Source organism: Lemur catta, chromosome 5 (assembly GCF_020740605.2).
Source record: "Lemur catta isolate mLemCat1 chromosome 5, mLemCat1.pri, whole genome shotgun sequence".
Classification (NCBI taxonomy): Eukaryota; Metazoa; Chordata; class Mammalia; order Primates; family Lemuridae; genus Lemur; species Lemur catta.
In genome coordinates this window covers 34486260-34617122 of record NC_059132.1, presented here as the reverse complement: position 1 = coordinate 34617122, position 130863 = coordinate 34486260, and the positions used below count along the sequence as shown (strand labels likewise).

The window sequence follows — 130863 nt, the reverse complement described above, 5'->3', positions numbered from 1 at the left end:
CGTCTTCTCTCTCCCTCGCGGGGCCAGGATGCTGCCTCCGTGCCATGCTCAGCGACTCTCTGGCCATCGCTGGGTATTTGTTACCTCCAGTGATCACAGATCACCCAGTCTCTGGCCAGAAGGCGGGGGTGTCACATACAGGTGATCATTCCTCTGCATGGTCAGTCCTAGTTTACAGCTATCATCCAGGAATAATTACTAGTAGTGTCCCCTTTCACTCTCAGAAACGTCACAGCTTGGTTGATTGAGTACATGGCCACCCTCCCTGTTGAATTTCTTAGGGTGCAGCAGGGCAGATGTCTGAATGCCATCATCTCCCTCCTCTGGGCAAAGCAATTGCCTGGCGCCTCATGGGCCCACACGCCGGGTCATTTCATTTCCCTAGCAGGGAGAGAGAGGGAAGGACTCCAACTCCGGGTTTCCGCCGCCCTCGCACTTCCTTCCAACAGGAACAAAGCCTGCTGCCCCGTGAGGCCTGAGTTCTTCTGCAGAGACTGTGCGGCTCCCGGGGCTGCCGTGACCCCCAATCTGATTCCAGGGTCCCTCACAAACCCAGAGCTCTACACAGACTAACTTCCCCGATTCCTTGGAGTTTCTCTGCTCACTGTCCCGCGGCACGTGGCCCCTGCCCCTTCCCTCCTCCTCTCAACATGCAAGCCCTCTCCGTCCTCAAGGTCCCCTCCTGTCCCTTCCCGGCCGCCTCCTCAGCCACCCTCTCCCCATCCAGGAGGACAGGCGGTGGGGTCCGGGTGGGTGGTGTGTTGACCGACTGCGAGTGCCTTGCAGGTGAAATTGCCCTGTGGTCCCTGGTGGTGCTGGCCATCGAGCGGTACGTGGTGGTGTGTAAGCCCATGAGCAACTTCCGCTTCGGGGAGAACCACGCCATCATGGGCGTCGTCTTCACCTGGATCATGGCGCTGGCCTGTGCCGCGCCCCCTCTGGTCGGCTGGTCCAGGTAACGGCATTGAGCAGAAGACAAGGAGGGTTTCCAGGGACACTTTGTAGGGTCCCCGGTCAGGATTCAAACCCAGGGCTATCTGGTTCTAGATAGCCTCAGATGTCCCTGGCCCCAGTGCCCACCCAGGCAATGTTCCCAGGGTAGGGGTTTAGGACAGAAGGAGAGGGAAACAGGCCCTAATGTTGCTATGGGGCTGGTCCCACCTCCTGGGGCCCCACGTCAAGGAGAACCCAAGATGCCCTGACCCTTCCCCTTGGCCGTGTGCCCCTAATCCCCGACTAAGCCAGGGCCAAATTCCAATCCTCTTTGGTCCAGGGCCTCAGGCAGCTCCCTCCGACCTTGGACCTCAGCACCTGGGGTGCTGGTGGTGCAGGTGGTGACATTGTGGCCCCTGGGAACTAGGTCCTATCCAACCTCCACACCACTGTCTCCCAGTGAGATGAGACAAGGTGGGTACAGTGGTTTGGACAACCAGACTGGTGACTCTGGTTCCCAAGGCCCCATGTTTCTCTGCTTCCGGAAAATCCCCACTGACTCCTCCCTTTCCTCCTCTTTCAGTCTTCCTGGGGTCCCCTTCTCACCCCGTGCTGAATCCAAGCTCTCCCCTCTTTCCCCATCTTCTCCAGCCTGGCCCGGTTCAGTCCTCCGTAGGCACAGCCAGTGGGCACTCTGGGTTTCCTGAGGTCTGTCCCCGTCGCCATTCTCAGAAATCACTGAAACGTCCTAACTGCGTGGCCTGGGCCTCCTACTTCCAGAGCTGCACAGACATCCCGTGTGTCTATCTTTGTCCTAGAAAATTTTCTTACCCCATCCCTGGGAAGACCCGGGTCTGTGCAGGCTGCCTCAAACACAGGGCGTGGGGGCTTTGCCGTCCTGCCCACCAGTCTCTGCCCGAGTGGCCTGAGGCCCACCTGGGGCGCCAGAGGGCAGCAGGTCTGGTGACGAAAAGCTGAGCAGTAGCCGGGTGGTGGCGCATGCCTGTAGTCCCAGCTACTCGGGAGGCTGAGGTGGGAGAATTGCTTGAGCCCAGGAGTTTGAGACCAGCCTGGGCAACATAGTGAGACCCTGTCTGAAAAAAAGAAAGAAAGATGCTGAGCAGGTCAGCAGTGGCAGAAGAAAGGGGTGATGCCGGGGCGGGCACTGCAGGGACAGACTGGGTGCTCTCACCTGGTGACCCAGCCACCAAACAAACAGTAAAACAGCACGGTTTCTGCAACGTGCATGAGGACACATCTCCATCAATGCCCTCCTCAGACACCCAGCCCAGAGGACATTTATCATCCCCGGTTACAGAGGGGGAACGTGAGGCCCAGAGAGGGGCCAACCACACGGCAGGGTGTCCCTTGAAGGTGGGGCCTCCCTCACCCTCCCACGCACCCTCACCCTCAGGTACATCCCCGAGGGCATGCAGTGCTCGTGTGGGATCGACTACTACACGCTCAAGCCCGAGGTCAACAACGAGTCCTTCGTCATCTACATGTTCGTGGTGCACTTCTTCATCCCCATGTTCGTCATCTTCTTCTGCTACGGGCAGCTGGTCTTCACCGTCAAGGAGGTACGGCGGGGGCAGCCGCGTGGCTCTGAGGGCCCCGCCCCAACGCGCGCCCGCAGCTCCCGCGCTGGGCTGAGCCCCAGCCCCTGTCCCTGAGGAGCGGCGGTCCGGACAGCAGTCCTGTGTCCCTGCAGGCAGCCGCCCAGCAGCAGGAATCGGCCACCACCCAGAAGGCGGAGAAGGAGGTCACCCGCATGGTCATCATCATGGTCATCGCCTTCCTGATCTGCTGGGTGCCCTACGCGAGCGTGGCGTTCTACATCTTCACCCACCAGGGCTCCAACTTCGGCCCCATCTTCATGACCCTCCCGGCATTCTTTGCCAAGAGCGCCTCCATCTACAACCCCGTCATCTACATCATGATGAACAAGCAGGTGCCTGCGGGGCGGGAGGGCCCCGTCTCCCGGGCTGCAGGCACTGCCTGCCGAGGACAAGCTAAGCCCAGGACAGGGCAGTGGGGCCCCACCAGGGCTGCAGGTGGCGGGGCTCACGGGTCAGTAGCCTTGGTGGGGAGCTTGTTGAGAAATGCAGATTCCTGGGCCCTGCCTGGACCTGCTGGATCAGAATATCAGGGTGGCCCCGGGAACTGCAGCTCTAACGCCCCCCGGGTGGCTCAGACGCTCGCTCAAGGGTGAGACGCACAGGTCCAGATGGTTCCGGAAGCCCGCTGTAAAAGTCGAACGGCCCCAGCCTGGGAAGGGGTTGGTGCCAGGCTCTGTAAAATTGAGCAAGGAGCTAAAAAGTCTTACCTGCAGGATGAAGGGACAGAGCAGTCCTGTAACAAAGTCTCTCTGCAGACTCGACTCCCTGACTGTGGGGGGACCTGGTGTCTGGGGTGAGCTCTGCCATTTGCTGGCTGGGCGGCCTTGAGCAAGTCAATTCCCCCCTCTGGGCTTCAGTTTACTCACCCACAAAAAGAGGAAGAATCCCACACTCTCAGATTAAATGAGATAATTTACAGTCGCCCTTGGCACACAGACGGCACCATGAAATGTCGTTGGTGACCCAGCTGCATGTGCTCAGTCCCTGGCATCTCTGAGGGCAAGGAAGGCAAGCTTAGCAAGTGCCCCCCAGAGAGCCAGACTGAGAGGGGGTGGAGGCTGTGAGGGGCAGAGCAGAGGAGAAGTCGGAGGTGTCTCTTGCCAGCCATGCCAGTTGGCCACCCCCGTGGGGTCGAGCCTGACCTTGACTCATGCTCCTTGCCTTCCAGTTCCGGACCTGCATGATCACCACGCTCTGCTGCGGCAAGAACCCACTGGGTGACGATGAGGCCTCCACCACCGCCTCCAAGACGGAGACCAGCCAGGTGGCGCCGGCCTAAGCCCTGCCAAGGACTCTGTGGCCGACTGTAGGAGCCTCCCACCCCTCCCCCACCCCCAGCCACTGCCACCCCAGCAGGAGTGGCACCTGGACGGAACGAGGTCACACAGGCTCCCTGGGTTTTTTTGTTTTGTTTTGTTTTAAGAAAGAATCAATGAGAGGAAAATGAGGCTCCCCACTCCACAGGGATGGCCTGAGAAGGGACATCCACCAAGACCCCCAATCTGGAGTCCCAAGTTCCCAGGGGCCGGCGGGATCTGTACCCCTCCTCCCCCCAACTCATCTCTCAGGAACACGAGAACTCTTGCTCTCTGGAAAAGTGTCCCAGCTTAGGGATAAGTGTCTAGCACAGAATGGGGCACACAGTAGGTGCTTAATAAATGCTAGATGGGTGAAGGAAGGAATGGAGGAATGAATGAAGGAACGACTAGACAGGGAGAACGTCTGTCCCCTCAGACCCCCCTTAGCAGCAGCACTCATACTTGGCTGATAACCCCAAACAGTTGTTTTTCCCATCCTGGGCTTTCTTCTCCCGTAAAATGGGAATCCCAAATACCTGGCCCTGCCGACACAGCTGCTGCAAACACCAAATGAGATTGTGCGTGTGTGTATGCATGTGTGTGCATGCGTGTTTAAGCACTTTGTAAATAGTAAGGAGCTGTACAGATTGTAGCTGATGTTATGAACAATATCAATTGATATAATAGTTAATTATTGTGATCATCACCTCTTGATAGTGACCATTTTGAGATTGGGCAAGGCCTCAAGCATTCAGACAATGAGGCTTCACCCAGCCACACGTAGGTTTTTTAAAAATTAGCCAGGCATCAAGGCCAGACCAGGGCTGGAGGTTGGGCTGCAGGGAGGGACAATCACAGGAATTCAGAATACAGTCATCAGACCTGAAAACACATCCGGAATTGGGGGCTGGGACCAAGACCTGGGGTCTCACCTCCAGTGTGGAGCCCCAGGCCCAGTGCCTCCCCTTCCCAATGTGTCCTATCAAGAGACAGGCCTTTCTCTCAGCTTCTAGAAGCCACCTGTTCTTTTGCCCCAGCACCCGGGCCCCAGCATCTTTGGGCCAGTATGGAACTTCTAGAAGCCATGCTCACCTGTCCACATTTAATGAAGAGCTGAGTCCCTGATATCATCTTTGTCTCAGAGCACTTACAAACAAAGAGTGAGAAATTCAGCTGGGCCCACCTTCCCTGGGGATACTCATGGACCCCAGTTTCCAGCTCCCTTGCCAGATGAGCCCATCTTCAACAGCTCTAGTCCATTCTCCATTCTGGAGAGTCTGCTCTGAAAAGCCAGCTGGAATGCTGGTGCATCAGAATTGAGCTGCCTCAGTAACTTCCCCTCCTTCTCCACATAAGCAAAGCTGGAAGCTCTAGCTTTCCCCAGCTCTGCCTGGAGACTAAGGCAAATTGGGGCATTAAAAGCTCAGCTCCTATATTGGCATTAATGGTGGTGGTTTTTGTTGCTCTCAAGCTCTTTATCCATAGGATGGATTTAAACTTGGCAGCTTCCACATGATCCCTGACCCTGAGATGGCTGGACTGGGCAATGGGCAGAGTCAAGGAGCCCAGAGCCCCCTGGGGGTGGGGAGGTGGAGGGAGCAGTCCTGGGACTGGGAAAAGCCCCAACATTGGAGTCATAAAGACACAGGTTACCTGTGAAACTGCAAGCAATTTTTGTCACCTCTCTGATCCTCCTTATCTGAAAAAGGGAATCTTAAAACTGATCTTAAGGTGATTAGATGACATTGTGGACTTTAAGTGGCAGCCTACTTCCTGGTACACAGCAGATGGTGAGAGACTTTGGCATTACCAGGCCTCAGCTTAGAGCTGGCCTTACCAGGGGCCCCATCCCCAAGGGGGACAGGATGGAGACATAGCTTCCAAGAGTTACTCCCAACCTCCAAAGTGGGAAAGGGGGTCGGGAGCCTGAGATGGAATGTCCTCTTGTGCCTTGGTGGGGCTGGGGTGGGTAATAGATGGGACCTCTGTCATTGCCCCTCTTTGCTCTGTCTCCCTAGGTGATGTCAGTCAGGATACTTTGGTTTCAAGTGATAGGAAATCCAACTCAATTGAGCTGAAGGAAAAGGGAGACATTTTTGGCTCATGTAAACAAAAAGCCCAGGGCTTCAGGCACAGCTGGATGCAGGTGCTCAGATGATGTGATCAGCTCTGTTTCTCCCTTGCTGGCCACACTTTCCTCTGTGTTGGCTTCATTCACAGGCTGACTGTTCCCAAGAGGTGGCAGAAATGGTCCCCAGCAGTTCTAGATTCAGCAAGCCCTGTAGAAAGCAGGCTTCCCCTTCCTGTTAGTTCCAGAAAAAGTCCCAGGTATGGCTCTTATTGGCCAGGCCTGGATCACATGATCACCTTTAAGCCTATTGCCAAGCCTGAGATGGGGATTAATTTTCTGATTGGCCATGCCTGAGTCACCTGATCACCCCAGAGCCTATTACCATGGCTGGGATGGGGATTCGTCCTCTGACTGGCTGTGCCTAGGTCACATGCTTACCCCTGCAGCCCAAGATAGAGTCAACCTCACATAAGCTGAGCACCTGAGGGTGGGGAGAGGTAGGTTTCCAGAGGAAACCCTGGGTGCTGTTACCAGAAGGAGGAGGGCAGGAGGCAGAGTGGGCAGAAACAACACTGGCCCAGAGGGGATGGACTCTAAGTTGGTGATGGCCAGGGACATGGCTGGGCCAGGCCTCCCTCCCACACAAGGGGCATGAGGGAGAGGGTTCCTAGTGTGGTCCTAAAGGTCTCACCCTCCATTTAAGCTTCTGTGTTGGTCCAGGGTGGCAGTGGGGGGGGGACAGTGGTCTCTCAGCTGTCCTGCCTTGCAAGTAGCTTGTCCGGGCTCTCCCAGACCCCAGTCTGAGAGATGGTACTCTGAGGGCTGGTACGTTTGCGCCAGCCTCACGTCCGGGGGGAAATTAAAACCCTTCACCTCCTTCATTGACAAATGATTTCACAGCCACTTCTTGGGCACTTGCCATATATAAAGGGAAAGTGCTGTTGACTTACGCTGCAGAAAGCATGTCCCCAGCTCATCTCCAGGCAGCCAACAGATTTACGGAGTGCACGTTGTATACAAATTGTAGCTGCATTCAGCCAAACCTGAGAAAGCCAACCCCAGGACACAAAGCAGAGACTTGGAGATGAATTGGAAGGGTAGGTCTCTGGGCAGTGACCTAGGCTACCTCAGGGCCACAGAGCTCTCTCACCCCAGTGAGAGTCATGCACCCCTGACAGGCAAGGTGCCCCCAAAGAGACAGCAGGTGCCCTTCCTACCTGCGTGGCCTCAGGGCAAATCCTTGAATACAGCCCCTCAGCTATTCAGGCTTCAGGCCCCTGAGTTGTAAAGGGGAGAATCATCCCCCTTAGTAGGCTTGTCTAAAGGGACTAATGAGATGAGTGGTGTAAAGAATGCTGTGCACACTAGGTGTTCAACAAATGTGAGTTCCCTTCCCGGCGGTCTGAGCCAAGGTCAAAGGAGGCAGCCCCTGGTGTGGAGGGAGATGGACATGTAAGGAGGTTGATATAGTGAGGGGGTCTCCGGAAAGGGGGAAGCAAATGCTAACTGTCCCCAGGATTCATTTCCTTTCATTCTATTAGTAATATCACCGTAAGTTCCAGCCGGGCACCTAGCTACTCAGCACAGGACAGCATCTCTTGGCCGGGCACGGTGGCTCACGCCTGTAATCCTAGCACTCTGGGAGGCCGAGGCGGGAGGATAGCTTGATCTCAGGAGTTCAAGACCCGCCTGAGCAAGAGTGAGACCCCGTCTCTACTAAAAATAGAAAAAATAGCTGGGCGTTAAGTTCAAGACCCGCCTGAGCAAGAGTGAGACCCCGTCTCTACTAAAAATAGAAAAAATAGCTGGGCGTTGTGGCACATGCCTGTAGTTCCAGCTACTCTGGAGGCTGAGGCAGGAGGATCGCTGGAGCCCAGGAGTTTGAGGTTGCAGTGAGCTAGGCTGACACCGGGGCACTGTACTCAGGGCAACAGAGTGAGACTCTGTCTCAAAAAAAAAAAAAAAAAAAGGAAAGAAAAGAAAAAGAAAAATAAAAAAACCCACAACATCTCTCAGCTTCCTTTGCACCTGTGGTGGTATGACATTAAAATCTGGCCATTGGAGAGTACTCAGAAGTGATTTGTGCAGTTGCTGGGTGGTGCATTTCAGAGTACGGAAATGCCCTCCACTTCCTCTCTTCTTTTCTTCCTGCCAGCTGGAATGTAGTCATGGTGACCGGAGCTTCGGCAGCCATATTGGATCATGAGGTAGAATCTGAGGACAGAGAGTAGCAAGGCATTAAGAGAAAAGGAGCCTGGTTCTCCCATGCTGCCTCATCACCCTAGATGACTTATACTTGAAGTGTTGTGAGAAAATGGTTTCTAATTTAAGCTGCTTGTTATTTTGGAGTTATAGCTGATTTATTTGCTAAATAGACGGTTTCTAGGTTGTAGCCCAGGGTCTGAACTCAGGAAGATCTAAGTGCAGGTCCTCTCTGAACTTCACCTTCTTCATGTATAAATAAAATAGTGAATATAAAATATTTACATGGACATCGAACGTAGAAGCTGTTACTATTTCTACCCTGCCCTTTATACATTTATTGACCTAAAGTCGGGAAAGAAAAGTCATAAATGCCCTGACGTTACGAGGGCTGGAGTTATACAAGGCAGACAGCGTATAACGGCCTCGAAAGGTTCAGCACGACAATCTTCAGAACTGTAAGAAAGTTCACGTGTAGGAGGACCCTCCATGATAATAAAAAAGTTTTTCAGCAGAAGTTACATTTCATGCAGGCCTCAGTAAAACAGTCACAGAAGTACACGGAGCAGCCCGCCCTCTCTCCGGCAGTCTGACGCTCAGAATTACCATTTCGCTGTGAAAAGGCAAACCTCTAGAGGAATTTTTAGATCACACAGCACATTTTAGAACTTCTCCCCTCTGAATGCAAAATTCTATCCTGGCACAGCGTGAGAGCAGAGCTTCCGATGAAGCTCATGGGAGTGTTTATATCACTGAGTGTTTCTCTATTTCTCAATTCTTGGAAATGCCCCACAAATGTGATCAAAATTGCTGCCCCATTTGCGCCAGCTTCCATTTGCCTGCTTGCCTCATCTCATCCCCTGCGCCATGAGCTTCCAGGAGATGGTTCTCAGGCCTCCCTCTACTCGGCCACGCTGGGCTCTGGCACTGGGATTTCCACAGCATCACAGCAATGGGTATTGAGCACCTACTGTGTGCCAGGCGCTGTGCTGGGCACCCAGGATATACTACCAGGAACGAGACAGACACAGTCCTCCCTGCTCTCCTCCCAGAGCACAAGCAAGGCAGAGGGGCCTTCTGGGCCGAGGGTGTCATTTAGCTTGTACCACGTGACAACCCCAAAACTTCATGGCTTAAAACAACAAACCACCTATTGTTGTTCATGACTCTGGGGCTCAGCCAAGCTGTTCTGCTGTTCTGGACCAAGCGTGGTCAATCTTGGCCGGGCTCATTCAAGCATCTGTGGTCACCTGGAGGGCTGGCTGGGGACTGGCTGGTTGGCCCTCTGTTGGCTGGGTGACAAGGGAGACTGGGCCATGGGCCTCTCAGCATCCAGCAGGGCTAGTAGGGCTTGTTCACACGGCAACGCGAACATCATGCCATAACATCACTCCCACCATATTCCATTAGTCAAAGCAAGTCACAAAGCCAGCTCAGATTTAAGGAATGTGGGAGGAATTACAAAGTTGCATTGCAAATGGGCATGGCTGTGGGCAGGAGTGCAAAACTGGAGCCAGTTGTGCATCAATTTAACACACACAGAAGAAACACAAAGGGAAATGCCCAGATACCAGCATATAGCCCATTCCAAGAGCCATGGTGTGGTTGGATTGTGGGATTCAGGAGGGAAAGAGGCTCCGTAAGTCAGACTGAAGAGCTCAAACTTTCACCCAAGGGCAGTGGGGAGCCACTAAGGGTGCTAGGCAGAGGAGTGAGGTCCAACTTCACTTTAGAACACTTTGACGGCCACAGCCTCCCTCAATCCAGACCTCTAGTGATAGAGAGTGTTCTGGGAGAATCCCAACAGTGAGGAGACTACATAGTGAAAAACACAAGTCTGTTTAAAATGTATCTGCTCTAAATCCTATGCCTTCCTCGGAGGTAGCCATTGCTATTACCCTGGTATGAGTCCTTCCAGACCTCTGTGCCTCCCCCCCAACACGTGCGAGTTTTGTCTTCTCAGAAGTGGGAACATATTCTACAGACACATTCTGGTTTGTTCATTTGCACTGCTATATACTATTCCACTGTGCAAAAGATCACAGTTTACTCCTCTATTCTCCACTTGATGGGCATCTAGGCTGTTTTGAATTTTTGCTGAGATTGCTGTGAACATCCCTGTAAGTCAGTGTAAAAGTTTCCCTCAGATTTATGGAGAGTGAAATGGGTGCTTTGTGGAGTGGGTCCATCCTTAGTTGTATGAGACGTTGCTGAAGTGCTTTCTGCAGCGGCTACCGGTTCAGCCCCAGCAGCCCTGCATCCTTGGCACTCTGCACTGACAGCCAACGAAATCCTTGTCGTTCTGCTGGGTGTCAAATACAACCTCTTCCTTGTTTTAATCCACCTTCCCATTTTAGATGGCTGGAGAGTCTACAGAAAGGGAATAACTTAGTCAGGCCCTGGGGAATTCACTTAGAAGTTAGTTCTAATTTTTTTTCTTTTTTTAAATTTCAGAATATTTTGGGGGTACAAATATTTTGGTTACGTATATTGCCTTTGCACCGCCTAAGCCAGAGCTACAAGGGTGCCCACCCCCAGTGTGCCCCTCACCCATTAGTTGTGAATTTACCCATCCCCTCCTCCCCCTTGCCCCTGCCCAGCACCCGATGAATATTACTTCCATGTGTGCACCTAGGTGTTAATTAGTTAGTACCAATTTGATGGTGAGTACATGTGGTGCTTGTTTTTCCATTCTTGTGATACTTCATGTAGTAGAATGGGCTCCAGCTCTACCCAGGATAATACAAGAGGTGCTAGTTCACCATTGTTTTTTGTGGCTAAGTAGAACTCCATGGTATACATATACCACATTTTATTAATCCACTCATGTATTGATGAGCACTTGGGTTGTTTCCACATCTTTGCAATTGTGAATTTTGCTGCTATAAACATTTGAGTGCAGATGTCTTTATTATAGAATGTCTTTTTACCCTTGGGTAGATGCCTACTAGTAGGATTGCTGGATCAAACCGTAGTTCTATTTTTAGTTCTTTGAGGTATCTCTGTGTTACTTTCCACAGAGGCTGTACACGTTTGCAGTCCCACCAGCAGGGTAAGAGTGTTCCTATCTCTCTGCATCCACACCAGCATTTGTTGTTTTGGGATTTTTTTGATAAAAACCAGTCTCACTGGAGTTAAGTGATATCTCATTGTGGTTTTGATTTGCATTTCCCTACTGACTAGAGATGTTGAGCAATTTTTTATATGTTTGCTGACATAGCTTTTTTCCTTTTCTTTTCCAAATAATGCAGCACTACTTCTAGATGAGAGGTGGAGTCGTTGGGCTCAGGGGACACCATCCCGAAGTGGGCCGTGCCCCAGTTTATACCCGGCAGGGGCAGTGAGGGCCTGGCTCTCTGCATCCTTGCTAATACTTCAAGTTTTGTCAATTTGATGAGGAAAATAGTATTTCATCATGGTTTCTGTTTGAATTTCCCTGATGTCAAGGAGGTTAAGCATATTTTCTCCCATGTTTATGAGCCTTTAGGGGTGATTGCCTATTTACATTCTGTGTTCATTTTCCCAATGGACACTGTCCTTATTTATGAAGACTTCTGCTAAGCAATTTTATTTAAAAGTTGTTCTTTCATCCGTTAATCATTTATTTCTTAAAAAAACAAAACAAAAGGAGAGCATAGGCCCAGAGAGCCAGGCTGACCTCAGGAGAAGCTGCTGCCCAACCTGGGGGTGTCTGATCAGGTCCAACCAAGCTGGGCAGCCTCCAGCTGCTACATTCTGAGAAACTGAGGCCGGCGGTGGCCTGCAAACAGGAGCATACACTGGGGTCGCCTGCTGCCCACCTGGTGGGATTAGAGGGCCTGGGCAGCCCCCCTGACAACACAGGTGCCCCCAATTCCCCATTAGCACCTCCAGCCCCTGGGGGCAGAGGACACAGGAGGGATCTAGCGCCACAGCCCCTATCATTTTGCCGTGGGGGCCAAGACCCAGAGAAGTCAAGTGACCCACCCAAGGTCACACAGGAGTGGGTGGCCGAGCTGGGGCTCCGGTGTAGAAGGCAGGGCTGGCGTGACCCCTCCTAGCCCTCCGGCCCCAGTCCGCGGCTCTAAGGGCTCCCAGCCCAATCAGGGCTAATTGGAGCGGTGTGTGGCCGCTGGTATATAGCGAGCAGGCAGGCCCGGCGGCGTCACGCCCGTGCTAGCCAGCTGCAGCTGCCTGTGTGATCACTTCTGGGGGCATCACCAGCGAAACCTCGACCTCCTCGACTTCCATGGCAGGATCATCCGGATCTCCTGGGTCTGAAAAGCCAGGTGAGCAAGAGGAGGCAGCTCCTCCCTCACCCCTGCAAGCCCATTCCTGGGCTGTGCTGGACCCTGACTCCCAGCCCTCTTTATTCTCTCCCAGCCTGGCCCCAGCACCCGCCCTGGAAGCTGCTGAGTTCAATCGCCCAGCCCATTTGGCAGAAAAGCTGAGGCCACAGGTAGCAGGGGCCAGTGAGGGCCTGGGGGCGGGGGTCTGCCCCACCCCAGGAAAGAGGGTGAGTAGAGCAGGGCCTGGCAGCCAGTGCCTGTTTCCTTCCAGGGCAGGGCTGCAGCTGCAGGGCATTTAGTTGGAGGGGCTGGGGCGAGGGCCACTTGCTACAGGGCTGAGCATCGCAGTCTTCAATCAACAAGCGATTCAGGGTTTCTCTGGATATGAGTGTCCACTGAGGCGAGCCGGACCCAGTTCGTTCCCTTGAAGAGCTCCCAGTCTGACAGGGAAGGCTGCCTCATTAGCAGATGCCATTAAATGTGGCCTGTGCTTTAATGGTGGTAACCAGAGAGCTGTAGGAGCCAAGAGGGGGCCCCTGGCCTACTCTGGGGGGAGGTTGCTTCCCGGTGAAGGTGAGCCCTGAAAGATGGGTAATCCTCACCCAGGGGAAGTGTTCTGAATATTTGCAAAGGCTCCGGGGGTGGGGGAGGAGGGGTCCAGGTGCCAAGGGTACAAGGACAGAGTTGCTCGCTCTTGATTGAGAAGCCAGGGAAGGTGTCCAGATCAAGGTGCTTTTTGAGCCTTGAAGGACAAATGAAAGCAGCCTGGGTGACCAAGAGGGAGAGGGGTGTCCCAGGCAGGGAGCACAGCACGGGCCAGGGCGCAGGGGCGAGCATCCTGGCAGTGCATCTGGGCTCTGTCTAGGAGCGGTGGGAGGGGGCAGGGAGGTCAGATAGGGCCTCCAAGGCCGTCTACAGGTGGGTCGGCTCTTACACCGAAGGCAGTGGGGAGCCACTGAGGGTCTCCAGCAGGGAGGTGGAGGATTGTGTGATGCAGTGAGGAGAATGCATCGGAAGGGGAAAGAGGCAGCAGGAGGACGCTGGGGCTGTGGGGACGGAGAGAGAAGCTTATGGAGAGGTGTAGAGTGGATGTGGGGGGAAGGGGGCCCCAGAATGGCCTCTGGGTTCATGCTTGGATGTCTGGGTAGGTACGGGGCAGTGGTGGGGGGCATTCTGGGACAGAAGATGGAGGGCAAGTTTGGGGGAGGCAGGGGAGGACGTTTACATCCTGGTATACAACAGGCATTGACTAACTGATGAATTGAGGGGCTAGGGAGGGAGGGGACAGGCCTGGGGGCAGACCTTTGGGAGTGGCTCTGGGATGGGCTTAGTTTGGGGGAGGTAGGGGAGGGCTTGCAGCTGCCACCTGAGGTCAGGCCGAGGGCTCTTGGGAAACCCGTAACACTGCAGCTGGGAGGGCTCAGACCTCCTTAGAGGCCCCCGCCCACTGTACAGATGGCAAGACCGGGGCCCAGAGGGGAGAGTGAAACTCCCGAGGTCCTGGGGGTGACCCAGGCCTCTGCCAACTCACAGGCTTTGGCCCCAAAATGTATGTTCCCAGGCACTGGGCTCTTCCTGGCCAGGCGGCAGAAGGTTGGGTTGAATTAGGTCTCTTCATAATTTCACTCTAGATCTAGGGTTTCAGGTGGGTCTTTTTCCGATTTGAAAAAAAAATTTAACATTGCAACCAATTTTTCTTTCTTTTTAAGTCTTTAAATTCTGCAAATTGATCAGAAACCACCATTTCCAATTACCACTTTTACATCCCATTTCATATTTAAATCCCTTTTATGCACCTAGTGGTGACTGACACTTTCTCATGCTTCTGTCCCCAACCTGTTGGTCCTATTCTCCCTTGAAACTTTTTAAAAATAACAGCTCATTGAGAAATAATTCACATACCATACAATTTACCCATTTAAAGTATTTCAGAATTGTGTATTCATCTTCACAATCAACTTCAGAATATTGTCATCACCTTTAAAAACACCTGTGCCCATCAGCAGTCCCTCCACACCCCCACCTGTGGCCCCGGGACACCACCAATCTACTTTCTGCACCTGTGGATTTGCTCAGTCCGGACACTTCACATAAATGGAACTGTACAACACATGGCTTTTGTGACTGGCTCTTTCCACTTTGCCTGTTTTAGGGTTCATCCTGCTGGTAGCATGTGTCAGTGCTTCATTCCTTTTTATGGCTAAATAATCTGTTGAATGGATACATCGCATTTTGTTCATCATTCATCTATCATTCATCATGGACATTTCAGTTGCTCCCACCTTTTGGCTATTACGCTCCTATGAACATTCATGTACAGGTTTTTGTGTGGACATGTTTCTCTTTCAGATATATACCTAGGAGTGAAATTCTTTCATAACTGTTTATTATGAAAACTTTCAAACAGATGCAAAAGAACATTCTGTGACTCCCATCCCCTGCACCCATCACACAACTTCAACAATGTCATCGGCTCCAGGCTACTCTTGTTTCATCAACTGGGTTATTTCAAAGCAAATACTGGACTTATCTTTTCATCTGTAAATAGCCCAGTATTTATCTTTAACAGATAAGAATCTTTTAAAAAGTAGTTGTAATACCATTAGCACACCTGAAACAATTGATATTATCCTTAATACTATCCAATATTTCTTCTCAGTGTTCACATTTATCTGGTTGCTTTCCCCTCACCCCAGTTGGATTGTCCAAATCCTGCTCTGAATCTGAGCAGAGAGCCCCACTGCATTTGGTTGCGAGGTTTCCTAAGTATCTTCCATCCATAGGGTACCCCTCGTACTTTTTCTTTCCCTCCTATTTACTCATAGGAGGAGAAATGAGGTGGTGTGCCCTGGGGAGTCCCTCACAGGCTGGGTTCTGCTGAGCCCGGCTCGCAGAGCTCCTGCAGGTCCTGTAAACTGGTAGTTAGATCTAGAGAAGGGGTGAGGGACTTTTCATGTGGGAAGGCCGCATTCAAGAAACTTCAATTAGATATACTTAAAAATGTACATTATTCTGTAAAAATCTAACTACTATGTACTTAATAATTTCAAAAAGTGAAAGCTATTTGTTAATTTTAAAGTTAACTAATCTTTTAATGACTTTGTTGTGTCTGCTTTTGTTGGAAAGCATTTGAATATTTGGTTGCAGCATGGAGGTCCACAGTTTCAGTTGATCCTCTAGATGGGTGTCAGTCATTTGTGACCTTAAGGACATCTTGATTTGGGTTAGGTAGGAGAGTGTAGATTTGCAGTAATAAGTGGTTGAAAAGCAAGAAAGCATTTTTCAGGCATGTTGCCAAAATCATGGGTATTCTGCATTTTTCTGTATGTCAATGGGATCTTTCTTAGCATCAAACAATGACTTTAAAATGTCATCTACTGAGAGCTCAATCAATTCCATCTGTAGTTCTTTAGGTGCCTTGGTGATAGCAACTAAGTGAGGCTGAATGCTAATTTGAGTGTGATGCCATGGTTTTCAAAGTCAGTGAAACTTTCCTTGTATTCTCCAATTAATAGGTCAATAACAGCTGTGTATTCCTCAAATGACTTGCGTATATCATCCTGCTCATCAATGAGCTTTGCTAACTGGGGAAAACGTTCATCTAAAATTTCCTTTTGAAGTGTTTTGAAAAAAAGCTTTTTTCTGAAATGCTTGGGTTTTTTTTGCCACATATTGTATTTAGACCTAGTTTTACCTTGCAAAGAAATATTCAAGTCATTTTGATTTGACATGGTATCACACAGAAATACTGCATTCCTATAGAAATCTTCTTTCAATAATTCACATTGATGATTCTGTTCTTCATAAAATTTAACTATCTGTTCTCACAGAGAGAAAACTGTGGCTAACACCTGTCCCAGTGATAGCCAATGCATTTTATAATGATATGGCAAATCCACACTGAATACCTCATGGTTCAACTTTAGCTTGTTATAAAACTGACAATGTCTTTTTTGCATTTGCAGGAATATAGTTAATAATACTTATAACTTGTTGCAAAGTGTCTCTTAAAATAGTAGCTTCAGCACAGATTTTGCTGACACAAGATACAATGAAAGGAAACTAAAGCATCTGGATCTGTTAATACATTTTCTTTTTTTTTTTTATCTGTGCAATGCACCCTTCATGTTTTCCTGTCATGGAAGGTGAACTGTCTGTACATACACTCAGGAAATTCAGTTCAACTTCACATTTACCTGGAAGGTTGTTGAAGATACCTGTTCCCTGTGTTCTATTTGCAAGAGTGCCCAAAGCGAGTAACTCTTCATAGCAAAGAAAATCTTCTGTTATGACCAGAATGAAGTATAAAATTTGCACTGAGTCAGTAGTATCAGTTGATTCATCCAAAGTGATTGAATAATATATATTTTCCTTTTGAAGTATTACATGCAGTTCTTCTGTTAAGTTAAAGGCTAATTCATGCTGCTGATCAGTTATGGTTCCCCTTGGAAGAGGCAATTATTTGTACTTTGAAATGTTATCTGGGTCTAATCATCCTACAACTTCAACAATGTACTCTTTCAGAATTTCTATGTCACTGAATGGCTTCATTTTTTCCCCTGTGTATATAAGCCACTTTGTAAGTTGCTTCAGTGGCATTATTTCCAGGTCTTATTGCTGCTTCAAAGAATTGTCTTTACTTTTACTTTTCATTTTTTAATTTCTACAGTATAACCTTTCATGCCTCTCCCTCTGATTTAAAATATTTATGGTCCTTACGAGTATATAAAGCTGATGAGCATTGAATTTCTTTAATGTTGATATTGTAGTATCAAAGCAAGCAAATCATATCTTTAGCAGAAGCAAGATAATATTGCAATTCCCAATCCTCATTTAAAAATGTTTTCTTCAGTGTTCTCTTGGTCTTTGACATGGGCTGTTAAGCAGGCAGAATTAAAAAATACTGTCAAGCTATGCAACTATTCACAAATTTCACTTCAAACAAACACAGTGCACCGTTGTCAAAAGCTGACAACAGACTGGCCTACTCGACCCCATGAACTCTCACCAACCAGCCTCGTGCGGTGGCAGCGCCAGTCGGGCGGGAAGTTAGCACTAAATTGTCAGCATAGCAGCCGTCAGTTTAGCCCTCATGGCTTACTGATGTTCTAATTGTGCCGGTCAATCTGGGTGGATTATTTCATTGAAACTTTTTTTTTCTTTGGTATTTTAAATACCTTTGTTTTAAAAATGAAAATGTAAAAGATAAACAAAAATATATTAATAAAAGTAAAAAGATTTGTTCTGTAAAATTTGGATTCAGTCAAGAGGCTGCATTTAAGGACTTGGAAAGGCCCCATGTTCCCCACCCCTGTTCTAGACAATTGATCTGATTTAGGTTTTGTTTTGTTTTTTAGGAATTTTTTTTTTTTTGATGTGACAGTCTCTGCTCTGTCACCCTGGGCTAGAGTGCAGTGGCATCATCATAGCTCACAGCAACCTCAAACGCCTGGGCTCAAGTGATCCTCCTGCCTCAGCCTCCCGAACAGCTGGGACTACAGGCACACACCGCGGCACCCGGCTAACTTTTCTATTTTTAGTAGAGATGTTAAAGGCTAGTCTTGCTCAGGCTGGTCTCAAACTCCTGAGCTCAAGCAATTCTCCTTCCTTGGCCTCTCGGAGCGCTAGGATTACAAGTGTGAGCTATTGTGCCCAGCCAGGAATATGGAGTTCTTTAAAAAGAGAGACTGGGCTTCATCAGGAGACAGTGGCCGTCCCTTTTGGGGCAGCTGTCAGGATGGGGAGGGGGGCAGGGCGTATCCACCTGGTTTTCAGAGCCCCCCCAACCCCACCTCCCACGGGGCCATGCTGGTGTCTGCTGAAGTGCTGGGCCCACGTTCTCGGTGATTGGGCCTGAGGGTGGTCTGGGCTCTGGTGACACCCTGTTGTCTGTCCGCAGGCCAGAGCACCTTCCAGGTGGCCCGCCGCAACCCCCCAACGCTGCACATGGTGCTGGAGGCCCTGCAGGAGGGGGAGCAGCGCCGGGGCATGTCCGTGGTGGCCATCAAGCGCTACATTCTGCACAAGTACCCGACGGTGGACATCACCCGCTTCAAGTACCTGCTGAAGCAGGCCCTGGCCACGGGCATGCATCGCGGCCTCCTCACCAGGCCGCTCAACTCCAAGGCCAAGGGGGCCACCGGCAGCTTCAGGGTGAGCATGGGGTTTGAACGTCAGTGCCGCTCGTGTTTCCCCGGCCTCTGCCTGGAATGCCTTTCTCCTCCTGTCCCCTCTTGCTCCTCCTGTCCCCTCAGCAGAGACGCCCCTCCTCCGCGAAAGCCGGTGCTCGTTCCCTCAGAGCTCCCACCTGCCTGGTCCCCCGATGGTGTCCATCTTCATGCCTGTCGGGGTGTTGTCAGAGACCAGGGACTGCGTGGCTGTGCTCGCTTCTGGGTCCTGGTGTGCAGCCCTGGAAACTGCACCACAGCCAGGCGTTTGCTCCCAGCTCTCTGGCTCCTAACTCAGGGCGAGGCCCGGCACCTCCCTGAGCTGTCGCATCCTCCCCTTTTAAAGCAGAGGGTCTCATCCTGGCAAGGAGTCTCGGGAGGGGACCTGTCTAGGGTCACCCCCAACTGAGGGGAGGTTTGGGACAAAATCGAACCCCAGCATCACGACGGCCATTGGCCACCAGGAAAACCTCGGGGACCCAGACGTAGGGCCTGTTTTTCATTGCTGTGACCTGGAGTCTTGCTCAACTTCTGGCACATAGCTTCTCTGACAGTTGCTGTGGAACACCGTAGAACATTCTCGGCTTACCATGTGCTGGTCCCTGTGGTTACTGGGTGATGGATCATGGGAAGCCCCACCCCATGGGACTCCTGGGCATGGGTCAGAGCCTGGACTCAGGTCATGGCCAGGCCGGGTGGGGCAGGGTGAAGAAAAGCAAGAGAGGGGCTGAGGGGAGAGGAGGCAGGGAGGGGACTCTGGGGTCCTGGTGTTGGGGGGGTGTGTGCTGGCGGGAGGGGCTGGGAATCGTTTCTGCTCTTGGTGGGTGACGGGGAGCTGCACGGGTCTGGGGACAGGAGAGTAATGGCATTGGAGCTGGGCTCAATGGGCAGGGACCGCCTGTCTGCCAGGAGCCTTCACATACCCGTGACCCTCACACCCTCTGCCCTCGGTGACAGCCCCCACGTATAGATGAGAAGACGTGGCTGGAGGAAGTTGTGAGCTCAGAGCTGCCTTGAAGCCCGTGTTCTGCTGGGCATGGGGTGGGGGAGGCCCAGAGCCACAGTCCACGGGAAAGGCGAGGTACATGGGGGTCGAGAGACCCATAGGCTACGTCTCCGGGGCAGGGTGGAAGAAGGGCCAGGTATCTAGGAGGTGGCCCTGTATCTTCGCCCTGTGCCTCCAACCACCTTCTTAGCTCCGTCATTTGGAACGGGGCCTCCTTGGAGTCTTGCAGAGGGTGCAGGAGTGTGAGACACCCAGAACCACTGCCCTCGAGCCCACCCCCACACTGTCCTCCTCCAGTTAGTTCCTAAGCACAAGAGGAAAATCCGGCCCAGGAGGACGGCTGCCTCGGTGGCCCCCGGGGGAGCTGGGGAGGCCAAGGAGAAGGTCCCCAAGAAACCAAGCACAGCAAAGAAGGGCCCTCCCAGCTTGGGCAAGGTGGAAAGGGCAGCGGAGAAGCCTGGAGAGGTGAGGAAGGTGCCTCCCAAACCATGTGCAGCCAAGCAGAAGGCCCCCAAGAAAGGCAACAAGGCCAAGGACATCAAGGCAAAACCGGTTGAGGCTACAAAGGCCCCCCCAAAGCCAGACAAGACCACAGGGGCCCCTTCCAATGCCAGCGGGCTCAGCAAAAAGTCAAAGGTCAAAGGCAGTAGGAACGGCCAAGGTGGGTGTGTGAGTGGGGGTGGGGCATGCGGGGCTGGTGGTTTGCAGCGGCTGCTGGGGTGGGACGGAGGGTCTGGCTCTGGGGAGAAGGGGGGTATGCTTATCTAGCGAATGTGCCCTGAGCACTTGGCTTGACCTGGAGGGACAGGGGACTCATGGGAGCTGGTCGGGGAAATGAGGCAAACGTTTCAAGGACGATGAAGAGAGGAAATAGAGACCAGGAGCCTGGTTCGTTCCTGAGGCAGCAGGGGTCAGGGAAGGCTTCCTGGAGGAGGTGTCCCAAGTAGAAGAGCCTGTGCAAAGGCCTGGAGCCATAAAGAAGAGAGAATTTTCAAGGAACTGCACATGTTCTGTCTGCGGTGTTGGGAGGGAGAAGCTGTGAGAGGCAGCCGGAGGGCAATGAGGAGACACAGAAGCATTGGGACAGGGAGCAGCTGGGGTCAGAGTTAGTATTTAAAATGTATCCTGGCTGCCGTGTGGAAGACAGACCAGAGGCTGACAGGCCTGTTCAGAGCTGTGGTGTGGGCGGGCGTGGAGCACGGGTCTGCCTGGTGCTTTGCAGGGAGCAGGGGGCCCAGTTCATCACCCAACCCCCTGGGAGGGAGCCACTGTGACCGCCAGCTTGAGCACTAGGGCACCGAGGGCTCAGAGTGGCCAAACAACTTGCCCCATGTCACACAGCCAAGTAAGGACCTGGGACCCAGGCAGGAAGGGGGCTCTGAAGCCCCGGAACCTTCCTGCCCACATGACACTCCACCCCAACTTGCAGGAGATGCCGAGGCCCACAGGAAAATCAAGTCTGAGAGTAAGAGCTCAAGACCCGCAGTCGGCAAGGTAGGTGCCCGTGCGACTCCCTGGTCTGCTGCCTGCCCTGAGCGGGCCAGAGCCTGGGTGGCCCTCAGCCAGCCCTGCAGGGTCAGCCGGGGGGTGGGGGAATGCCTTCTCTCTGGCCCCCCAGCACCCATTTCGCAGATAAGGGACTGAGGCTTAGGGAGGCGAGGCCAGGTGTCCCAAGCCACCCGGGGCTGGGATCTCAAGCCGACCCCTGTGGGTGCTGAGCCCTGCCCAGCTGCGTCTCCTTGCTCCATGTTTGCTTTCTTACAGGGCAAGACTGGGGCTGCTTCCCCAGCCAGGAAGAAGACGTTGGCCAAGGCCCCTCAAGGGGCAGCTGCCCAGGGGTCTAGGGAGGGACCAAACGCCAGGGCAGCTTTTCCTGCTAAGGGCAGTGGGTCCAAGATGGCACCTGCACACCTGGCCACGAAGACGGAGGTCCCCATGGCCCCGAGAAAGCCTGGGCAGCCCGTTAAGGCCGCGGCATCCAAGGTGCTTAGCAAGAGGGCCGAAGCCTAGAGCCAGAGGTGGGGGTGGAGAGACTGAGATTCCGGTCGAGTTTTTATTCCCCAGCAAACCATTGCTGTGTTTATTTAGCTGTAACTTATTTATCAATAAAGACTTTTGTTTTTCCTCACAAATTGGTGTGGGCAGAGCCTGAGGTTCAAGGGTTTGGCCATTTGGTCCCGCATAAACATCCACTGAGCACCTACTGTTTTCCTGGCTGGTGCAGAGGGTCCTGCCCTGGGGGACACAGACTGGGGTGTGAAGGGCTGGGGCACTGATATCGGGGCTCAGGGGCCTGTGGGAGCACAGGAGGGGTGTTAACCCAGCCCGAGAGCTGAGAGCTGGGACTGCTTCCAGGAGGAGGTAGATTTTGACCCTGAAGGATGTGTAGCAGTTGCCAGACAGGAAAGCGCAGGGCGTGAGGGGTGGGTGTGGAAGGTGTGGTTGAAGGACGGGGATTTGAGGCTTTCAGAGGTGTGTTTTGGGGAGGAAGGCCTGAGTCGCTGGGGTGGGGGGATGGGAAGGCCTGCAGGGCAGAAGTGACTTGGGGACAGTGGGGAGCTAGGGAGGGTCATAGGCAGGGGTGACTGATGTATGTGTTTAGAAACAGCGCTCTGGCTGCGGAAAGGAGGGAGGAGAGGTGCTGAGAGGAGCTGGAGACCACTCAGCGACTGGTCACGGGTGCGACGGGTGGCCAGGCACCGCTGTGGTCCACGAGCCCCCGGCCGGAGGAGACACACCTATGTGCCAGCTGGAGCCTGTGCCCTGAGAGGAGGCGGGGGTGGGGCTCCAGAGGGAGACGGGGGGCTGGCTGCTGTTTTAGTCAGGGGGGAGGCCTGTCTGAGGAGGGGCAGGACCCCGCAGCCCGCGGGAAGAGAGGCAGGAGCGGGAGCGGGGGTGTGCTGGCAGGCTCAGGAGCTCAGGATGGCCCGTGTGGCCGGAGCCCGGTGAGGGAGGACGGTAGTGGGAGGTGAGGTCTGTGGGGCTTTCTGAACATCCCTGACACCCCTCCCAGGAAGAGCTGCAGTCTATGTCGCTGCCCCTTGAATCTGGGCTCCACGACTGCTTGGCCAATAGAACCCCGTGGCAGTGACCCTGTGACAATTTCTGCACCCCTACCTTAAGAGACTGGCAGCTTCTACTGTGTTTTGGGGGTTTCTGTTTTTTGATACTCACTCCTCAAACTCGGCCACCATTCTGTGGGGAAGCCCGAGCAGCTCATGGGGAAGAACTAAGGCACCCAATTCTCAGCCCTGGCCGAGCTCTCGGACCAGCCAGCAGCAATGGGCCGCCATGTGAGTATACATCTTGGAATTGGAGCTTTAGTCCAGCCTTCCCTGCCAAGTCCTGCCCCAAATTGTGGGTCCATGAGCAAAATAAGTGATTGCTGCTGTTTGAAGCCATGGGGTGCTGGGGTGGTTTGTCACGCAGCAATAGATAACCAGAACAGGGCCAGGGTAGACAAGGGCCAGGTCGTGAAGGGCCTTGTCTGCCAAGAGGAAGTGCGTTGTTTTACCTCTGCTGTCGTAGGGAGCCATCGGAGGCCAGTGAGCAGTGGTCACTGCAGGGGGACACGGGCTAGGCAGGGAGGCCAGTAAGGAGGCTCCTGCCGCAGTCTGGGGAGGGAGGGTGGTGGCCAGCCAGGAGGATGCTCATGGAGAGAGGGGCTGGCTGGTGGGTCCTGGGTAGAAGCTGAAGGTCGTTTGGGATTAGCTGATGCGTTGGATGTAGAAGGGGTTGAAACTGAGCGCAGAGTTTGTGTCTAGACAACACCATTCATGAGATGAGGACTCAGCCCAAGCTGGGAGGCTGTGAGAGATGGTCCGGCTGGGAGGTGACAGCTGAGCCAGGCAGGGTGGAGAGGGAGAAGGGGTCGGTTAAACGGGAGGCAGAGGTAAGCTAGATGGGACTTGAGAAGGGGGCAGATGGGGTGGGGAGGGAAACTGAGGTTGCCAGCATGGGGTGTCAGACTGCTCCCTTCGTGCCCCTGCTTTGTTCCCTCCACCTTCTCCTCCTGGAGGCCACAGGAGGGTTTGTCTAGCTTTGCTGGCAGCTTCCCTGGAGTATCTGTAATGTGGCTGCCAGCGGGGCCCCGAGGGGAGCAGACGAGTGGGGGCTGGGCTGGTGCTTCCCACCGAGGGGTCTGCTTCTGCCTCGGTTCCTACATGGCTTGGCTGGAGGCTGCAGGAGCCACCTCCAGGTGTCTCGCCTCCATGAGACTGTGGGCAGGGGTGGCGGCAGTGTCTGGCATCCGTGAGATGGTGGGCAAGTCACCTCCCTTATCTGTGATGGTTTCTCCCCTTTTTTGTAAAGGAGTTTAGCTTGAGGATGCTACATCAGGGGTCCCCACCCTCCGGGGACCCTCAGAGTCCTCAGACTGCCCACTGGTCTTCAGGGTCCCAGACCAGGATCGTAGGATAGTTCATGGAAGTTGGCCACCTTCTGTGCTGAGAAGTGACCTGGGAAAGTAGAGATTTCCTTCATTTGCAAATGCATTTCTAGATTTCAAGAATGAATTGCATGTTAATCAGACATTACGACAGCCTGTGGAATATTTAATGACACGGAAAGATGTCACTGACATATTGTTGGGAGGAAAATTCAGGTTGCAAAATCGTGCGTACACCCCGCCCCGAGTTTACTTCTCGCCCCACCCTCGAGATGCTCGGCGTGGGGTGGTGCTGGGGGAACGGCGCGAGTCAGGGCGGCCTTCTTCTTCGTGCTTCTTGTGCTCCTTGCATTTCTCTGGGAAATGTGTATTCATTCCAGAATCACACCCTCCCCCTGCCCCGCTAAACACTATCAAATGTGCCAATAACTTAGAAAATCTGCAGCTTAATAAAAAGGAACTGATGTTCAGAATAGAAAATTTGAAAGATATAAAGATCTCTCCACCCAGAAGCCACTATAGGAAAAAGCTATTTTTAAAGCGAAAGGTTGTTTACTCTTCTCACTGTTCTGTTCTCATTAACTCTAGAACTGGTATTTGTGGGATTTTGTTTAAATTTTGTGAATCTTTTGTTCTAGTTCTTGTTCTCAACCAATATGCGTGTAACCATTTTTCCTTCGCAAAGGCAGACAATGAAGCGGACTGGGGTTCAGCTGGGGCCTGGGGCCCTAGTGATGTGTGCCTGGGGTGGGGGACGGGCTTCACCCCAGCTCAGGCCAGGAGCCGGAGTCAGGTCACCTGCCCGCGGGCTGCGGGGAGGAACGGGCTGCCCTGCTGGGGACAGAGTCCAGGGTGAGCTCCTTGTCTGAAAAATGGGGTTAACACACTTTTCAAGCTCAATGAGAAATTCAGGGCAAGCATGTAAACGTCAGTTCCCTTTCCAGGGTGGTCACCTTTGACCTCTCCACACAACCTGGGGCCACCGTGGAGACTCTGACCCTGGAGGAGGCCTGGGACAGAGGAACGGGGGGCCCCTTCCTGGTTGTGTGGCCTGGGAAAGTCCTCCACCCTGCTGAGACTCAGTGTTGTCCCGGTCACGCAGCTGTAGCAACTGCCCCCCGCGGGCTCGTGCTAGAGGTAAGCGGGGCCCAGCGGGGCGGGGAGCACACAGCAGCCGGGCCACCCTCCCGGGTCCCCTGGGCACCCACGGAGCCCGCGGAACGTCAATGCTGGGCCTGGCCCGCCTTCCCGCCGCTGGCCGCCATCTCGGACACCAGCCAGGTGTCGTAAACCTTGGACCGGCTGCGGCAGGACCGGAAGCCGGGCCCTCCCCTCCTTCCTGTCACAAATGGGTGAAGCAGCTGCCCCATTCCCTGCTTGGCCATCTCAGGACAAAGGCTGGAGCCCACAGTAGGTTTTCCCGTCAGGCTTTTATTATAAAGAAAGTTCCAGAGAGTCCTGGCCACCCTCCCTGCAGCCCCCGCGGGCTCCGAGCCGGCCCGGCCCTGGCCGGGGGGCTGAGCAGCTGGGTTGGCCACAAGGGTCCCCGCCGACAGGACAGAGCAGGCGGTTTTCTCGGGGTGCTGGGGGGGTCCCTGCCAGCTGCGCGTTCTCTGGAACAGTCATTTCCAGTGTTGCGTTGGGAGCCTTTCAGGACCCCTCCCCAGGTCCTCTGCACAAGCGGCAGCTATTCACAGTTGGTGCAGAAGTTTTTTAATATATAAAAGCTTTTTAAAAGAAAACAACAGAAAGTGGTGCTATCTTTAGAAACACTTCCAGCAAGATCGAGTAGCCCAGCTACAGCCTCGGTGCATTGGAACCCCTCCTTCCCCGGGGCCAGGAACTCTGAGCACCTGTCCCCCTCCCTGGCCCCTCCCCCCCACAGAGATGCCCCCAGAGCCCCCACCCTCTGCGGCCAGCAGGCACTGCCCCGTCTACCAACAGCCGCTCCAGCAACAAAAATCAAACACTGCTGGAAACCGTCTGTGGCCAAGGTCCTCTTGGGTGAGGGGAAATAGAACTTTTGCGGTGGTTGAAGCAGAAACCAATTGAGGGCTGGTTCAAGGACCCCCCCTGTGCCAGCTTGGATGAGGTAGTGTTTCTGGGCTGCAGCCTCCGGGGCGGGCGGCCTCCTCTCCCCGTTTGTGCTGGGCCACCTGGACGGGTGGGGCTCTCTCAGCAGGGACTGGCTGCGGCATTCAAGGTCCCCGTCCCTGAGGCAGTCTGGGGGCAGGTGGGAGGGGACAGAGGAGCCCAAGGGACCAGGGCTGGGGCTCCTTCTCTTCCACCTGCCCCAGCCATCTCTGCTCAGTATTTCCCAGCTTGAGGCAGGGACACCAGACATGAGCTTGAGCCCAGGCCTAGCAGGTGACCTGTTTCTCCCGGCAGCTCTGACAGGCTCTTTCCCGTGCGGCTCAGGCCTCGCTGTAGCACTCGTAGATGTTGTCTTCCATCAAAGCCACCACCTGCTCAAACTTGTGCTGCAGCTGTGTCCTCCGGGCTGTGGGGTTGGCCTCCAGGGCGGCCATGATCTGAGGGGAGCCACGGGGTCAGCCAGGCCACAGCTTGGGGGTGAGGGGTCCCACCTTGGCTCTTTTTTTTTTTTTTTTTTTTTTTGAGACAGAGTCTCACTGTGTTGCCTGGGCTAAAGTGAGTGCCGTGGCGTCAGCCTAGCTCACAGCAACCTCAAACTCCTGGGCTCAAGCGATCCTCCTGCTTCAGCCTCCCGAGTAGCTGGGACTACAGGCATGCGCCACCATGCCCGGCTAATTTTTTGTATATATATATATATATATATATATATATATATATTTAGCTGTCCAGCTAATTTCTTTCTATTTTTAGTAGACATGGGGGTCTCACTCTTGCTCAGGCTGGTCTCAAACTCTTGAGCTCAAACAATCCGCCTGCCTTGGCCTCCCAGAGTGCTAGGATTACAGGCGTGAGCCACCGCGCCCGGCCCCACCTTGGCTCTTGAGGGAGGACACATCCCCGAATGTCCACCACTAGTGACCAGCATAAGTGTAAAAGTCCCAGGGTGCCTGTACTTGAGTAGGAAGCCCGCCTGCCTGGGGCAGGTGCCTCACCTGGAGGGTACGTACTCACCTGCGGGCGATACCTCTTGGCATACTTATAAATCTCTGCCATGGCCACACTGGTGTTGAACTCGTTCTGGTATTTCTGTGGGAAACAAGAAGGCAGGACGTTTGGGTGGTTAACCCAGCAGTCAAAGCAGGACCCACCCCCAGCAGGGCTGGCTGCTATATGCCCCCTGCAACTTCCCAGTTAGGTAAACAGGCCCCTCAAATCCTGTGCGTGAAGATGGCTTCCTGGACCCCAAATTCTCCTCTCCTCTCCCCTCTGGGAAGGACCCTCGTGCCCCATGCCCCGAGCTCTGGGAAAAACGAGGCACGGAGTCGCAGATGCACGAGAGGAAGCTGCGGCCACCCCAGAAATGCCATCTGCACCCGCCGCTCTGGTCTGTGGGGGCAGCGAGGCCCAGGCCACCCGACCCCAGCCCGTCAGCCCAGGAGCCGCACCCGCGACTCCTCGGCCAGGTGGGCGTTCATCTCCTGCTCGCTGAGCGGGGCCATGTCCTGGATCTGCTTGTAGTAGCGCTGCACGATTTTCCGGTACTCGGGAATCTCCTTGGCGTAGAGCAGCTTGTTGGTTGGTGAGTCCTGGGCAGGGAGGAGGAAGGGAGTTAGCGGGTGGGGACTGGACAGAGCTGCTCTTTTTCCGGACAAGCCCTCATGCCTCCTGCCATGTAAATGGCCGCACTGGGCCCTGTGTCAACGAATGTCACTCACTCTGCCAGCCTTGGAGTGGGGGCTCTTCACCCCCTCCCTCTGCTGCCCTTTTTCGTGGGCCCCCTGCCCTGCTTTCCCGGGACTGTGGGGCAATGGCCCGGAGTGGGACCTATTGCTTTCAGGGGAGGAGTGCGTGGGCCCCGTGCCAGCTCTCAGCCGCTCGCAGCCAGTTAGGCATGACAAGGATGTGTCCTTGCCAGGGTTGCAGGTCTCAGTGGCTAAGGTCTCTGCGAGCCTGAGCACTGGCTCCGTGGCACATTTCCCACCGCGTGCTTCTAACGCCTGAAGGCAAGAGTGCCAGGAACACTCCCAGTTCTTTGTCAGGGGTGTCCCGCCTTCTGAGATAGAACGTGAGAAGTGATGGCTTTCTCTCTCTCCTGCTGTCTCTGAAATGCACGGGCCAAACGAGGGGCTGTGTCGCCCCCAGTCCTGCGGCGCCAGCTCTGACCGTACAATCCCATCCCTGCCCTCAGCAACCGGGGCTCTCTCTCTGCCGGGGCGGGGGGGGGGAGGCTGTCCTCCCGCATCTCCACCTTCTCCCCTCGGACAGACGCCTGTGTCTCCCTCCTGCATGTCACAGGTCCTGGTCATCTGTCTCCGCCTCTGCCCACCCTTCACAGAATGCCCTGCTCAAATGGCTCCGGACCTTCGGGGGCCGCTGCCTGGAGCCTGGCCTGATTCTCGGCCGCTGTTGTGCCTGACCAAGCAGTTGTCCACCCTCACGGGCTTCCACGCTCACGGGCTTCCCCACACCTGGCTCTCTGGCTTAAATATCAGAGCTGGTGCCAGGCACACTTGAGGCAGGTCTATAGCAACAGTTTCTGATGGCAGGTGCCAGTTTCTAGGTGACTTTCCCTGTCTGAATGACCTGCGTGACCCATTCATGCCACATCCCCAGACCTGAGCTGCTCCGGTTCCCCTCCCAGCAAGACCTCTCTGAGGCCCGGGGCAGCCAACCTTGCCCAGCTGCAGGTCCGAGATGGAGCAGGCGTCGATGAAGGCCTGTGCGATGACCGAGAGGCAGGCGTCGATGTGGTCCGTCTTGTCAATGTCAAAGACAAACTGGGGGTTCTTCAGGATGTTCACCCAGAACCGGAGAGGAAGGCTGTGGGGTGGGGGCGGCAGAGGCAGGGTGAGCCCACCCACCCCAGCGGGGCAGGACGGCAAGTGGCCGAGGGAGGCGGGCCGGGCGGCCCTGGAGGAGGGAGGTGGCTCGGGCCCTCGAGGGCCGGTGGAGCCTGGGCACAAGATGTGCCCTCTGGGAACCTGAGCGTGCTCATCCCTGGCCAGCTGGGTGGCAGCGGCCGAGAGCAAGGTTTCTGCCGGAGCGAAGCAGGCGCTGCAGGGCCCAGCCAGATTGCCCTTGCTGCGCCCCCGCCAGCCTCCTCAGTGCCCACGAGGGGGTCTCAAGCCGGGCCCTGGTTCTTATTAGAAGCCCCCCCACCGCTGCGCTGGGCAGCCCGTGGCTCCTCCCCCCACCCCCCCGGCAGGCAGCAAGAAGTCCAGCATTAGTGTTGGGGCCACTAAGCAGCAGCTGGGGGTGGGGGGAGGGGGAGGCCTGCAGCCTTGTCCTTGTCCTTGGGAGGCCAGAGAGGGTTGGTAACACCCCACCCCCACCCCCGGGCCAGTGACTTGGCGTGCTGGGCATATGGATCCCCAGAGCTTGGAGAAGTTCCTGAAACTGCACAGAAACTTCTGGGCTGCTGGCATTTTTTTTCTGAGGGTCAGACTGAGTTTTCAACAACCTCTTGGTGCAGGTGTGTGACCACGGAAAGCTAAGACGTGCCTCAAAGGAGGGCTGTGAACTGGGTATGGTATTCGGATCACGTGGGGCTGAGGCTGGTTCTGCCATCCCAGGGCTATGGAGCTGGGGCAGGTGCTGCTTCCCTGTGAGCCTCAGTGTTCTCATCTGTACGATGGAGCTGACAGTGCCCACCCAAGAGGGGTGGAGGGAGCGTGACAGTACAGGCAGCACTTCTATAGTACTCACTGGGCGTTCTCGTTAATTCTTACAATTAAAGTGGGTTACTTTGACTGCTCTGGTTTTATAGCTAGGGGAAACTGAGGCACAGAGAGGTTAAGTCACTTGCCCAAGATCACACAGCTGGGAAATGGCAGAGGAGGGACTGACCCTAGCAGGTGGGGCTGGACAGGGGCTGGGCTCTGAAGCCCCAGGCCACAGCCGCCCCAGAAATACAGTGAAGTCTGCACAGCCCTCCCCACCTGGCTGGCTGCCCCCCACCTGTTGGTCTTCCAGATGTGCAGGGTGTCGGGGTCTGAGATTCCCCTCTTCTCAGCCTGCTCCTCCAGGAAGTCGAAGAAGTACTTGACAGCCAGCGGGGGCTTGTCTTCACGGATGCTCAGGATGGCCTTGAACAGGTCATCCAGAAACTTTTGCAGCGTGCCCTGTGGGGGAGTGGGGTGGCCACCGTCAGCCCAGGGCTTTGCGCAGAGGGTGAGTGGGCACCCCGGTGGCTCTGGGGTGCCCCAGTGTTCAGGCTTCCCCATTGGGAAGCCATGTGGCATCAGGCTGGTCACCTAACCTCTCTGGACCTGTTTTCTTGTCTGAGAAATGGGCTAGTGAAACCTGCCTTGGGGGTATTGAAAGGACTAATGAAGACACCGGGGCACAGAGCTGAGAATGTGGGCTGTAGGGTGTTGACTCTGCCACAAAGCCATGTGACCTTGGGGACATCACTGACCCCCTGTGACGTGGCTAATATAGAAGCAGTCAGGCATCTTTCCTGGCCAGGAGCAATGCCTCCTCAGGCGTGGCCCTAAGCCTCAGCCTCTTGCCCTGAGAGCTCACCCGGCCCCACAGAGGGGACTGGAAGAACTCACGCCCCTCCCCCCACCAGGCCTGTGCGCGGCTGACCCGCCAGGGTGCTGCCCTCCCGAGCTGGGGCCGGGCCCTGCACCCGCTGCACGGAGGGGACACTGAAGCTGGGCCCACCTTGGTAGACAGCAGGCGTGTCAGGTAGATTTCTGGTAGCACCTTCTTGCGGTGGCTTTGCCGGTGGGACTTCTTGGGCTCGGCCAGCTCATCCGTGGGCAGCACCTGGAGGCCAGGTGGTGGTCGGCACCTGCCCTAGGCACCACCCTCGGCCGTCTGTGGGAGGCCGTTCTGTGCCCACGGGCACCTGGCTCTGCCGGCTTCTCGGCACACAAGGGCCGTGGCTCCCTCCTGACTCTGGCCCCATCCCCACCCCCAGCCTTTCCCAGGGTCTGGGAGCACTTTTCCCAGAGGCCCAGGGCAGCAGAAAGCCAAGGCCACACCCAGTGAGGGGCTGGATCCCCCAGGGCCCCAGGCCAGGCACTCACCAAATGGAAATACTTCTCTGTGTCCAAGTCCTTCACTGCAAGAGGAAAAACACACATGATAAATAAACAAGGGAGAGGAGAGGGGGGAGAGCAAGATGGCGAGAGAAACAGAGAAAAATGGAGAGATCCAAAGAGACACGTGGAGAGAACGACACAGAGATGCAGAGACATGAAGAGACAGAGGGAAGAGAGAGGTCCAGGGAGGCACGCAGAGAACGGACAGAGCGAGGCAGAGATAGACACACAGGGAGGGAGAGAGACGGGGAGAGAGAGACAGTCACAGAGGGAGAAGGGGGAGGCCCCGAGCGGGCAGGGCTGGCTGCCCTCAGCCCCTGCACAGCCCCCGGGCTGCAGGGGAGACCAAGACTCTGCCCTCAACCTCGGGAGGGGACTGAGCCCAGAGGAGCCCAGGCTCCCGGGCCTGGCAGCGGGCGGCTAGGCCTGGGGCGTCAGATCGTGTGGATGGGGCACTTGAGCCGGGACTGCGGCCCAAAGCCCAGATGGGCACGCCAGCCTCCCCTCTGGCCTGGCGGCTGCCCAGACCTCTGAGAACCACGTCCCGCCCTCCCGGGCCTGTCCCCAGCTGCTGCAGGAAGTCAGCGTGAGGCCCGGCCACAGGCCCTGCCCGGGCAGTACTGGGTCAGAGGAGGCTGGTCCGGCCCCCCCACCCCAGGAGGCCACAACCTGGCCCAGCCCTATCCTCTTGGAGCCTCAGTTTCCCCACTGGGGCATGGGACGGAAGCACCCCCCCTCACGCTCGACCTAGACTCCCCACCGCGTGCGCCCTGCTACCTCTGCTCAGTGTGTTGTCCTTCTTGTCTATGAGGCTCATGGCCAGGGAGGCACCTTCTGGGATCTGACGGGAGGGGAGAGGCAGAGGTCAGGGGTCAGAGGTCAGCGTGGGTGGGGGTAGAGGTTCGGGTGGGGTGGGGCGCACCTTGTAGTGGGCTAGTGTGTTAAGCTTCTTGCGGCCATCCTCTACCACCGAGGTGTCGTCCAGGTCCCGCAGGATGTAGCTCTGCGTGCTCGAGGCGAACCACTCTGCAGGGCGAGGAGCAGGGTGTCAGGGCCAGGGCCGCGCAGGGAGGGGCCTGTTTCCTCCCGTGAGAAAGAGCTGGGGGGAAGGTGTACAAAGTGCCAGGGTGGCCGCACGGAGCAGGTGCTCTAGAAACGACCCCACCCGCAGGGTTGCTAGTGTGAAAAAGGCACCAGGCACGAAAGTAGCCACACGCCTCCCAGGACACAACCCAAGTGCCAGACTCTTCCCTTCTGGGCTCCAGGGGATGCAGCGCCTGCCCCGCCTGCCCCCTGCATGCTGGCCCCAGTGGTCACCCCACCTTCCCTGCTCTACGTGGATAACTGCCACACCTGCCCGTGCACCGCAACAGGCCCGTGCTCAGAACAGGGGAACAGGGCCCGGCACAGAGCGACTGCTCAGCAAAGGCCTGTCAATGGTCTTGGGAATGAAGGGCCTCAGCCTCCTGGCTTAACCAAGACTCCTATGCATCCTTCAAAACCCACTCTGACGTCCCCTCCTCCTGGAAGCCTTTCCCGAATGCTTTTCTGCAGTTGCCTGCAGCTTGCTCACACTGTAGGACCTGTCTCCCATAGAATACCAGCTGCTTGCCGATGGAGACCTGTCTGATCATGTGTCACCAGGGCCACTATTAATGCATACACGCCGAGTGAAAGGGGTGCTCTGGCCAAGGCAGGGCCGTCCTGGGCTGAAGAGGCCCAACACGGAGGCGCCCGCCACCACCCCAACCCACCGACGTCGACGTCCTCCACGCGCGGCCACTGGGAGTAGGGCACGTTCTTGCAGAAGGCTTCCAGGATCTTCTCCTTCACCTGCGTCAGCGTGTCCGTGTCCATGGCCCGCACGCTCAGCGAGTCCATGCCGCAGCCCTGGAAGGACACGTTCAGGTTCTGCGGGAGGGAGGGAGGCATAGAGTCAGCGAGGCGCTGCTGTGGCTATGCGGGAGCCCAGGTGGCAGCGGCCTGCCTGGGGCTGGGTCAAGGTGGAGGCCAGGACTAGCCAGGCCCGAGGGCCCGCCCCGCCCCGCCTGGCTCACCCGGGGCTTGGCCTCGATGTTCTCCCGCAGCAGCCACTCCTCGTTGAGCGTGTAGCGGGCCTTGCCCGTGATGGCGTCGATGGAGCCCTTGTTGATCTGCTGCTTGATGGCGCACAGGAGCAGGAAGAACGGCTCCCCGACCGTCTCCTGGGCGGGCACAGGGCTATCAGGGGCCAAGGCCTAGCCCTCCGGCCTCCCAGCCCACCCTCCACATTCCAGCCCCCACTGCATGGGGCAAACACCTTCACGACCCTGTCTCCCAACACCCACGGCTGCCTGTTTAACATCCTCCTGCTGAGCTGATTCTGGTGCCAGTGCCACCCCTAGGGCGTCCGCCCGGACTCTAGGCTCGTGTTTATCAAACATCACCAGCTGGGACAGGTGTGTTCATTTCATCATCCCGGCAACCCCTCCAGGTACGAGGTGTCTTCCTCACTGTGCAGCCGAAAATGCCAAGGCTTAGAGAGGGCAAGCAAGTTGCCCAGGGTCACCCAGCTGGGTAGTGGTAGAGCTGGACTTGACCCCTGGCCACCTGTCAAGGCTGTGACTCTTTCTACTAAGTGGGAGCCTCCCAGGGTGCGATTAGGTGGAACCAGAACACAGATTTGGCCTTGACCCAGGTGACAGCCTGATGACCGTGGAGCGTCGCAGGCCAAGTCAGGGCTCCACCCCCTGCTCTTGCCCACCTCCGTGTGGCAAAAGCACACCTTGCCACAAAGGGGCTCGTCCACCACCCACCCCGTGAGCTGATTCTCACGGCCCCTGTTTAGTAAGTAACCCAGGTGTTCCGTTTGTGGTGGACATGCAAGTAAAAACAGTGAGTTGGATTTAAAGAAAACATTGAGTACGTAATAGTATTAGGCAGATCTGGCAAAGATTGTGAGGGCAGCGTGCCAGCCTTCTTCCTGAGCCAAGCCTCCAGGTCTGGCGGCCGGGAGCCACCCTGCCCCATTCTCTACAGGAGGAAACAAGCCCAGAGGGGAAGGCCTGGTTGAGTTCACATGAAGAGGCCAGGGGAGCTGGGTTCAGAGCCCACGTGGCCTTTGTGGTCCCTGACACAGCCCTGATGGCCCAAAATGAAGCAGCTGGCAGGATGTTAGGTGCCCCAAAGGGCACTCCCCGGGCCCAGCCTGGTTCCACCCCACTGCCCCCTTCCCCAGGAGGCTCCACGGGATGCCCCCCGGGCTGGCAGAGGCTGCATTTGATGAAGGAAACCAAGGCCCTGAGAGGGCAGTGACTTGCCCAGGGTCGCCCTGCTAGGCTGTGCTGAAGACTGGACTCAAGCCCAGGACATCTGATGCCCTGGTTCTGGGTTCCAGCCGGGCCTTTGCCTTTCCCCCAAGACCCCCAGATGACCCTCCAGTCTCTGGCACTACAGCACAGCTGGACAGCCACATAGGACCAGGGGCTGAGCAACTCCTGTTCCATGAAAAGTGCTTACACGGGTCCTCCTGGCAGAACGGAAGGCCCTGACTTCCTGCCCCACCACCTGCCAGCCTGCTCTGCCATCGGAAGGGTCAGCGGACTCCCTGCATTCCTTTCATGGACACCTCCTCCCAGCCTTTGCCCATGGTGTTCCCAGTGTCCGGAGCTCCCTCCACACTCGGCTCTTCACCGGGCTCGTTCCCACCAAGCCCTCGGGGCTCAGCATGGGCCACCTGCTCTAGGAAGCCACCCTGAGCCCTCCTGCTGGGTCGAGATGTGCTGTGTGGCATTCATCACTCTGTGTTTTCGTTAGTTTCCACATCTCTCCCCGACGGCGGGAGAGAACCTCCAGGTCTGGGCTGGGGCCACACCAGGGAGGGTTAAATGACAAAACGACGTCCAGGCTCGACGCCACCTCTGCTCTGCTCTGAGCACGCTCTGAACCCTTGCAGTGAGCCAGGCAGCATCCTGGGAGCCTCAATCCCCCATCGGCGTAACAGGTCCTATGGGCCTGTCCCTGCCCCTGAGCCCCTCCTTCCGTATCTGCACAGAGGCCGTGATAAGCCCTCCCGGCAGGCGGCCTGAGGATCCCATGATGTCAGATCTACCGAGGGACAGCTGAGGAGGTGGCAGCCACTGCTGTCACGTGGCCCTGTTACTTCCCGCGCCTGGGTTCCCATGTCCCCCGCTGGTCGCCTCACCCGCAGACAGCTGTACATGCAGATGGACATCCAGTTGGTGAGCATCTTCTCCACCACGGACTCAGTGCGCCGCAGCATGAGCTTGGGGTTCTTGGCCGCCGAGGCGTCGATGAGGTCCACCAGCAGCTCCTTCATGATGCTGGTGTAGTACTCCAGCTTGCCGTGCAGCGCGATCGTCAGCAGGGACGCCAGGCTGCACCTGCGGGCGGCACGGCGGGCCTCAGCGCCGTGCGGTCCTGGGATCTCTGGGTCCTGGGGCCTCAGTGCTGCCCTGTCACCGGACCCAGGGGCCCCAGATGTGCCGTGTGGGAGGCTCCTGCAGACGGGGCGAGTGGGGCTGGAGAAGGGGCTGCCTCCACTAACCTCCATGGCAACCACTGTGCCCTGTGACCCCATGTCCTAGGCGTCCAGGCCTAGGAAGGGCAGGGATATGGGGGGCTCAGGAGCCCCAGAGCCCCCGGACCCAGGGCCTGATGCTGTGTGGGGTTGGACAGACCCCTCTCCCCCCCACCCCAGATCTCTTGCAGCCTGACCTGTCGCGCACTGCGAAGTCCTTCTGCTGCTCCAGTGCGTGGACAAAGACGATGAGGAAGTGCTTGTTGCTGAGTAGTGAGGAGAACAGGCTGATCCCTTCTTCCATGTTGGGCCGGCGGCTCTCAGGAATCTGCAGAAGCAACTGGTGACAGGGTGTCTGAAGGGCCCCAGTGCCCCTGCCTGCCCTGGGTCCCAGCAGTACGGTGCCATGAACGGCTGCTTGTATGCCTCCTGGGATGGGGAGCTTACTACCTTCCAACAGTACATGCCTCCTAACTCCCTGTAACTAGGAACAATGGCTCAGTTGAGTTGAAAAGTGGGGCCCAGAGCAGGGTGAGGGTGCCAAGAGGTAACCCAGCAGCCCAGCGTGGGAGATTCTCACCTTCCATTCTCTAAGCAGCAGGCAGAATGGAGTGTACGGGAGGACCCAATCCTCTGTCCTCTCTACCTGGCCTGAGGGGTCAGCACTTACAACACCCCGAATGGCTGCTTGAATACCCTCTGGGATGGAGGGCTCAGTACCTTACAATGGCAGATGACTCCCAGCCCCCCAAGACTGGGATTAATGGATTAGATGAGCTGGAAGGGGGGACTCAGGAAGGGGTAGAGCTGTCGTGAAGCCATCCGCATCGTGTGTGGGGGAGGCACTCACCTTCCACTCTCCCAGTAGTGGGTGGATCTCCTGTACCGGGGAGCTGCCGCGCGAGTTGAGGGTCTGGGAGGGCAGTACGTAGTGCTCTTCATACAGGGAGGAGCACTGTAGGGCGGACACCCCCCGCGTCTCAGCAGGCTGGAGACCCCCTGCCTGGCCTGCAGGGAGTGCTCACAAATGGAGGGAAAGGGGCACTGGCCTGGCTGGCCCAGGGGGCTGCTGCTGGGGGAACTAACATGGAAATAACCCGTATGAAGAGTAAGAGGCAGGGGCCAGGCCCAGGGGGGCTATGGGAACCAGGGGAGGGGGCATCCCACAGGGCTCCCTGGAGGGGTCACAGGCAAAGGAACCAGCATGAGCCAGGCTGTGGCAATGCAAGAGGGCATGAGGCTCAGGGCAAAGTGAAGGCAGCTCAGTGTGCCATGCAGGAAAGCGAGGTAGACAGGCTGGTGACAACCATGTCATGGAAGGGCTGCCGTGGGCGCCTGAGCTTCATCCTGAGGTTGGGAAGAGCCACTGGGGGGTTTCATGAAAAGTGACGTAGTCAGACAAAGGCTCCCTGTGGCTGCTGCAGGGGGAGTGGTGTGGCCAGGGCAAGGGAGGGTGCTGGCCACTGGCACAAATGCCTGGAAAGGCCAGGGGAGTGAGGAGAGGGTGGTGGCCCGTGGACGGGCAAGAAGGAGTATGGGGGGCCTAGAAGGGATGGGGTAGCGCCTAGACAACAGGAGGTGGCGACATGGAGACCAAGAGAAGCCTGGCTGGGAAGGGGCCCAGAGATGAGAGAGGCTGGCGGGGCCATCCTGGCCACCCCTGTGCCCACTTCAGTAGGGAGGAGGCAGACCCAGCACCCCAGGACAGTGGGGGGGGCAGCTGGCTTCACAGGTAAACATCAAGTGAGCAGAGAATGAAAATGGAGGGAGGCGGCCGGCACTGCTGCGGACAGCCGTCTAGGTTGTACACTGCTCAAGGCACCCTCTAGGGGGGCAGGGCCCAGAGAGGTTGAGTGGCCCCTGAGGCGGCCAGCACGGGTTTGGGGGTAGGCTCGGGCTCAGGCTGACCTTGGGGAAAAAGGTGCGGGTCACAAAGTGCTTATACTCCAGGAAGGGGATGCCCTGGCTGCGGTTCAGCTCCTTGGTCAGGTCCGTCATATCCGTCTGCAGCTCAGCGAAGCCTGGCGGACACGTGGGCAGCCGTGAGCGGGCGAGAACCCATCCCTCAGATGGGAAAGCCGAGGCCCCATCCTGCACAGTCCCCACCCGCCACCTTTGCGGATTTCCTCGCGGATCTGAGACTCCATCTCCTCCATCTGCAGCAGCGTCTTCTGCCAGTAGCGCTCGGCGCGGCGGCTCTTGGTGCAGAAGACGAACAGGGCTGCGGGCAATGGAGGGGGGTCAGGCCTCCCAAGCCCTTTGGAAAGCCTTTATTGGCACCTGCTGTATGCAGGGCCCCAGCCTGCAGGGAGAGGCCTTGCCCACTGGCCTGGGCTCCAGCTCGTCTGGGTGGGGTGTGGGGCGGGAAACGGGCACCCTCAGCCCTGCAGTCCCCTCCCGGGGCACCCGGCAACACTTCATGGCCTGTTCTAACGGGTGTGTGTGTGTGTGTGTGTGTGTGTGTGTGTGTGTGTGTGTGTGTGTGTAACAGTGGTTAAGTGAGCGATTTCTGTTTTCTTTCTGCCTTTTAGCATTTTCTATTCCTTCTTCAATGACCAGGTGTTACTTATGAATTAAGAAACTTTCAAAACAAGACTACATAGGAGTATTACATTATAATCCTTTTTGGGGGCAATAGGGTGCATATACATACATATATATATATATAATGTGTAAAATACTTTATATATGTACTATTTTTAGAAGAGACTGAAAGGAAATGTACAAAAATACACAGGGTGTTAATGATGGTATTTTTTTCCCTTTATGCATTCTCTAGAATGTTTTGCATTGAATATACTCATTTTTTAAAAATAGTTGTATTGAGATGTAATGCACACGTCATATAACCTACCCATTTAAAGTGTATAACTCAATGGTTTTTAGTATATGCACAAGGTCGTGCCACCATCACCACTAATTCTGCAGCACTGTTGTAGCCCCAAGAAGACCTGCATCCATTAAGCCGTCACTCCCGTGCCCCTCCCCCAGCCCCTGCAACCACGAACCAGCCTCCGTCTCTGTGGCTTTGTGCATTCTGGACATTTCATGTAGGGGGAGTCACACAGCATGTATTGGCTTCCTTCATTTAGCATCCTGCTCTCAAAGCTCATTCAGGGTGTAGCATGTCGGACCCCACTCCTCTCCGCTGAGTAATATTCTAGCATGTACTTGCATCACATTTTATCCACTTATTAGCTGATGGGCATTCAGGTTGTTTTGACCTCTTGGTTATAAATAACAATGCTATAAACATTTGTGGACACGTTTTTGTGTGGACCTGTCTTCATTTCTCTCTAGCAGATACCTAGGAGGGAAGTTGCTGAGTCACAGCGTAACTCTGTGCTGACATTTCGAGGAACTGCCAAAGTGTTTTCCAACTTGGTTGCACCAGTTTACATTCCCTCCCGCAGTGAATGAGGTTGCAACTTCTCTGCTACACTGAGTATACTGCTTTTGTAACCATCATTTTAACACCGGCATAGCTCACCAGACACTTAGGTTAACCTTCCCTGAACAACCCTCTCTTAAGTACCTTCAGTAGCTCCCTACTGACTGGAGAACCTGGTTCCAAATGCCTCTGCCTGGCATTCGGCACGCCCCCCCCCCCAACATCTACCGTCTGACAGCCATTGGTGCTGTCACCAGGGCACACCTGCCCCTGCCTCTGGGTGCCCTAACCTGTTCCCACCTCCAAGCCTTTGTTCAAGCTGTGCCCCCAGCTCACCCTGCGTCCTCCTATCTGCCAGTCTTCAGAGGGGCCGGGGCAAGGTGGGCAGGCCTGCCCCCCACGGGGCCCGAGGGTGGGGCTCCTTACCCACCACGGAGAGCAGCAGCAGGACGCTGCAGATGACGATGGACACGATGATGGCCGTCTCGCTGCCCCCCAGCTGCAGCGTGGCGATGGTCTGGTTGAAGTTCCCTACCTGGATCTGCACAGAGGTGGGGGAAGGGGGTTGAGGTTTCTTGGACTTACACCTCAGCTCCTCTCCTCACTTGCTGTGTGGCCTTGGGCAAGTCATCTAACCTCTCTGAGCCTCAGATGTTGCATTGATAACACAGAGATAAGCATGTCCACCTCCTGGGGACACTGTGAGGGTAAATGAGGTGATGCTTGTCAGGCTCTTGGTCCTGGGTCTGGCACAGGGGAAAGACTCAACACAGGGGGCTGTGATTATTGCTATAGGCAGGAAGCAGTAGCAAAGGAGCCAGAAGAGGCTGGTTCATGGGGCCTGTATGCAGTCCCCAAGTATCTGTAGGGCTGCCCTGGGACCAGGGGGCAGGACAGGGATGGGACTGAGGTGTGGGTGAAAAGGGAGCTGTCCTGGGGTGGCATGTGTGGCCTGGGAGGGAGTGAGCTCCCCATCCTAGGAGGCATGCAAGTAGATATAATGCAGAAAAGAGCCCACTTTCTGGGCCCTCTCTGTTCCTCCTGCTTCCCTTCTCTCCATGCCTTTGCGTGATGACTGGCAGCCCTGGCTCTAGGTGGGACACCAAGTGGGACGGGGGCAACCTCTGGCTTCTGAACGTCCAGCCCCACTAAGCCCAGATGGGGCCAATCATTGGCCTTGAGCCGGTCACTAAGGTTGTGGGCCTCAGTTTCCTCATCTGTCAAGTGGGGATGAAAAGCTCTGCTTTGCTTTGCTTGCCTAAGCTACTGAGTGTGCAAACGCTCAGTGAGTGCTGGGCTGGGCACACACGCTCAGCAGATGGGGCAGGTCTGGGGCCGGGTCCGCCTCCACCTCCAGTGCCCCGTGCGCTCACCGTGATGGGCAGCTGCCCCTCGGCCGCGCCCAGGGACTCGTTGACTGAGCAGTGGATGACTCTATCCGAGACAATCTGGATGTCGCAGGCCACTTGGCCAATCTTGACGCGGTACTCGTGGGTCTGCAGCCCCAGGCTGTCCTGCTCCTTCTGTGGGTGCAGAGGGGGTGCTCGCGGGGGACGCTGGTCGCGGCCCTCGGCCGAGCCCCGCCACTCACTCCCGCCCACCTGGCACCCGCCACACTCACGTGGATGACTAGGGTGAGAGGCTCCCCGGGGTGGTGCTTGATCCACTTCTCCCTCTTGGCCGTGGAGAACTGTGGGTTGGGGAGGTAGTCCAGGCGGAACCTGCTGCCCCGCTGCGCCTCCTCGGGTTCCAGCAGCTCCTCGGCCACGGCCGCCTCGTCCGCGTAGGCCCGGCCATTGATGAAGAAGTCCACGGGCGCCGACGCATTGCTCAGGGCTCCGGGCGATGGGCAAGTGATGAGGGTGGCGTTGAGAACGTGGCAGAGCTGGTGCGGGAGACCCGGGCCGAGGCCGGGGACGCGGGATGGACAGACAGACACGGAGAGATGGGACACGTGAGGTTTATGGAGACGGAGAGAAAGAGGGGCAGGGAGGGACCCGTGGCGGAGAGACGGAGACCAGGGCAGGCAGAGAGGCGCAGAGGGGGGAGGAGATGCACCCCGAGGCCTGGTCAGCCCGGGCCCCCGGCCCACCTCCCCGCGTCAGGCCCCCGGCCCCTCACCGTGGGCTCCCGGCCGATGTGGTGCACGGCCATGGACACGTTCTGCACCATGTGGAAACGCTCGCCAGCCACCGTGATGGTCCTGCCGCCGCTGTGGGGGGCAGCAAGACCCGTCAGCCCACCTGCTGTCCCAGGGTGAGGCCTGGGACGGGCGGGGTCCTCACCTGACGGGGCTGCGGCGGGGGCTGATGGCCGTGATGACCGGGTTCTGCATGTACCAGAAGGTCAGGTTGCCGTGCACGCAGCCACGGTGCTCGAAGCGCACGCACACGGGCACGGCGGCTGGCAGGGTCCCCCTGGGCATGGTGCAGGTGATGCTGCTGTCGGTGCGCCTGTGGGGACAGCGGGCATTGTCAGCGGGGCCTGCCACCCACTGCCAATGCCCCCACGCCCCGGGGCACAGGCCCGAGTGCTTGGCCCAGGTTCAGGGTGGCCTCGACTTGTCCCAACTTCATCTCTGCCCCGTTTGACAGAGGCCCGCTGACGCCCAGCCGGTTCCTCATTGGCACTGCCACGCCTGTGCTCAGGCTGTCCTCCCCGCGCTCACCTTGCCTCGTCCTCCGGGACCCTGCCCGACTTCCCAATTTCGCCTCATCCCACCTCTTCCAGGAGGCCTCAGATCTCTCCCATCCCTCTGCCCCCGGAGAGGGCTGCCCCCTCAGAGCCCTGGAAGGACTTTTCTCCCAACCCTGGACCCACGGGATGTTCTTATTTCCTGTGGGCGTGTCCACCTTTCCCTCGAGGGCTATTTTGGGCTCATCTTGGTGTCCCCAGGGATGCCCATCAGAGGGCTTGGCACACAGTAAGTGCATAATAAAGACAAAGGTGTTTCACCAAGAGGCTCCAGACGATGGCCCTGCCACTAACCACACCCCTGGGCCAGCCAGGGGATCTCAGAGTGTGTGCAGTCATCACCATTTTCACTGCAGCTGTCACTTACGGAGCACCTACTGCATGCTAGGCACAGGGCACTCTCCACGGCTCACTGGTACGGGCCTTACCAGATGAGGAAACTGAGGCTCAGAGAAGGAAGGGGCTTGCCTAAGGGGACACAGCCAATGAAGACCTGGGTGATACCTGGTGCAAGGATGTCACCTCCAGCCTGCCAGCCCCCAACCCCATGGGTTTCTCTGGGCCGGGCCCGGGGACTTACACGAGCTCCGTGCAGGGCTCTGTGTCGTTCACCAGGACCTGGAGCTCGGAGCCCACATGCAGGTCGCTCCCGAGGATGGTGATCCTGGTGCCGCCTGCCTTGGGGCCCACGGCAGGCTCCAGGGAGTGGACCAGGGGCAGCTGTGGGGAGGAAGGCAGGCGGTCAGGCCTCGGCCAGGCTGCAGGGTCGTGTGTGGAGGTGGGCCAGATGGTGGGCTGCTGCCTCCCTTACCACGTATGAGAAGCGCTCCCGTGACTTGCCCTCCTTGGAGGCGTTCACCGTCACTACGTCTGAGAACGGCCCCGGGGCCGGCCCTGTGGCACACACGATCCTGAGTGGAGGCAGCCGTGGTCAGCGGCAGCAGCTGGCGGGTCCCAGAGTCCCCCAGGGGCCACCCTGGCGCCAGGCTCAGGGTCTTACCCCCCCACCCCACAAGTTTCCTACAGTTGTGCAGTTGCAAGACGAGGAGTGAACGAGATCGTGTCTGAGTGCGAGCTTGTACTGGCTGGTAGACTGAGGGCTTATCTACAAGCCTGACCGTGGAAATCCAGCTCCTTCCTGCTTACAAACATCTCCTGGGGCCCCTCTGGGCCAGGCCTAACATCTGCAGACCCACATCTTCAGCCATGCCGGACGCCCCCAAGCCTTCTTAACTGCACGCTATTGTCATCAGGCTATATGGAAGGCTGTTGGGCCAGGGGCGCACGGGAGGGCTTCCCAGAGGAGTGGGCATCGCAGCCGGGTCTGGAGGGACAAAGAGGACTGTCCCAAGCAGAAATGGGCAGGATGCATGATGGGACCGGCCTGTGCAAAGCCCCGGGGCCCTGATGCCGGAGGTTCTAGAGAGGAGCAGAGTCAGGGGGCCAGGGCACTGCCGGCTACTCACTCCTCTGACACCGTGTATCTGTCGGCCAGCGGCTCACAGGCCACGCTGCCAATCCACACGCCGTGGGCCACGTCGCTGAGCCGCCGGCCCAGGTTCCTGCCGCGGATGGTCAGCAGGGTCCCGCCATCCAGGGGGCCACTCAGGGGCTCAATCTGCCAGGTGACCAGAGAGGGGTGGATGGGGTTCTGAGGCTGGGGCAATGGCAGATTCCCTTCCCACAGCCGCACGCGCCCAGGGAGGTGCGGGGGGGGCTGGGCCTGCCGGGCGCTGGGCCTGCCGGTGAGGATGTGTGTGTGCATTACTGAGCCCACGTGGGTCTGGGGTTGCCACTCAGGGGGTCTCCTGGGGGACACGAGGGCAGCCCCCAGTGGCCGTGTCTAACCGTAGGACCCTGCATCCCACCCACACCTGACCAATCAGAATCCTTCCTGGGTCTTTTTCATAATTAAAACGGAGGCTAGGGAGTCACTGGTGGCCTCAATTATTATCATATGGCCAAGGTTTCCTGGACTTTGCTATAAAACCTAGCGGTGCTCAGCCCCCGGCGTCTCTTCCACCCCACGTTTCCGATCACCGTGCCCTGCAATTTTTCTCCATAGCACTGACTACATCCTAAGTATAATTTACTTATTTCCTTGTTCATTACTGCCCACCTCCCTCGCTAGAGCATCCGCTCCATGGGGTGGGGACTTCATTTGGTTTGCAGGTGACACCACAGGCATTCACCTGGGTGTGTGCCTGCGAGACCTCAAGGATGCGGGACCTGTGCGGGGCACTGCGCATGTGCCCGTGCAGGCGTGGGTGCAGGAGCCCCCACGGGACACGCTTACCGTGCGGATCTCAGGGGCGGGGCAGGTGCCAGGCTGGGGCTGCAGGGGCCCCCGCAGGCGGCAGCCGTCGCTCCACATGCACAGGTGACCCAGGTCCTCACGGCCCAGACACTGGGAACAGTCGGGGCTGCCCATGGCGCAGTTGTAGACCTCGACTGGGGGAGACATGGGGCAGCACGAGTCAGCCCCACTCTGCAGCGCGCCCCCCCCATCTCCACCGTCCCCTCCACCCTCACTGAATGGCCAGAGGGCTGTGCCCTCTCACTGTGGTGCCCCACCCAGAGGCAGGTCCTGGTTCTGAGGGTCAAGACCCCGTGAGGTTCTCAGCACCTTCTCCAACCCCTGGGCCTGTGCCAAGCACAGTGTAGCCACAGCCTCACTGGCCTCCTCCCTCCTCATGGCGATTCGATAGCGTGGGAGCTATTGATTAGCCCCATTTTACAGATTAGAGACTGAGGCTCAGAGAGGAGTGACTTGCCCAAGCTCACACAGCCAGTGAGCGTCGGAGCTGGGATTCACACCCAGGCCTTGGTGGTCGGATTAACCCCATCGGGGCCCCAGGATGCTGGGGAACCCACGAACAATGCCAGCCCTGAGGACACTGGGGCGGCAAACCCTCGAGTGGCCCAAGGACGAGGGCAGGGAGGGTTCTCTAGGGTCTGAGGTGTGCAGGAATGTTCTGGGGCCTTCATGGTGGGAATCAGGAGGGCCCCGGGTCCACCAGGAACGTCTAAGGCTCCCCATGAACAGACAGGCCCCTGGGGCGCTGGCTCAATACGTGTGGTGACAGTAGCGGCACCACCCACCCCCTGGGTGCCCGCCACAGCACAGGCGCCGCTCTCAAGGCTGCTGTGCATCAGCTCAGCAGATCCGCACCGAGCCCTCTGTGAAGTGCCTGTGCCCGTCTCACATGGGGACACAGAAAAGCAAGGGTTACTAAGTCGCAGAAATTGCACAGCCCTCGGTGTGGAGACGCTGAGGGCCTGGGGCCTGGCAGAGTGGCAGGGCTGGGACCCACGTCTGTGTGTGTGCTGGGGAGCCTCAGGGTAGGACCTGGCGCTGTGGCAACCACCAAGATGAGTCCCCCAAGGCACAGCCCCACCCACTGTGCTGAGTCCCCCGCGGCCATGTGGAGTGGGTGGGGGTGCCCACCTGTCATGGGGTCGGGGCTGTCCAGGAATCGGGCCGGCCATCCCTTTAGTTGGAGGCTGAGTGGAAACACCTGGCTCTTCTGGGTCGTGTGCAGCTGCAAAAGCACGAGAAAGAGCATGAGAGGACTGGGTGGTGTCCCGGTTGCTGCTATGGGTGGTCATGGAGACAGATGAGGGCAGGGCTGTTGGGATGGGGGAGCAAAGGGTGGTGGGGTACGGTGGGCAGGAAAGGGTGCAGCATCCAGACTTACACAGGCCACCACCTGCCAGCCCCCTGCTGGAGCCACACCACTCACCACCACTTGGTTGCAGCGTACGACTGATTCATTCACCCACATGGCCTCGAAGATCTCCTCCAGCCCAAAACTACACTCTAGGGCTGCACCCTGTGGGCAACAGGGAGGGGAAAGGGGGTTTGAGGAGAGCCAGGCCTGCACTCACTGCCCTCCAAATCCCATAGGACATAACAGACTGCTGCCCGAAAAGGTGGGCTTGGGTCCTACTGTCAGGCCTTTTCCTGGGCTGCACCGTGCCCCAGAATTCCCTTCCTGGCCATCACATCCAGTGCTTGAGGGAGGCCAGGGGTGCACAAACACTCAGAACTTTGGCCTTGTGCTCTCTGTGCCACTAAAAGCCTCTTGGCTGGTCGAGGTAGCTCATGAATGTAATCCTAGCACTTTGGGAGGCCGAGGTGGGAGGATCATTGAGCCAGGAGTTTGAGACTGCAGTGAGCTTTGATGATGCCGCTGCACTCCAGGCTGGACAACAGAGTGAGACCCTGTTTCAGGGGGGAAAAAAGCCCCTCCAATATCCCCCAGTGGCCTAAAGCAGGGCCTCCCCACCTCTGCCCTACAAGGTCATGCCCTAGACAGGCCAACACACCCTTCCACACGGCACAAACTCTCCTGCCCCGGGCCTTGCCCAACCCCCTCCACCCCAACAGCCCGTCTCCCTTTTCACCACCAGCCAAACTCAACCTTCAAGATCCAGCTCAAATAGGCCATTCTCTGAAGCCTTCCCGGATACTCCCCTCAAATCAGGGCTCCCTCATTTGGTGGTGCATTCACTCACTCAGCAGTGACTGTCTGGGTGTGTGCTGGGGGCTCTATGAAGCTCCTAAAGCCTGCCACCCCCCCATGTCAGGCACCGCCCTTAGCCCCTCGCCCTGGCTCTGTTTACACCTGTCTCCTCAACCGGTGGGGAGGGACCCTCTGACATCCACCACCAGGGGCAGCAGGTAGAAAAGCTCAGGTTCTACCTCATTCAGGCCTGGGTTCAAATCCCACCTCTGCTACTTCCTAGCTGTGTGACCTTATGCAAGTCACTCTACCGCTCTGAGCTTTGGTTTTCTTAAATGTACAACAGGAATAGGCTTCCCTACCTGCAGGGTGGCTGAGGAAACTGGAGATCGTGTATCTTAGTGGGCTGCACACTGTAGGTGCCTAATATGTGCTTGCTATTATTAGTATGCAGGAGGTGTTCAAGGAATATTTGTCTAATGAATGAACAGGGCTCGATTCCCCAGTCTCATCTTGCCCTCTCGGGAGCAGCATCAGTGTTTGCTCAGTGAACCAACTCAGGTTTCAGGGATTAAGCCACGCCCCCAGCCAGCTGCGTGGCAGGGCTCCCTGTTTCTGTGCCTGTTGTTGGGAGATGTGACCCCCTAGGGAGAAAGCAAGTCAACCTTCCCCTTTCTGGGACCCACGCTGGAAGCCAATACAGGCAAGTGGCTGTTGCCAGGACCAAAACCTGTTCATGCCTTGCTGCGCTGAGCTGGAAGTGGGTCTGTCTTCGGGGCCCTTAGATATCTTGGGGCAGCAGATCCAGCCTCTCCTGGGGCTCCCAGGGTGTAGGGTCAGCAAACAGGGCTGCAGCGGAGCCCGGGCCCCACCCCGAGCCTGCCTTCAGTGTCCAGAGCACCCCAGGGGGCAGGAGGGGAGGGATCCCTGCGGCTCAGTGAGAGCAGACTGGCCCATTACACAGCTGGGAAGACTCAGCCAGGACTCAAATCAGGGCTTGGGCCTCCCTGTCGCAGGCTCCTGTAGCCCAGCCCAGGGGGCAGAACTGCCCTTCCCACCCACCCAGGCCCCTTGCTGTGCCTAGAGGCTCTTGCCCCAAGCCTTGCAGGGTGGGGCTTGAGGGCTGAGGGCAGGCTCTTCCCCGGCCCTCCCAGGGCTCCAGCCCCTGCCACAAGGCTCCACGACACTTCCCAGATGCCTGGCACGTGGCCCCCACGTGTGACAGCCCCCCACGGGCCTCAGCGCCTCCGTAGGAGCGACAGATGGCGAGTCCCAGGGAGCTGGGGAGGGGGTGGCTGGCACGCTTCCAGAACTTGTCAACACTTCCTGCCCAGGACGCTCCTCCAGGAGCGGCCCAGAAAGGGGCTGTGTACCCTCCCCCACCAAGACAGGGGTGGGGCTGGTGCAGGGCTGAGCAGAGCACTGGATGGAGAGTCCAGGGTAAGGGCAGTCCAGCCCTACGCCGCGTGACCCGGTGTCATCTACTCCCCATCCTGGGCCTCGCTGGACACCGGGGAATGGTGTGGATAAGGGGCTCTCTGGTCACTCTCCAGCGAAGACACAGAAGCCACCAACTGAGCAGGCAGGCTCAGCCTAGGGGCAGGGCAGGGTGGGGCCCAACGTCCAGGCCTGGGGGCGCTGGCGGAGCAGCAGCGTGGGCGTGGGCCTGGCCCTCGCCACCGCTTCCCTTTCCCCGGCCGTGCATCCGCGCGGGGCTTTCTCCTAGGCAACTCGGGCACTAAGAGGAAGAAAAGCAAAGCCCAGGCAGGCGCCAGAGCGGGTCACCATCCCGGGCACGGGCCAGGCTGGGTGGTCTGTGCGCTCCGGGCCCCTCCCGCCCCCGCCCCTGGCCAGGTCTGGCCCGGCCTCTACTTACTCGGAAATAGGCGGCGTTGGCCAGAGGCACCAGGATGTCCTGGGAGCCGCCGGTGGGCACGGGTGCCAGGGGCGAGGGCAGGGTCCGGGGGCAGTCTTGGGCGCTCTGCAGGGAAACACGAGGAGGGTCACACAGGGGCGAGGATTCACCGGAGGCTGCGAAAGCGCTAGTGATAAAGTCCCCACGCCTGGGGCCTTCCTGAGCTCTTTCCTCTTTATTCCAAAGCAGACAGGGAGCTCCTCGAGGGCAGGACAGGCCCGACTCCCCTCAGGGACCCCAGCACAAAGCCAGACCTGGAGGGGATGCCAGTGCCGGGAACGGTGCGTGGTGACCAAGATGAAACGGCGCCAGCAGCTCACACAGCCTTGCTCTGTGCCGGGGTGGCGCCCGCCCTCCGCACTGTGTCACACACCAAGCCCTCCTCCCAGCACCCCGCGAGGCCTACCCTGTCCCCACACCCACTGCCCAGACGGAGCCACTGAAGCGCAGGGAAGCACAGCGGTTTGCCCGAGGTGGAACGGGCAGCGCGGCAACGCTGTGGTCGTCCGGACAGTTCGCTGACCATGAGGACAGAGCGTGAGTTTCCCTGGGGACGGCACCTGGTGCAGGCCACAGGGGCCTCGGCTGGGCGGGGCCTCCCGAGCCGGCCACGAGGGTTGGCTGGTAGCAGCTGGTGTCCAGCTCCCTGTGTGAACACACCACGCCATCCCTCTCTGGGCCCGTGTGCTCACCTACGTCATGGGGCTTTTCAAGCCACAACCCCTGGACTGAGCCACCCCCAGGCTTCCTGGGGACCCCAGGCTGCCGTCGATGCTGTGTGTAAACCCCGTGGAATCCCCGGGAATGGAACCCACATGTCTCCAATGAGTTTCCCAGACGCTGCCAGGTGTGCTCTGCAGCTGGCTGGGCGCCCAGCGTCTCTGTCCTCCCAGCACCACCCCTGGGGGTAGGTGGCCGACTGGAGGGGCCAGGGCTGAGGGTCGGGGCAGGAGGAGTGAATGATAATGGGACCATCCCTGAGTGCCACCTCACTCCCTGTGACTGTTTGTAACCTGTGGCCACTTGGATGCTTGTGCCCATTCTACAGAGTGGAACCGAGGCTGATAATCCTGACACATCTTTGCCCTCCTATGGCGCCTGCCTCTCGCCTCACCCCCGGGGTCTGCTGTGCCTCCATGGGGCCAGCTGGTGCAGCCTCCAGCCCCCACCGTCTGCCCCCAAGTCTGTCTGCCTTGGACAGACCTCCCGGCCAGGCCTGTGGTTTGGGAATACTGACCTTACTCCCCAGCCCAGGGACAGGCATGTGCTCCTGGCCCACCCTGGCCTCAGCAAATGGCTCAGGAAGTGCATGTGACACGAGTTCAGCCACTGAGCCTCAACTACAGGACTTCTGCAGAACCGGGGAGAGAGAGAAGCTCTTCTGGTTTCCTGGGGCTGCAGGGCTGAGTGGTGTCAGGAGCTGGTCCTGAGCTACTGAGGCCTCCGTGCTGCCGAGAAGGGAGGGCCTGTCTGAGCACGGAGCCCACCCAGAGGGGCGGGAGGCCCTTGTCGGCATTGTTGGAACCCCTGGATCCAGCTGCGCCTGAAGCTGATGCCAACCCCAGACTTTTCACTGGTATAAGCCAATTAATTCTGTGGGACTGAAGCCACCCTGGGCTGGGCTTTTCCTGTTTTCAACCAAAGCATCTGGGCCCCCCTCTTCTACCCCAGCCCCGGCCATCAATGCCCCAGAATGGGACAGTGGCTGCTCCCCTTTGCTGGAGTGTGGGACAAGGCGTGCCTGCAGGCTCAGGAACCTGTGGCTGACGGGCTGTGCTCTGGGCAGGGCTGAGAAGGCAGGACAATGGGAGTGGGGAGGGGCCACGGTGAACCCTGATGTGGGCCAGCATGCATGCTTCACAGAGGACCTCGCCTGCCACTGGCTGGAGCTCACGGAAAGCAGAGTGGGGCGGGCATGGGTCCCTCATGGGCCAGTTGGGAAACCGAGGCTGCAGGAGTCCTCGAGACTCTCGCATGGTCCCTCCCAAGCTTGAGGGGTGAGAGCTGGCGTCCCAATCCCGCGGAGCACTGATTGACACAGGGACCCCGAATCCACCTGACCTGGCCCCTCCCTGCCTTTCTACACCCCACAGGCCCCTCCCGTGTTCCTACCGAGCCGGCCGTTCACCCCATGGTGTGGTCCACACAGGGTCCCCACCAGGGAGCCCATCCCCATCTGTCCAGACCTTCCTTGCTTCCAAGGCCTAATGTCACACCGCCTTGAGAAAGCCACCTCGGGGAGGTGACACCATCCCTCAGGCCCCCCAAAATGGAGCACATGTCCACCCCCTCTTTTGCCCCCCAAAGCCAGAGCCCTCCTCCCAGCTGCATCCCCACTTCCTTTACGTGGGGACCACGAGCGACAGTGGGAAAGTGACAGGAGACTCAGTTCTTAGCATCCCCCTTTGCAGGGACACTTCTGCTCTGAGCTCCCAGGTGGATGTGCAGACCCCACTGCCCGCCGGTCCAGAGGCACGGCGCCTCTGCGGCTAACTGGCACTTCATTAAATGCCAAATTAAGCATCGGTTCAGAGGCTCCTGCAGGCCCAGGCACGGCTGCCTCGTCTCCGGCCAGATTACGGTAATCCTCTAAGACAGGCGCCCGCCACGCCCCCACCCCAGCCCTGGCCTGAAGGACTGCAGGCCTGGGGACAGTGGTCTGATGGGGGCTGCCACGGAAACACCACCCAGCTGGTGCCCTCCTAGGCACCTCTCCAGACCAGACACCGAGGTCCCCTCTCAAGAGAAGTCCTCCCTGGCCCACCCACGCAGGATGGCCATCGGCTCCCAAGGTGCGTGGTGGCCCTTTAGTGAGCACCTACTATGTGCCAAGTACAGAGTTGGTACCTTACAGGTGTCATTCCAGATCCCCACCATAGCCCTTGAGGTAGTCCCCATTTCACAGATGGGGAAACAGAGGCACAGCGAGGTTCAGTGGGTCACCTAGGATGGCACAGCCACAACTCACTCTGCAGGCTCTTGGCTCCTGACGGGGAGGGCAGGGCTACGTCTAACTGGGTTCTTTCCCAGGGGCTAGTACAGGCTCAGGCATACAGAAGGCACTCAATGTATGCTGGATGGATGGTGATGAGGCTGGGTCCTCCTCGCCCTACCACCCCTCTGGGTTAGAGCACAAGGAGGCAGACTGCCAGCACAAATGCTCTGCAGTGACATCCCTGAGTCCCTACTGTGTCCTCAGCCCTGGGCTGGACGGAAGAGATGTGATTGAGACAGGGTTCCCAAGCAAGAGCAGGAGTCCTGGGTGGGCCCTGACTGTGGAATCCTGAGGTCCAGGGCTCACAGCTGCCTTCTGGTTCAGCCACACGCCCACCCGGGGCCGGGGCTCTCCCCCAGTACTGGAAGCCACAGTACTGTGCCCTCTTTTTTTTGACACATAGTTTCACTCTGTCACCCTGCACAGACTGCAGTGGCAATGTCATAGCTCACTGCAGCCTCAAACTCAAACAGGGCTCAAGTGATCCTCCTACCTCAGCCTCCCGGGTAGCTGGGGCTACAGGCGAACACCACAATGCCTGGCTAATTTTTTTCTATTTTTGATAGGGATGGGGTCTTGAACTCATGGCCTCAAGTGATCCTCCCCCCTCAGCCTCCCAGAGTGCTAGGATTACAGGCATGAGCCACTGTGCCCGGCTGTGCACCTCTTTGAGTGAAGCATTGCTCCTCCCAGACCCTCCTTCAAAGCAGTTATGCGGATCAGGCAGGAGGTGCCAGGAGCAGAGTCCTGGCTGAGGCCATGCAAACCCCTCCTTAGCACCCGCTGGGTGTGAATGGGCTTCGAGGATTCCCAATGAGATTCTCTGAGCCTGGGGCCAAGAGGCTGGGGCTTCAGATGCTCTGGGGCTGGGACTGTGGCTGTTTCCCCAGTAACATCTTTGCGGTGAGCCAGGGCCCCAGGCCTCACGTTGGGCACCTGAGTCGTGCCATAGGAAAATGGGTGGGAGCATCCCTTTCCTGGAGACATGAGCTGCAGGCAGGGCCCTGGGGCCTCACCCTAGCCCCTCGCAGCCCTGATAGGGAACGGGGCGGGGGGGCCTCGCAGCCCTGGTAGGGAATGGGGGGGCCCAGCTGACAGCTCTGAGAGGGCTGAGCTGTGATCTCAGGACCCTGGCACACTCCACCTGGCCAAAGTCCCAGGAATCCCGTTTGGTCATCCCTGGCACAGGCTGAAGGGGCCCTAGAGGCTCTTTGGGGAAAGGTGAGAGGCCACCTGGCAAGTGAACACATCCCAGAAACCAACCAGGGGCAGGTGTGTGGCATGTCCATTTGTGTATTTTGTCCTCCCCCACCCTGCTCCTGTTGAACTGATTAAATCCAGCCTTCCCCAGCGCCAGGGCAGGCCTGGCCCCGGCTAGCATGCAGCCAGCCTGCGGAACCCAGGGACTCGCACAGCAAGGGGAGCTGGGAGTGCTGCATCCTGCAGAGCCCGCCTCCCTGCCCAGGACGGCCACAGCGCCACTAACACCCGGGCCTCACCGCCCACGGGGAAGCCAAGGCCAAGGGCCTTGTCACCCAGTTCCTGATTTTCAGAATAGGAGAGAACAGGGGCTCCAGAGCCAAAGGGACTTGAGTTTAAGGCCCAAGTCTGATGCTTCCTGGCTGGTGGCCTTAAGCAAATCACATCCCTAGGCCTCAGGGACAACTGCCTGGGGTTGATGAATATATTGAAGGTAAAATTAAACACTACCCTGTATCGGCACAATGGGTGGCAGCAGGTGCTCGTATGTGGGTGGGAGCATGAATTGCTTAGGCTTTCTGGAGGCCAGTTGAGTTTAAGATGTAAAAATATGGCCACATTCTCACCCCAAAATGTCATTTCTAAGGTTTGGTCTTCAGGGAATAATGACGCATCTGCACAGTGTCCTGTCTGTGTTAAAATGCAAAAAAGAGGCCGAGCTCGGGGGCTCATGCCTAGCAGTTTGGGAGGCTGAGGCAGGAGGATAGCTTGAGCCCAGGAGTTCGAGGCTGCGGTGAGCTATGATCATGCCACTTCCCTCCAGCCTGGGCGACAGGGCAAGACCCTGCCTCCTGAAAGGAAATGTAAACAAGAGACACGAAGTGAGCGGTGTGTCCAGCAACAGGGGATCAGTGAAATGAGCTGTGGTGTGTAATGAGCCCCACAACAGCTGTTAAATCCCAAACCAGGGAGGAATACGCCAAGACGTGGAAATATTCTCAACACAGGAAATATTTTTAAAAAGGCAATCAAACAGTGGAGGTGGAGAGGGTCCCCCGCCTGGCTTACCGTGGGGTTTGGTGAGCCCTCACAGCGAGACCGGTTGGAGACACACGTGTGCTGCTGCGTGCACCAGAAGCAGGGCCACTGTGCGGACAGGCAGCTGGTGCAGCTGGAAGACAAGGGGCCTCTCAGACTCGGCTCCCCACCCTCCCCTTGTCCCTGTCCCCAGGAACTGGGACCCAGAAGGCAGATCCCAGCACAAGGAAAGGTCTTTCTCATCATCAGAGCCGCCTGGGACGGGGTGGGCACCATGTAAGGTCGTGAGCTCCCCGCTGCAAGAGGTATACAAAGAGGAGTTAGATTGGCAGAGCCTTTAGGAGACTCAATTAAGTGTAATTAAAGCACTTCTCTCTGCCCCTACCAGCCTGGGTGTCTGCAGAGGCCAGGCACGGGGCGGTAAGAGTTTGTTGCATGAGTAAATGAGCTGGTGAGTGAATGACCCAGAGTCCCGTCTCCCTGGAAGTCACCACCATCTCTCCTCCCCAGGAGCAAAGACCCTTCCCTGGGGATGCAGCCCTCCCTCCCACCACACGGAGATGAGCCCACACACTCACGCTGTGTGGGGGTACACTTGTCCCATGCGGCTGCAGTCGTAGATGGTGAAATTGGCCCTGACGATGTTCCGCCCGTTGACCCTCACAGACATCTCCACGGTCACGTGGTCTGGAATGGAGGGGGAGCCGGGGAGAGGGCAGGGGGGTGGGTGATCTCCACCAACATCAGAAGCTGTGGTGTCAGGAGCCCCTGCTGTCCCTGTGCCTGAGCTTCTGCCATCATGGCCCTCGGGGACTGTGCCCACAGCTCAAGGGTGCTTACCCTGGTGGGGCGGGAAGGGCGGGAACCGATCCCTGGGCAGGAGGTTGCAGTAGGCAATCTGGTGGCCGAAGGCAGGGCCGGGCACACGGGCCACAGTGCGGATGTTGTTCCCGTAGTCACAGGCCATCTCCATGCCACTGAGGCTGGGCAGGCTGCCCGAGATCTGCAGGATCATGCCCTGGGGGCGACGGGCACTCAGTTCCGGCCATGCACCCCTCACAGCCCTGCCCCTGTCCTAGGTCCGAGCACTGGCCCAGGGTCTGGCCCTGCCTGAGTATGCCCTGGGGGAAGGGGTGGGGATGGCCAGGACCTGAGGCCAGAGGGCTGTACCCCACGTGTGACCCTCTGAGCCCGTCTCCCCATCTGCAAGATGAGACTCGTCATCTTACAGTGGTCAAGAAGGCTCTGCATGATCTGGCCCCTGTGACCTCTCTGTCCCCATCCCCTGATGCTCTCCCAAACCCATGACCTTGTTCCCGCCTCAGGGCTTTGTGCTGGCAGTTCCCTCTGACTGGAACACTGCTCCCCAGACACTCACCTTGACTTGCCTCCGTTGCATCTTACTGCAGTGAGCACCACCCCCAAACTGCTCTAAACAGCACCCCACTCGCCTCCCAGCCCCTCTCTGTGCTGTTTCTCTTTCTGTTTTCTTTGAGATAGGGTCTTGCTCTGTTGCCAAGGCTGGAGTGCAGTGGTGTCATCATTGCTCGCTGCGGCCCCCGACTCCTGGCCTCAAGCCGTCTTCCCGCCTGGGCCCTCGGTGCTGGGACTACAGGCGGAGGCCCCGTGCCGGCCACGTTCTTTCTTTCTTTCTCTGCAGGGCACTTATCAGCACCTCGACACTGTGTCTTGCTATTCTCCCTGCCACACGAGCATGTCAGCTCCTCAAGGGCCAGGGGTTTATTGTGGTCACTGATGTGTCCCAGAATCTAGGACTGAGCCTGGCACACAGGTGTGCAACACTATCTGGCGAAAGGCTGGATGAATGCGCGGACCTGTGCCCAGGCTGCCCGAGGAGGCAGGGAAGGGAGGGCTCTGCGGTACGTGAGGGTGGGGACGGGGCACAGCAGCCCCGGATGTGGAGCAGACCCCGGCCAGCTGGGCCGTCAGAAGCCCCGGGTGACAGGTGAGGACTCCCATCCTCAGAGCAGTCCCCAGAGCAGGCTGGGTGGGGCCCAGGCCTGTCTGACCCTCAGCCCCACCCCCCGCCAGGGCCTGGAGCTCCCGCAGCCCCACTGCCAGGGCTCCCGGCCTCCGCGCTGGAGGTTTATCTGTTTCTGAGAACAACAAGTAGCACCGGGCCCCTCCACCCCTGCCCTGCGCTGGGGCCGGAGAAGGTGGGGGGGCAGGTGATGACTCCCTTTCCTCCCAACCCCAACTTGCCCCTCCCTCCCAGGACTCTGAAACCCACAGGTTTGAGTTCAAATTCCAACTCTGCCCCTCCCTGGCCCTGTGACCTCCAGCAAGTCATTTCACCTCTCTGTGCCTCAGCTTCCTCGTCTGCAAAATGGGGCTATTGAAAGCTTCTACTTCACAGGGCCGTGCGAGCCCTCACAGGTGGACATCACGCATGCAGCATGTGCCTGGCACTTCCTAGGTGCTCGGGGGAGCCCAGTCATCGTCACTGTTCTCACTGTTTGCCCGCAGATTGCTGGGGCACTGTGGGCAGGAGTCTCCATCTCCTGGGGTTTGGGTGCTGGGTGAAGGGAGGCCCCCACCCTGTGTCCCGAGGTGGGTCCTGCCTCCTGCGAGACTCACTGGGTACTCTTGGCGCACGTCGATCTCAGCAGGCAGGACAGTCATGGAGGGACAGTGGGCGGGACCCTCGCTGGCGCTGGTCCAGAAATGCTGCTGGCTGGAGTTGGCGCAGTCCTGCTGCAGGGTGCACCTGGAGCGCCACTGCGGGGTCAGGACCCAGGTCGGCTCCTCCCGCCCGCCGCTGCCCTCCCAGACCAGCCACAGCCGCTGTCCCCTCACCGCGTCTCCAGGGTGCACCAGCCGCAGTAGGCGTCCGCCGCGCCCACGCAGTCCCCGCAGGTGGAGTACACGCTGCAGGCGGCGACCTTCACCCTGGCCATCTGGGGGCAGAGGCGAGGGCGCAGCTCAGTGGGGAGGCAGCGTGGTCGGCACGGCAAGGCCATGAGAGGCTGGGGAAACTGAGGCTCCATGCTATAATGGGGACGCAGGAGACAAGGCTTCCCTGCAGAGGTGAAGTCTGTGCTGGGAGGCGGGGGGCAAGGCGGGCAGCAGCTGTGGGGGCGGGGGATGGGGAAGGAGGGTGCTCCCGGGGAGGAGCACAAAGAACGAGTGCAAGGGCCCGGCAAGCAGGGGGCTCCGCGTGGGAGGGACCTTGCCAGGCCGGGGCTCCGGCCTTACCTGGTGGGACGTCATCAGATAAAGGTAGCCGGGGTCTGCTGGGTCAAACTGCATGACGTGGTGCACAGGCTCGCCGTAGGCCACCGTCACCACCCGCCTGCTCACCACCTGCATGCTCTCGTCCAGGGTGATCTGTGGGGGTGGCAGAAGGCGGGTGATGGTGCCAGGAGGTGCCCAGCGTGGGGGGAGGCTGGACACAGGAGGACCTGGGGCCTCAGCCTCCCCAGCCCATGTGGGGCCTGTCTAGGACTGGCAGGAAATGGCAGGCCCGGAAGGGAGGGCAGCGGGTGCAGCGTCTAGGCTTCTGCCTCTGCTGTACCCCACCAGGAACGACTCCCAGCTCCTCTCCGGAACACCCCACCCTGGGAAAGTGCACAGGCGTCCTCTGGGAGACGTTTGGTGTCACGGCTAAGAGCAGGGACTCGGGTTTGAATTCTGGTTTTGATGTTTACAAGCTGTACAGATGTCCACGTTGTTCATGTCACTTCCCCTCTCTGAGCTTGTTTCCTGAGTCAACGGGGCTAACGAAGGCACCTGCCCTGCAGGACTGTGGGAGTGTGACATGAGAAGCTACAGGCAAAACCTGATGGGGCCAGGCCCAACGGAGCTGCTGGGCCACACTCCTCGTTCCTCTCCTCCCACACCCATTTCACAGATGAGAAAGCCGAGGCCCAGAGAGGCCAAGGGACTTGGCAAAGTCACAAAATGAGGAAGTCTCAGGGTTATGATGCAAACCCAGGCCTGTCGGACCCGAGTCCAAGGCTGAGGCAGAGGGGTGTGGGAGGCCGAGGTCCAAGGAGGAGGAAGACCAGGACTAGCTGGGGCCTGGAAACTTCTCTGGCTCTGAGGCCCCTCTGCATGTCCTCCCAAGGTCTGACAATGCCCACCAAACTCTGCTTCCTCTCACCTGGCCCCACTTGTTCCCAACCTTGTCATCCCCTGGGACCTCGTCCCTACCTCCACACCTGTTCCCGCTGCCTTGTCAAGGCCCTGCCAGGCCCTGAGCTGAGACTCCAAAGTGGGGCCAGTGGTCCCGACACCTCCCCGGGCAGCTCCCGGAGGCCTCCTGCCTCCAGCCTTCCTCTCTGGGCTCCAAAACCCTTCGTGGCTCCCTGTGCTTCTGGAGTAAACTTGTTCTGGCACCTGAGGCCCTGAAGGTCTGAGCCTGACTTACCCCCAGCCCCCCCCCACTCACGCATTCCAGCCTCCAGGCCTCGAGCTGTGCTCCCTTCCGGAACTCTCCTCCCCATGCACCTTCTACTAACGTGCAAATGCGGCCCAGAAGCTCTCTGCACACTGGCCCCAGGCTTTGTCCCAGCCTGAGACCCCTCCTCCCAGGTGGCCTCTTGGCCGGCCTGGCAGGGGTGAGGCCACTGCCCCCACCTCACCTCCCCCTCCAGGCATCCAGCAGACACTCAATTCATTTTCAGTCTTTCAGACATTTCTCAGGCACCCGCTGTGCTCCACGGCCTGGGCTGGGTGTTGCCATTTAGGCGCCAGGCAGGGAAGAGGTGGCGGGACAGACAGCGCGCTGAGCTGGGCAGCGCGCGAAGGGCTTCCAGGCTGAGGTGTAGGGTGGGCTCTGGGCCAGCCGGACCTCAGTTCAGCCCCGCCTCTGGCTGTGTGACTTTGGGGCAGTCATTTCCCCTCTCAGAGCCTCATGTCCCCATCGGTGACCTGGGAATCATGCCCTGCCTCCCTCGAGGGGGTATGAGAATTAAATGAGATGCTGCCTGTGATGTGCCCTTCGAGGCACCGGAGAGACACTGGGTACCTGCAGCTTCGTGGGTGGGGGCGGGGGAGACCCTGAAAAGTCCCAGAAGGCCCAGCTCATCTTCCCCAGGACAGACAGGGCTCAGAGGACAGAAGCAACTGCCGCTGGGTCACATGACTAGAGGCCTATTTAAGTATCTGGTCCCAAAACATGAGCCCCACTGACCACTGCCTCCTCCGTCTGGGGACCGTGAACCCTGAGCCCCACCTCCCTGCTCTGCCCACCGCTGCTGTGGGGTCCCAGGGCCGAGCCGGCCGGGACCCCGATCCCCACCCCTAGCCAGCCCGTGGTGTCTGGCCAGGCAGCCGAGGGGAACTGGATTATCAGACCCGAGTTGATGAGGCTGGCCTGGTGCACACAGCCGCAGCGGACTGCCCCAACAAGGAGGGTGTGAGAGGAGGTGAGGTTGGGGGCAGGTCCAGGGCTTCACTGGGGGCTCAGCCCAGGTCCCACCGTGTCCACCCTGCGCCAGTGTAGGGAACCCGGATTCTGTGCATCCCTTCCCAGCTTCGGGGATCGCAGGCCAACGGCATATTATGAACCCCAGAAACTAGTCACCTGGGGGAGGGGTGGCCGGCAGGGTGGGGAGGAGGTATGAGTGAGAGCCCCTGCTTGCCAGGCGGTGGCCCGTACTCCAACAAGCCGCACAACAGCTCACAGCCCTTAGCAGATGGGGAAACTGAGGCCCAGAGAGAGAATGTGCGTTGTCCAAGGTCAAAAAGCCAGCCAGTGGCAAAGCCCAGACACTCGAACTCAGATCCGTCTGGCTTCAAAGCCCCAGTCCTTGAGACCCTCAAGGAAGGGCCCTCTCTGAGCCCCGGACTCCCCGGTTTCCGCACAATTGGCTGCTCAACGTTATGAGCAGTTGGGGAAAAACAGACTAGAAAATGCTCTGTCAACCGAGGTGCTGGGCGGACAGGAGACAGCAGATCCCACCGGCCCTGCAGAGGCCACGTGTGCAGACTGGCCGGCCGGGGCCCCTCGGCGCCCCCAGCCCACCCTACCTTGAGGAGCCTCCCGTTGACGGTGCCCAGGAAGACCGCCGTGTAGTTGTTGGCCACAGCCACGGCCACGGAGCTGAGGCCTGGGGCGCGGAACACAGGCGTGGCCTTCAGGGGCTGCAGGATGGACAGCGGGTGCTGCAGGTGGGCAGCACCACAGTCCAGCTGCTCCGGCTGCAGCTAGAAGAGGAACAGCACATCAGACCTCGGCTCTGGAACCTTCTTCAGCCCGCCGTCCGCACAGCCGGCTGGTATCTCAGACCTCGGCTCCACGGTGTTCAAAGCTTGTTCCTGTTTTACACCCCCAGCTCTGGCAGAGGCCCAGACACAACTGGGACCCTGTCCCCAACCCCAGGCCTGGCCCTGACCTCGGTGTTAGTCAGAGAACTGTCCAGAAGAGATGACATTTAAGGTACACGGGGAGCAGCAGGAGTTGCGTGAGGGAGGCAAGAACAGCCGGCGAGGGAACAAGGCAAAGCCTGACTTTTAAGAGGCAGGGAGGTCGGAGAGGGTAAGACCTACACCCCACGCCCTTGGAGCTGACCTCCTGGCCGGTCACAGAGGAGTCACACAGATCACTTGAGGCCGTCATCTGCTTCAACTTACCTGCTGACACCCAAGAGGTGTCCCTGCTGCCTTGGCTGTTTTCCTACAGCCCTGGCTGGCTCTGTGTCTCCACGGCAACCACGGGCTCTCCTCCCGCCAGGCGTCCCGCCCTGACCTCAGGACCACCCCCAGCCCCAGCCCCTGAAGCTCCCAAGACTCCAGGATGGGGGACTCCTAAACTGAGGCCCTCCTTCCTTCCCCAAGCACCCATCCCTCATGTGCCCACATTACAGGGGTCAAACTGAGGCTGGGTGTGCCCGAATGCACAGTCCTGTGTCCACGCTGGCCCAGTACACCCAGGCCCCTCCAGCCGGAGCTCACACGAGCTGGACAGCTGTGGGAGGAGACCCCAGGCCCTGGCTATTCCCTGGACTTGCTCTAGCCTTCCCTGCCTTTTCCTGGGTCTTGTTGGTACTTTAAAATTTCCTTATGCAATTTGCACAAAAATATAAAACAGGCCAGGAAGTGCCCCTGAGATGGCATGTGTGCAAATCCACAAAGCGCAGGCACAAGGGTGTGTAGGAGAGTGAGCAGGGGACACAGCACCGTGTCCATGGGCTCGAGCATGTATATTATGGCTCAGAGCCCAGGAGAGCAGCCCCCACTTCTTAGTGACACTGTAAGTCTGTATCGATTACGAGAAAACCAGCAGGATGTCATAAGGCCATTTTGGTAAAACTGGTGCATAAAGTAATTGTCATGACAGTAAACATAGTAACAGGCCACGTTTACTGGGAACTGACACTGTGCCAGGCCCATGCACCCACTCCTGGAATCCTGGCAGCCCTATTAGATCCTATCTCACAGATGGGAAACTGAGGCTCAGAGGGGAAGACTGCTAGCTGTGAGGCCTTGACACCAGCACTGCACCTGGCAGCAGACTTGAGCCCACACCTCAGCTGCACCTGGATGTCAGAGGCTCCGAGCAGAAACTCAGGGAAGTCACCAGAATGTAGTATCAGAACCATCTTTAGGGCGAAGCATCAGAGAGACTTTTCTTTTTAAATTCCTTATCTGTGCCTTTGCAAATCTTTACTACTGCCATGCCCGCCTGGTTTTTGCACACATGCTCAGCTACTTTTCAAAAGAAAACAATAATGGGCCCTTCTGTCCTTGGACAAATAAACACAGTTGAGGCCCAGTGGGCTTCTTGGCTGAGGCTATTTCCCAGCAAGTCCCTGGGGGGCCAAGCCCTGAGCCGGGGTGGGGCTGGGAGCACCCTGGACCAAAACCCACGAGTGAATTATTTTCCCGGGGATGACTGTGGGTGACCTGGGCAAGGCACTTCACTCTTCTGAGCCTCAGCTTACGTAACTCTAAAATGAGTACATCTATAGTACCTACCCTCTTAGGGGCTGGGATGCGATCATTCATTTGTTTTGTTTCGTTTTTTTAGATACGGGGTCTTGCTCTGTTGCCCAGGCTGAAGTGCAGTGGCCCCATCATTGCTCACTGAAGCCTCAAATTCCTGGGCTCAAGAGATCCTCCCATCTCAGCCTCCCAAGTAAGTAGGACTACAGGTGCGTACTCCCACACCCCACTAATATTTTTTTATTTTTTGTAGAGATAGGGTCTCACTATGTTGCCCAGGCTGGTCTCAGACTCTTGGCCTCAAGCAATTCTCCCACCTCGGCCTTCCGAGCCACTGGGATGAGAGAATTTGTGGTAAAGTATTTGCACAGTGCATGGCCCACGGTAAGTGCCGGAAGTGTTAACTGATGCTATTGTATTCCCACATGATTGTTGCTGATATTATTATTACAAAACAAAATGCCTCGAGGCGGCCATCGTCTCACCTGGATGGCTCCCCCAGGCCCCCTTGTGATCTGGGTCCACTCTTGTCCCCAACATTTCCCATCCCCGAACACAGCGCCAAAAGAGCCCTTCAAACACACAAAGCAGGTCTCCCCCGCTTGCAGCCCTCTGAGGGTACTCAGTATAAATTCTGAACCCTAAATCCTCCCATTTGGCCGGGCACAGCCTTCTGCCCCCATCCCACATCCTCCCTCCTCTGCCGCAGCCACATGGGCCTCCCTTCTGGGCTGTGAGCATCACAAGCTGGGCCCTGCCCTCTGCCTGGAGCCCCAGCCCCCAGACTGTCACATAAGTGACCCCTTAATGTCCCTAAGCTTCACCCCTAACCTGCATGATTTCATCCTGTGTCTGAGTTGGGGACAGCCCTGAAAAGTTGGTGCTGACCTCCCCGCTCCAGCTGCTGCTCCCAGGCCGAGCCCGCCCTCAGCAATCCTGCAGCTGCAGGGAGGCGCGGTGGGCTCCTCACAGCTGGGAGGGATTTTTCCCAGGGGTTATATAACTTTCTGTTCACTGAATATGGATAACTCACATCACTAAAAAGTTGTTTTAAAATTAAAATTGTGAACCCTCCCCCAGGGGACGTCAGCCCTGGGAGGGGAGACTGGGAGGCCCTAGATGACAACTTTGGGGTTTTCTGCCCTGGGCCATGTGATGAGGGGCCGCGGCCAGCCAGGGTGGGGGGTCCTGGGAAGAGCCCGAGCAGGCGCCCAACTGGGGTGATCCACAGGCCAGGGCGGCCGGGGGAGGAGGGAGCACGCTGGGAACCGGGCAGCCCCCTCGCCACCCACCCTGATGTCCACAAGCCATTAATTCTGCACCGAAGGAATTTTCTAAAAAGCCTTTCCCCAACTTTTTTTTTCTGATCCTAAAAATAAAATTAAAAAAAAATTTTTAAAGGAGAAGTACGCCGTCAGCTGCTCCAGATGATCTGTACCCTGACGGGGAGGCTGACTCTCCGACGGCCAGGGGAGATCACAAGGCTGCGGAGTGGCTCAGAAGGACGCCTGGCTGGGGAATTGTGCCCCTTTGGGGGAGGAGGACGGGCCTGGATTGGCAGCTGTCCTGAGGGTGGCCTGAGCCGAACTTGGTCTCCAGGGACAGTTAGCTCCAGGGGCCCAAAATACCACCCTGATCTCGTAGCAGTGCCCTCCTCCAAGTCCCACTTAGCCTAGGGCTTTCAAAACTCAAACTCCCCCGAGGGTGGGGAGGGCCAGACGTCCCCAGCAGCCCCCTCCAGGCCACAAGTGCCAGCTAACTCCAGCGCAAAGCTGGGCAGCCCCTCCCGGACAAAAACCCGGCTCCAGCTGCCCCGCCTGGCCTTGGAGCCCTTTGTGCTCCAGCTCCTGCCAGCCCCGCAGGCCTCCAACCTGGGTTCTTCCCTGCACCCTCCCCACCGCTCCTGCCACACCCATCTCTGCAGGTCCTCAAACGTGCCACACCTTCCTGCCAGGGCTCCAGCACCTTTGTAAATGCTGTTCCCTCAGCAGCCAACGACCTTTCCACCCCTCTGAGCCACTGGTACTTCCCTGGGCACTTCAGTCCCACACTGTTCCCTTTCCAGGAGTGCCTAGGCAGCAAGTTTTAGATAGCTTTCAAGATGTGGCTTGAAAAAATCCCCCTCTCCCCTTGACAGTACTGTGCTGGCCCCGCTTCCACATTTATCACGGTAGCATATGCGTGAGCCTCTCCAGGGTGGAGACCGCTGGGAGTGTCGACCTAAACAAAGAGAACTAATTTTCACTAAAGTGTGAGCTTTTTCACTAAAGTATTAAGCTGCTTGCTTTGCAAGCCGAGTAACTGAGAGCAACAGGGCCACACTGGGTGCTGAGAACTGAGAGGAAAACATGGCCATGTGTATGCCTACTGCATGTTTGGCAACACAGGGGAGGGCGGTGTTCAGGCCCAGGAAACATCTGGCTGCTAGTTTTGGTTCCCCTAAGAACATCAGTTTATCCCTCTCTAAAATGGGATGAACATTGGCCGCTGGTTTCAGCTCTTTTCTGAGAGTGGGAGGCCCCCTCCCTCTCCAGCTGACTGCCTCCTGGGGCCAAAGCTAGCTCTGCCCACTCTCCCATTAAAACTCTGACATATTGATTTTACTACCAACTGTAATTGTGTTGATTTTCTCTCCCCAGGAAGCCAGGTGGAGGGAGAGCTTCAAGAGCCCAGAGTCTCGGGCCTCACATCCTGCCCGCAGACCCCACAAAGACTCAGTCCCACCACAGGTGGCACTCTGAACAGGATGCGGCAGTCAGGGTGGGCACTTTGGCAGGTTGCAGAATCCAGTGGTTCCGTCCCAGGTATAGACTACACAACCACCACACCGGCTGCTGGGGCTTTGTGCTCGAGAAGTGAGGGCACCTTTCTGCCTGAAGTGTCTGATTGTTCAGGATCCTGGCAAAGTCAGGCTTCCTTGCCAGGGAGCTGGAAGCACACAATTGCTTTTGGGTATTAAGGCTGCAGGGTGGCCACAGCTCGCCACGCTCTGGCCGGGGCCTGGGCTGCCTGGAGCCCCCAACACCGCCTGAAGATAGGGCCCCTCCCATGGACGCCCCACAGCAGCTGAAGGGAGCTTTGAAAACTGCAACACATACATGCAACACAGCATCCTGCACAAGACAGAGGGCATCTGCCGAGTAAAGAACCAGTGGTGGTTTCTTAGTATTGACAAATGTACCACAGTCACGGTAAGACAGTAACAAAGGAGGAAACCCGGAAAAGGTATACACGAAGCATCTGTGCTACTTTTTATAACTTTTTGTAAATCTACAACAACTATTCCAAAGGTAAAAGTTTATTTTTTATAAAGCCTGTAAAGGCTGGGCACGGGCGCGGTGGCTCACGCCTGTGATCCTAGCACTCTGGGAGGCCGAGGTGGGAGGATCACTTGAGCTCAGGAGTTCGAGATCAGCCTGAGCAAGAGGAGACCCCGGTTTCTACTAAAAATAGAAAAAATTAGCCAGGCATGGTGATGTGTTCCTGTAGTCCCAGCTACTCAGGAGGCTGAAGCAGGAGGATTGCTTGAGTCCTGGAGTTTGAGGTTGCTGTGAGCCTGGCTGACGCCACAGCACTCTAGCCCAGGTGACAGAACAAGGCTGTGTCTCAAAAAAAAAACAAACAAAAAAACAAAAACCAAAAACCAAAAACCAACCCGAAAACAACAAAAACACCCCTGTGAAGCAGGTCATGTCCCCTCTGCAGCTCAACAGTCTTCGATGGTTCCCTAGTGCTCTCACTGTAAACCCAAATTTTGCCTCTGGGCCCTCAAGGCCCTGCTCCAACAGGCCCTGACCTCTGTGGCCTCTCTCAAGCCCCTGTCACAGCCAACTCCTCCTTCAGCTTGGACAGCCCAGGTGGAGCCAGTGTCTCCTGGGCTCCCCTGAGTGGAGTGACTTGGCATTTGCTCAGCAGCTGCCCCTGAAGCCCAGTCCTGTGTCCAGTCTCAGACCAAGACCAGAACGAGTGCAAGCCTTGCCTCCACCAGGCCAGAAGAAGGCCCTACAGACAAGGAGAGGGACAGCAAGGACCGGGCAGGGAACCTAAGGGGGTCTGACAGGCACAGACTGTGGGAGGCCTCGAAGGCCAGGCCTAGAGAAAACGGCCACTAAACCACGCTGGGCTGTCGTTTCCTGCAAAGCCCAGTCACTCCCTCCACCCGTTTACCCTTCAACACTCTCCCCTCCTTCCTCAGCCCCTCTAGGAGTCAAAGGGTAAAGTATTCTCAAGGTCAAAGGGCCAAAGCTGACACATGGCCATGGCCAGGCCCGATGTGCAGCCACACCTGTGGCTCCCAAACCTCAGCTCCTTCCTCGCACTTCAGCACATGCCACGCCTTGGAACACCATGGCTCCACCCAGCTGACGCCTCCACTGAGGGTAAACCGAGGCGTGGAAAGAGCCATGGGCCCACTGTGTGCCAGCCCTGGGAGAGGGCAGCGTGGCCTTGGTTCTGGGTGGCCTCTGGCAACAGCCCCCCATGCCAGGGAGGAAACCGCCTGCCGCTGAGAAAGGAAATACCAGCACCTCCCAGGGGCTGACCAAGACGCTTCCTGGAGGGGTCAGGGTGGGACGGGATGGCCACACAGGCCAAAGAACAGCAGTCAGGAGGCCTGGCCCTGAGCCACAGAGGAAAAGCAGCACGGAGGAGCGCTTCGGGGAAACAAAGGCACGGGAGGGGCAGAGGCTTCCTCAGAACACACAGGGCAGCAATTCCCCGCCTGGCCCCAGGCTGCCTGGACCAGGCAGAAGAACAGAAATGGCAAAGGCCAGCAGCTCTAGCAGACCCTTCCAGAAAGCCAGGAAGGATTGCCTCAGTTTCCCTGACCCCTCCGGAGGAGGTGGGTCACCCAGCCCCAGGGCTTTGAGGTCATCCAGGACAGCTGGGCACCATCGGGAAGGGCTGTGTGCACCAGCCAGCCAGGCTGCCCTGAGGGACGGGCACGAGACACCTGCCCACCTGCAACGGGCACGGCGGGAGGGGCGAGCCCCAGGCTGAGGTCGCAGGCTGGCGGGACGGAGGGCCTGCTGTGCGCCGGCACTGTGCACGCGCTCCTGCAGCGTCTCCACCTCACAGACGGGGAAGCTGAGGCTCCCAACGTGCCGAGTCTCGCGGCTCTTACCCCGCTGTGGGATGTCCCTTCCCCTCTGAACCGTGGCCTGCTGGTCTGTACGACGGGGACAGTAAGGGCACCCCCCCACAGGGCTGCGGGGAAGGGCTTGGCCCACAGCAGCCTTCGGTACTGAGCACTGTAGGTGCGCAACAGATGTTCCCAACTAGCTGCGCAGGCTCCCGAGGACAGGGACAAGCCACTCCGCTGTTTCCCGAAGGCAAGCCTCTGAGGCCCTGACTCACCGCCCTCGCTGGGGACGCAGTGGTGGGAGCTCCGGCCAAGGCCGCTCTGCTCGGGCTGCCTGGGAACCCCCGCCACAGCCGCTGACTCAAGCAGCCATTGTTTTGTTAGCTGGACGGGCCCCCAGACACCCAGCTCCCCCTTCTTGAAGCTGTTTCTCATTCCGGCCCAGCCTGGCCCCATCTCCAGCTCCCCTCCCCCGGGTCCCAGAGGAGCCAGTGTGGGCTGGGCAGCCGGCACTCTTCCCTGCCCTCCCGCCAGCTCCATGGGGGCGGGGCGGCAGAGTGCCCTGACGCCTGTCCCTCCTCACCCTCAGCCGTTTCTGTCCCAGCCTCCTCTTCCGAAGGGATCCGGGCCAGGAGCTGAGGGACAGCTGCCTCTCGTGGAGACCCTGGCTGTCCCCTCCTGGGCATGGAGGGACTAGGAGCGTCCTGCTCACACCCCGTCCCTAGCCCCTGGTCTTCTGGACCTGTGGCCTCGGTCTGGCCCCCATGCCTGGCAACAGGCCACGTCCTCCTCCAGGAACTCCGCTCAGCTGGGCCCAGGGTCATTCCCCAGTCGCTGTGGGCACGGCTAGGACAGGGCAGCTCGGGGCCCTCGGCAAACATCTCTGGGCTGGGTCCCACGTCCTGGGGACATGGAGGTGACACGGGCCCCTCTCTTCGGCTGCCTACATCCCAGCTCAGAGGCCCAGCCCAGATGGGAAGGGGCAGCTTTGTCCTAACAGGACAACAGTATCAACACCAAACAGTGGTAGCTGGCACATACATTCACCCTGCGCCGGGGCCTCCGCCTGTCCTGCCTCGCGTGGCCCCAGCGCACCGATGAGTTGGCGCTACTTTACAGTAGAGGAAACGGAGGCACAGAGACTGAAGCGACTTGCCGGGGGACGCACAGCCAGAATGGCCAGATCCAAGCCTCAAACGCAGGCAGGCTGCTCCAGCATCCTCGCCTCAACCACAGCCTCCCCTCCCGCACCATCGGCAGCCACACACAGCTGCCGGGAACCAGCCTCCTGGAGCCGGAAAGGCTCTGGGTTGCAAGCTGGGGAAACTGAGGCCCATGAAGGCGATGGCCTGTTCTGGAGGGCTCAACCCCCTCCAACACAGTGGCAGAGGCTGGAGAGGGCATGGGGGTGGCCACCCAGCCCTGCCTGGCTCTGCTTCTGGGCCGGCCTCCACGCCAAGGCCTCTGCCCGCTGCCCCCCCATTATTTACCGATCAGAGCACAAAGTGCTACATGATTAACGCCCCGCTGGGGCCTTGCTGGGCCTCGTAATGGAGCCGCGAGCTTCCTCCCTCCTCCAGCACATGATTTATCGAGTTTCAGGGTAAAGGACGGTGGATGATGGGGGGAAGGCCTCGCTGGCCCGGCAGATCTTGGCGGCATCGAGTATCAGCCGAGAGTGGGCGGTGCAGGGGCCCGTCCACCGGACGCCTGTCTGGGCGGCCTGTTGGTTCGGCTCTGGCCCAAACATGGCCTTTGGAAGGAAGAAAACGGCGGCACTCTGGGGGTAGCCAGGATCCAAGTCCACGGGCCTGTCCCTACTTGGGGACCGGCTGGTTTCCATGGCAATCCCTACGCTGTTGTCAGAGCTGGAAAGGCCTTGGGAGTCACCTGGTCTGGCCACCATGGGGGCTCTGGGTGAGAGCCTCTGTCTGTGGGTCCTGCCAGGACCTGGCAGGACTAATTTGGGACCAGCAGCCACGGGGTCCCTTCCGGAACAAGATCAACGATGTCTCCTCCTCCCCAAAAGCCTTGCTGGCTTCTCACAGCTCACAGGACAGTGTCCAAATTCTTGGCCTGCAGAAAGGCCCAGCACACTCTCGGTTTCATCTTTGCCAGCTGCCCAAGCCACGTTCCAGCATCTCCAGGCCTGTGTCCCTGCTGTGTCCTTTGCCTAGAATGCCGTCCCCAGCCCCATCAAAGTTCTGCTCCAACATCCCCTCCTCCAGGAAGCCTTCCTGGACTTCCTCTGATGAGGCTGTCATCGTGCAGCACTAGGTGTAGCACGTCTGCTGCCACGACTTCCTCTCTGACCATTCCGGGGGCTCCTGGAGAGTAGGAGCAGGATCTGACTTGTCCTTATTGGGGCCTGTCATGAACACAGCTGAGTCCTCCACCCGCACAGGCCTACACTCTAGAGAACCCTCCAGCAGGACCCTCTGCCAGAAGCCCAGACAGGCAAGAGATGTTGCCAAGGAGGTGCTGGATTCTGGTGTGCGAGGGTGGAGACAGCTGCAGGCCCAGGGGCAGGTGGTCACACATAGGGGCCCGACTGCAGCCCAGGACCATGCTAAGAAGCTCTCACTGCCCACAGCAGCCCCAGCAGGGGCAGAAATTCCCTGGGTCTCAGTTTACTCCACCTTTAAAATGGGCCCATTCACCCCTTCCCACCCCATTTGGCTCGTACCCCTTCAATCAATGTTTCTGGGGGAAACAGGGAGCAGAGGTGACAAGGAGCCAGATGCCCACTCCAACCCTTACCTGCTGTGTGACTTCAGGCAAGTCATGTCACCTCTTGGGCCTTTGTTTCCTCTTCCGTAGACTAGGAATAACACTCATCTCATTCCCTTTCTGGGCGTATTAAAAGATATACTGTTTGCAAAGTGCCCTTGCAAACGGCTGACACAGAGTAAGTCTCAAGAAGCAACACCAGTAACAATAGTAATGATGCAATTGGGGCAGTTCTGGTGCCAGAGTGGGGGCTTCCTGGCCACCCCACATCCTAACTCAGGTCGGGGGACTGAGGCCCAGAGAGGGGAAGGGAGCATCTGCCCTTTGCCCCTTTCCCGTACACGGCATTCCTGTTCTCACTGCAGCAATCAGGACGTGGAAGCTGGGCCTGTTCCTTAATCTCCACGGAAACAGGACTCCGGGTGTACAAAGCAAACTCTGCAGAGGGTGATCTCGTGGGAGCCGATGCTGCAGACTCACACCCGGCTTGTGCTCACCCACTGTGCAGATGGGGAAATGGAGGCCCAGAGAAGCTAAGAGACTTGCCCAAGGCCACAGCTAGGAAGGTGTGGGGGCAGGATTTGAATCTGGGGAGTTGGCACCAGGGTCCTGCTCTCACCTATCGCTCTGGGCCTGCCTGGGTGTGGAAGGCCTCAAACATCAGCATGTCCTGGGCAGTGACAGATCTTCCATCCACCCTCCTAGGACAGCAGGACAGTGAGGCACTGCCCTGGAGGGGAGGAGGTGGCCTGCTCATCCCCAGTACCCAGCATGGTCCCAGGCTGGGGTCGGCACTCCCACTGTCAATTTTGAAAGGACTTGTCAAGTCATAATTCAAATTGACCATTCAGCCCACATCTCTTGTTTGCACACCCTAATGGCCAGGGGGCTCGCTCCTTCCAGGGGCTGACATCTCAGAGAAGCAGGCAACCAGGTGCTTCCTGCCTCCCCGACCTCCTCAGGAGGCTGTATCAGCCAGTCCCAGACCCCACGTTCCGGCCTGGCCTCTGCAGATGCCCCGCCGGCCTCACCCCATTCCGGGGCTGAGTCACAGCAGCTCCGAGCTGCTATCACGGAAGGGGGTTTTGTACAAAGGGCCCAGCGGAGAGGGAACTGCAGAACTCTCGGCAGAGAGCTCACAGCCAACCAGCCATCACGCGGTGTGTGGACTCTGCGGCCAGACAGCCCGGCTGCGGATCCTGACTCCCACTGGCCAGCTGTGTGACTCAGGGCAAGTAATGTCCACCCCCAGGGCTCAGTTTCCCCATCTGTACACCGGAGACAGTAACACACCTGACCAGGGCGGTCCTCCATGGTCAAAAGAACAGGACTCAGCGTTACCCCTGGGAGACAGTCTCAGGGCTGGGAGGGCTGTGAACTGTCTCCTGGCCCAAGCCCCGTGTGTCTCTTCAGTCTAGAAGGTCATCTTGGCCAACCTTGCTGGAACCACCCCTCCTAAAGCCCACCGAGTGTCTCTGCTGGCACCCTTGGCCATGGGGAGTTCACTCCCAGCCCCCAGCCCCCAGCCCAAACCCAAACGTAAACTCCTTCTTGGAAGCTCTCTCTCCCTCCACCCCCACCTGGCATCTAAGCCCCTAAATTAGTACAAAAAATGCCTTCTTGACGAGGTGCACCCACCCACCGCATGCCAGTTAAAAACTGCTTTTTTTTCTCCACCTTTACTATAAAAAGATACCTTGAAAAAGCAGCATTGACATTTGCCTGTCGCTTTTCCTTTTGTTTTAAAAATATAAATATTGGCCAGGTGGCAGTGGCTCATACGTGTAATCCCGGCACTGTGGAAGGCCGAAAAGGGACGACTGCTTGAGGCCAGGAGCTCAAGACCAGCCTGGGCAACACAGCGAGACCTCGTCTCTAAAAATATGAAAGAACTTAGCTGGGTGTGGTGATGTGCACCTGCAGTTCCAGCTACCTGGGAGGCTGACGCAAGAGGGTCCCTTGAGCCCAGGAGTTGCACGTTACAATGAGCTATGATCGCACCACCACACTCGAGCCTGGGACCTTCTCTCAAAAAAATGTAAAAATGCACATATTATGGTCTTTCAAAGGTTGAGGAGAAAGAGCTGGGGAAGGAAGTTAGACTCAGCCTTCCTGCGCCCTGCTGGGGACCGTGTCCCTCAGTTTCCCTCATCAACAGCATGTGACAGCTTCCCAGTTTGCCTGCACTTCAAATAGGCTGCGAGGCTGTGATCTGAGGGAAGGAAGCCGGGTGACGAGCGATGTGGGCCGGCTCCTTCGCTCAGTTTCTCTCTCATAATTTCCAACAGCCCCAAATACGCTGAACACAATCGGGGGCAAAGCTGGGGCCCTACAGGGTGGGGGGACAGAGGAGCTCTGCCTCTGACCTCACACCTCAGCAGCAGCTCCCCAGCACTCTGGGAGGAAGGTGGCAGGGGGGGTCCTCACTGTCCTAAAGGTGGAGAGCAGAGGGCACATCCTGCCAGGTGTGCAATGGAATGTCAGAGGCCACCCGGGCTGAGCCCTGCAGCCATGGGCGGCTTGAAGGATTCCTGGCTGGGCCCAGGGTCCTCAAAGCAGGAGCAGGAGGCTGGGTTGCCAGAGGCCTGGCTGAGCCTCCTGCTAGCAGGTCAGGCAGCCCTGGGGACCAGAGAGAAAGGCAGGGTCCTGTCCCCATGTGCAGCCCCACTCAGACCACCCAGTGCCAAAGAAGGCAGGCAAGATGGGACTGGGGGAGAAAGGGATTCTAGGCCCCTGGCACCCCCAGACCAAACTCATGCTCTCTCCAGAGGCACCCCCAGCTCATTCCTCACCCCAGGGGCACCAACCTCTATCCTGGTGCTGGGCCGAACTCTGGCAGATTTCTGCCCCTCCATCCTGTCGGTCCCCTACCGCTGGGGCTGTGTCCCAGCCCCTGAATCTGTCCAGAACCCACCTGCCACCCTCTATGCCCTCAGTGCATCCCCAGAGAACAAGGCCAGCCCCATCTTCCAACACAGGAAGTGCTCAAGAAGTACTTGTGACCAAGTGACTGAATCGCTTCCTGGAAGCCTCCCAACCACCCTCCCTGCCTCCATCTCTCCTTCTCGCTAGCTACCTAGCGACTTCCCCAAATCATATTAAAAATAATTGTAGTAATTACAAACACATGTGTGGAGCACTCTACTAAGAGCTTCACATGTATTATCTCATTTAATCCCCACAACACTCTGTGAGATAGAATTTATTAGCATTCCCATTCTGCAGAGGAGGAAACTGAGGTGCTCACTGAGATCGCATCACTCCTCTGCTAAAAGCCTTCATGGCTCCCATGTCCCCAGGATAAAGTCTAGACACCCCAGTACAGCCCACCTGCACCCCCAGCCCTTCCCTCAGGCGTGTCCTACTCTACTCACCCAGCCATGCACACCACCCTTCACTTCCTCTAGCCCACCTCGCTGCATCCGGCATCCAGGCCTCTGCAGGGGCTGTTCCCCTGCCCCCAGCCCTTTCCTCTTCTCCTGCTGGCTTCACCTGGCTACCTTCTGCTCACACACCCACTTCCCTCGGGATGCCCTGAGGTGCCCTCTGGACCCTCTCTGCCCGTGTTCTCCTCTCATGGCATGCAGCACCCTGTGCTAGACGTGGCCTGGCCACACATCCGTCCTCTGCTCACCTGCAGTCAACAGGAGCAGAAGTAAAGTGAGTGACCTTCAGGCCTCAGCACACAGCATGGGGCTGGGCGCACAGTAGGGCTTAGTCTTCAGAGATAGCCAACTGGGCTAGGAGTAGAAGATGGTGGGGTCTTTACTGCTGCAGAACAAGCCAGGTTGGGTCCCTGTTTGCTGGCTAGGACCAAGCCCAGAACCATGCTGGTACTGGCCCCTAGAGTGATAACAACAATAAGAACAGCTGACAGCTACCTGACTGTGTACCAGGTACCAGTGCTTTGCAATGATGAATTCATTTAGTCCTTAAAACAATCCTTTGCATAAGTATTGGTTTTTACTGGCCCCACTTCACAGATGAAGAAACTGAGGCCCAGAGAAGTTAAGTTACTTGCCCAAAGGCACACAGCTGGGAAATGACACAGTAGGACTTGAACCCAGGCAGCCTGATGCAAAGTCTAAGTTTTTAACCTGTAACTGGGCAGCTGGCAACAGCCTGTAGCAAGAATAAAGGTCACTGCCTCACACTCGCCCATGCTATAGGCCTAGACCCCAGGGCCTCGGGCTCATCTGGGAGATACTGCCAAGCGGAACTGGCCCGTGTCCACAGCCGGCCATGGGGAAGAACAGAGGGTGGGGAGAACACAGGGAGGGTGACCGAGGAGGCCTCAGCTGGGAATCTGTCTGGCCTTGGAGTGGGGAGGAGGCCGTTAGCCACTCTGCCGCTGGGGCTGTGTCCCTGGAGAGGCCCTGCTTCCACAGGGAGAGGGAAGCCCCAGCCCCCTTCAGCAGGGTGAGTCACTGTACCAGGCCAGGCTGGGGACAAGGGACCGTGGGAACCAGGATGGCTCTTGTCAGAGGGGCAGGGGGAACCTGGCCTGTCCTGACGCATGGCACAGATCAGCTGACACCTAGGGGCCCCGACACAGGGTCTGGAAGTGCCCGAGGAAGGCCACAGGGTGTCCAGGCCTCAGCCCAGCCCCCACAGGACCTTCCCTCCATTTGGCAGGGGCTACGGTGCAGAGGTTGACTCCCACTCACCTCCTACAACCCTGAGACTCCCTGCGCCAAACACGGCCTTGCTGGGGGATGTGGCTCTGGGCAGAGGAATGGTGGACATCCCAGCCCTGCCTGGGTAGCCAGCCCGACCCGGGCCCTGGGGCGTGGGGCTGCTCCCTTGGACTGTCTGCCCCACTCACCCACTGCCGCCTATTTTCAGGGTGGCCGGCAGGGTGGTGGGCAGCCCTGGGAGCCCAACCTTGGGAGAAGGAATCTCGGTTTTCTCAAAGCCCCAGTGTTGGACACACCCACGGGGAATATTAATCTCCTGAGAGTCTTGCGCAGCCTGAGGACCACGGAGCAGGATGGGCAGGGCCTCCGGGAAGGCTCCATGGTCACCAGGAGGCCAAATCGGGCATTCGGCTGAGGGAGAACCAGGCTCCCGAGGGGAATGGCAAGTTGTGGGGTTGAAATGGGCTCCCCAGACTCAGGGCCAGCATGGAGAGCATGGAAAAAGCCCAGGGTGTCACTTCAGAACCTCATTCCTCAAAAATGGGGACCAACAGACCCACCTGCCAGGGCCGATGGGAGAAGTGACCCCTTGCTGGTGGACTCCCTTGAGGGGAACTGCACCACGTCCCCTCTGCACCCCTGTGTCATGCCCCCCAAGGTCAACACACACACTCATCCCCTCAACCTGGTCCTCTTGCCTCTGCCCAACACCTGGCCCCAGGCCTTTCTGGCCTCTCCATAGGCCTCCCTGAGCCCCACTTGCCCTCTCCTGCCCCACAACACCCCTGTCCACCTTCCTCCATTCTCTGGCATCTGCCCACCTCAGCTGCCAGAGGCTCCTGCACCGCTTCCCCCACAGTGAGCTCTGTGTCCAGGAAGCAGCAAAGGCTCAGCACTAAGAACACAGATGCTGAGGCCAGACAGCCTGGATTCAAAGCCCACCTCTGCCAGTTCTCAGCTGTGTGATCTTGAGCAAGTTACTTAACCTCTCTGTGCCCATTTCTTCATCTGTATAACACAGATGAGAATAGAGCCTACCTCGGAGAGTTTTTCTGAGAACTGAGAGTCATGACATGTGATGCACTTAGCAGGTACTCCACAGGGTTCCTGTTATCCCCATCCCCCATGCCTGGTACATGCTAAGTGCTCAGGAAATATTTGTTGAATGAGTGAATGAAAGTTGGTCTCAGGGAAACACCTGTTTGCCAACCACGCAGCCTCCCCAGAGTACCTAGTGGTTCCCAAATACCTATGTCCCCTGCCACAGACCTCCAACTGCACACCCAGGCCACCCTGTGGCACCAGTGTTGCTGCAGCACTCGTCCGCCCTGTGCTCCTGCAGGCCCCACTTGCTGGCACACAGGTCGGGCACACATGCCCCCGTTGCTTCCGCCCTGCTGTCCTCTCCACATCTGCAAGACCCTGGTGCACACCTGTGTGCTTCGCTGCACACCCGCCACACCCATGCACACACCTGCCAGTGTGCAATGGCAGCTCGCACAGGCTCATACGGCCGTCCCGGACACATCCTGTGTGAGGCATGTATGAGCTCCCTGTGCACTCAGCATGCACCTGAGACCCACACGTGCACACTTGGGCTGTATGCCCACCTGCAGCCCTCTTCAGCTAGCACCTGGGTACTTGCAGCAACTTGGCCTCCTCCCAATATACCTAGGTATGCACACCTGTAATGAATGCAGCACTCACTTGAGTCCCGAAAAGTGCCCACCTGGGCTACACAGGCGCCAGTAGCACCCCCTGGGAGACACCTGTATCCTCGTGTGCACACCTGGGTCCTTGCACATGCACATCTGGGCCCACTCACGCTCACACCTGTGACCTCTTCAGCTCACAATCCACCTGGTTACTTGCACTCTACACTTTGCGGGTGCCTGGGCCAGTCCCTCGCGTCCCCGCCACCAAAGCGTACCTGGATGTTGCGCTTGCGCTCGCAGGCCGGCCCGGTGCCCTGCACCACGCTGTCGAGAACCGCCACCAGGTCGGGTGCCGGCTCCACGAAGCAGGCGGTGCGCGCGGCGCGGATGGCGGCTCGCACGTCTGCGAAGCGGAAGGCGCAGAGCGCGGCTGGAGCCGCGCGTACTCCGGGGGACACCTGGGGCCGCTCGAAGACCGCAAAGAGGAGCTCGCGCGCGGGGAAGACGGACACCAGGCGGCTGTACAGGTCGCCTCGGCCCGCGCCGCCCGCGCACTGCAAGCCCAGCTGGATGTAGGACTCGGTGAGCTTCTTGGCGTCGCCACCGGCGCCGCGGGGCAAGCAGATGCGCGCCAGCAGGCTCCGCGCCTGGCTCTCCTTGTCGCCCGCGCGCGCCTCGCTGTTGAGCGCCAGGTACGCGTAGGACGGTGCGCCGGGCGGCGGGGCGGCAGGGTGCAGGAAGGCGCGCACGAAGCCCAGCTTGTGCTGCTCCTTGGCGCCCTGCTTGATCTTGAGAATGTTGTCGTCGGAGGGGTTGAGGTCGAAGGTGAAGAGCTTGGCCAGGTCGCCGCGCGCATCCAGAGAGCGGATGGCGATCTCAGGCGTGTTCTCGAAGCGGTGGTCCTCCAGGCTGCGGTTGCGCGGGAAGTAGGCGCTGCCGTAGCCGGTGTACGTGGCGCCCACGAGCAGGCGGCTGCCCCCCGCGCCGGCGGCGGGCGGCAGCACCAGCCCCACGGTGGACGCGTTCGGGTGGTTGGCCGCCACGTTCAGCATGCTAGGGAACACGGTGACCGGCTCGGCGGGCGGCGCGGCGGGCGGGAAGCGCACGGCCACCGCAGAGATGTTGCCCCGGCGCCGCAGCTGGCAGAAGCCCTGGTAGATGGAGCCGCACACGACCACCAGGCCCTGGCCGGGGTCCAGCTGCAGGATCTTGTTGTAGTTGTCCGTGAGGCGCCGCGGGTGCTCGCACGAGGCCTGGGGCAGCTGCGGGGCGTGACACAGAGGGCTGTCGGCCACCGGGCCCACGGCCGCCTCGGCCTCCAGGCTCAGGTTGGCCCCCGACAGCTGGTACAGGCGGTTGACGGCCGCCAGGTACACCGTCCCCGCCGCGCCGTCCAGGGCGAAGTTGTTGGTGGGCGTGGGCGAGGGGAACCGGCGCTGGATCTCCAGGGCGCCGACCCGCGCCCCCAGCAGCAGCAGCAGCAGCGGCAACGGGCACCGTGGGGGGACCGGCGGGCGCGGCGGCAGGGGGCTGGCCGCGGCGGCCCGGGCGCTACAGGGTGCGCCGCCCGCGGCGCGACGAGCCATCCGGGCGTGCGCGGGCTGCGCGGCGCGGCGAGTGCATGGGGCGCGGCGCGGCCGGGAGCCGGAGCCGGGAACCCGGAGGCCGCAGGAGGCGGGGGCGGGCCCGGGCCGCGAGGCGCTTCCTGCCCGCGCCAGCCGCCCCCAGCCTCGGCGCCCCGGCCGGGCTCGGCAGCGCCGCGCAGCCCGGGGGCGGGGCGGGGGCGGCCCCGCGGCGGACACGCCCTCGCTCCCCGCCCCCGCCGCGCCCCGCCCGGCCGCTGCCCCCCCCCCCCGCCCCAGCCCTCCGCGAGCTCCCCGGGCCCCCGCGCGGCCCCGCACGGCGCCCGCGGACCGGGCTCCCTCCCGGCCCTGCCTCCGCCTCGGTCCCCAGTTCTGGCTCTTCCCTCCCGCTTGGCCGCTAGGCCGGCCTCACTCCCGCTTGTTTTCCTTTTCTCCGTTTCTCCCCTGTGTCTCTCCTCTCTGTGTCTCTGTGTGTCTCTGCTCCCTCCGTGGGTTGAGCTTCTCTCCTTTTCTGTCTCTGGTTCCCCTTGTCTCCCTCTGACTCCCAGTTGCCTTCTGTCTCCACCCCCTCCATTCTCTCTCTCCCGTCTCAGCTTTGCTGTCCCCTGCACTGTGTCCCCTGCACTGTGTCCCTCCCTCTATGGCTCCCTAGGCCTCCTCCCCTCAGACGCTGTTTCCCTCCTGTCCCTGTCCCTGTCCCTGTGAGCCCCCAGGTCTCCGCCTTCTTGGCGCTCCCCATCCCCTGGCCAAGGCACCCCCAGGGCCAGCCAGGCCCCCCCAGACCCCATGATCTGTGCCTCATGCCCCAGTCCCATAAAAGGGGTTTACAAGTGGCAGGGACAGTGGGACCAGTGCTCAGGGGTCAGACATATAAATCAGGAAAACGGAGAGAGGAAGTCGTTCTGGTCTGTGCCGGCCGAGGGGCAGGCTGGGCTGCTCTGCAGACACCCAGAGCGAGGCCTTGGTCCCAGGGGCAGTGACCCGAGGAGGCCCACGGTTGCCTCCTCTTCAGACCCAGCCCCGGGCGCTGCAGCCCTCCTGGGCCCGCCTGGTTCTTTCCTTAGCCTCGGACTATGGAAGAACCTAAAAGCTCCCCAGACTTAGTGGAAGATTAGCCACGCGCGAGCTGGCACTGCGCGCAATTCTCTTTCGTCCTCAAAAGGAGCAGGCGGGCACTGGGGTCAGAGGCAGGTGGCTGTGATTCCAAGGTCCCAGAGGCCAGATGAGGGCCACACACAGCACCTGGCTCAGCCGGGTGCTCAGACAGGGCCTGCCCTGTGCTGGGCACTGTGCTCAGCGCTTTCCATGTGTTGACCCACTTTGTCCTCACAGACACCCTCTGAGGTTGGCACTGTTAGTTTCTCCATCTGTAAGACGGGGAAACTGAGGCTGCAAAGGGAAGGGACTGGCCCAAGCTGCACAGCTCATAAGGGGCGGAGCTGCAGTGTTTGGAAACCAAAGTCTTCCAAACGGGGTCTCCCACGAGGCCCTCAGCTGCCACATGGTGCCTGGTGGCTGCACGCTGAAAATGGTCTCACCTCCCTTGTTCCCACCTGACAGGGAAGGAAAGGCAAGGGGCATGAGCGCCGTGGGGCAGGCAGAAAAGGCTGGGCCTATAGCCGCCCCCCACTTCCTTTACCCCCAACACCCTCCCCTTCCTGCCATCCCACCTGCCTTGTTCCTACCCCCTCATCCCTGGGTCTGGCCAGGGCTTTGATGGCCAAGGGGTGTTCAGCTGCAGGAGATTGGAGGCCCCTTTCCCAGTGCCCCATGCACCCAGGCTCAGGCCTGCTCAGGGGACTGTGCAATAGGACTGATGTCCCTGCCTCCATCTCCAGGTAGGGAGGGCCCGTGCCCTGCCAGCAGACTGGGGAGCCCAGCAGGGGTGCCTGGGGCCTGCCTTAACACTCCTCCTCCCAGCCCTTCTCAGCGACCCCCCCATGTATCCTGCCCGTCTTGTCTTCTCTGCCCTTCCCCCACCCTGCCACTGCTGTCTGTCTTCTTGTTCCTCCTGGTTTCTGGTTTCTCTCTCTCTGTCCCTCCGTCTCTCCCAGTCTCTTCGCCCTTCCCTGTCCACTTTCTGTCTCTCTCTCTCTCTCTCTCTGTCTCCCTCCCTATCCCCACCCCTTCCCTCTCTCACTCCTCCTTCCTTCCTTCCTTCCTGTCTCCAGCTCATCTTGCCACATCCTGCAGCTCCCCCCACTGAGCCTTGAGGATACTGCTCTGTGTCAGCTCAGCTCGGACCAGCACACACTGGATGGTTCTGGGCACTGGGCACACAAACTCCCTGCCAAGCTGAACAGTGAGGCTCGGGAGCTGCCTCTGGCTAGGGACATTCGGGGGTCAGGTAAGGCTCCGGAGTCTAAGTTTTCCAAAATAAAAGGGATGTGAGGAGTGCTGTGTGGCCTCTCTGAGCCTCAAGTTTCCTCAGTTGTAAAACAAGGACAGTCGTACTAGCACACCGGCCCCTGGTGCGTGAGATTGGAGAATACAACATAAGGGAACATAGCAAGCACGTCACAGGCACTTGGCAAACACTGGCTTCTCTCCCCTTGTGGCGTTGGATAATGTCCCCTGAAGCCCATGCTGGAGCTGGAGGTGGCTGGTGGAGGGTTGCAACAGGAGACCAGGGCCCCACTTCCTGTCCTGAGCCCCATGGTGGCTAGCAGAGCCAGTGTCCACCAAGGGCTAAGTCCTGTGCCCAGCAGTGCCCTACAGGATCCTATGGTGTCCTTGCTGCCAGGCTGGGTCCTGAGGCCCATTTCACTGACGGGACATTAGCAAGTTGAGGATTCGAAACCAGGTCTTTCTCCAGATCCTGCACTTTCTCCCCTCTACCCATTAGCTGGGAGGCCATTGGGCCAGGTGGGTCACAGTGGCAGCTGCCATACACCCCTGGCTGGGTGGGGAGATGCTGACAACTAGGGGTAGAATAAATGAACGAAGGAACGAACAAACCCACAGCTCCCGGCCTTGCCACGATGCCATGGGGTGTTCTCCCAGAAGGGATTTTGGAGGGAAGCAAGAGGAGACAGGCGACAGCAAGGAGCGGGGTTGGGTGGGATCAGCCAGCCAGCCCTGGAGCGTTGGGACCCCGATCTCAGTGGAGTCCCGCCCTGTCCATGTTCCTTCACGTCTTCCGATTTCATCATGGAAAAGGTCTGGGTTTGGGGTTAACATGTCCTTAATGACTCTGTAATGTTTGTCATTGTCCCTTCTTAATAGAGAGAAGGTCTCAAGCTCACAGCTGTTGGCATCAGCATTCTAGAATTTAGGGACAGCTTGTTTCCTTTCTGTTTGCAGTTACTTTCGGGTTTGGCAAGTGGGACTGGTTTTCCAGCACAACGATGGTGTAAAGCTCCCGTGGTCAGTGCACTTAATGACGGCTTTAAAATGTACGTTAAAGGCAAATGTGAGGTAGGGCATAATCCAGGTGGCATAAAAATGCCTGGAATTTGGGAAAGTTGGGAAATGTCGAGCGTTTCCCAAATTTCCAGGCAGGGGCAGGTCCTTGGCGGGAGCGCCCAGTGGTCAGTGGCTAGGCTGGCCCAGGGAGGGTGGGTCTCGGGGCTCTGCCTGCCCCGGCAGAACTGGGAGGAGGAGGAGGAAATGTTTTTCTTCTTCAATTGGAAAAAACAACAGTGGGGCCAGGGCTGCTCCGGGAGGAAGGGGCTCCTGCCCTCCCACCCCCGGGCCTGGCCTCTGAGAACGTTTGCCCTGCAGGAAATGCTGCTGACCGCTGACTCCTTGAGCACTGCCTTATTGCAGGGAAGGTGCTGGAAACAGCTCAGCAGCCCAGCCACGGCCTGGTTAGTGCCAGGAGCTGTCACTGCAGCTCTTGGGCTTGACCTGTCTCATTTCCCCTGGGAGCAACACTGAGAGGCAGGTTTTGGAGCAGCGAGACCTGAGTTCCAGACCCGGCTCTGACCCTGTCCTTCTGTGTGACCAAGTGGCACCACTGCTCCTTTATGCCTCAGTTTCCATGTCTGGAAAAGGGGTGTATACTCCATCTCACGGGGCTGCTGTGAGGGTGGAGACATACCCACGTGTCACAGTGCCGGGCGCGTCATGAATGTGGTATCTGCTGACTCCCAAGCTCTGGAACCTGGCGTTCCTCTCCCCTGGAGTCCCTGAGAGGAGCCATGTGGGCTCCTGGACTCGCTCATCACACCCCCAGGACAGCTCCACCACCGAGGTAATGAGCGTCAGCCTCCCAGTGGCTGCCACTGAGGAGGTGTCCTCCGTGCCCAGCGCCATGAAGGGCTCTGATGCAGGTCACCTCCTTTAATTAACTCTCCAAAGGGTCTCCAGAGGCCTGTGTGGTTATTCCCTCCCCTCTTCTCATATACACGGATGCCAAGGCTCAGAGAGGCCTAGGGGCCTGCCCGAGGTCACACAGCAAATAGGCAGCTGAAGTGAACCCCGTCCCCTTTACTCCCCCACACTGGATCTCCTGTCACTGCCACCACATCCCACTGGCGTGGCCCAAGAGGGGTGGGGTGATCCTCCAGTGGCAGCACTGACAGGTGACACAGCACCCCTCACACCAATGTGTTCAAATTACAGACAGTTGGTGCTGGAGTGACAGGTTCTCTATTGCTGTTTCCCCACAGGGCCTGGGCCCCCACTACACATGTCACGGAGAACTAGGGGGTCTGTCCCCCTTTGCATTCTAGGGGCCTTCTTCTGGGCTCTGGGTGTTCCCACTGCCACCTCCTCTGGATGCCACCCCAGGGACCGCCTTCAGGGACTGGTTTCAGGGCCAGGAGTGGTGGCCTGCGCTCGCCTGTGGGAGTCCAGCCCCCTGGGTCATTTCTCTCCTCTTTGTGTCCCTGTGTGGCTGGAGGAAATGGTTCTCATTCCTGCGTGTCAGCGATGCCCTTTCCCCGCTCCCGGCAAGTCCTTGCCCCCTGTGGTCAGGGGACTGGCAGGCCAGGGAGGGGACCCGAAGTCCCTGTGCACTCATCGCGGGCGCCTGCCCTGCCCTGCCGAGCGGCTGCGTGGCCCCTTTGTGCTGTGTGAGTGGGATAATGGGCGGCATTCTCAGACGTCCAGTCATGGCTCTGGGCCCGAGAAGGGACCCCGGGCAGCTCCACACTGAGGCCTCTGTCCAGCAGCAGTGACAGAGGGGCAGGGCTGCCCCAGGGGCCCCCACCCACATTCCCCGGCCGCTGCAGCCACCCCAGGCAGGCGCTCCCTGAGCAGACAGGAGGAGCAGCGTGTGGCATCCCCAGTGACAGGAGAGATGGGGAGGCAGGGCAAGTGCTGAGCTGATGAGGATGGGCATCGTGTGAGTTGAGTACCTACTGTGCGCTAGAGGTTTGCTGGCCGGTCCTTACAAAAGCCACCCAGCAGCATTTGATGGATGAGTAAACTGAGGCTCAGAGAGGTGAGGCTCTGTCCTAGATGTGAACCTGTCTGACCATGTGCCTTGTGTCAGATGACTGAGTGAGCACCTACTGCTTGCCCTGGGGACACGGCAGTGAGTGTGACCTGAGGCAGCAGGGCTGAGGGGACGGCCAGGAGCCGCCAGCCAGCCAGGCAGATGGGAGCCAGCAGGGCGGGCTTCCTGGGGAAGCGTGGCCCGAGCCGGGATTGTGCAGCCCGCACAGTTAGCTAGTGGCCAACATTAACCTTCACAAGGCGGGGACTGTGAGGCCCATGGACAGAGGAGACTGAGGCCTGGAGGGGAAGTGCCTCCTGGGGCCCCCAGGCTGCTCAGGGCGGAGCTGGGATTTTCACCCAGGCCTGGCTGTTCCCTACTGGAGCTGGGGGCCAGTGAGGGGAGGTGGGACCCAAGTCAAAGCTGTGAAGTTGTCATCCGGTGGTCCTGGGCCTGGGTTCCGATGCCAGCCCTGTGCTGCCTGTGTGACCCAGAGTAAGTCCCTTTACCTTTCTGGGCCTCAGTTTCCACACCTGTGATACGGGAATGAGGGTCACTATCTCTGCAGGCTGTGGGGACATTTGGCTAGCACCTGGCCCATGGTTAATACTCTTATCACTGACATTTATTATTAAATCATTGGCGGGAGAAGATGTCGCTGCTCCTGCCCTTCCTCCGGCTCTGACTTTGGGAGGTGCTTCCCCTGCCCTGCCCCAGGGCTGGATGGGGCCCAGAGCTGGCTTTGGTGTTTCCTCAGATGTGCACAGGGCAGTTTTCCTCCACATCCCCTTCTATACCCTGCCCCGCGCCCGCCTGCCTGCCAGGGCTTCAGATCAGCACACCTCCTGCCCGTGCAGACTGACACCCTCCCGCAGGCCTGCGTCCTCTCTGTAACACGGGATGCAGCATGTGCCCCCAACAGTGCCGGCCAATGTTGGGTCTTTGCTCACAGCAGGGGCTGGGTCTGTTCTCAGCGGCTCCTGCAGCCTGGTGCTTAGTAGCTGCTCCTGCGGACACCTCAGCCTCCTCACCCTGGCAGAGCAAACGTGTGAGCTTTTTTTGCTTCATTGCAGATAACAAAACAACAGCAATACAGCTACTAGGGAGGCTGAAGTGGGAGGATTGCTTGAGCCCAGGAATTCGAGTCCAGCCTGGGCAACATAGTGAGACCCTATCTCTTCAAAACAATAGCATACACTTCTACAGCCCTCCTGTGGTCTAGGCCCAGTTCCAAGTACCTTGCATATATTAATGTATTTAAACCTTGCAACAGTCCTACAAAAAAGGTGCTATCCATTTACAGGTGGGGAAACAGGCAGAAGGCACTGAAGTGACTTGCCCAAGGTCACCAGCTGGTACGTGGTAGAGCCTGGATTCCAGAGTCCTCATTCTTAATGAGCTTGAGTCTCCATGGCCCCAGGCCCAATGCCAGTGGGCCCAGCGGGTTCTCTAAGTCCTGGCCTGGCACACACCCACCCCCCACATCAGACCAATTCCCACCCCATAATGTCTCCTGGCCCCCTATATTCCCCAGTAAACTTACGAGAACTTTTTCTCAGGTTTGATGCTTCCTGGGAGACCTCGGTAGAATAAAGCTGTCCCTGGAGCCTTGGGGCTGGGCTGGGCAGGTATGGGCTGAAGTGTAGGAGAGCCTCTTCCCTCTCCCAGCCTCCCAAACCTGACCACTTGGTTCAGTCCCGGCCAATGCAGCGGGACTGACAAGGCGTCAGTCATCTTCTGAAACCACTACTGGGTCTGAAAGGGGTAAGGGCTGCCCGCAAGGGAGTGAGTGCCTGTCCCTGGGGATATGCAAGCAGGAGGCCCTAAGGAGAGATGTCCTACCCTAGGTGTGGCCCCAAATTGGACTAACTGCACCATTCTGAGATCCCACTTGGCTGAGCACTTGCCATGTGCTGAGCACACACACCAACCGGGACAATTCTCATTGCTCCAGGACAGGGCAACTGAGGGGCTCTCTTTCATTCAGTCACAGACTGGGTGGATAGGAGAGGCTGGTACGGACAAGCAGGGCCCAGGTGTTCTTGGTGTTACTGGCCTGATGGACTACACGAGCCCCTAGAGAGAACCCAGTGTCCAGCAAAGATGTTTCCACTCTTGCCTTGTTGGGGAACTTTTTGCATCCCTCAAGACCTGGCCCAAATGTCACCTCCTCTGGAAAGTCTTTCCTAGTGAGCTCCTAGGCATCCTTCAAGGCCTAGTCTAAATGGCCCTTCTTTGGAGAAGACTTCCTTGAGCATTAAAGCAGTATTAGGTGTTCTTCCACCCCCTTAGAGCTCCTCCCCTGAAATTACTCACCGCCAGTATGAGGCCATGTCTTTCCCAGGGGACTGGGAGATCTTCCAGGGTAGGACGCGTGGTCACTACCACTAAATGTGGGGATGGATGAATGGCGGCAGCACCACCCCAGGACACAGCTGCCTAGCAGACGCAGGATGGTCATGTTGGCCGCTGGAGGCCTCTCCCTGGTCAGTGCCAGACAGACTCTGCCAAGGCTGTGGCCGTTCTGACTGCCACATTGGCAAGAGCAGGCCACAGCGGAGCAGCTTGCTCTGCCTGCTTTTCCGTGGGAGACCCGCTGGCCCTCACGGTGCTGACTCCTGGCAGAGTTCTGAGGTCCTGCCCCCTCACCTCACCTCCACGTGCAGGCAGAACGCTGGGTCTGTCCTTCCTTCCTTCCAGGACCCTTGACCAAGCGCCTACCATGTGCCAGGCACTGGGGATACCATGGAGAGCCCACAGGCTTGGTCTGCGTCCTCAGCCCTGCCGCAGGGGGCCACAGTCTTTAATCAGGTAACTCAAAGAATTACCCAACCACAAAGGGCCACACATCCCGTGGAGGGGTGATGCCAGGTGGTTCCAGAAGAGTTTCTCATCGAGACATTGGAGCCCGTCTTCCTCGGCCTGAGATCTGCAGGATGCACAGCAATTGGTACGATGAAGAGACAGCTGTCCCCATGGGGCACAAGGGCAAAGGCTCAGAGGTGGGTGGCCGCAGGGAGCCCTGGAGGGACAGAAAGGAGGCCCTTGTGGGTGGAGCAGAGGACAGCACAGGGGCCTCTGCCTGAGGCTGGAGGCAGGCTGGTGGAGGATCCAGAGCTCTGTTGGAGGGTGCTAACTTTGAGGGGTCCCAACCCCCAGCCTGGCCTCTGGGCCACAGGGGCCTCTGGGGTCACTTGGTGCAGGTTCCTCCGCAGCCACCGCGTGGGGCTCCCCACCCGGCCTGACGGCTCTGAAGGGGGAGGGGCCTTCTCAGGGACAGCTGCCCAGGGATTGTGGGGGGTGAGGGTTGTTGCTGCCCCTGACCTGGCTCCCAGTCACCAAGAGGGAGGCGTCAGGGCCCCGTGGGGCCCACCCTGGCCACGAGCCTCCGCCCGGTCTGCAGCAGCCTGCAGAGCCCATCGTGTGTGAGCGCGTGGGCACGGGAGGGGCATCTGTGCACACGTGTGAGGGGTGTGCGGGTGAGCAGCGGTGCACAGTGTGTGTGGGGTACACGGCGGGGTCGCGTGCACACAGACGGGGATCCAGGTCCGTGTGGGGGCCGAGTGTGCTCACAGGTCTGCAGGGCCGCAGGCTGAGGGCCACGCACTGCAGCAGGGCTGGGAGCCTGCAGCTGCCGGGGACGCGGCATCGGCGGGATTCAGCCTGGGGATTCCAGCCCTTGGAGGCCACCAGAACCTTCTCTGTCACGGGCTCTGCCTGGTCCTGCTGCCCCTGGGGCTGAAGGACAGTTTCCTTGTGAAACCTCAATTTTTATGGTCAACCTTCAACAGCCTGATGTCTGCTTTGAGGGTCCAGCCTGGCCTTGGATGGTGCAGTCTCGACCTGGAGTGGTCTGGCTTCTGGCCGTGGGCAGCCCAGCCTGCGAGCAGTTAGTCAGCCTGGATTCCCCTGACCAAACAGTCCTCTCTGGTGAGGAACTTAAAACTGTTTCTTTAGGGAATTTGGGGTGACATCATCCTCCTTACTCCAGAGCAGCCTCCCCGAACCACAGCTGGTGTCTCAGGATGAGCCACCACCCTTCCCCTGTGACTTCCCCCAGACTTCCCCTACCCCTGCCTAGCATCTGAACCCCCTAGTGACTCAGCGAGAGATTAAGCCCCGCCATGCCCCTGAACTTCCCTCCTGCCTTCTCTCCCTGGTTAGGTTTCCAGGATGTCTCCAAGACTCAGCTCTTGCCTCTCTCCTTCCAGGCCGCCATCCTGGACCTCCTCCTCTGGACTCCCATGGGGCCCCAAACTCCAAGCGCCCACACGGGGTGACAATTTCTCTGTTGCTCCAGCTTCTCTACCAACCAGGGGGCTCCTCAAGAGCTAGATCTTTTGGAGGTGCACCTGTGTCCCTGATGTCACCAGGCAGGTCTCGCAGGGCCTTGCGGGCCACTGTGAGGACTTGAGTGTTTGCCCTCAGTGAGGGGCAGTGGGGGAGGGTGCTGGGCAGGGGAGTGGGCAGGGGATGGCGGAGGCAGGGAGAGCCCTTAGGAGGGTGAGCGAGGCAGCAGTGAGGGCGGCCAGGGAGGAGAAGGACCCTTCCTGGCACCTGCAAGTCCTAGGACGTCAGTGGTGGCAGCACATTGAGGCCAAGGCCAGCAGGGGACTCAGGCCTATGACTCCCAGTGTCCCCCCTGACCTTTCCTAACTTGTCGGTAGTGTGCTGTGCCCCGCAGCCTGCCCCGGAGTGTGTTCCCTGAGCGTTAATGGGACGGAAGGGGTGTCAGTGGCAGGGCCAAAGGCTCAAATTCAGGTGTCCTAAACCAAGGTGGACATACCCCATGGCCCCAGCTCACCACCCACACAGCTGCCTGAGGCCAGTCCTGCAGGTGCTGCCAGAAGTCCTTGTCCCTTCCTGCCTCCATCCAAAGGTCACCTCCCAAGCACCCACCATGAGTCTGTCTCCTCCAGCCCCAAGACTGGTCCGAGCTCCAACCCCTCCCTACTTGTGGCTCCTCCTGCTCCTTCTCCCTGCTGCCCTCCTCCCTTCTTCTCCCAAAATCTCTTTTCCTGAGGGATATTTGCAAATTTCGTATCTGTTAGTGTTGTTTTTCTACAACTTCAAACCCTGTAAAAGCTCCCTGGGTAAAGCCCCGTCCCCCTTCCTCAGTCCATGGCCTCCCTGGCCAGTCCTGCCCCACCCGCTTCAGGTCACCCATGTGCTCTAACTAGATTCCCTGCCACCTTGGCTACTGCTGTCCCCTCGGTGCTACCCTCACCCTCCAGCACGCTTCCCCTCTGCCCATTAGCGCTCCCCAATCCATCCCAATCCCTTCAGGGTTGCGCATGCTGCCCCGCTGCACTGGTGGCTCAGCTGCCCTCACAAGCTCTCTGCACAGCAGTTGTGTGGTGATTCGATGTGGCTCGGGGGCAGGGTCCTCATCTGTGTGTCAACTGCAGGGACCCCAGGGCCACACTCCACACTCCAGTAGAGGCTCCTACATCTGTAAATGAGCAATGACTGGGTCCTCGGGCTGGTGCAGAACAGAACAAAAGCTTGGGCTATGCGCGGACCTCGGTGGGGGCACAGCCTGGAGCCCCCCAGCACCTTCCCCACCATCCAGGGGAAGCTATTTGCAGCTCCCAGAAACAGGAAGTGAGTCATGGCGTGAGCAGGCCAGCGGATGCTGGGCACCTAGCCTGCGATCCTGAGCGCCTGCAGGAAGGGCCGGGCCACCACCAGGGCAGCAGGAAGGAGGCCTGGAGGAAGACGACAGGAGGGGAGACCCCCTCCCCAGCAAAGCATGCAGCCTGCAGGGCACCTGCGGAAGCCAGTGAGGTCATCACAGATGTGGCCCCCGGGCCCATTGTCTGGCTGCACCTGGGGCCCGCCCAGGGGGACAGGAAAGGCTAGGGGACCAACCGCCCAGTTGAAACGCATCCTGGGCCCCTGCGTGGGGTGGGCCTGCAATTATCTCCTTCACTCTGCACGTGAGCACAGGGTCTCACTGGCTCCATTTTGCAGACGGCCAAAGAGAGGCCAGGGCTCGCCAGGCACGTGGTCAGGGAGGGACAGCTCGGGGCTTGAACCCAGCGCTGTGTGACCGTGGAGCTCTCTCTGGCTTCTGAGCCTCAGGGAGTACGGGGGACTCGGGATCCAAAACTGCTCCCGAGGCGGCCACCAAGAAGCCTAGGGCAGGTTCTGGGAAGGGGGCTACGGACCTGCCAGGCCAGGGTTCTGGGCCCCGCTCGCCTCTACCTGACAACAGGGCCTCGACTTCCCTATCCTCAGTCAAGAGGCTTCGTTGGTGAGGCTGGGTCAAAGCCAGGGCTCTGCAGCTGGGAAGGTGCCCCCAGCTGGGGTTCCCGAGCTGAGAGCTCAGAGTGGTCTCCGGGAGCCACTGCATCACTGCCCAGGGTTCCAGGGACCCCAAGATTGGCAGCACCCTGGGAGCCCATCCGGACCAGGCCAGCACAGGCCAGCTGTGGGCAGCCCTGTCAGAGGTGGGAGGACTCGAGCACTTTCACTTCCTCAACTGGACCTGTGTCATCCCACCCCCATGCCCATCCCACTTCCCCCTCGGGCCGGAGCTGGGAATGCCCTGCCCCTGCAGGAGCTGGGCTGGGCTGGGCACTGTGAGGCCTGGCCACCGAGGGGACAGGCCCAGGGCACGGGACTGAGGAGAGGCAGAACCAGGCAGGTTGGACCCCCAGACACATTGTCGGGTCATGACCCCTGGGTGGGGTGTTTTGAAGTTTTATCATCTTTGTGTCTTAATTTTCTGAGTTTTGCTCAGAGGATATGTATTGTTTGTGTTAAAAATGAACAGGGTCGGGGGAGCGCGATGGGTTGGCGGAGGAGGATTTGCACAGGCAGTCGGAGGCCAAAGGTGCAGCTGCGACAGCAGAGAGCCCTTGGCTGCCACCTGACCACGTTGGCCTTAGTGCCTTGCATGCAAGGTGGGGTGGGGGAGGCCGGGGACAGAACGCAACGCCCTGGTTACTGCCCAGGTTCGGTGAGTTGCCGTCCACAGTGCAACGTGCTTAGGCAGATCCAGACAGAAACCACAGGGGTTAATCCGGGAGGTGCCCCTCTCTGCCCCCTCCCGCCATCCCAGTCCCTCTCTCCTCACTGGACCTCAAGGCCACCAATGGGGCTTGGGAACAGGAAGCCCAGGACTGAGCCCTGAGCACCTGAACCTCCTTGGGCCCACCCAAGCCTGGGCCCAGTGTGACTGGGGAGGGGCCGGGAGGTTAAGGGAGGAGCCTCAAACAGGCTCTGAGATGCTGCAGCCGCAGCCTGTTTACAGCCCGTGTGAGTCCTCCCCTCAGACCCCCCAGCCCCTAACTCATTCCCATTTGCCTGAGCCTCAGCCCCCACCGGGAGGATGCTGGGAGAAGGCAAGGCAGGTGGTCTCGCCATTTTGAGCACCCAGAGTTGAGTGGTGGGATAGGATTTATGGGATTCATGGGCCAGGGGCTCTGCTCCCACCTCCATGCCCTGGACCCGCCCAGCCAAGAGACCTCACCACCCAGCCACCAGCCCCAGCTCCTGCCCTTGCTAAACAAGGGCACCCCCTAGGCCTTGGGCTGGGACCTTCCAAGTGGTGGTCTCGTCCCCATTTTACAGAGAGGAAACTGAGGCTTCCAGACGCCAACTCCCCGTGCAAGGTCACACAGCCAGGACAGTCCAAGCCCTTGTGCACCGTCCCATCCCCCGCTGTGCCTGTGCTACCACCCCGGCCCCTGGCAGCCCCATCTGAGTGTGACTGTCTCCTCTCCTTTCTCCCCAATTCCCCCAACACCCCAGCCCAGATCGAGACCCCCTCAGCAGACAGTGAGGACCAGGGAGCAGCGACTGGTGTCCCTTCCCACGCTCAGCTCTGCTGGTGTCCACCCAGGGCCATCTTTAGGCCCAGAGCTGGGTGCAGGCTCCTGCAGAGGAGGCGGCCACAGACCAATACAGTCCGCAGTGGGAGATGGAGGGCAGCTTCCTGAGAGCAGGAAGGTGCTGACACCAGTTTAGCTTTGGCTGGGGGGTGGGGGGATGGTCAGGGAAGACTTCCTGGAGGAGGTGATGCCTAATCTCAAAGAGGCACAGGAGCTGCCAAGGGAGGCCAGAGTTGGAGGAGCTCATCACACCAGTCTTTCCCTACTGCCCCTCCAGGCCCCTCACCTTCCCAGCACTCTCCTCCCTGACCTCCCCTGCCCACACCCATCCTCTCCTGCCACCCCCCTGCAGCCCGGATGGGGAGGGTGAGGAGGGAGTGCAGCCCCACAGGCTCCCAGACAAGGACAAAGTGCTCAAAAGGAAAAGAAATAACATGAATTTCATTGTCTTCACTCCCAGATCCTGTCTGAAAAATAAAAACAAAATCCAACTCCAGCTGGGGAGGTTTATCTGGCAAAGCTTTCAACTGCAGGGACTGAAGGGTGGACACAGGCCCAGACCCCTGTGGGCAGTGGAGAAAGCGGGCCCTGTCCCCGGCAGCAGAGCAGTGGGCAAATACAGTCCCCATGTGGGGTGCTGCGGTGGGGCTGCCCGCCGACAGTGGCCCCGTGTACAGTGCGTGTGGGTGATCTTCCCCAGCCTCCTCTCCCGTCCCCGACAGCCCAGGAGGCAGGGCAGGCCTCCCCCTCCGTCCCCGACAGCCCAGGAGGCAGGGCAGGCCTCCCCCTCCGTCCCCGACAGCCCAGGAGGCAGGGCAGGCCTCCCCCTCCGTCCCCGACAGCCCAGGAGGCAGGGCAGGCCTCCTCTCCCGTCCCCAACAGCCCAGGAGGCAGGGCAGGCGTCCCCCTCCGTCCCCCACAACCCAGGAGGCAGGGCAGGCCTCCCCCTCCGTCCTCGACAGCCCAGGAGGCAGGGCAGGCCTCCCCCTCCGTGCACAAAACCGAGGGGCTTGGCCACCAGTCCTCCGGGACACAGCAGAGCTGGGATTGAACCTGGGGCTGTCTGACCCCAGAGCCCATGCGCTTGCCCGGCCCATGCCACAGATCACAGGGCTGTAGGAGCAGTTCATGAGGAGGAAACGCAGGCAGGGTCAGCCCCTGCACACCCAGCCACCTCTGCGCACACCTCCAGGGACGGGGAGCTCACTGCTCACCGTCAACCGTTTCCATGCATTTCCACTGTTAGAAATGCCCACTGCTGCCCCCACCTCTGGCCTGGTTCCTAATCTCCGACCAGGAGACCAGGAGGCTCTGGAATCATGGGACAGGACTGGAGCCACAGCCCAAGGGACACTTCAGCCCCCACAGTCTCAAGCAGACTTTCCAGAAAGAACCCTCCGGCCCCTGGTCAGGGTGGGGTTGGGGCGCTGTGTGCTCCGTGCCTCCCCTGCAGCCAGGCTCCTTGGCGCAGCCCCTGCCCTCCGTGCCTGGGTGTCGGCGGCCAGCGCCCCCCACCTCCCGCCTGGTCCTGTGCTGGCTCCCTGGGGCCCAGGGTTTGCCCTGACACAGCCCCACCTGAGACCAGTGTCCACGAAGGACACCTGGGGTGTGATGCTGGGGCCTGGCACCACCCAGCACCGTGCCTGATGCCACCGTGAGGGCCACAGCTGGTCTGTTGGCTCTGGGGAGGGCTCTCAATGGAAGTGGACGTGGCAAGAGGACTGGGAAGGCCACAGAAGGGGAGGGAAGGTCTGCCCCTCCCAGCACTATGGTGCCTTCAGGGGGTGCCTTGGGGTCCCTACTGGACCTCGGAGACCCCTGCTCCCCAAGCCACTCACAGCCCTGTGCACAGTGTCAGCCCCTGTTGATGCCAGGCCCAGATGGGGGTGTCCCCTCTCCCCACAGAGCTCCCAGGAGGGTGTAGCTGGGCCCATTTCACGGATGCAGGAACTGAAGCCCGAGGCACTGAGCTGTGGCTCCAGAAGCAGCGGGAGGCCCAGGCCAGGCCGGGCTGACCCCGTGCAGGGACCTGGGTGCCTCCTCCTTCCCACTTCGCTCCGCGGTTGACCTCGGCAGCCCCTGGCTGGGCTTTTTCCAGAGCCAGGGCCGGAAGCAGGAGTCCCGAGTGTTTGCTCAGGCTGGGCTGGGGCTCCTGGCAGGCGAGGAGGAAACAGCCCTGAGATGTTTGTGCAAGTGGGGGTCAGGATCCTCCGCCAGGAGGAAGGAGGCCGGGCCGGAGGAGCAGAAGGTCTGAGTCAGCACCCCTCGCTTGGGCTCCGGCCTCCAGGCCTCGCCTTCCGCGCCCGCAGAGACAGGGCTGCACACAGTAGGCGCTTAGAGGCTAAGCAGTGATGCTGGACGGGGATGCTCGCACCTCCCTCAGCCGGGGGCTCAGGCCCGAACCCAATCCCCCCGACTCCCCTTCCTCCTCCAAGGCCACCCCCACCCCCCAAAATTGATCCTTCTGGAAACCTGCTGGCTCCACCTCCCACACACACCCACCCGCACCCCACCGCCCACCTCCCCTGCCACAGCCCCAGCTGCCTGGACATTGCAGCAGCGTCCTCTCACCTCCCTGCGGCCACCCTCACCCCTGCGGCCTGTCCTCCTCCTGGCAGCCCTGGGGGATCCTATTAACCTGCAATCAGGCCTGGTCCCTCCCGGCTCAGGGCCCACCCAGGCCCCGCCGCCCTCAGCAGAAGCAATCTGCCATGGCTGAGTTGTGTCACCCCAGTTCAACACACCCCAATAACTCAGAAGGTGACTGTATCTGGAGATAGGGCCTTATGGGGTAATTAAGTTAAAAGCTGGTGACATGGGCAAGCGCAGGAACAGCCAGGGCACAGACATGAGCACGTGTGAGAACGCAGCCGTCCGGCGGCCGTCTGCAAGCCAAGCAGAGAAGCCTCAGAGGAAACCACGCCTGACACTTTGGTCTGGGACTTCCAGGCTCTGGAACTGTGAGAAAATGCATTTCTCTTGCTGAGCCACCAAGTCTGTGGTCTTTTGTTACGAAGCCTAGCAAACCAACATGCCACCCTGAGCCCCGAGCCATCTCCGACGTGGGCCCTTTCTACGCTCCCCTGTGCTCTCTGCTCCCACGACACTGGCCTGCTGGCCGTTGCTTGTGCGCTGAGCACGTTCCCTCTGCCAGGACGTCAGGACTTTGCCCTTGCTGTTCCCTCCGCCTGTGGTGCCTTCCCCGGATCTCCCGGGCTGCTGCCTTCTTATCGCTCAGGTCTCTGCTCAAATGTCCCTCTTCAAAGAGACCCTCCCTGACTCTCCCAGTGCTCCTCAGGGTTATCCTCCATCCCTCCCACCGGACAGTGACCTACACCGGGTTAGGGGCTGTGTCCCCTGTGCCAGAGCAGGACCCGGCAGACAGCACGACGAAGATCTGTTGAAGGCAGGTAGGCGGGCCTGTCCTGTCACCAACTCCCCCGTCTTCCAGAACTCAGGGCCGTGGGGGCTCAGAGGCAGAGCAGCGCCCCCAGGTGCCCTGTGCATTCAGGGGGTCCAGCCACGAGGCCCACCTGCCTGCTAGGCCGCAGCCACCTGCACCCTCGGCTTCCAGCGCAGCACCTGGCTTCTCTCCCCTCTTCCCCGTCCACCTTGCAGTGCTTCTCCCAGACGTTCCTGATTTGGGAGGGAGGCTGTGTGGCCGACCAGGGAGGACCAGGCCGAAACCCAGCCCCATCACTTTTGACGTGGGGACTCTGTGCCAGCTCCTGTCCCCTCAGGGCTGGGCATCTCCTGCCTGCTCAGCCTGGGGCTGGTGGCGCGGGCCGTCTGTGCCCCTCGGGTCTCCTGTGGGCTGGCTCTGGGCGGAGGACTCCCGCCTGCACCTCACTGTGGGCAGCAGGATGAGGAAAGGCGGGGAAAGCACTAGGACTCCCCGGGGAGGGCGGGTGTCTCTGGGCACTTGCTGTTTCCTTTGCCAACACTCTCCTGAGACAACTCCACTCCCACTTGAATGGCTAAAATAAAGAAGACTGAACACGAAGCCTCGGTGAGGACGTGGAGCCCCAGGAACCCTCCTGCACTGGTGCGGGGGGCCGGGCGGGGCAGGGAAACGGTGCAGCCACTCTGGAAAACCATTCAGCAGTTTCTTTAAAAAAAAAGTCCCACGTAGACTTGAGCCACCCAGCAATCCCACAGCGATGTGCTACAGTGAAATGAAAACATAGGTCCATACAAACCTGTACACAAATGTTTGTCAAAGCTCCAATCACGATTGCCCAAACTGGAAAGGACCAAAGGTCCCTTAGCTGGGGACCAGTGGACAAATGGAGGTCTGTCCATACTGTGGGATCCGAAGGACCAGCTGTTGTACACAAAACGCCACGGACGAATCACAAAGCCACGTTCAGAATGCTCCACACGGTGTGATTCCATTTATACGACATTCCGGAAAAGGTGAAGCTATAGGGACAAGAAACAGATCAGTGTTGTCAGGGGCTAGGGCTGGGGGCAGGGATTGACTGAGAAGGGGACCCAGGGAAGTTTCTGGAAGCTGGGAATATTCCATGTTTTTTATTTTTTGTAGAGATGGGGTCTCACTATGTTGCTCTGACTGGTATCAGTTGAACCCCTGACCCCGCATTGCGGGCATTACAGGCCTGAGCCACCATGCTGGCTGTCCATGTTTTGTCCAGAGAGTTTTCAGAGTATAATCGTGTAAAAAGTCATCAGACTTCACATTTGAGATCCGCCCATTTCTCTTAGTATAAATTATATCAATATCTTAATGAAAAAGAGTTTTTATTAAGATACACCAGTCCCTGCACTAGCCAGCCTGTTCCAAGCCTCAAGGCAACAGCACCAGGGCAGAGCTGGGGCAGGGCGGACCCCTGGCCTCTAGGACGGCCAGGGTGGGATGCACCCAGGGCATGGGTACTCCAGACATGAGCCAGGGAGCACAGCCAGGCCTGGCCCGGGCTCCAGACTCCCCTGCCCTGTCTTGTCGAGAAAAGCCTGAAGGGGAGCAGGAAAAGCCCCTTGACTGTCCTTCAGCTCTGCTCTGGCTCCACCTACTGTCCCCAGGTCTGTGGAGGTGGGGCCCTCTGATGTGGGAGGGAGCTCAGGGGGCCCTTGGGTGGCATGGCGGGGTCCTCCAGTCAGTGCGTGGGAGGGCTCCGGGGCCGGCTTACTTGGGCTCAGGTCCTGGACCTCGGCTGCACCTGCTGTGAGGACCCCTGACCCCTGACCCTGGCTCCGCTCTGCAGGGTGGTGACTGCGGCCAGCACGCCTTCCTCTGGTCCTGCTCCACTTACATAGCACGCAGCCCCAGAGTGCAGGGCCACCATTAGTCCCCCACCCTTCCCCACCTTGGGGCCTTGAGTGCCCCAGAAACCACAGATGCCTCGAGAGAGGGCATTTTCTCGTGCATGGTCACCAGGAGCAACGTCGGGGACTAAAAGAACCACGTGCAACAGAGGGAAGGGCCTGAGAAAGGGCACAATGTTTTAGAAGTTTTCTCTTGAAAATTGCCCCCACTCTTCTTGAGAACTAAAATCTGCATTCCTGCCCAAGGGGGCAGGGCAGTGCCCTTTGTTCTTTGTAGCACAGGAGAATGCTCAACGGATTTGTCTGGTTGGTTGTCACAATTTCTCATTGTGACAGAGATGGGGCAGATCAAGACCAACAACTATAATTAAACAGCAATAGCCTGAAGCCCTCCATTCAAAAGCTCTGTATTTCTGCTCCTAGATAGGAAAATGATACATCCCCTCACCTGCCAGCAAATTAATAAACCTCCCTTTCCTTCTCCTAAAACCACTTGTCCTCATTCTTCTGATGCGGCTCTGTGGACGAGCACAGAACTCTCGGTAACACAGGGACAAACATTCCTGCCCTTGCCAAAGACCCCACTCTGTGCCAGGCACTGGGACACACTGGGAAAGCAGGTGGCTGGGGTGGTGTGCACGAGCCCCTGCCAGTGGGGGATGGGGGGCAGACAACAACAAGCCAACAGTAAATGAATGTTCAGTGGCACAGATGGGGAGACCAGTGGGCGGAGGGTTCGTGTCACTGGGGTGGTCACTGAAGGCTCTCTGGGAGGTGATGCCCCTGAGAAACGGCAGGGTGAAGAGGTGCCCTGTGGGGAGTCGGGGCAGGGGAACCGCACGGTGGGTGTGCTCAGTGGGTTTGAGGCCAGTGGGTGGAGGCACGTGGCGAGTGGACACGAGGTCCGAGAATGGCCTGTGGGAGGCCACACAGGGGCCGCCTTCGAGAGCCAGCGGTGGGGCTTGCACCGGCTGCTTGCTGAGAAAAAAGGAAGTCAGGAAGGCTTTGGATCCAGTCATGCCCCTTACTTCCGTTTCTGGGCCTCGGTTTCCTTTGTGGAAAGCATCGGGGTTGGAGGCTCTGAAATTTGGGCTCATCTCAAACCAGGATTAATATGACTTCACGTTGGTTGTGCAAGAAATGGGCCTGCAACAACTCAAAGACTCAGACAGACCTAAGTGTGAAGGGAAGTGGAACTGGCACGGGCAGGGACACCTAGGGACTTTGGGCACTTCCTCCCCAGGCAGGAAGTTTCAAGGTCTCAGACATGAAGGCCACACATCTCAAGAAGCCACCAGGAGGCGACAGAGACCAGCGTTGCCTATTTGGAAATAATTTTCAAGTTACAGAAAAGTTGTGAGACTAGCACCAAGAACTCCTGGATCCCCTTCACAACTCAGATTCACCCAGTTTGAACACCTGCTTCCCCCCCTTGCATAGTCAAGCCCCCTCCAAGCATTGGACAGTAAGTCGCACACGTGAGGCCCTTGAACCCTGAACTCCTCAGTGTGTGCTTCCCAGGAACACGGACATTCTATTGCACAAGCCCAGGAGAGTTTGCAAGATCAAGTGACTTGACCCTATACGATACTATTCTGTAATCTGCAAATCTTACTCAAATATTGCCGCTCGTCCCGACCGGGTCTGCCAGAGCATCCTCCCACCCCTTCCAGGCAGGGTCTACTCCAGGGTCACGTTCAGTTGTTCACCTTAATTTTAATGGCGATTTATTCACTCAGCTTTCTCTGACTGAAGTCATTTGACAAAGATGGATGTCATGGGCTGTAGCCTCCCCCTTCTTAACGGCATGATCCTGGGCAGGCCCCAGGTCCCCCCAGCGAGAAGGGGCAGGCCCTGGGCAGGGCATGTGGGAGGAGTGGGCGGGGGCAGAGGACACGCCTGCATCCATCCTTCCCGGCATGGCGCGTCTCCCCAGGCCCTCGGCCAGGGCGTCCCCCCCGACTCACTCACCACTTCAATGTAGCATCAGAGATGCCCCTGTGGGCACCCACTTCTTGAGAAAGCAGCTTTGGGAGAGGAAAGCAAACACGTCCCCATCCTAAGACAGACAAAAAACCCGCAGCAGGTCTTGCTGAGGGCCTGGAGGGAGAGAAGGGCTGAAGGGCATTTCCTGATTATGGTCACAGAAAACTTAAAAGTTTTGACATTTCAGTTTACATCCATAGTCTTTGCTATGGAGAAGTAGGATGGGGTGACCAATAAGAGACTTTCAGGCATGGCAACATCGTACACTGGGCTCAAACTTCGCAGGGACAGTGGAGTTGAACACAAGTTTCAGAGAGAAACAAAATGAGGTAAAACTTCACGAAAGAAGCAGCGCTTGTGCGTGTAGTTTTTATACTGGAAGCGGTGGACATCCGGTCGCTATGATCTGCAGATGCCACTGAAAGTATCACACAAGAGGTGGAACCTTTAATTTTCAAATGTCGGTATTTACCATATGCAGGAATGTACACCTTTGCTTCTGTTTACACTTTAAGGTTGTAGATGTCAACTGTCAAACGTGTGAGAGGGTGCAGAGTGTTTCCATATTCTTTTGGGGGCCCCCAGTAACACACCACTGGGCAGTGCCCAGGAGCTGTGCCTGAGGCGGGGAGCCCTGGCACGCGGGCCTCTTCCGGGCCCCGGGACCTCTGCACTCTCGAGGTACCCCGGAGATTTTGTGTCAGTCATTGATTGCTCCAGGCATGGTCTCTCCCTGTCAAAGCTGGGATTCCCCTGGGGTGCCCTTGTGGGATATGTGCCCTGGGACCCTGGCTACCCGCCCACCCATGAGCAGCCAGGGGGGCCCTGAGGAGGGACCTGGCCCTCCCTGAGCCTTCCACCGCCGTGGGCAGCAGTGAGAACGTGCAGCCCCAGCTCCCCGTGCCGCTGTCGCCAAGCTACAGCGCGGCTGGTGCTACACACATAGAGAGGAGAGTGAAGACTTCATGGAGTACCTGTTTGGTGAGGGGAGAAGTGTTGGTCGTGGAACACTTCCGAGAAGACGTGCTCTTTGAAGGAAGAAGAGAAATTTCCTCAGCAGACACAGAGGGGGAGGGAGGGGCAGTGGGCGGGCCATGTGCAAAGGTGTGCACGTGGCAGCAAGCGTGAGAAAGGCAACATTTCATCACAGCTGTAGCAAAGGATACACTGGAGAAGGGCTTCTAAATCATAGCGGCACTAGGTCACATTAACTGAGCACTTACTATGTGCCTGGTGCTGTTCTGGGTCGGTCACCTGGAATAATTCACGAAATCCTGGTAGCAACTCCATGTGACTAGTGCTGTGTTCTCTCCATTTTTCAGCTGAGGCAAAGAGGCAGTGAGAGGTGAAGTGGGTTGCCTGAGGTCACAGGGCTCCAGACGCCTGCTCTGCCGCCTTGGAGCATGCTTTACAGACACGTTGCCCAGAGGCCCCATTGTCCTTCTCTATCCTGAGGCCCTGCAGGGCAACACTAGCCCCTGCTCTGCTGCTGTGTCCAGGTGGTTCTGGGTGCCCAGGGGTGGCAGAGATGCTGTGGCCCATCTGTGGCAGGTCTGGGCTGGGCCCTGTGGAAAGCAGCGGGTGGCCGTGCTGTGAGCTGGGGCTCTGCCCACAGGTCCAGTGTCCTGGCCACACTGGGCCCTGCATCAGGGCAATGCTCGGGCCTCCTCTGCTCTCTGCCGCCCACTGAGCACATGGCAGATGGCAGGGACGGCGGCTCTGCCTCAAGACCTTCCTCTTCCATGTCCCTTGTCTCACCCACGCATGGCATGCAAAGATCAAAGTGTCACCTTCCCTGTCAACTCAAACCACCAATTTCTACTGGGTTTACCACGGACAAGACCCCCATCTCGTTGATTCATCAGCAAAAATTTCATGTTAGTGTGTCATAGGAAAGTGCTTTCGATCCCAGAACAGGTGGCTGTCAGGAATTTCACATGGTTCAACCTAACAGCGTCCAGCAGGGACGTGGGGAGGCCTGAGCAAGCTGATGCATATGTCACCGAGCACCGTCCCTGGCACAGGTGAGCACCGCACAGAAAGTCCCTGGGTCCTTGCCAGCTCTCAGTCAGGGGGCACCAGGCTGCCACGCGAGGGTGAGGGACACAGAAGCGAGTGAGTTAAGAGGTCTGTGCCTTAAGGAGCGTGTGGGAGTGCGGGTGGCAGACACGCAGCCTGCACTGGATTAGGCCAGAAAGGGGGTTGGTGAGAAGCAGGCGACCAAGGCACCGTGAGCAGGGTGAGCGCGCAGCAGGCGGGCCCGGCCCTGTGCGGGGTGTGCTGCCCCTCTGCTCCCTGCCTGCCTGGGGCCTCTGTCTGCCCACAGCCCCCACGCCCCACGCCCCACGGACCTGCTCCTGGGGCACAAGAGCTGGCCCTGACTCCCTCGGGTCCCCAGCTCCGCAGCGCCAGACTGGGCCCGGGGCGGCCGCACGCAGACGGCGTGGCCTGTGAGGGAGGCCTGGTCCTGGACGGGAGTGGGATCGGCAGACAGTACCTCACGTGTCCACCATCACGTGTGTCACTTGGCTGCAAGTGACAAAATCCAACTCAAACTAGCTCCAACAATAACGGAATTTACAGGCTCATGACACTGGGTCGGGGCGGGCATCAAAAGATGAAACTGGCTTCAAGCAGGGCCACATCCCAGAGCCAGCCTGGTTTGATCAGAAACCTGACTCTCTTCTCTGCGTCTTGCCTTTGCCTCCGTCCCTCCCACGTGACCTCACGCTTAGGCAGGCTGTGCTCCTGGCGCCTCTGGGCACACAGGCTCCCCGCAGGTGGTGGGCCCGGGGAGAAGAGCGTCCAGGCAGCCTGACTCGGACCGCTCTCCCGTCTCTCGAGCCAGAGGCTGTGTGGGGATCAGTTCCATGTGACCTGTGGGGAGTGTGAAGGAAAGTTCTCTGAAAGGGAATTTGGAGGAAAGGGACTTTATTCCAGTGGACAGAGATCGTCAGGGGAAAGTCCTAATGGAAGTGACCACTTCTGTAACAAAACCACAGACGGGATTGGGCTGGATAATGACTCCTTCCGCATGCACAGAACTGAGAATATGACATGCCGCACAACGTGTGTTTATGCCCATCTCAACATTTTTAGCAGAGCCTTGTAATGATGGACAGGGATTATTACGCCCGTTTGGGGTCATTAGAGGCTGAATTGGGGGTTTGGAAATCTTATATGCACCTCAAGGAACTAAAAGGTAGTCTTAAAGTGCTAGTCTGAAATGACATCTATAAAATTCAGGGAGAGTGTGAGAGCTACCCTGCCAGTTACAGCTTCAAGATACCGTTGGCCGGGCATGGTGGCTCACGCCTGTAATCCTAGCACTCTGGGAGGCCGAGGCGGGTGGATCGTTTGAGCTTAGGAGTTCGAGACCAGCCTGAGCAAAAGCAAGACCCTGTCTCTACTAAAAAAATAGATAAAATTAGCTGGGCAACTAAAAATATATATAGAAAAAATTAGCCAGGTATGGTGGCGCATGCCTGTAGTCCCAGCTACTCGGGAGGTTGAGGCAGGAGGATCGCTTGAGCCCAGGAGTTTGAGGTTGCTGTGAGCTAGGCTGACGCCATGGCACTCTAGCCTGGGCAACAGAGCGAGACTCTGTCTCAAAAAAAAAAAAAAAAAGAAAAAGAAAAATCCCAGGTTTCGTTTGGGGGTGGGGTTGTGGGAACCATAATTTTGCCTGTGTCTGTTGGTTGATTATAATAATGTTTGGTTTTGTTTTAGACGCATATTTTCCAAAGCTGAAAGGCAGCTACTCATTGGAACTCACTCAGAACTCAGCATTTTATCTGACCATACCTCAAAGGAACATGAAATCAAAACCAAATGCAGTGAAAACTACATGGAAATATGCTTATTATTAGGACATGGATAGCAAGGAAGGCTTGGTCCCAGTGTTTTTCTTGGAATCAGATTTTTTACCCCACTTGGGACACGGGACAGAGAAGACTCCAGTCAGTGAAGTATAAAATTTAGCCGATTTTTGCTCCTTTAGGAGCTGGTAGAGTGGAAAGCCTTCCTTGCTAGGCCGTACTGAGTATATCAAGGAATCAAAATAGCAGCTGACAGAGTGCCCTTCAATTATCATAAACAATGGAAAATGAGTCATTCTACAACCTGAAGAGTCAGCCATGCTAACACTGCCAGCCTCACTCATCTAGGCTAGCCACCAGCATGAACAAATAATCCAGGAATGCTTCATTTCAAAGGGATTGCACATTGTTTTTTAAAGGGAAGCATTCACGTGAGGGTAAGTTTCCGTCCAGAACAATTGTTAATCCATTAGAGGGAGGTTATGGAAGAGCTTGGAAAAGATAAGAGAACCTAAGAACAACCACAATGCAGAGAAACTCAAGAGCAACAGGGATGGGCAGCAAAAAGTACAGGAAGGTGTGAAAACAGACACATGGGTACAAATAGCACCAAATGCCACAACTGTGGGGCCTGGCGAATAACCAAGGGACAAGAGAGCTAGAAAGCATTATTGTGCCTGATCTGGACTGAAGGTCCTTCCTGAGACGGAGAACAGAAGAAGGAGAGGCAGCGTGGGCCTGTTCGGCTGGAGCTCGGGCCCTTGCCAGAGGTGCAAATCTTCCTTTGATAGAAACTGTCCCAAGGCAAATGGGAACAATTTCAATCCATTTATCACAATGACTTCCAGGGCCCACAAAACTGATTAGCTTCCATGCAGTTTAGGGGCCTCCAAGGTCCTAGCCTAGAGAAACCGGAGGATTGCTGCTAGAGCATCTTTTCAACAGCTTTGTGGAGCTCTCTTCTGTACTCTGAGCAATTAAGCTACAGCAGAAAGTTGGAAGAAACTGCGAGTTTGACAAGGTCGTGGTGTCCTTTGGCACTACTGCCTAAAGTCCCTGCGACATTTTAGGCAAAGTTAACATTTGAAGTATATAGGCTTGGAGACAATTTGTTTTTGGCATGAACATGAACTGGTTCTAATTATTTTCTAAAAGAAAAATCACCCTTATGGTCCCTACTCTGGGTGCGAGCTTTGAGGGAGCAAGAGCCTTCAGGTGAACTAAACCATCTGGGCTGGGGTGAAGACTGAGCTACCTGAGTTAAAGTCCCAAAGTGTTATGGAAACAATATGCTGGCCCTGAGAAGACCTGCTTGCCAGAGCAAAAGGGGGCTAGAACTGTCGTGTAAACCATCCTTTCAGACAGGCAGGACAATGCTGATGTAGTTCCGAGTTTCCTGGCATGGGCAAAACAGGCAAAACATGCTTTGCCACTCTTTTCAGGACATATCACAGGCTCCCTGCTCATTACTTGGTTGCACAGAATGAGGCCGAGAGGGGACAGCATTTGTGACACAACACCACGAATAATACGAAAACGTTAACCGAGCTCTCTAGATAAGCTCTGAAAGTTCAGGTACCACCAGGACGATGGAACTGGTTATAGGATAGGGAAGAAGGCTCAGTCCATTTCTCTAAACTGTCTATAAAAGTCCACTGAGCACAGTTAGGTTAATAAGTCCGTCTAGATGAACAGGAAGCTGGTCACATTTTACACCCAGGGCACAGGTCCTTGTAACCTGACGTTTCCTTTTCTGCTCTTTGGGAGAATCACCTGCATTCAGTTGACTCTTAGGCAGACAGAATAGAGCTTCGAAACTAAGGATGCTGGGGCCGAAATGCAGACAGAAGACTCCACGTCACTTTCGTTTCAGTAATTATGGGGTGTTAAAAAATAAATTAAAGAAACACAAACCATTATTTATGACTCTCATAACACAATCCCAATTTTTCCTAAAGACTACCCCAGCCCAAGGGTCACTGGGTGAACATTTTCTTGGGGTCATAGAAGTGCCTATCCTACCACACTGGTTTGTGGAAACAGCCTCCCCCTCTGCCTGCACCCCTCTTCTCTCCAACCAAACCAAGCCCATCACGTGGTGGCGTGGGGGTGGCAGGACACCAAAAAGCAGCAGCAGCAGCCCGAGGGGGTTCAAATGGCATCTCACAACAAAAGTGGCAGAGGGCAGCATCTACAGCCAGTCTTTCTCACTCCGACTGTTTCAAGACAAAAGGGAGGAGTAGTAGCACACTTAAATAGACACACATTTCTTCATTTAAAAAAATCACTTCTTTATTTCAAAGGAAAAATAAAAGACCCTCCCAACACTTTCCAAAAAAACCCAATATTAATAATGACAATAATAAAAAATCCTATTAGAAACCCTAAGTTTGAGTATTACATTCTTCAAGTATGCTGTTTGGGTTTTTTATTTCTAAGTTGGTTTAACTATCCATGTATAAAAAAAAAACCACATCTAGGACTCCGTCTCCCGCCTGCGCCCTTGGGTATTTGTGATCTTCCGTGGTGGAGGGCTACATACAAAAAGGAACGTACGCAGCAAAAAGAAAAGTTAGCGATTTATCAGTCAGCATCCAATTTCTGGACTCCTGGTCCCCGTTCTCTCTACTCCGGCGCGGTTGATGGCCCGCCGTGTTTACCGGAGGCGGCTTTGCTCTCCCGAGCTCCACCTCCCTCTCCATGCACTGGCTGCACGGTTATGCACACAGGTTTTTCAAAAATGGAACGATTTAATCTCTCCCTTTTATGCCATAAACACCAGCTCATGTAATTTTTGAGGCGATTTCTAAGTGTTGTATCCCACACACCTTGACACGAGAGGTGCCGACAGGCCGTGAGAGTAAGAGAGACCACGCAGTGTGGCACTGGCACGTCCCCACACGGGTGACGGGTGCCCGCTAGATCCTAAAAGCCCATGAAGATACAGTAAACTATGTAGATGACTCAGTTTGCACATAGGTCCTAGGACAATTTAACCAAACTAAAAAAAGATAGCTTTTAAGAAACTAAAAATTGGTTACTTATATTAAAAAAAGAAAAAGTTAAAAAAAACCCCACAAAGATTAATGCCTCCTGACTCGGCTCACTCAGGTGCCCACGTGCTGCCCTGTCACATGCCCATGTCACACAAGCAGCAACACAGGCTCATAGAGGTCAGCAGGCCTGACGTCAGTTACATACAGGCCAGCGGGTGCCCAGGGCGGCTTCCTCAGGGGTCAGCGAGGGGCGGGGGTCGGACAGTCCCAGTCTGATGCTGTCAGAGGTAGTGGCACGGCCAACAGAAACTCTTCAGAGTTCCAAAGGGCTGGACTTTACTCGCCGTACCTGGGTCCCTGAGAGCTCTGAAACCAAGAACGGCGGCCCCTTGCTGTCCTCGGCCCTGTGGCTGCAGCCTTCTTGGGGGCGGCGGGTGCCGAGGGGAGGGCCAGCGTGGCGGGGGGGGAGGCCACGGCACTCGATGAGATGTCATGTGGCCGGGGGGTCCACTGGAACTCAGGGGAGGTCAATGCATTCCAGGTGCAGCTGTCCTTCCCCCACCGTGGGGGTGGAGGGGGTCGGCGGGTGGGGTGGGAACAGGTCTGCAGGTGGTTGTCTGGCCCTCACCATCTGCATCGTCACGTGCTGCTCAGGGGACTCAGAGATGCCTGGGGACGGTCACCTGCCTGGAGGTAGAGCAGGGGGCACACTAACCCATCACAAGGAGTTGACAAGGCCCCCCACCCTGGCCTCGGCCCCACCCCCAGGAAGCACAGGCCAGCCCCCGGCCCTGCTCCCCTTGCGGACACAGTCGCCTTTCGGCTGCCGCAGCCTGCCAGCGGTCACTGCCTGCCGCACCTCGGAGTCACTCCATCCTGGGTCCGCATGGGGTGTCCAGAGGCCACGTCTGCAGCTCAGCTCTGTGTCCTGGGCAAGTCAGATCTTTCTCTTGGCTTCAGTCTCTTCAACTGTCAGCGAAGATGGATGAAGACCTCGACTCCTTGCCCCTGAGCCCCCTCGTAAGAAACTGTGACTACTGTCATCGATTATTAATGAAAACTGTAAAAGCTCTAGTATTTGGGGCCACTTTCTCATGCCAAACTCTTAGCTAAGTGGTTTGCCATTGTGCATTCTTTCTAGTCCTCTCAACCACCCTGATAAAGTGGCTACTGTTGTCACCTCATTTTACAGTGGAGGAACTGAAGCACAGAGAGGTTAGGCGACTCACCCAAGGTCACACAGCTAGAAAGCAGCGGAACAGAGACTTCTCCCCGCTCTCCAGCTGGTTGTTCTTTTTGCCGTCGTCCTTGAGGATCTGATCTTGACGTTGGCTCTCTCTCCCCTGGTGTTTTGTTTTCTTGTGTGTTGGCTACTCTGGCATGTGAGCTGGTGCCCGGGCTGGGATCCTTTCTCTTTGCTGCTCCGGGGTCTCAGGAATCACTAGACTGGGGTGAGGCTTCCCGTTTGCCTGGAGCCCTTGGAGCATGCAGGGGGCAAAGTCCAGCCTCCAATCTGCACAGAGGCAGGAGCGAGGCTACCGATTTCCAGGAGATCCTGGCTCTGTCCCTGCAGCCCCCAGCTCCTGCTCTGGCTGAGACAGACTTGCTTGCTTGTTATGTGGCTTTGCTGGGAGGGTGGGGGTGCGGATTCTTCTCATCTGCCCTTTCCTTGGTGTCGGTCCACCAAGTTCCATCTCTTTTCCAATGTCTTGCCTCAGAGGGCCCAAGGCCTGGTGTCCTGTCCCCTCGTGGCTTTAATTTGAAAGCTCCCTCCTTGGACCAACCTCAGTGGGCTTCCTGGAGGAGGTGGGCCCAAAAGATGAGTGAGGTGTGGCAGGCGGAGGAGAGAGGTGAAGGCAAGCCCGGTCTGGGGGCTGGGAGTGGACCAAGGCCCAGAGGTGGGGCACGGGACCAGGTCAGGGGCGCACGCTGGCTGGTCTCGGGGTCCCTGGCAGGATAACCACAGCTGGGGTGGCCTCGCAGGAGACACGAGGAGTGAGAGCCTGTGTTCTGTCCCCAGAGCGTCCTGTGCCTTCTCCTCACCACCCACGTTTCAGCCATGATGTGCCCTGCTCAGAGAAGCTTCGCTTTCCCTTCCTTCCTGGACCTTGCCCGAAGGCCGCCTTGTTCCATGGCCTCCTCCCCACCGGCGACCGAAAGCTTGCTGGGGACAGGGGCCCTGGTGTCTCGGTCCCAGCTGCGCTCCAGAGCAGCCCGCGTTAGCCACTCCATATACACGGACGGGGTGAACGGATGAATGCCTGCGGTCCCTGGGGAGCCACTGGTGGTTCTGGAGCAGGAGAGGGGCAGAGGTCGTAGAGACAGACCCTTGGGAGGAGAGGGAGGCGCTGAGCGGGGTCAGCGGAGCGGTCTGGGTGGAGAGCGGGGTCCGAGCCGCGGTTTCTGAGCAGAAACAGTTCTCCAGCCCAGGGAGAGCCAGCGGAGGGACGTCGTCCCCTGCCTGCCCAGCCCAGGGAGAGCCAGCGGAGGGACGTCGTCCCCTGCCTGCCCAGCCCAGGGAGAGCCAGCAGAGGGACATCGTCCCCTGCCTGCCCAGTTCCCCTCTGCTAGGGAGGGCCCGTGGGGGCAGCTGCCTGCAAATGCCGCTCCACACGCACTGTGTGCTTTCCTGAGCCATGGGGAGGGCCTGGGGACTCCTCAGTGTGCACAGGGAAGGCTGAGCAGCCACCAGTGCGGCCCCTTTGTGCGACGGGGGTGGACATGGTGGCCCAGAGAGGGGACCAGCTGGCACTCAGGTCCGTGGCTGCACAGCTCAGCTAGCCTAGCCCCAGGTGGCCAGGCCGTCCCTCCCTGCCGCAGGGCACCCCGATACCCAGACATGGGTCCACTTGGGCAGCAGCGAAGACAGCCACCAGGTGCTGGGGGTTCCATCCCCACTTCGGACCTCAGATTCTGCATCTGTCACTTGGGACTGTGACCCTGGCCTTGTTCTGGATTGCCAGGTGCCCGGCAGCTTCTGCAGTGTGATGTTTATCTGCAGGCATGGGGCCCCATCCAGGAACCCCCCCCAAAATACCAGGGTGCCATGGGCCTGCCCCCTACGGAGGTGGGAAAGTGACAGGAGAACCGGCCACCCGGTGCTGCTCCTGCCGGGCGTCTTGGAAAGGCTCACAGACGTGTTCGCCACCCGCTCCTCACTCCTGCCGTGCGGAGACAAGGCTCGACATGACCACAGGCCCTGGGGCTTGTTGGCAGCTGGTGAGAGAGGAAAGGGGGCAGGGGAAGCCAGGCAGGGGTGCGCCATGACCTCCTGCAGCCCGATGAGGGCAAGGCCTTGAGGGCCAGGCCGGGAGCAAGACTTCCTCTTACGCCGGGGTGCCCAGAGGGGCTTTGGTGAGGAGTGTGCGGGCAGCTTCTGGGCCTGGCTGGGACAGAGCGGAGGACAGAGTGAAGGAGGCATGGCCGCGATTGGTCCCTAAACCCCACAGGGGCCCGGGCTGGGGTGTGTGCGGAAGGCAGTTTAGGAAGCAGAACAGGCAGGACCCAGCTTGGGGTGTGTTTGGTCTAGACAGGGGGGCCCTCACTGGGATGGGGACCCGGGGCAGAGGAGATCAGTTTTAGGGGAGACGGTTAGGGTACTTGGGGGCACGGGAGTGGGAGATCCTGCGGGCCACAGGCGGGGATGCCCAGGGCCGCTGGTACCTGGATCTTCCTAGCAGCCCCCTGCGGGAGGTGGTGACGGAAGCCCGGCGTGTGTGGGGTGGCCCGTGGGAGGAGTAACGTGGGAAGGCAGGAGAGCCGGAGCCACAGCCTGGGCACACGGGCGCGGGGACAGGAGGGCGGTGGGAAGGGACCAGCAGTCAGGGAGGCGGGAGGAGAAGCGGGAGCACCCAGCCTGCTGGCGCCTTTGTGAGCGTGTGTAAAACGTCCCCTGTGGGGTGCAGAGAAGCCCAGGCCGTGCTCCGAGTCAGCCTCTGCCATTTCCTAGCTCTGGAACCCTGGGCAAGGGACAGGCACCTCCGAGCCCCACAATGACATTGTACCTGGCCGTGCGGGCCCTTGAGGCCTCACTGTACACTGGGAGTGACATGCACCAGGGCCTCGGGGGCCTCGGGGGAGGGAGGGGCCCTCAGCAAGCCCTTCGTGAGACTGTGGTGACGGAGCCCAGGAGAGGCAGCCCTGGGCCTGGGGGCCCAGCCGGGACGGGGCTGGCCCCTGCTGGAATGTGCCGCCTGCTCCGAGGGAGGTGAGCTCAGGGGGATGGAATCCCACCAGAGTGAAGAGCACCTGCCAGTCCCTGCCCAGCCTCTTGGGCACGGAGAGTTGTAGGGACCGTCCCTGGGCAAGAATTGGCTTGAGCCCAGAGTCAGGGAAGCTGGACGTGCTTCTTGGGTCCAAAGGTCAATAGGTCCAGAACACTCCTTGGTGCCAGAAATCAATAGGGCCGGACATGGCCTATTGACAGCTGAATGCTCCCTGGAACTAAAGGTGAATGGCCTATTGAACAGACAAACTGTTCCCTATGGAAAATAGCCAAGGGCCTTAGGTCCTGCAGGCAAGTGAAGGCATGTCTCATTGTCCTGCACGGTGGTAATGAGGTCCAAAGGTTAACATGCAAATGTCTACCTTCCTTGAGCAATTTCCGTAAGAAATGGAACATATCACCTCAGGACTCTAAAGATAGTCACGTACCAGAAAGTAGCTGCGGGACAAAAGGAGTATAAAAATAAAGCGACTGGTGCTTTTCGGCGCTGCAGTCTTGTACCGTCTTTGTGTGTCTGTGTGTTTCTTTCTGTGTTCATCCCCCGTTCTGTAATCGGGCCGCTACAGAGAGGTGTCAGTCTTGTCCCTTCCTGCCTTGCCCCGTCTGGTCCGGGTGCGCCCGGGACCTGGATTCCCACCGCTGCCCTGGCCGCAGGCAGGCCTGTGAGTCAGGGGACAGCAGGGACCAGCCCCTGGCAGCTGGGGCGGGGCCCAGGTAAGGCTTGCTCAGCTGTGCTCCTCTCTGCTGTCCCGAGGGCCACTCGCATGCTTGACCAGATAGAGTGAGTGGTCATCAGTGGCACATCGAGGGCCCGAGGGACCAGGCCCCGGCTGGCTGAGAGCTCGCTGCCCAGGCCGGGTGGGGGAGGGGCATCCCCAGGCTGCTGTGCCCTCTGCTCCCACCCGCATCCGGGCGCGGGTCTGGGTTCTCGCCTCTGCAAACGGAAAGGCCTGCAGCCGGCACTTGGGGGACGTGGACCTGGGGTGGCCTTGGGCGACTATCCCTTCAGGGCCTCGATTTCTTCCATGGCGGGGGCAGGGGGTGGGTTTCTTCCTTGTGGTCTCAGAAGGGTCTTCCAGGCCCCTGGCAGCCCCCGTTCTCTGTCTCTGTGAAGGTAGCTGCTCTGGGTCCCCATAGGAGGGGACTCTCCCGGTATCTGTCCTTTTGTGTCTGGTTATTTCAGTAGCACCCGCCCTGCAGGGCTCTGAGACCCCCTTTGACCTGATGTTTGTATAAGGCCCGAGCTGAAGTCACGGTGCATTTGTGACCTGTTTTTGTGCTGAATCTGGCCACCGTCCCCAGCCCCCACTGCCCTGGCGAGGAGCGCGGCCCCTGGGCGTGCCGAGGAGACCCGCAGGGCTGTGGCAGCGCTGCAGGCTCCCTGCCTCGGCCCATTCGCCCGCGGGAGACTGAGGCCCAGACTCAGGGCCTCGCCAAGGCCGCACTCGCCAAGAGGGCGGAGAAGCGGGATTTGCACCAGGGCCCGGCTCCCCGCTCAGACCTCCCTCCTGCTCCCTGTGGCTGCTGAGGCCGGTGGAGCTGGGCTGGATGGGGCTGAGAGGGGGGCCAGGAGGTCTTCGGGGGGCTTGTGGGGAAGCCCAGTGGGAAGACCAGGCCCGGTGTGTGGGCCCAGAGAAAGGAGCGGAAGCCACTGAGGACGGTCAGAGGGGACCAGGCCAGGCTGGGGTGGAGGACGCCCACAAGGCCTGAGGCTTCTCCAGTTTTCTCTGGTGACACAGCAAGGGCAGGGCCCGGACAGGTCCTGTCAGCGATGCCGCAGTGATAGCAGTGGACGGTGCCCGGAAAGGGAGGGGACAAGGTAAGAGAGGCCTTGGGATGGGAGCAGAAGCAGGGCAGGGCAGCCCCTCCCACGCAGACAGGAAATGACTGTGGCCCCAGCTCCGTGGGCCTGATATGTAGAGCCCCACTTTGCTCTGGGCTGCTGAGACCCCCCACCGCAGCCCAGCACTGACATGGGCAGCCTGGGGCAGACGCAGAGGAGGCGGCAGGGCACACTGGCCTGGGAGGAGCTCAGGTGGCTCAGCCTGGAGGGCGGCAGCCTCAGGGAGCTGTCACTGTCCCCGGGTCCTAGGGACTTGGGGTGGGGCTGTGGCTGGGAGGGGAGCAGGCTGGACGGGAACCCAGTGGAAGGAAGAACATGGGGAAAAGGTAGGTTTCGGCTCGGGTGAGAAAGAACTTGCTCCTGGGAGGTGGGACAGGTCCCCGTCAGAGGAGGAGGTGCAGACAGAGGGCAGGTGCTCACGTGCTGGGGGAGACGGGGTGGGGACGCGATTCTGATATTAACACTTGAAATGCATGTGCTAATCAAATCCCCACGGCATCCTACCAGGTGAGCATTCTGCGCTCTCCCCATTTTACACAGGGGAAAATGGAGGTGCAGAAAGGTTAAGAAAGTTCCCCAAGACCACACAGCTGGCAGGTGCTGCCCTGGGATCTGCAGCCGCACAGCCCAGCTCTAGACTCAGTGCTTGACCGCTGAGCCATCCTACCGGCCCCAGGAGTCTTGGACTTAGATGCTTCTATCTCCACAGTCTCCTCGACCTCCTGAGATTCCAAGATGTTATCCTAAGACTCCTGGGCCCTCTGATTCGGGGAACTCAGAGACTACAGTCCTCAACGCCCAAAGTCCCCAGTCTCTGGTCACTCGGGCATTGCATGTTGTCCAGGCACCGTGTGTCCTCTTCCACTCCGGTCACTGTGGCCCGGGACGGGCTGTGGGTCACCATCTGCTGCCTGGGAGGGGACACTCCAGGGCCAGGAGGGAACGTGGTGCATAGCGAGGGGGATCTGTGCGCTGCCCCCCAGCAGCTGAGGGCCCCGGGCTGCCAAGGCAGGTCAGGGTGAGGCTGGGCGAGGAGACGCCCGGATAGGGGCAGGCCCAGGATAGCTCGTGCCCGGTGTGGAGTTCTGCGGCGCTTCCTCATTTTGGGTTTTTTGTTTGTTTTTTTTTTTTGAGACAGGGTCTTGCTCTGTCACCCGGGCTCTGCAGCGGTGTTGTCATAGCTCACTGCAGCCTCAAATTCCTGGGCACAAGCGATCCTCCCAGCTCAGCCTCCCAAAGTGCTGGGACGACAGGTGTGAGCCATCGCGCCCGCTCCCCAGGTTTTGATGGAGTCTCTGGGCTTGCTCAGCCTGATGGGGGAGGCTGGGGCGCCGCATGCTCTCCCCCTGCAGAATCCTCCTCATCCTTCCAGGCAGATGGGAGATTCACCTTGGCATCTCCCAGAGCCCAACCCAGAGCCTGGCCTAGCCTCGGTGACACCGAGTGGTGCAAATGCAAGGGCAGTGCCTGAAAACAGCCATCCAGGACAGCAGGCAGCGGGCTTGGAAGTGCCTGTCCTCCACCTTCTCAGTCCTGGCTGTGCACACGGGCGAGGCGGGACGGCGATGCCAGCTCTGGCGTGTGAGCTGGGCTCTGGAGCCCACCGCTGGCGCTGCTGCTTCCTAGGCTGTGTGATCGTGGGAATACTACTTTGCCTCTCTGTGCCTTGGTTTCTCCATCTTTAAAACAGAGACAACAACAGCTCCACATAGTATTGTGGGGAGCACGTGATTAAATGAATTTCAAGTGCTTATAGCTGCGCCGTCCAGCATGGTCACCACAAGCCCCATGTGGCTATTTAAATTTGAATGAATTTCAAATAAATAAGACTGACAATGCAGTCCTGCAGTCCACGTTTCTAGTGCTCAGTAGCCACGTGTGGCTCCTCGCTCCCACAGCGAACAGCCCCACGGTGGCAGGAAGGCCTGTTGGACAGAGCCGGGGCTCAGAGGGTGGGCACAGAGTGAGGACGCAGGCGTTGGTGTCATCCCTAAGGGACCCGCAAAGGTCTCGGCAGCAGTGGGAGCCAATCCTGCCCCTCCCTAGGCTCTGGCGCCCAAGCCGGTCGCAGATCCTGGCCGTGTGATTGCCCCTGGAAGGAACGCCCAGTGTGGCTGCTGGCCCCGCTGCCGGGCTCATGGAAACCCACCTCAAGGGGGAGGGTGCACCGCGGCGAGGCCCTGAGAGCCCCCCAAGTGAGGCAAAGTCAGGGCTCGGCTACAGCAGGGTGAGACCAAGTGAAAAGGCGCCCACCAGGGACAATTGCCGCCTTTGTCCCTGGGAGGGGACCGGGACTCCTGGGTGGTATCAGCTCTGCCTGGCTGAGCAGGGAGGGGAGCCCCGTGATGGGGGAGGGGCAGACGGAGGGGACAGAGTCCTAGAGGAGGGATGGGTGGCCGGGTGATCTGGGGGAACTGGCAACAGGAGCCAGCAGCCATCACCTTCCCTAATCCTGAACACTCACGTGTCCTTTGCGGAGAAATCCAGGTGCAACCGTGTCCCCAAAGAGGACTTCTTGCCGGACAAAGGGGCTTCTTTAAGTCAGCCCCTTCAGCGCGCACCGGGGCCGCAGCTGGCCAGGGCTGCTCGCGGTGCGGGGCGCGCTCTGTCCCAGGGGCGCCAGGTGCTCTCCCGCGCTTAATGCATTGCATTGGTCCAGCATCCTCGGGGGCCTTGTCAGCTGCATTTCCCAGATGGGCAGTGAGGTCCGGGTGGGCACTCGAGCGGCATCCCGGGCTCCTGAGCAGGAGAGCTGGGCAGTCCCAGGGCTCTTGTGACCTCAGGGCCTACCCAGGACATGGCAGGGAGGGGGCGGACCCCGACCAGCTGGGCGTGGCAGGTGTGAGGCTGGCACTCGGCGGTGTGCCCGGCTCTTGACACTCCATCTGCGCCCCATTCCAAGTGCTCTGTAAATGAACTCACAGGAAATGGCCTGTTGCTATTCCCATTTAACAGAGGAGGAAAACTGAGGTGCGGAGTGGCTAAGTGGGGTGCTTGAGGTTGCCCAGGTAAAGGCATCCGAGCCAGGCTTCCCTCCCAGCCATCTCAGCTCCGCAACCCAAGCTCTGCCTGTCTTCTGTGCAGCCTGTTCTGAGCCCTCACCTGTGTACCTGTGTGTGTGTGTGTGTGTGTGTGTGTGTACGTGTGTGTGTGTACGTGTGTGTACTTTTCGACCTGGGAGGACTGGTAGTATTTTGAAATATTACTGATTGTAACATGACATTTGTAAAACACTTTATAATTTGCAAGACGTTTTATGAACAGTTTTGCTTGGCCAAGGCCCAACCTGTCCTCCAGGTGACTGGTGACACTGTGCCCATCTTGCAGGTGAGGCAGCTGAGGCTCTGGCTGGGTCCCACTCAAGCCGCCGGGAGGGGGGCTTTGCAGGGAGTCGATCTCCCCTGGGCTGGACGGCAGGCAGGTCGGGGGCTCCCGGACAGACCATGCTGGGAAGTGGAAATGTCGTGGGCACAGAGAGCACTTGGTCACAGACCCTGACTGCGCAGCTATCTGCTGTGTGCCCGTGGGCAGTCACCCCTCTCTCAGCCTCAGTTGCCTGCTTGGAAAAAAGGCGATGAGAACTTGACTTCTCAGAGCTGCTGTGCAGCTTAGATGAGACAAGGACCAAGAGCGCTTCCTCCTGTGTTCTCACGCGTGACGAGTGGTGGGAAAACAGCAGTGCTGGTGTGAACACTATTAGCAGTAGCCACCAAGTTTGAATCCCTACATTCTAGTCCTGAGGGTCATTCTAGCCCTAAAACTCCATTCCTTCCATGTACTGGCCACGTAGCAAGCTAGAAGGACTTGGGGACACGGAGCTGTCCAGGCGGTCATTGAGATTTGTCACCTCACTGAACAGGGTGGGTCACAGGGGACCACACTTGTCCTCCTCTGAGACAGGTAACGTTCATCTGGGCCTCTCAGTCACGTCTGAGCAGCCACCTCCAGAGAGGACCCTGCCCTTGTCCCTTCCAGCCCCACACCACACGTCCCCAAGTGCACACCACAGCCCACGACCTGTAAAGCTGTCCATAAAGTCCAGGCTCCTGCCCGGACCTGCTGCCCCCGCCTCCCTGCTCCCAGGTCTGCTGCCCCGTGAAACTCACCCAGCCCAACCTCCCTCCCGATCTGCCCCCCACAAACTCGCTCCTGCCTTCCTCTCCCTCCCCTGCTTCAGGAAATAGCGGCTCCATCCTTCCACTTGTGCAGGTCAAAACCTTGGCCTTGGCCTTGACCTTTCTGCCTTTTTCACACCCCACATCCAATATGTCAGTTCTAGCTACGTCTATCTGCATCGGCCCCCTTCTGCCAGCTGCACCCCAAATCCCATGGTTTGAGCCACCACCCTCTCTTCCCTGCAGTGGTACAACCACGCCCTGACCCGCGTCCCATCCACCAGCATCCTTTCCCTGCAGCAGCACAGCAGCCTCTGTGCTTGACCCCCTGTGGTCTCTTCAAATGTAAGTTCCCTCTTATCCCCCTCTCCTCATAACCTCCCAATGGCTCCCATCTCACTCAGAGTAAAGCCCAAGTGGCCAACAGGACCCTGCCTGAGCTGGGGCCCCGTGCCCCTTCTCCTTCCCCTTCGCTCACTGTCCCACCCACAGGGGCCTCCTCACTGCTCCTCACACACACTGCTATGTCCCTGCCTCAGGGCTTTTGCACTTGCCGTCCCCTCTGCCTGGATGCTCTCCTCACAGACATTCACCCCTCACCTCCTCACGTCTGTGCCCAAATGTCACCTCTCAAGGAGGCCTTTCCCGACGGCCCTATTTGAAGCTGCCCTCCCACCGGTCTCACCACTTCCTGTTGCCGCCCATGTTTTATTGTTCTGCATAGCCCTCGTGACCACCTGACATGCTATTGGTAGTTTGCCAAGTCAGCCCGGCGTGGCTGGGAGAAGTGAGAGCCCTGGCTGAGGAAGGCCTCCTGGGGGACAGCACAGCCTCAGACGGAAGCTCCTTCCCACCTTCCTAACTCTGCTCCAGTGCGTAGCAGTGAACGCATATTTTATTTGAAAGCCTCTATGTAGCTTTTGTCTCACTCTAGGCACTATTCTAAGTACTTCATATATATTGATTCGTAAGATTCTCAGAAGAACACAATGAGGTAAGCACTTTATGTCCCTTTTACAAATGAGGAAACTAAGGCACAGAGAGGTTCAGTGACTTGCCCAAGGTCACACAGCTAATCAGTAGAGAGCCAGGCTATGAATCCAGGCGGTCTGGCTCCAAGAGCCTACATGCCTGCTAGCCTTCCTCTCTTCTATGCATTCATTAAATATTTATAGTGTCTTCTTTGTGTTGGGTGCAAGATTTTAGAGACCAAGAAATGGCACCATAGCCATCTAGGAGGAAATGCTGAAGTAAACAAGGGAAAGGAGAAACACACTCATTCAGCAGACAGGTGCTGACACCTGCTATATGTCAGCTGTTGTAGGCGTGGAAATCAGAGATAGATAAGACACGGTTTCTGCTTGTGAGGGGCTCACATTCTGGTGACGGAGGGAGAAGAGTGAATCACTGCGCGCAAACATGGCGACATGACCTGGATTTGGTAGAAGACAGTGTAGGGACTGTGGGCCCCACAATAGAAGGTCTAAGAATTAGGGGGTTGGTTTGGATGCGTGGATGGCGAGTGGTAGGACAGATGGGTGCTGGGTAGATATTGGAAGTATAGAGAGGTAGATAGTATTAGGAAGGATGGTTGAATGAATGGTTATAGGGATGGGTAGATGGATGGGTGGATGGACTAATGGTTAGGTGAATAGATATTAGCAGCTGTTTGGATGGATGCTTGGCTAGTTGGATGGATAGATGAATGGATGAATAGTTGGAAAAATGGGTGAATGGATGAGTGAAAAGCTAAAATCATTGCTAGAAATTTGGACACTTTCCCAGGGAGATCACCATACCTGCTCAAAGAAAGGGTTGGAAATCCATACATTCATTCATTCAACAAATATTAAGCACCTAATGTGTGCGGTACTGTTTTCAGATCTGGGATTAGACATGGTACTTGCCTTTATGGATCTGACATTCCAGGGGAAGGCACATGACAAAAAAATAATAGAATGTATGTAGAATCTCTTGTCCTAGAGTAATAAATGCTAGGAAAGAACAAATAAAGCCAGATGAGAGGGCAGAGATGGCAGAAGGAGGCATTTTAGTTTGGGTGGTCAGGAGAGGCCTCTCTGAGAAGGTGAGTTGTGAACAGGCAGTGAGGAAGTGACCATCTGGGGAACTGCATTTGAGTCGGAGGGAATAGCTAGTTCAAGAGCCTGGAGGCAAAGAGGCCAGTGCGGCTCTCAGGGAGGAGACGAGGTCACAGACAGGTGTGCTGGGGAGAGGGGAGTTGGGGTTTGGGTGTGTCCTGCATGGCGATGGAGGACATTGAACCTGGGCTGATCTGCCTTTGGAAAGGCACCAGCTCCCTCACCCCCTGGATGGGGATGCGTTCCTGGCCCTGGTCCCTCCTGGCTGCTTCACAGCTGGGAGGCCGTCAGCATTTTGATTACAGCTCCCAGCTCCCCGCGGTTTATGACTCAACCATAACACAGGCGCTGGGCAACATGTGGCACCTCTGAGTGGTTTACTTGCCACCCTTTCTATATTTACTGCCACTAATGCTCGCTGGCCAAGTTTTCAGAGAGAAAAGGAAGAAGGAATTGGGGGGCAGGGAATTGGTTAAATTTTGTGTTTTGTTTTTGGTTTTAAACACACAGACCTATTTTTCAGTTGTTTTCTGAGATTGTTAAATTTTGTGTTGTGTTTTGGGTTTTAAACACACAGACCTATTTTCCAGTTGTTTTCTGAGTTTGTTTCCCAGGCCTTAAAAGGCTGCGGGGCAGCTGTCGGTGTATTCTGTGAGAGTGCTCACTTCTAAGCAAGACAGCTGATCCCTTGCAAAGCTGCCCTCTTCTCTTTACAGTGTGTGGCTGCTTCCTGGTGACAGAGCTGGGTTTAAAGGACACCCCAGGCTGAGTGTGTGACTAAGGGACAAAGGCATAAATTACTTAATATTTCCCAAGGTATGGGCGGGGCTTCAGACCAGGTGTTTCCACTTCCCCTGCCTGAAGATGGGACCCCCTCTGAGACCTCCAGTCCAGGCCTCTGCAGGCTGCTCAAACTTCAGTGTGCACATGAGTCACGTGGGGAGCGTGTGGAAATGCAGCTTCCAAGTCCGTGCGTGGGGCCCGGGCGGCCCCTGAGACTCTGCATTTCCGGTCAGTTCCCAGGTGATGCAGATGCCGCCGCTCCAGGAACCACACTCGGAGCACCCGGGGTTTCCACCAGCGCCGTCCCACTGAAATGTTCTATGACACAAGCCACACATGTCACATAAGATTTCCCAGTTGTCCCTTCAAAACGAGAAAAAGAGATGACATTAAATTTAATAAGATATTTTATTTAACCTAATTTATGCCAAATAGTATCATTTCAATATGTAATCTATATAAAATACTGAGATATTTTACATTTCTTTTGTGTAGTAAGTCTTTGAAATCTGGTGCTTGTTTTACACTTACAGCACATCACAGTTCAGATTAGCGACATTTCAAACAGTCATCTGGCCGGTAGCTCCCGGTTTGGGGGGTGCAGGTCTAAATCTGCCTTGAATACCTCTGGTGCTAAGGAGCTCACTACCTTATGGGAAGTCTACTCCGTAGCTGCATGGTCTGAGTTGGGAGTTGACCGTAGGACTAGCTGGGGAGACCCAGCTTCACTCTCTGGGTCCCCAAGTCAATTGGCTTTCTGGTGAGCCCAGTTCCTCACATCCTCTGCCTCAGGTAGCCACACAGCAGCTCTGAGATGGTTTCTGTGGTTGTTCTCAGTCTCTGCTTTTCTTGTTGAAGAACCTGGCTCAGGGACGCTGAATGATGTCCTCAGGGAGACTCAGCTAGTAGGTGGCAGAACTGGGACTTGAAGTCAGGACTTTGAAACTTCTTCTCCCTCTGCTGTAAGAGGCTCTGGGCCCTTCAGTGTGACCTGGTTTCAGAGGACCTTCCAGGTCCACTCATGCTCCTGCAGACACACTTATTTCTATTTATGTGGTGAATTACATTGATAGATTTGCAAATGTTGAACCATCCCTGCAACTCTGGGATGAAGCCCACTTGGTCGTAATTATTAATTTTTTTTTACTTCAGCATATTATGGGGGTACAAATGTTTAGGTTACATATATTGCATTTGCCCCCCACCCTGAGCCAGAGCTTCAAGCAAGCACCTGAATTCAGTTTGCTGGGATTTCATCGAGCATTTTTGCGTCTATATTCATAACAGATATTGGTCTGTGGTTTTCTTTTTTCATTGAGTCCTTTCCTGGTTTTGATAACAGAGTGATGCTGGCTTTGTAAAACATTTGGGGAGGATTGCTTCCTTCTCAATGCTGTGGAATAATTTCTGCATGACAGGACCTGTTCTTCTTTGTAGGCCCGGTCATATTCAGGTGGGAAACCATCTGGTCAGGCACTTTTTTTAAGGAAGATTTATGATTGCAGTTTCAGTTTTGATGCTTGATATTGGTCTGTTCAGAAGCTCTCTTTCTTCCTGATTGAGCCTAAATAGGCTGTTTCATAAAATTTGTCAATATCTTCCACCTTTTCAAGTTTATGTGTGTAGAGATGTCTATAGTATTCATAGATGATATTTTGTATGTCCATGGTATCAGTTGTAATTTCTCCTTTTTCATTCCTGATTGAGCTCATTAGAGTCCTTTCTCTTCTGCTTCTGGTTAATCCAGTGAGAGGCATGTCAATTTTGTTTATTCTTTCAAAGAACAAACTTTTTGTTTTATTAATCTTCTGTGTAGTTTTTAATTATTGATTTCATTTAGTTCTGCTCTGATCTTGGGCATTTCTGTTCTTCTGCTGGTTTTGGGATTGTGTTGCTCATCCTTTTCCAGTTCTTTGAGATGATTCATCAGATTGTTGATCTATGATCTTTCTGTCTTTTGGATGTAGGCAGCTATGGGTATAAGTTTTCCCCTCAGGACTGCTTCAGCTGTGTCCCACTGATTTTGATAACTTGTGTCCCTTTTTTCATTTAGTTCAAAGAATGTTTTGATTTCCACCTTAATTTCCTCCTTGATGCAATATCCTTCAGCAGCAGGTTGTTTTGTTTCCATGACTTTCTGTAGAGCTGAGTGTTTCTGTTGGGGTTAAGGCATATATTTTTATTACCACAAAGGTACATGACAGCTTCTATCATCTAAAGGCATTAATCAAGCCTGTGGCTTCACAATCAGCAGCCCTCCCTGTCAGGTGCTGATGACATCACTCCATAGTGACATTCTGGTTTGGGGTATCTGTGAAGTGCAAATTCTGACCGGCCCGTAGAAGAAACTGATAGCCATGACAAAGAGGAGTCAGGTTCTATCTCTAGTATTTTCTGTTCAATAAAAATCCACAGAATCAAAATTTGAAATACTCTGATTGTGCCTCGACTTACTAAAGCACGGCAGTGCCCCAGCTTCAGATGATGCTCAAGTCACCATGAGCCCTGGGCATAATCGGACTTGTGAAGAGACCCAGCTGGGCTCCTAAGGGTCTATTCACATGGGAATCCAAGGAGCTTCAGTGGGAGGTGAGACGGAGTGAGGTATAGGAAGACAATGCTGGAATTTGGTACTTTCTTAATTACTCTCACAGGTAGTTGGAGCACAGGGAGGCTTGAAGTGTTCAGAGGCCAGGGCAGGATTCACTGGGCAGAGCAGGCAAATGGTAGCAGGTACGAGGTAAAGGGGAAATGCACGCTAAATACCACCAGGGTTAACCTCAGACGGCAAGAAGACTCTCAGGAAATAAATCCAAAGTGAAGGGACTTAAGTTAAATACAGCAAGAAATGAAAATGTGCTCAACATGGTTAGGGAGACACACAACGAGATATCACCACACATACAACAGAACGGCAAACATTAAAAGTTAGCAGTTCCAAGCGCTAGTGAGGCTGTGGAGTAACTGGAACTCTTACACACTACTGATGTGAATTGGTACAAGCACTCTGGAAAATTCCTTGGCAGTATTACCATTATGTGCATATACCTCCTGATCCCACAGTCTCATCCCCAGGTAACAAAGTAAGTGCACATTCCAGTGTCCAGTCCAAGGAGCTTGGCAGTCATCACTCTGTCCTAACCATAAGGCAAAGCTGAACTAACAAAAACCAACAACTCTTCCTATGTCTGGCAGAGAAGTGAGGTGACAGGGCAAAGTGTTGCCTCCAAACTAGAGACAGACAGGCAAATACGGAGATCACAAGTTACCAGAACAGAGCAAAGAGCAGAAACCTCCCCAGGAACCAGTACCAGCTCAGGAAAACCTAACCTGCAGCTGACACACTGCTGGGGGCTCCGTGTGGACAAGTCTGAGAGTTAAACGCTCCAAGGAGCCCCAGTCAGAGGGGCCCCACACTTTCATGAGTTTTACCTCCAGGAATCCTACCAGGTTCTTATAGGGACTACTGGAGTAAAATCCCCCTGGTGCCTCCCACAGGGGGCTGGGAAATAGGCCAGAGCACTCTGTTCTTCTTAACAAGGCCCCTCGTGAGAAACTATTTAACCAGGGCCTGACCCACTGGGCTTTATCAGAGCCTGAGTGTCGTAGGGGAAGAGGAATTCCCAACTCCGGCCACTCTTTCCATCCTGTTCCACCTAACGGGGAGGGGGAGGAGACTGAGAGCACACGGGAAGGTCACAGCTCAGGGCACAGGCTCCCCAAGAGACCTAGACCTACTGTGGGACTGAAGAATGCCTCCCCTCCCCCAACACCTTATGGTAACACCACTAAAGGCCCATTTAATGGGGTTCCCTTTACCCAGGACATCATGTCTAGCTTTCAACAAAATTTATGAGGCATACTAAGAGGCAAAAGTAAAATAAAATCAAATCACAGTTTCAAAAGGTAGATGAAGCATCAGGTCCAGATTCAGATATGGCAGGAATGCTGGAACGATCAGACTGGCAATTTAAATATACTAGGATAGATATGCCAAGGGGTCTAATGACAAAAGCCAACAGCGTGCAGGAACAGATGTGTAATGCAAGAAAGATGCAACTTCTAAAAAGAATAAGAAGGAAATGCTAGAGATCCGAAACAGGGCAACAGAAAGGAAGGATGCCTTTGACAGGCTCATTCCAAGACTGGACACAGATGAGGAAGACTCTCTAGGCTTGAGGATTCTCCAGCAGAAACTTCCAACCCTGAGAAGGAGGAGAGAGGACTGAAGAAATAGGACAGAATATCCAAGAACTGCGGGTCATGTACAATAGGTGTAACAGACATAAAATGAGAATACAAGAAAGAGAAGAAAGACAGAAAGGAACAGAAAAAATGCTGGAAGCAATAATGTATGAGAATTTCCAAAATTAGTGTGAGACACCGAACCAGAGATCTAGGAATCTCAGAGAACACCAAGCAGGATAATTGTTAAGAAAAAGCAAACAAAAAGCAAAAAAACCCACACAGATACATACCCACAGGCATAGCATACTCAAAATGCAGAAAATCAAAGATAAAGAACAAAATCTTGAAAGAAGCCATGGTAGGGCGGGATCCCTTATCAATAGAGGAATAAGGATAAGAATTATGTCAGATTCACCTCACAAACCACACAAGGAAGAAGAGGGTAGAATGAAATATTGGATGTGTTGAGAGAAAATAGCCAGAAATCTAGAACTCTATTCTCTGCACAATCACTCCTAAAAAGGTGAAGAAGAAATAAAGACTTTCTCAGACAAACAAAAATCAAGGGAATTTGTTGCCAGTAGATCTGGCTAGCAAGAAATATTAATAGAAATTCCTCAGAGAGAAGGAACATTACATAGGGCAGAGACTGGGATCTATATAAAGAAAAGCAGAGCATTGGAGAAGGAATAAGTAAAGGAAAAATACAAACTTTTATTTTTCTTATTCTTAATTGATCTAATGAATAAGTTTATTGAAAATGATAGTACCAACACACTTACTGTAAGTAGATGTGTATGTGTGTGTGTGTGTGTTTCTATGCTTATGTCTATATGAAATGAATGACAGCAATGATACAAGGGACAGGAAGAAAGAAATAAGATTTTTTTTTTATTATAAGGTACTTGTACCACCCATGAAGGGGTACAGTGTTATTTGAAAGTTGATCTGGATTACTTGCAAACTCTAGAGCCACCACTAAAAGAAGTTTTAAAAAGAAGTATTTAAGAAACAGAAAAAATAGAATCATACAAAAATGATTATTAAAACTTCAAAAGGCCGAAAAGGAAGGGAATACAGAAATAAGAACAAAGAACCAGGGCAAGGAATCGAAAACAGTAAGAAATGTAGTAGACAGTAATCTGACTCTATCAATAATTACTTTAAATGTCAATGGTTAAAATATAGCAGAGGTTGTCAGAGTGCCTCAAATAACAAGACCTGACTGCAGGTTTTCTACCAGGACCCCACTTTAAATACAAAAACGCGTCAGATGAAAAGTAAATGGATGGAGAAGAACACATCATGCTAACACTAATCAAAGAAAGCAGGGATCACAGCAGAGTTCAGAATAAGAAAAGCCATCAGGGATTTTTGACAGAGCCCTCCCTAATGCTAAAGGAGTCAGTGTGGCTGACAATGACGTGGCAGTGTAGGGTCACTGAGTGGAACAAATGTGTGTTTGTGGGGGGAGCGGACACGGGAACTCTGCACCTTCACACAGCTCGATTTTGTTGTGAACCTGTATAACTGCTCTAAAGAAATAAAGTCTGTTTGTTTAAAAAAGTGCACATGCCCACAAAATGACACTTTGTAACCACCAGAGCAAACCAATGGAAACATCAGTGGTAACATTTAGAAGGAATGGAACACTGCACAGCCAGGAAATAGAACAAACTACAGCTGCATGTGACAACACGGGTGAGTCTCACACAGAAAAGACACAAGAAGGTACATGTTGTGTTGTGCCAGTGACACAGAGTTCAGGAGCCGGCACAGCTAATCCACCAGGGCGGAAATCAGCACCATCATTACTTTTGGGTGTGGGGAGGCTGAGGCTAGGAGGAATCACAGTAGGATATTCTGGGGCGCTGAAAATGCTCCACATTTTGATCTGGATCGTGGTTACACATGGTGCTTTCATATGTAAAATTCATCAAGCACGGTCGTGCACTTTGCGGTACAGCACAGAATCTGTCCCTCAGATTGTCCTGCAGCCTGGTGCCCATCTGTAACTTACACTGAAATCATAGGGGTGGCTGTCAGTGCTGAGCCTTGGCATTGGTGACTTACCCGAGTGGTTTCACCGCACATTCAGTGGGAAGAGATTCCTTTAAAGGTGAGTTCAATTTTGACGATTCCCTAGTGACCCCTCATGCAGATGTGCAGACACGTAGGACATCTGTGTTTGTTTTTGGTCTTTTTATCCTATTCTTTGCTATATTTTTTAAAAAACAAAATGCCTTAAACCACTGACCTGCTCTACAAAAAGAGAATGGCTACAGTACAAATGACAGCATAAAAGTTATCACTTAGCCTATGTCACTGCAGGGAAAAATATAAAATCTTAGAATAACCTCATTGGAAAAGGCAGAATGTTGAATCCTTCCATCGCACAGGCATAGCTAAGTCAGTACGTGTGAGAACAGGGAGAGGGTCAGGAAACAAACATGGGAAAAATCTTAATAGAAAAAGCTGATGCAGCCTCTAAAAACAATTTTTTTGTGGTTATAGTGGTGCTTAGGAAACAATGTTTTAGCCTTGATTAAAAGAGTGACTGGAAGGAAACCATTAGGTAACTAATGGCGTGAGCAGTGTGTGGATGTGGAATAAAACCCACAGGGGCAGCAGGGCGATGACCACAGTTGCTGAATGAAGTGGACAATCTAAAGGCCCTGCTAATTCTAGCTGGTGTGATTAGGTGCCAGCTTATCAAATAGTCAACCCACTAACCACACAGTGGCCCAGGAGAGGAACTAAAGCCAACTCACCGCGGCGACTCCCCTGGCCTCCTGGGAGGCCACTTGACGACGTCTGCAGTGCTCGTGTTGAGGAAGAAACATCCGGAGCCTTCTCTGACGTGCAGCTCTGCCTGCAGGGGGCAGAAACAGGGGGGGTCGGGCTGCATGTCGGAGGGCGAGGGGCCCCCCAGTGGGTCTCACTGGAAGAACTATGGCAGGGCAAGGGCCATACCTGGATGCCAGGGTGGTTCTAGGTGGTCACCTCTTCTGGACTCACCCTCACGTCCTCCACCAGGATGAGCTCTATGGAGGCCGACACGGGCACCGGAGGGTCCTGCTGAAGGGACAAGGCCAACACCGTCAGATCCACGAGGCCATGGCCAACTGCGGGCCAACGCAATGCCCGCCTGCAGCCCGCCCCTGGGGAAGAGCGGGCCTAGAAGCCCCAGGCTGTGGCCACTCATTCCGTCTAGGACACAAACCCTGATAAAACCGCGGTGCTCCTGAGCCCTGCTAAATGGCCACGTCGCCTTTGAGGCCTCCCTCACCTAAGGCGGAGTGAGCTGCCGCCTCCTCCACTCCACACAGAGGCTGGGCGACCAACAGTCCTGCCCAGAGGACGGCCCAGCCCCCCTGCCAGGCCCCACTGGGTGGGTGACTCACACACAACCCCGACCCTCGGGACCGCAGAGCAGATGGCTGGCTTCGGAGCACGTGGCAGATCCTGCGCTGGGGGAGTGGATGGGGGCTGGGCAACCGGGAAAGCTGCTGGCCACGCTGAGCCGTAGGGGAGGGTCCCGAGGAAGAGGCCTCACAGCTGGCTCCCCAGAGGACAAGGACAGCCCTCACTACTTTGGGCAGCACACTGCATGGCTCTGCTTCCTGCCAGGTGTCATTCGAGGGAGACTGTCTGCCCCGGCCCGGGTCTGACTCACCCAGTGGGATTAACCGAGCACCCACTGTGCACCAGGCACGTGCAAGGCACTGGGGGTGCAGCAGCTGCCCTCAGGGGAGAGTGAGGGAAGGACAGGAAGGTGCCGGGTCACTGTGGCTGCCACAGACAAGGAGGGTCTGACAGGGAGCGCGGCTCTCAGGGAGCACAGACCTCAAGCTGAGGAACACCTGAGCCACACCAGCGACAGGCAGCCCCCAGGGCACAGAGCGTGAGTGCAAAGGCCTGGAGGGATCCTGTCGGGGTGTCTAGGCCCAGCCAGGAGGCCAGGAGGCCCTTGCTCTGGCCAAGGGATTCCTGGTGCGGGCACGCAGGAGGAAGAGCCCCAGCCACCAGGGACTGGCACAGGTGAGCCCTGTCACCGGCCACTCCCTCCAGGCCAGCCTCCTCAGTGCTGCCCCCACTGGGGCCCTGGACTTTTCCAAAGCTGTCTAGCCAGGTGACAACTGAAGCTCCCTATCCTAGCAACTTAGGGTCCCAGGGATCAGACGGCATGTTCCCTTTCCAGCCATTCCCTGTTGCCTCTACCTTGTCCAAAACACAAGGTCACTGATGCCCCCCACCATGGGGTGGCTGTCATCCAGGCAGGACCGTTCATGGGGAACCCTTCCCACTCCTACCTCAGATGCACAATTTGGGCCCCACTAGCAACGCCCCTGCCTGAAGCCCCCATGAGATGCTGGGGCTGAGAGGGGTGGTCCAGTGGGCGGTGATCTGTGTGCACAGATGGTGGCAACAGTGTATGTAGCATGTTTGGGGGGTGTCTCTGTGCTGTGACAGCAGGAGGCACAAGGGCTCTGGGATCTGGGGCAGAAAGCCAGTCTGCGTCCAGGGCTTAGGGACACTCCCCGGAGGGGCTGACATCTTAGCTGGGACTGGAACGACAGAGGGTTACTGGGGGGGGGGAGTTAGAGGAGGGAGGGGGCGTTCCCAGCAGCAGGGACCGTGCGTTGATAGTGTGACCCCCATGGGCACACTGGGTGGTCTGTAAGGCAGGGGCGTGGGGACAGCTTCCTCCTGAAGGTTGAGGGCTACTAGGAGCATGCTGGGGCCCAGAGGTGACAGGGTCCGTCTGAGTTTTCGGTGGATCCTCCAGGAGCCCACATGGAAGGGGAGTGGGGAAGGGGAGATCCCAGGCAGTGAGCACACTCCCAGTTCAGGGAGCACGTTGGGGACTGAGGGCTGTGGCCAGTGAGGGCTCTCAGGACACTTGGACACCAGGTGGAATTTGGGCAGAATTCAGACAGCATCAGGAGATCTCCTGGCCTTGCCCATGGCCTCTGCCACCACTGGGCCCTGGGAGATACCTGCTGCTTCACTCTGGCCGTGCTGAGGTGGGACAGCTGGTAGCCAGTCGTGGTGGCAGTGACGGCTGTGGTTCCGATACCTCATGGACTGAAATGGCCACAAACCTGAGTCGAGGAAGAGGGAAACTGATGCAGGTTGTCTCCCCATCACCACCGCTGAAGCAACCCCTTCCTCCTTCTGATTTGCAGTTTCAACCTGAAAACCAATAACCGAGTCAGTCAAAATTGCGCGTACTCTAAGAGTCAACAGGCCCTGAGCAAGGCTTCATGGAGCAGCTGCGATGAGTTGGGGAAAGAGATTTAACTTCTGGCTGTCGGGAATTCGGATGCACCTGGGCATAAAGTAGCACAGGTGGTGGAGCTGGAAAGATCTGCCGCACACCCTGGCACTGGAGACTCCCCTGCCGTGGGGCCTGAGCCTCTCCCTGCTACATCACAGAGTGTCTGTGCAGGACTGAAGAAGAGCAGTGGGCTCACAGAGCGCCCTGCATTTTAGTGCTAGACGAAGGGGAGTCCCAGATAACTGAGCTCCCGACGGGCACCAGCCTGCCCTGGCACACTTCCTGTCTGGCCACGGTTCCCTGGTCTCTGTCCTCCTGCCCCGGGCCATCGTGCTCGCCAGCCTGCTCACCGTGCAGCTTCTTTTGGCCGCTCCCGTCCTGCTGGGACACCAACACGTGGGTGGTCAAGCTCAATGCTGGCCAGCAGCGGCCTGGTGGACTCCCAGTGGGTGCTCAGAGAGCTGAAGTTGTCGAATCGGCGTCCCTGCCGGTCATAGGCAGCCAGGTCCCCCAGGGGGTCTCGGTGGCTGGAGACTGGAACCTGCAAGAAGCAAAGGTGAGAAGCCTTCGTCACGCCCAGCACTGTCACAGCCACTGCTGACCACGCAGTCCTCGCTGAAGCCGGCGGCTGCCCTGTGGGCTCAGGGCTGTGCTGAGGAAGTGAAGTGCGTGAGTAACAGTCTCCACCACCGCCGACCAGCACGTGCCCCGTCCGCCCTGCCCACGCCGGCTCTGCGTCCAGACCGTGGCTCCTGATGGGGGGTGAGAAACCCCTTCCCCACCAGGGGTCCTTCAGCCACACTGGGAGACATTTCTCACTGTCACTACTGAGAGGGGTGTTGCCACTGTCCCCTAGTGGGTAGACGGCAGTGACACTGCTGACCACCCTACGATCCATAGGATGGCCCCAAATTCCAACAGTGCCAGGTTGGTAACCCACACCCAAGTCCCCGCACCCAGGCAGACTGCTGTCCTTCCCTCTGCCCTCACCTGTCCCCGTGCGCACCACCCTTCACCCCAGGCACCTCAGCACCCCCAGGAAGGCCACCCCGCTGCTTTGGTGGGAACGTGGGTTACAACACCTGAGCTGCCCAGAGCAGCTGTGTTTGCAAAGCTCCTTTCCGGGTGGAGTGCCCACCTGCTCCTTCCATACCCCAGCCAGGTGGGAGGGTCGCCCGTGCCAGGAAGTGCAAGCAGAGGCCCGGGGAGGCAAGGGGCTACTCAAAGGAGATTCCGGATGGGAGATGCATGGGGTGGTCCAAACCCTGAAAGCCACCACTGTGCCATTCTCTCTCACACCCAGAGCAGACTCTGCCCTGGGAATGCAGGCCGAATTCGACCTCACTGTTCCTGGGGTCTGTCCCTTCCCTCTCTGACCACAGGGGATGGGGGCAGGGCGGCGAGGGCAGCAAAGCAGAGCCCGAGCGCCTCTGCTCCCACAGCCTGGGCTGAACCCCAGCCCCACCTCTTACCACCCAGGCAGGTTAGGAACATCCCCAAGCCTTACTTTTCCCAGCTGTGATGTGGGAACCACAATAGAAACCACCTGCTAGGACACTGTTTTAAATACCGGTCACATGAGGTCACTTTAGAGACTGGCTCATCCTAATTAACACTCAGGTATGGAGAGGGGGTGGTCAGCCCCCTCAAAGAGCTGCCAGATGTCCCTCCCTAAGACACAGACCCGATCACGTCCCCGCTGCATTGAACTACTCTGCTGCTCAGGCCGCTGCAGAACACAGGCTCAGAGTCTGTCCTGGGATTCGCGCCTTCCCAGCCTGGCCCCAGTCCCACCTTCAGACTAGTGGCATCCCTCCTGCAGCACACAAAGCCCTGTCATCCCCAGGCCCTCACAGAGGCTGCCCTGTTGCCCCTATTCACACTTAGGGCTCAGCGCTCCTGCCTCCAGGTGGCCTCTGTGTCCTCTCTCACCCAGCGCCACCCTGTGGTGCAGAGGGCTCATCTTGATGAGCAAAGCAGGGCCACTTAACCAGCTTTGCCCAGCTGGTGGGCCTGGGTCTGCTCTGGCCCCAGATCCCCTGCTCCTACCCACGTCTCTTGTTCACAACCAGTGAGACTCTGCTGCGGGCAAAGCAGGCCACCGTGCGTCTTGCCAAGGACTTTTCCGTGGCGAGCCCGGAGGGAAGGAGTTGTGGGCAGGGGCTGCGTGTCCGGGAATTAACACCTGGAGGACTGTGGTTCCCGCCTTCCTGTCTAATTCCCTTCCCTCCCAGGCACAGACGCGACTGGGAACCCTGTGCCAAGGACACGGGTCATTTATCAGTGATCAGCAATGCTACTGGAGGACACTCGGGAACTGTGACGGCCCCACAGTGGGTGTCAAAGCCCAAATGTCCCCACAGCAGAGCTGAAGAGGGGAGGGCCCCACGCGCCTCAGACAAGCCTTCTCTCTGGACGTGGCGTCCCGGGTCGCGAAACAGCAGACTGGGCCTGACCCCCGAGACCCCCGGTGTCGGCAGCTGGTGTTTGAAAGACACAGAACCTACACGCCTCTTCACAGCGACACTCACACTCAGTCTAGATGACCCGGCACAGCCAGAGGGGCTGGACAGTCGGGGTGAGGGCCCGGCTCACACCTGCTTGGCCCAGAGCTCCCAGGTCGGAGTGTACAGTCTACACGGACACCCACGGAGTGAAGGAGCCAGTGGGGCCCGCGGACGCACGCGCTTACGGGCTCACACAGTGACCCACAGGTGGGACAAGGCGTGCCAAACCTCTGCAGCAGACAAACTGGCGTTGGTGACAGCGGCGGGAAGCAGGTATCTGGCAAGCACGAGGGCCCCATGGCCAAGCAGACGGAGGGGTCAGGTGTAGTCTGGCTCGGGGAGGGCACAGCAGCTCCTGCAGAGGGATCTGAAGACGGTCCCTCTCCCGAGTGCTTGTGTTCAAGTGACTTTCAAGACGTGCCTGTTCTCCTCCCATGCCAGCTGCAGGGGTCTGGTGTGTTGAGCTGACACTAGCACTGCCCCGACTGCACCGGCTGCTCGCTGCTGCTGGAGGGCACCCAAGTCCTACGACATCGCTCAAAACCCTCCTGCCCTCACCGGGGAACCTGCACAGGCTCAGCTGTCCCCCTGGAGCAGGCACAACACCGGGCCCCGAGTACCCTGCCAGCCAGGCGCCCCGCCCCGGCTTCTCCTGCTACTACTTTGTTCATCCTCCACCTGCCCCCTGGGACTCATGACCTCCACCACGCTCCCTGCAGCTGTCCCAGAGCCTGCCTTCCCCACAGGCTGGCAGCCTCCCAGGGCAGAGGGTGGGACTTCTCCCTACATCCTGTCTCCCCAGCCTGGGCCTGGCACCAACAGTGTCCACGACTGTCTGCAGAGTGAACTGATGCATGCACTAGCAAACACAGGTTGCAACAGTGACTGTTAGCTGCCCTCCAAGTTCCCACACTCCCCTGTTCCCTAGGCAAAGAAACCCTGTTTTTTACAGGGTGGTAAACTGCACAGAGAAAATATTTCCCAGTTTCTCTTGCAGCTAGTGTGGCTAATGGGCAAACTTCTGATCAATGAGACGTAAGTGGAAATTATTCTTCTAAACTTCTGATAAGGCTAATAAAGGAAACTAGGTCAGCTGAGAGGTCAGCACTTTCCCCTTCAGGCTATGTGGAATCCAGATGTGACAGCTGGAGCTGCAGCAACTATTTTGGACCATGGGGGAAGGGAGCGACCTAAAGGATGCAAGCCACATAATAAAATGATGAAGTGGAAAGACAGAAGACTGGATCCCTTATGAATAGAGACCAGCCAGACTAACCCTGCATGAAACCTCATGTGTGACAGACAAACAAACTACTCTACTGGTTAAGCTCCTGTCATTTTGGGTTTTGTTCCCTGTCAATTACCTTGATCTCAACTGCTATCTGTGCAGAAATAAAAACTAAAAGATATGAGACCCACACTCATCTTTCTCTGTCATTTGTCCAATCAGGTAGCCACACTGCTAAGGGACATGTCTACCACTTCCTCAACCTTACATCCCAGCTCATGACACTGAGCTGAAGCCTTGGCCTCTGCTGCTCCAGCCCAGCAGCCAGGAAGCGCCCTAAGGAATCTCCCCACCCCACCCCCTACCGCAGGCTCCTGGTG

At 57.4% G+C, this 130863-nt stretch overlaps 3 protein-coding genes across 4 annotated transcripts in view; 2 read left to right on the top strand and 1 right to left on the bottom strand.

The window, feature by feature from the left end:
* Positions 1 to 3908, top strand: part of RHO (rhodopsin) — a 5609-nt gene extending 1701 nt beyond the window's left edge. Inside the window, exons 2-5 of the mRNA XM_045551518.1 lie at positions 787 to 955; positions 2348 to 2513; positions 2645 to 2884; positions 3721 to 3908. Coding sequence (XP_045407474.1) covers positions 787 to 955; positions 2348 to 2513; positions 2645 to 2884; positions 3721 to 3831 — 686 coding nt within the window. The 3' untranslated portion in view covers positions 3832 to 3908. The remainder of the gene's footprint in view (positions 1 to 786; positions 956 to 2347; positions 2514 to 2644; positions 2885 to 3720) is intronic.
* Positions 3909 to 9719: 5811 nt separating this feature from the next.
* On the top strand, positions 9720 to 21574 carry LOC123638756 (histone H1.8). The gene is made up of 9 exons (XM_045552586.1): positions 9720 to 9762; positions 11823 to 11966; positions 12287 to 12391; positions 12580 to 12598; positions 18169 to 18202; positions 18308 to 18544; positions 19862 to 20225; positions 20994 to 21058; positions 21329 to 21574. Exons 1-9 carry the CDS (start codon positions 9720 to 9722, stop codon positions 21572 to 21574), a joined length of 1257 nt encoding a protein of 418 aa, XP_045408542.1.
* A 4273-nt stretch (positions 21575 to 25847) lies between these two features.
* Positions 25848 to 76910, bottom strand: PLXND1 (plexin D1). 2 transcript variants are annotated; one of them, XM_045551488.1, is made up of 36 exons: positions 75600 to 76910; positions 59309 to 59485; positions 56531 to 56662; positions 56132 to 56232; positions 55913 to 56042; positions 54155 to 54332; positions 53893 to 54001; positions 53345 to 53447; positions 48043 to 48147; positions 45444 to 45533; positions 45149 to 45242; positions 43997 to 44151; positions 43167 to 43318; positions 42512 to 42611; positions 42281 to 42420; positions 41292 to 41459; positions 41128 to 41218; positions 40628 to 40891; positions 40380 to 40529; positions 39433 to 39547; positions 37729 to 37836; positions 37524 to 37636; positions 36466 to 36570; positions 35813 to 35943; positions 35280 to 35478; positions 33154 to 33300; positions 32851 to 33007; positions 32019 to 32122; positions 31874 to 31937; positions 31082 to 31116; positions 30714 to 30818; positions 30003 to 30166; positions 28718 to 28865; positions 27491 to 27631; positions 27057 to 27131; positions 25848 to 26482 (listed from the first exon to the last, which is right to left on the bottom strand). In XM_045551488.1, exons 1-36 carry the CDS (start codon positions 76908 to 76910, stop codon positions 26366 to 26368), a joined length of 5778 nt encoding a protein of 1925 aa, XP_045407444.1. In that variant the 3' UTR covers positions 25848 to 26365. The 2 variants fall into 2 exon arrangements, with proteins under 2 accessions (XP_045407444.1, XP_045407445.1); XM_045551489.1 differs by having other exon boundaries at positions 36466 to 36528; positions 75600 to 76474.
* Positions 76911 to 130863: the final 53953 nt, after the last annotated feature.

Coding starts and splice junctions, on each gene's coding strand:
- PLXND1 (XM_045551488.1), bottom strand. CDS start 76,910: ATGGCTCGTCGCGCCGCGGGCGGCGCACCCTGTAGCGCCCGGGCCGCC. Junction 28,866..30,002: donor CACATCTGGAAGACCAACAG/GTGGGGGGCAGC, acceptor CCCACCCCACAG/CCTTCCTCTCCGGTTCTGGG. Junction 27,632..28,717: donor CGGACCTGCAGCTGGGCAAG/GTTGGCTGCCCC, acceptor CTCCCTGCCCAG/GACTCACCAACCAACAAGCT.
- LOC123638756 (XM_045552586.1), top strand. CDS start 9,720: ATGGTGTGGTTGGATTGTGGGATTCAGGAGGGAAAGAGGCTCC. Junction 18,203..18,307: donor CCTCCCACGGGGCCATGCTG/GTGTCTGCTGAA, acceptor AGCACCTTCCAG/GTGGCCCGCCGCAACCCCCC. Junction 20,226..20,993: donor AGGCAGTAGGAACGGCCAAG/GTGGGTGTGTGA, acceptor CCCAACTTGCAG/GAGATGCCGAGGCCCACAGG.